We start from the raw sequence: 121,896 nt of genomic DNA on the forward strand, positions 1-121,896 counted from the left end.
CGCCCAACGCTTCAATAGATATGACTTCGCGCTCATTGGGCTAACGAACGTCTCCATGAACTTATCAGCATTTTTCATTTCATTTTTTTCTTATCCGAGTTTGTTCTTGTGTTTGGAAACACGCATGGAGGAATACTCAGAGGATGTTTCCATTTAGTGTGCTTTATTATTCATGTAAAGTCTTTTTAAGTTACAGACCATGTTAACAAGTGTTTATCAATACAAGTATTATATTAATAAACTAATATATGAATATGAAATATGCTATTGATTTTAACTACATTAATTAACCTCAATTACTTCACATTTTTTACAAGTTTTTAATTGAAATTTCATGAGACTTATATATGCAGTCGTTGCTCCTGAGACAGCATACTTTGTGGTCCCTGTAACAAAAAAATAAATAGAAATGCCTGTAACTCTGTGCCTGTAACTCCTCAGTTACTCCTGCCTTTGTGTTAGACTCTCATTGGATATACTGTACTGTATATCTCTCCAATCATATAATCATACCAAAAAAATATGGACACTATCAGCTAATCAGTTGTCAGTGGCCATGTGATAGGCTTAGCAATGGCTTGATCATTATGACTTGTATGTATATTGACCTTTAAGCTAGGGAATAGAACATAAACTTTTGGGACACAGACTGGAAAATTTTGTATCAGTCATCCAATATGTGTCTTTACTGCTTAATTTTCATAATTGCTGCGTGCTGCTTGGACCCCATTAATAACTGCTTGCAGTTATATTTATTATTATTCTTTCAGTTTAGCTTTATTTAGTTTTAAGAGCAGAGGGGTGCACTAGGAAATGAGATTACGGTGTTGGCGAGCTACAGTAACTTAAACCTTAACCCTAGTTTTTCCGTATCAGAAAGCTGACTCAAATCAAGGTGTATCGCCATGGTAAATTACGCTGCAAAGGGGGTTATACTACAAAGGAAGCTTAACATACCGAGGGTTTCTCTGAAACAAAGTGACAGTACACCAATAGTGTACATTTGTTAGTTAATACACCTTATTTATCTTACCACTACTAACAAATAAATCTACACTCTAATTGTCATACAGTTTTTTTTTCTAATATGACAACTACTCATTCTAGAGCTCCTAAACCTTACACTCAATACAGGATATTTAAATATTGCCTGAAGCAATCACACCAAAGTGTATTCATAAACTCAAGAATTATGGGACTCAGGCCACAGTCCCATATTTAAGTGAAGTAGATATGGATGCGTTGTGTCCTGAAAGCTTGCACATTTAGGCCTACTCCCTTTGCTGAGAATGTAGCCTATATCTTTCATGAAGCGTAGGCCATCCATAGGAAGCCCACAGCTTAATTAGGTCTCTAAATAATCTCCGCCCTTGGGAAATCACCCAAGTTCTACGGGATCAAGCAGGAACAGAGGCGCCCTTTTCCAAGTTGATTGCTCAAAGGGTGGTGCTTTTATACACTGCATGTGGACAATTGAATATTACACACGTATGTGCTTGTTGAACATCCATTCTTCTCTGAGAAGGCTTTCCACAAGATTTTGGAACACGGCGGCGGGGATTCGCTTCCATTCAGCCGCAAGAGCATTAGTGAGGTCGGGCACTGATGTTGGGCAATGGGCCTGGCTTGCAGTTGGCATTCCAATTAATCCCAAAGTTGTTTGATGGGGTTGAGGTCAGGGCTCTGTGCAGGAATCTTTTATTAAGAGAAAAAGTTTTAAGAATGCGGCCCAATGTGTCTATTGAACAGTAAGTTCACTCCGACTGGCTAGTAAAGTTCTGCAGCAGTCCTTACAGCCACAAACAATAGAAATAATAATAAAATAACTTTTATTTTTGCACATTTATCTAATGTAACATATTAGCACTTACTAAGCACCTATCTGTTGGAGAAATTACATATTTCAGGTTGAATGATATTAGGTAACTGAGTGTTAGCTTGATTTCTGTCAGGACCACTGTCATCAAGTAGAACTTTATTGACAATAAAGGCAATACAGTTATGTTTGGCGGTATGGCTCTGTTCTGGAGCTCTCCCGCCAACCACGCAGCCCGCGTGGATAAGGCCGGGAGGCCAGCAGCCAAACCCCCCTAGAGGGGTACACACAGAACAGATCCAGCAGCAAAGCAGTTTTTAACACATATGAATGGAGCAAATGCAATTTCTTAACACAAGGATGGAGCAATACAACTTCTTAACACATAGGAATGGAGAATGCAAATTCTTGACGCATGGGGATGGAGCTGGGGTGGTGGAGGGGATTTACGAAGCAACGTGCAGCGCTTGCATGCAGGAGGAGCAGCCGAATGAGTAGAGGGAGGCTGTTTAAGTAGACCGCCCTGTTAGTGAATGTACTGTGATAGGCTAACATCACTCAGCTGAGCCATCAGCTGATTCGGCCGGAGCGCTTGACTCTCGTGACCTGCCAGAACTACGCGATGCTCCATTTCTGTCAGGACCACTGTCATCAAGTAGAACTTTATTGACAATAAAGGCAATACAGTTATGTTTGGCGGTATGGCTCTGTTCTGGAGCTCTCCCGCCAACCACGCAGCCCGCGTGGATAAGGCCGGGAGGCCAGCAGCCAAACCCCAAAACAACCATATGCCGATATGCTATCAATAAGTGTCTCCGGCTGATGTGATGACTATGTGTACGACCACCTGGAGGAAGCCCTTCGTCCAGTCGAGCCTTTCGGCTTGAGGTCGTCTATATTTTTGCATGGATCAGTGGTTATGTGTACCAACAGCATGTTGGACGTTCCCCTGAGGCCAATACTTAGATGTAATATTAATTAATAACCCCAAGGAACATACTATGTGTGGTATGATATTAGGCTATGTGTACCGACAGCTGTCGGTATTTCCCCTCGAGCGCCGCGATTTGAACTAACCGGGGGAAATATACTACCGACTACGTCAGTGTAAATGAATCTTCACTCGTTGCATAAGCCAGTAGTAGCAGCAGCAGGAGCGCGGTGGCAGTAACGCAGCAGCGTAGGAGCCATAGCGCAGCAGCAGTAAGAGCAGTGATGTGAAGCACGTGTTCAACGATGACGTGATGACTATGTGTACGACCACCTGGAGGAAGCCCTTCGTCCAGTCAAGCCCTTCGGTTTGAGGCCGTCCATTATTTATTTATTTATTTTTTTTTTTTTTTTTTTTTTTAATGGATCAGTGGTTATGTGTACCAACAGCATGTTGGACGTCCCCCTGAGGCCACTAGTTAGATGAATTATTAATTAATAAACCAGGGGAACATGTAATATTAGGCTATGTGTACCGACAGCTTGTCGGTATTTCCCCTTTAATTAATTAAATTAATTTATAATTCATGTATTCATTTATTTTATTAGCCATCGTATTGCACTGTATTTAGACGAAAATGCAATGTACGATTAAAGAAACTATGACAAAGTTTCGAAAGCACATGCTACAAATCTGCCTGGAACCAGCCATACCGGCAGCAGGTCTAAGGATGACGCGCCACGCCATTCGCGTGAGCATGCAATTGTAGAGACGGTGAAGCCAATACCTAGGCTATGTGGAGCATGTCCGTAGCAGGAGGTATAATTTTTTTCTCAACATGTGTGCTCAGTCGTGTGGTCACATGCCTGATCACATGCACGGTGAAGAGGTCAGAGCAGTGACGCGGAGAAGGCTACATGAAATCCCTTCTCCGCTGTGATAAGCCTAAACGCCCGTTTAGGTGTCATGGAATACAACGATACACTTATGAATGCGGAACGTACGCATTCGCGTCTTGCAACAGCACAATATTGAGAGAACCAGTTGGATAAGACAGAGTTAGCCTAATTTGTCTCATTACAATAAACATTAGCAGTCCCTAAACATTCAGCATCGTGATCTGACAGCTAAATTAGATAGCCAACCAAATTGTATCCTCGCAGATTTAACACCAATATGAATTTAATGTTTTCATTTTTCTGTCGCGATGATTGGGTCCTGATAGGAAACCGGCTTTTTAAGCGCAAATCGTGAATCAGTGGAGAACAACTTTCAGAAACCGAAAGTTGAAGCCGAAGCTGGTTTGCATTTACAACATTGGCTGTAGCCTACTTGCCGGTAACAGTCCAACACTCCTTGTAGTGTAGCGATTCAGCGAAGGGTAGAATGCAGCTTTGAACAATTTAGACATCTCAGCTCTTTGCAACACGCCCTGCCGCCCATGTTCAATCTGCCAAACCTATAACAGCCAGAGTTTAACTGCCATCTCGCAGCCCAATTTTTCCGGAATAACCGTTTACACCAGGAAGTAGGCATGGGGCTATCTAGTAGCTGCGTGTTAGCGACTGTCCTTAATCCGTCAGCCGTTCGTAATGAACGAAGGATTCTTTATCGATACGCCTACTTTTCCCATCTCAGCCAAGCGTGAGAACTTTGGCGTTCTCAATTCAGACATTTCCGCTTAGATTTACGTGCACGAACCCCAAATTCGCGTAAAACGGTCGATTGGAAGACCCCGCTCTGATCAAGTGGAGGGTGTAGCGTACGACCCAATTCTACTGCGTTCAGGAAGGTAGCCGAAAACATTCACGCCAGGAATTCTTTGACTCTGGTGGTGAGAAACTCGACAATAGCATGCCATTAACTTGTGCCCGCATATGTTGGAACGTTTCCGCTTTTAGCGAAAGACTTGCGATATTCGTGGAACCAGCCCCTCTGTGAGACGTCCCCTGCAATCGAACGTGTATATTCGGTGTTGTCAATTTAGCGACTTTTAGAGGAGGCCATAGCTACTTTCTATAGAAATAGTTGGCAACACTGTATATTATGCGTTTACGCTAGACTCAGAGCTCAGCAGAATTTAAATAAGGTTGATGACATTACCTAATCTGCAGCTAGCAGATATGGACGTGGCAGCAGCTTCCAGGCTTGAACATGGCGTCCTCCATGGAGGGGCGGCGCCGCCGCAAAGCAGCGCTCCTTGAATGAAGCTCCCTGGCCAGTTAGCAGTGAGGACAGTGCACCGGTATCCTCAATATTTGGAATAAGCCGCTTAGACAACGCTTTGCGTGGCTGGCCCCGAAATGGATCGCCTGCCTGCTGCAGCTAGAGCTTAGAGGTAAGGAGCAATGCAAATGAATAGCGAGACTTCTTCATAGTGCCTAGGCTGTGAGCTTAGACTAGCAGCTAACATGTAGCAAGTAGACTTGGTTTAGACTGGCAACGTGCCGTAGGCTAGCTGGATTGCAGGAAGACGAAGCAACGTGCAGCGCTTGCATGCAAGAGGAGCAGCCGAATGAGTAGAGGGAGGCTGTTTAAGTAGACCGCCCTGTTAGTGAATGTACTGTGATAGGCTAACATCACTCAGCTGAGCCATCAGCTGATTCGGCCGGAGCGCTTGACTCTCGTGACCTGCCAGAACTACGCGATGCTCCATTTTTGGTTTCACCAAGTACGCTGTGACTTGTGTGTTTACGTTAAGCACCATGTTGATGAAAAATGGGAAACATTGTTATGAGATCAGGCGAGACAGCATCTAATCTTGTGCTGTGAACTCTGTTCCGAGACAAAAGCCGATTCTGGCAACTTCCACAGGAGGAATTATCTGGCCCTTCTCCACAGCAACTAAATCTCCGGCAAAAGGAATTCCCAGCATTCCTCTAACCAGCTGACAACGGCCTGACCTCAGATTGAAGCTCTGCGAAAGTTTTTTTGTTCTACTTTATTTGAACCAAACAGTGAGTTGAGTGCATTATTTTTTAGAAAGAATGCCCAACATTTTTTAACTCAGTTTCCCTCTTGAATCAATACTCAGATATCAGTTCTAAGGTTAAATGAAAACATAAGAAAATTCAACGAGAGGAACAGGCTGTTCACATTTCCTGAAGTCTTGTACTTTGCCAAGCCTTAGAAATGCTTAAATCACTCATTCCAATTGTTCTCCCAATTTGGAATTCCTAAAAATTATTGTCGTCCCACCTCACCTCCACTCATAAATCAGTAGGACTTGCGGGCCGCAGCTAGGTCAGATGTAACTGGGTTAGTTCTGTCACAACCTGTCCAAACCACGGCTGCTCTGTGTGACCAGAGATATGATTAGCCTACAAGCTAGCCTACAGCTGTGCCCAATGCAAGGCTAACACTACTGATAGTTAGAGGTTGCTAAGGGAGTTATGAGGGGGAGAAAATAGCAGAGTTCCAAGATGCGAGTTAGTTAACCCTACATAATGTTGCATCACCTGTTGAGGCAATTAGATTGTGATTAGTTCCCTTAGTTTTAGACCTAGCACGGCAGGTTAAATCATGTTCTTTTTTGTTGTGCACTGCGCCTGTGGTTTGAAACTTGCAGATGTAATCACTGCAGACATCCTTCCCAATGATAATAGCCTACCTCATTTCCTGTTTCTTTGACTGCTGTTCCTGTGGGACTCCCACATCATCGCTCTGGCATTGCAGGCTGAATTCACGTCTACTCGAGGGCCATTTTTGACGTCTTTGCTTAGAGACTAAAGAAAGTATGGACTGGAGGATTTTGCTGATTTCAGTATTTGTATTTGTATTATAAGATCAATATTTGTATTGATCTGTATTTACCAATAACATGAACCTATTTGTAGGCCCTTGGCCACCAGCTACAGGGGACTGCAGTTATGTTCAAGTGTTTGATCATCATCTGTACCTGGGCTATAGGTCTCAATGCTCAAACTGGTCAAGCCTGAGCTGACTGACAGTAATTGAACATGTAGTTCATTACTTTACATTACATTACAGGCATTTAGCAGATGCTCTTATCCAGAGCGACTTACACAACTTTTACATAGCATCTACATAGCATCCATTTATACAGCTGGATATATACTGAAGCAATTCCGGTTAAGTACCTTGCTCAAGGGTACAATGGCAGTGTCCTTACCCGGGAATCGAACCTGCGACCTTTCGGTTACAAGCCCATTTCCTTACCCACTGTGCTCCACTCCGTCCTAATACTAATACTTCCTAAAGGTTCTGTTTACCTGTGTTCCTGCCTGTGGTTACAGGCTCTGTTTACCTGTGTTCCTGCTGTACAAAGCTGCCGGGTCTCGTCTATGTCATCACGGTCCTCATGGTGGATCTTCTCAGCACACAACTTCCTGCAGCACCAGCTGCTTTCCCTTCAAACCCTGGCAATGACCTTTAGGCCCATCTGGCATGCCACGACTTTGGCCACATGCCAGGCGGTAACCTTTCATGTTGCCGTGGCAACCTCGTCTCCTTACCACGCATTCTCCCAGCCAGGGACTCCCCCCACTCAACCACCAAGATGGATGATGACGGTCTAAGCACACGCTCTACCCTTCGGGTCGCTTACAATGGGTTGAGCACTCTGACACTGTGCAGTGTTTTTAACTGAAAACTATCAGCAGTATTTTATATATCCATGACGCATGAGTTATACATATTGAGATTTTATTCAGAGATGTATGTTTGACAGAATATTGTTCCCTTGGGGATCAATATGGCATCATCTCCTTCCATCTAACGCAGGACAAAGCAGGGGGCACAAACAATTGTAAAAGAAACGTCACACGCATTCCACAGAGGTCAAAGTAAGGAAGGGGCAGAACTTCCAAAGAGAAAGAAGTGAAGCAGTAGCATGACTGGAAATATACCCACAGAAATATTGCATTTTATGAACCCCGTTGGTGTCCAATGCACAACGACCTGACCGCATTCATATGACCCCTCAAAACTACATAATAGCACTCAATCAAAACACAGGTGCTATTGGACAGGCTCGTTCCCGGAATATGACAAATGCATAATATAATAGATGAGCAAAAATGCTATGTATGTGTGCAGTTATTTTAGCGCTGAAGCATGATATATATAGTGAGCTCCACAATGTTTGGGACAAAACACTTTGCATTGATTTGGCTCTGTATTCCACAATTTGAAAACCAACAATTCACATTTGGTTAAAGTGCAGGGGTATACATATATAAATGCTCTATTTTGACACTGTAAAGCATCTTCATGACAGTTTTCTGTAAAAAGTGCAACACAAATTAAATTGAAAATTGATTTGATTTGATGGCCCTCTGATCAGAGCACTGACAAGCCAATTGTTCAGTAGTTATCACTGATTTGAAATGATTGTAATACGGAAACCTGACACGATGAGATGATCAATAACAGAACCATGTGCAGAGCATTATAGGAAATATTTTCCTTGCAAAGTTCAAGGAAAATACTCCAGTTTTTATTTTCAATACACTGGGGAGGTTGAATAACTAAAATAACCAGACTGCTAATTTTTCTGAATCCCAGACTGGAGAATCTGTTCGTTTATTCCCCCCTACCACCACTCTTTTTTTGAGTCAGCTTCAAAGATTTCATCCAACTTCTGGGGAGGTTTTAGAATTTATGTATCATTTAAAATTCCTTCCTTTCATAAACATGCCTTAATCAAAAACACTGTTTCTCGGGGTTCGTCTGATAAAAAAATAACAAATAGAAAACTGATACGGACTTTGCTCGACATTCCATAATCACTTTAATGAGCCCAAAAAAGAACAATGAAACAGCAGGCAGAAGCTAGAGCCAGTTTGGCCTCTCCTCTCTTGGCTCAGTCTCCATTTGCGTGAGCTGAACATGAAAGGTGCGGAAATAAATATGGATGGAGACAGAAGAGGAAATTCAGACATCTCAAAAATATGCATTTGTAATTCAGGTGGGACTCGTGTAGTTTAACCCCGGCCACATCAGGAGCCCAGTTGATCTGCACGAGCTCCTCGGTGGCTTGGCTTAGCAGCATGCCTTCATGTTTGCGGTCAAATGCTCAGCAAAAATCCACAGGGGAAACATATTTACTTTACAGCGTTACTGTCACTGATCTGGCACCATGTGCCTGGGACAAAGATTTTTTTTTTTTTTAATTTTAAACCTTCTGAGCAAGGGCTCTGCTATATTTGTCAAATGAATTTCATTTTTTCAAAATAATACTCCTTATTTTTATTGCTTGAAAAATAAACACCTATCAAAGGGTAGAGATGGAATGTCCGGCAGTCACAGCCAAACGCACTGTAATTATGTCGCAGGAATGTCTAAAAAAATGTTCCCAACTTTTTTTTGGAATAGATGCTTCTCATGGTTTGTACGCAGTTGTAGAATGCTTCCAAATACTTTCTCTAGCCCAGCATACTTGAAACCTCAGACTCCGACTCTGAGGACTAAGGCTTAATGTAGTGCTTGCTAAAACCAGTAGCCAGTTCATCACACCGTCATATAACCCATAACTCTGGGTCACATTACTGAGCAACCATTTTGGATTTGACGGTGGTTCTATCCCAGGTGACTGGGAACTCCTAGATTAGGTTGGTCACTGTAAAATACAATCCCTCAGATTACTGCTGCATAAGGCTCACCTAATAACATGCCAGGACAGGTTAGCCTCCCCTCGTTGGTGCTAGCTCTCTCCTGTAGTATTGTGTAGTCCGTAGTTTGTCAATTTGTCAAATAGTCACTGGCTCTCTTGTAGTACTATTTGGCCTGTAGGGTGTACACTAATCACATTGTAACATTGTGCTGTCTGATGACATGACCTAAAGGAAGCATATATAATGAAAAAAGAAGGGGACCAAGGCAGCTCCCTTGTGCAACACCAAAAGATATGTCACATTTTTCTGACATGTGATCTCCAAGATTAGTATAAAATTGTCTCCCTGTAATATATGTTCAGAACCAGTTAAGAGCGCATTCGGAGAGACCAACCCAGTTTTCAAGATGATTGATTAGGATAGTGTGGTCAATCGTGTCAAAAGCTGCACTCAAATCTAGAATAAGAATAAGAATAAGAACTGAAACCTTGTTATCATCAGCACTAAGTCTAAGATCATTCACCATTTTAGTTAGAGCGGTCTCCGTACTGTGATTTGATTTAAAACCTGACTGGAACTTCTCTAGAGTACTGTTCCCATTTAGAAAGATGTTAAGTTGATTAAAGACTACCTTTTCAAGTATCTTGCTCATTAATGATAGGTTGGATGCAGGTCTGTAGTTACTTAAGACACTTGAATCTAAATTTGATTTCTTCAATAGGGGTTTCACAGCCGCAGTTTTGAAAGCGTTGGGAAAGATTCCAGAGATGCGTTAATTATCTTTAGAGCAGGTGTGGAGACACTCTTAAAAACATTTTTAAAGAATGCAGTAGGAACAGAGTCAAGATGGCATGTTGAAGGTTTACTCTGCGCTACAATCTTACAGAGCTCTGCCTCAGAAATGGCTGCAAAGCTTTTCATCGTGGCTGGCTTGTTACAGGGCAGATCATCTACGTTACCAGTGTTTCTAACAATACCAGCTCTGTGCAAAATGGGTAAATTCCTCACACTTTGAGGCGGAAGCTTGGTTAAGAAGATCATAGGCTGGCATGGGGTTTAGTAATCGATCGATAGTTGAAAGCAGTACCCTAGAGTTGCTGCCATCCTCTGCAATGACCCTTGAAAAGCGGGCTCTCCTTTCAGTGCGTACGCCATTATTAAAGGTAGTAATGCATTCCTTAAGAATGCTCCGATGAACCTCTAGTCTGGTTGTTCTCCATTTTCTTTCGGCTCTTCTACATAATCGCTTAAGCTCACGGATCGTGCTATTTATCCATAGTGCCGCTTTATCACAAAGCTTCTTTTTAACCTTAACTGGAGAGACTTTGTTCAACATGTTACCTAACTTGCTATTAAAGGCATCAACCATCTAATTTATCGAGCAGTTATCAGTACAGACATCCAAGGATTTTTCAAACTCGGAAAACTTGTACCATCTAAATATCGCTTTTGACTTGTGATTTCTTTTATTGTTACTGGAGATGTTTAACAGAACATCAAAGTACACACAGTAATGATCAGAAACAGTAATGTCAGACACTGAAACATTGTCGATGCTTATCCCTCGCGATACTACCAAGTCAAGTATATTACCATGCTGATGGGTGGGTTCACTGACAGGTTGAATTAATTCTAAGCTGTCTAATAGATTCATAAATTCCATAGCCTTGGAGTCAGCGCTATTATTAATATGAATATTCATGTCTCTGTTTAAAATTATTCTGTCATACCTAGTGAGCACAATGGACCTAAGCTCAGAAAACTCAGGAAGAAATACTGAGGATTGCTTCGGCGGCCTGTATAATGTTAAAATAAGCATGACTGGGTCAGCTTTAAGCACAATGGAAATTCAAAAGATGAACAGCTATTCCACCCCCTCTTTTACCCTGCCTTACTGACTGAAAGAAGCCATAGTTTGGGGGGGAAAGCTTCGATAAGTGTTGCCGGACCGTCATTGTTAAGCCAGGTCTCAACAAGAAACAAAATGTAAATCCTTATCCGAGATAATATTAATTTTTTTAAAAACTCTTATTTGTGAGTGACCTTACATTAAATAATGCCATAGCAATAGGGCCTGAAACAGACAGAGGCTGACAGGGAGAAATCGGTCTCAGGTTGGATAACGTAGCAGTGCGTGTGGGATGTGCTGCTCTGTGTAGTCTGTGGGTGATAAGAACAGGCACTGACATTGAAGCAAGAGGGGGAAATGGGAAGAGGGGGGAGGGTGGAGGAGGGAGGGAGCCAGGCGTTCCTGGATAAGGGTCCATGCCTGGTAGAGGAGCTGTAGGGTGGGGTGCCAGTGTCAGGACAGGGACCCTGAGGACATCATATTGCAGTCCTCGTGGCTCTGGTGTGATGGGCCACCCGGGTGGGAGATGGCCAAGCCTCTAGCAAAACACTCATCTCCAGAAGTTTTGACTTGAGGAAGTCAGCGACCTGGCGGGCATGGGAGAGATGGGGGAGGCTGGGGGGCTGAGGTCCGTGGGGCAGACAGAGATAGTCTTTCCAGGCCTGTGGTCGGGCCTAGGACAGGATCAGATGAGTGGGAGGTGGGAGATGCGGAGGGGGGAGAATGCATTCGCCTGTTGGTTGATCCTTGAGGGAGAATGCCACTCAGCCGTGACCTTGTAGAGATTCTGAGCATTGGCCGTTGTTGGCTCTGGGGGGGGGGGGTGCATATGCTTGTTATCAGCATCCTTGGGGCTTGTGTTCGCGCCATAGATTATGTTGGTGCTTAGGAGCCACGTCCCAGTCCAGTTTGGATGAATGCCATCTTGTTTAAAAACTCAATTTCGGAGTAAAAACAGGTTGAAGTTGTCAATGAAATCTACTCCATATGTGGCACAGGCTGTTGTTAGCCATGTATTAAGGCTGAGTAGCCACTGGCTCCGTTGTAGTATTGAGTGTATAGCATAAAATAGTTACAGACTCTCCTGTAGTACTGTGCAACCTGCTGAGTGTAAAATGGTAACTGGCTCTCCAGTAATACTGTGTAACCTGTGGGGTGAAAAATAGTAAGTGGCTCTCCTGTAACACTGAGTGGACTGTAAACAGCCTGAGGGTTTCCCCTCGGTCATTGGAGGCAAACCATTTGTTCAAGGACAACAACAGCAACAACAACCTGGGATTGGAGCCTTTGGTTACAAGATTACAGGCTACTGTAAGCTGCACAACCGCACTGCCCTTTCACAGTGGTTACACAAGGAGCTGGAAGTCGGCAGAATTTTTTCCTTCCACAAAATTCCCAACCTAGGGCGACCTTCCAAAGATCACCGGCTGAAAAAACCGACATTCCTCTCCCTGCACCTCACCGTCACAACAACCACACATGGACACATCCAACCAGTCTGTGTTTGTCTTCTTTCCAACGCAAAGCTGAAAGACATGGGAAAGTCCTTTCCTGTTCGGGGGGGGGGGGGGGGGGGCTAGGGGCCATGGAAGGATTGCTTAATTTTCTATAGCTGGACTCATTTTAGACGCCCCGTGCTCCGACTACTGATTAATCTGAAAGGAAACGAGAGCTGAAACTAAATACATCTGTGGGTCTACGCTACCCAGAATGGTACTCTCTCTGTTGAGGAATAAACTGAACTTGAAGTGAAGTGAAATCTCAAGTCAAATTTTTAATTGGTCTTTGAGGTTTGGCATACTGACCCTTTGAATCAACTATTAAGATTTTTTCCCCTGGCAGTAGCTTGTCTAGGCAGCCAAATCATACACACACTCATGTACTTAACTCATAGTTCCCATAAGTGAGGTAATTCCAGACTCTTTGGCCTCTCTCTGCCAACTTCCTGCCAATCTCTTAACTTTACAAAGCACCTTTATACCTGTAAGCCTGTGGAGCTCTAGCTGGTACTCACCCACCCACACACACACACACCCACCCACACACATATACCCACCCACGCACACACACACCCACCCACACACACACATATACGCACACACACGCACACACACACACACACACACACACGCACACCGACATACACATACATCCACACACACCCACCCACACACACACCCACGCACACACACACACACACACACACACAGCTTGTGTGGCCTACCACTTCGCAGCTGAGCTGTTGTTGCTCCTAGATGTCTCCACTTCACAATAACAGCACTTACAATTGACCAGGGCAGCACCTAGCAGGGCAGAAATTTGATAAAAACTGACTCGTTGGAAAGGTGGCATTCTATGACAGTGCCACATTGAAAGTCAGTGAGCTCTTCAGTACGACCCATTCTACTGCCAAAGATTTTCTCCAGAGATTGTATGGCTGTATGCCTGATTTTATGCACCTGTTAGCAACGGGTATGGCCAAGCCCACTAATTAGAAGGGGTGTCCACACACTTTTGGCCACATAGTGTCTGTATATATAGATAACATACATACATATACATCCAGCTGTTGTCCAGATGTGCTGAGCTATGCAGACCTGCCGCTGTCTGACATGGAGGGCTCAGGCCGGCCAAGACGTTTTTCACTGACAGGAAATGACACCTGGATTCCGAGCGTTTTAACTGGACGTGTGAAAATCCCACCAGCCCGTCACAGGAGCACGCTCCGTCCGTGACGAGGGCGCTGTCCCAGGCAGGGGTCAGCCACTGACGTTTGACGGGGGGGGCAGGGGGTTGGCTCTGTGGACACAGCCTGTAAAACAGTCATCGCCCGCGCCTCCGCACACGGCACCCCCGCCCCATCCCGCCCCGCCCCGTCCCACCCAGCCCTGCTGACAGCTCTTTGAGAAATGAGGGCCCTTCCACTGCCCAGTCTTTGAACGCAAAAACGAACATGTTTATTTTATTGCTCCGAGAGAGAACAAAAAACAGCCCAATTAAATTCCTGTCGGGCGCTCCCTGTACCCTTTAGCCCGTTAGCATAGCACAACACCAGCTAAAGTAGCACAACTTACCGATGGCCACAGCTAACTTATTTCCTGTATTGTGAAGTTGACAAATTCACATTTTTGGATGACTACAAAAGGTGTCAAAGCCAATTAGATTACTATGGCCTTATGGCCTTGGCTGTGGTGTTTTTTTTCCCCTTCAAAAACAGTCAATCACACCTTATCAGACTGTAATGAAAAAAGACTGAACATGTGTGAGGTCGTTTTCTGGTGTTATCCCTCTGGGTTTGGTCTCGGATGTTGCATGATTCTCTGGTGTGCTACTCTGCTGCATATTGAGCTGCAATGCACCCTTCTCGTTACACCCTGTAGAAGGTGTATCATCAATTAAGGAAGACAATCGAACATAATCAGGTAGAATATACCCATCATGCAATATACTAAAAGGTTAGCACGAGCTATGTTACCTGGAACTTGCCTTAAAGTTGTTCTAGTGCCAGAAATTCCTATCATTTTACCAGAAGTTGCCAAAAGGTTTCAGGTGTTACACTCTGTTAAGGACATAGTTGAGGCTCAATACTGTAAGGCTGTAGCTACAGGGCCCAGCCTACATTAAAGGAAAGAACATCTACCAAAAAAGGCAGCCAGAAGCCATAACATACACGCAAATCTCACATTCAGGTGTGCACTGAGAACCAATTTCACACCCATACACCCAGCTCCAAATATCCCAGAAATGTCAATGAAAGCAAGTGAGTTGTCCTTCCCAGGTACATATGTTTTTGGTATACTTTTTTAATTGAAATTTGGTGAAATTAATATTTTTTAAAAGAAATGTTTTGCTTGTATGATGGAATTGTAAACAGCTGTCATTCCATTTTGAGAAACAGAGACAGTGACTGAGAAAGCCAGAGTGAAAAAGAGCTTGCAGCGTAATTGTGAGCCAAAACGACAAACTAATGTAGACTCAATCCAGGCCTAAGGCTCGGTCACGTCTTTTCTGAAATGAAATATTTAAAGCAACACCGCAAATCCATTTTCAGCAGTAGGCCTAGTAGTTTATTTTGTATTCATTAAGAGAACGTCTAACCAGACTTCACACATCCTCTTAGTACGGAGCTCATGGAAAGATGTGGACAAACGCGTATTAATGGCCAAAAGCGTTTGTTTGGCACAAAAACGGACACACAACACATGCCTTTGTTCACTTCTGGTCATCTCTGCTAAAAATATAAAATAAAACAAATATGTTGCAAGACCTGCGTTGATTCTGCCAGACCACTTCCTCGGCAGCGGTTGACTGTGTCAATATTTTTAGCCGAGCTTATGCACGTTTATTCCGCGGGACGGTTCTGAAGCACGGCGGTAGCCGTAAGATCGGGTGTGTTTAACAAGATTAACTTCAGAAAACATCTGCGCATATTTCCTCTACGTTTCATGGTTGTAGATGTTCTTTGGGATTAAAATCAATGACTCCAGCGCACGAAAGGGTCTTTGAGAAATCAAGAGGCAGGTGTACTCTTCAAGTAAATTAGCTGCAGTTTTAAGCAGTACCCGGTCAAAAAAAAAAACAAGACACAACGGCCTCATTTACTCATGAGTTACTCTTTGATTTAATTGTTAATGTTTTCAAAGATCAGTTTTGTTTCAATTTAAACAGCCCTCCTACTGCAATTTCATGATGTTGAGATGAGATTAAGTTGTAGTATTTGTAACAACTCTTCGGAATCCATAGCCTTTTAATGAAATCATCTAAATGTCTGTTTCAGGTGCCATTCTGGTGTCTAAATTTGAACTATAATGTGACAGCATTCAAATTTCTGATTTATAACCCAACAGTAGGCCTATAACTCAATACAGGAACACAAGCACATATGCAAAATTGAATCCAGTGAGTTTGTCCTGTGTTTTGGGGGGAAGAAAAATAGGTAATTGTCTCATAAATCTTGTCTAATGAAAAAGGGTATATAAGAGACAAGATGAACTACAACTAGGTGTTAATTAAATTTATGGAGGAGGTATAGGCTACACAATAAAATGTCCAGTATTATTTCAACTCTAGCAGACTGTTCGAGTTGATTAGCACTGGACATGTTACTGTACTGGCTAGTTTATTCTCTTCCAAAGACAAAGGAGAAAAACTGTGAAGCAAAGCTACTGTAAGAGTGACAATGTATTGATTTGTTGAGGTGAAGGCCAACGTGTCCTCTGAAAAATACACAGAAAACGATACAGAAATGCTATTAGCCTACGCACAAACCGAAAATTTTACTTTTGGTTTAATTAGGCTATTATTATTGGCCTATTTGGGTTTGTCATTCACATTTGATAAAAATTACGTATCATAGGCCTACATTTCACTGCAAGCCCAATACAGAAATAAAAAGATGAAATTAAGAAATTAAAGCAAAACGGTCATTGGAAATGTTGGTGGACGTAGAAAAATCCCTGAGCTCCATGCAGACGTTTCATACACTAGTGTAGGCCTATATAAATAATATAATTGCGGGCAGATTATGTTGACATAACTGAATTCCATTAACCCTGCAGAAGCTGAAAAATCAGGTCCATTGAAAAAAATAGCTTTGTGTGATTGGTCTATGGGAATTATTGATGAAAAATTTCCTTTCATATTAAGGTCAACAGCTTTTTTTCACCTGGAAGATATGTCTTTATACTTCAAAAGTTAATATAGACCGTTTCTGCAATTGCAATTTATAGGTCATGTTAGTTGGTTAATATAATTTTACAAATCTGAGATTCCTTAAATATCAGATATTACAAATGACTGAGTTTAAATAAGTTCAAAATAAGACATTAGCAGATATGTTCAATATAATTTCGTATCAAAAGCAAAAACGTAACTGAAACGACCTCCAAATTCAGTAGTTTCTGTTGGAGTTATTCTGACCTCTAGTGGTTGTAATTGTCTTTATCTAGTGGTTTTTACAGATGTACTGTCACAGAGACACTTCACAGAAAAATGGAAATCAAAAAGGCATAACCCCTCCCCAAAAAATTATTATTTTGTAATCCATGGATTCCCTCCCATGTAACACTTGGAAACTTAGAATTAAATGGGAAATCAATTTTGCAGAAGAGATTAGTGAGCAGGAATGGAGAAAGCCTCTTACAATTTGAGGCATAATAGAAGCTACCTAGCAATTATTTTAATGCAAGGCTGTCAAAGCATTATTAATTGTACTTACTACTGAGATGAAAACATGGTCTTTTGTAGCTTATGGAATGCTGTTTATTGCAGAATGCAGATAACCATGGTAACCTTAACTTTTGCCATTGTTCTAAACTGGACTTTATCCCTAAAAACAGTTACATCTAAACCTGTAGGGACAACTGTGCATTCCCCTCTTCTCGTCATGACCCTGACACATTTTGACCTTTGAACACATCTTGCTCGCAAAGCAAACACGCTGAACGCTAAGCTAGGCAGACCAATGGTGTATGCAATGTGTTAAGAAAATGAAATGTATTTCCTGAATATTGCACAGTATCATTACTGTCCCATTGAATGTAAATCAGTTTTGACCTTTTAGGTAAGTGCGGCCTCTGTGATATTTTAGTTTATATGCTTCAAACAACATAAAAATGCCAATCCAAAATGTTCTGTACGATTAGATGTATTAACACAGTTTCTCATTTATTACTATATAGTTATCAGGATATCAGGAGGAATAATTTGTTCCTGCTCTGCAAGCCAGTAACACTAAATTGGGGGGTCCCTAGCCCTAATTTGACACTACTGCCAAGCTGGCCAGTGAGCTAACCAGCACATCAGCTGAAAGACACGGCTTTGAATTTTTTTTTTTTTTTTTTTGTAACCTTCTGCCCCATATCCTCTGTATTACAATCTCATGACCAGGCTAAAGCCGGGCACCCACCGCACGCGTATCAGCCGCGAGCGCACTACGCGCGTATTATAGGGTGTCTCCACTGGTTCCGGTTGTGTCGCGCAAAGGCTTGCGTAAAAGCTATATATTCCTAGTAGTTCTCGCAGTCTGCAGTGGGATTACATCGTGTATTTCACGTTTGTTCACGACTGTTGATTATGGGTTAAGTGAATACTTTGGTGAGAGACCTTTTTCAGTTTGTTAATTTGGTAATATTTCGTTACCTCGTAAATACGTGAGAAAGCAAACGCTTTCAAGAATTACCATAAACTTAAATCGCAACGTAGCCTGCGTAACAATCAATCTCAAACTGTATTAATTTATTTGCTTGGTTAACAAGCGTGCCAATTTCATGAAGAATATGTAATGATCATAATAATAATAAATAATCCGTAATCAACCATTGGGAATTCCCGTGTTGTCTTGTCATTCGCGTCAAAACATTTATAGGATCAGATTTAGTAAAATCAGCTAATCATGAAAAAGACAGTAACAGTTTAATCTTGAAGGGATATGAACACCACAACGCCATGAACACCGGAAGCTTTGAAGTACAAGTGCGATAGGCTACGTCTTTCTGTGGTGTATTTTCAAATTTACCCCACCCCCTCCGCAAAATAAGACAGCGAAACTAAGTTTGCCTTTTCCCCAGGTTCCAGTTATTTATTTATTTATTTTTACAAAACGAAAAGGCTTGTATTTTTTTAGCTGTTTATAAAATATCTGGGAGGTAACTAGGGACACACCCCCAGTAATATAAGGATGAAATATAAATCAGAGCATGTATACCTAGCATTTTAGAGCATATTTCTGTGTATAAACAGGCCATCGTGACGCGCGACAAGCCGAAAAAATAGAACTGAAGCGAAAAACTACGCTTCAGTTCGCTTGTGTCGCGCGAGCTTCGCAGCCGGTACGCGACGCGTTCGCATCTGGTGGAGACGACGTCGCCCGCTGCCGTTGTAATAACAGTACTTCAACTACGCTTCAGTTACGCGCGTAAAGCCGGGCACCCACCGCACGCGTCGCGTAAAGCCGGGCACCCACCGCACGCGTATCGGCCGCGAGCGCACTACGCGCGTATTACGCGCGTAACTGAAGCGTAGTTGAAGTACTGTACAACGGCAGCGGGCGACGTCGTCTCCACCAGATGCGAACGCGTCGCGTACCGGCTGCGAAGCTCGCGCGACACAAGCGAACTGAAGCGTAGTTTTTCGCTTCTGTTCTATTTTTTCGGCTTGTCGCGCGTCACGTTGGCCTGTTTATACACAGAAATATGCTCTAAAATGCTAGGTATACATGCTCTGATTTATATTTCATTCTTATATTACTGGGGGTGTGTCCCTAGTTACCTCCCAGATATTTTTTAAGCAGCTAAAAAAATACAAGCCTTTTCGTTTTGTAAAAATAAATAAATAACTGGAACCTGGGGGAAAGGCAAACTTAGTTTCGCTGTCTTATTTTGCGGAGGGGGTGGGGTAAATTTGAAAATACACCACAGAAAGACGTAGGCTATTGAGTGACGTAAAAGGGAATGCACCGAGCAGCGGTTTGTTAGCTCGAGTATTGGAAGATAGTTTTTAACCAACCATTGCTCAGCCTATTTGACTTCTCCGATGTCTTCGTTCGCCGTGCTTTCAAAAAGGGCTTGTTAATAAAAATCAGATAATCCACAGAGCTTTAAAAAAATCAGATTATTTAGTGGTCTTGCCGATGAAAATGCACCTATTTTATAAATGAAGTTGTAAGCAAGCCTTTATTGCACTTGTACTTCAAAGCTTCCGGTGTTCATGGCGTTGTGGTGTTCATATCCCTTCAAGATTAAAACTGTTACTGACTTTTTCATGATTAGCTGATTTTACTAAATCTGATCCTATAAATGTTTTGACGTGAATGGCAAGACAACACGGGAATTCCCAATGGTTGATTACGGATTATTTATTATTATTATGATCATTACATATTCTTCATGAAATTGGCACGCTTGTTAACCAAGCAAATAAATTAATACAGTTTGAGATTGATTGTTATGCAGGCTACGTTGCGATTTAAGTTTATGGTACTTCTTGAAAGCGTTTACTTTCTCACGTAGGCTATTTACGAGTTAACGAAATATTACCAAATTAACAAACTGAAAAAGGTCTCTCACCAAAGTATTCACTTAACCCATAATCAACAGTCGTGAACAAACGTGAAATACACGATGTAAAAGCCCACTGCAGACTGCGAGAGCTACTAGGAATATATAGCTTTTACGCAAGCCTTTGCGCGACACAAACGGAACCAGTGGAGACACCCTACGCGTCGCGCCGTGCTGCTTCGCCCTGCTGTTTACGCGACGCATACGCGATACGTAAAAGCTATATATTCCTAGTAGCTCTCGCAGTCTGCAGTTAATTTGGTAATATTTCGTTAACTCGTAAATAGCCTACGTGAGAAAGTAAACGCTTTCAAGAAGTACCATAAACTTAAATCGCAACGTAGCCTGCATAACAATCAATCTCAAACTGTATTAATTTATTTGCTTGGTTAACAAGCGTGCCAATTTCATGAAGAATATGTAATGATCATAATAATAATAAATAATCCGTAATCAACCATTGGGAATTCCCGTGTTGTCTTGCCATTCACGTCAAAACATTTATAGGATCAGATTTAGTAAAATCAGCTAATCATGAAAAAGTCAGTGACAGTTTTAATCTTGAAGGGATATGAACACCACAACGCCATGAACACCGGAAGCTTTGAAGTACAAGTGCAATAAAGGCTTGCTTACAACTTCATTTATAAAATAGGTGCATTTTCATCGGCAAGACCACTAAATAATCAGATTTTTTTAAAGCTCTGTGGATTATCTGATTTTTATTAACAAGCCCTTTTTGAAAGCACGGCGAACGAAGACATCGGAGAAGTCAAATAGGCTGAGCAATGGTTGGTTAAAAACTATCTTCCAATACTCGAGCTAACAAACCGCTGCTCGGTGCATTCCCTTTTACGTCACTCAATAGCCTACGTCTTTCTGTGGTGTATTTTCAAATTTACCCCACCCCCTCCGCAAAATAAGACAGCGAAACTAAGTTTGCCTTTCCCCCAGTTTCCAGTTATTTATTTATTTTTACAAAACGAAAAGGCTTGTATTTTTTTTAGCTGCTTAAAAAATATCTGGGAGGTAACTAGGGACACACCCCCAGTATAAGGATGAAATATAAATCAGAGCATGTATACCTAGCATTTTAGAGCATATTTCTGTGTATAAACAGGCCATCGTGACGCGCGACAAGCCGAAAAAATAGAACTGAAGCGAAAAACTACGCTTCAGTTCGCTTGTGTCGCGCGAGCTTCGCAGCCGGTACGCGACGCGTTCGCATCTGGTGGAGACGACGTCGCCCGCTGCCGTTGTAATAACAGTACTTCAACTACGCTTCAGTTACGCGCGTAATACGCGCGTAGTGCGCTCGCGGCCGATACGCGTGCGGTGGGTGCCCGGCTTTACGCGACGCGTGCGGTGGGTGCCCGGCGTAAATCTGATATTTCTGGGCGAGAATAAAAGCCTGCCAGCCCCACACAGCCCTTTTCAGAAATATTGGGATCCCTCTTTCTGAGGTTACTGCACACTCACAATGGGACCAAATAATATCATCCATTAAAACAGGATTGGCCCCCTGAATTGGAACCTTGAACAAGTAAAGCCGGGCACCCACCGCACGCGTATCGGCCGCGAGCGCACTACGCGCGTATTACGCGCGTAACTGAAGCGTAGTTGAAGTACTGTTATTACAACGGCAGCGGGCGACGTCGTCTCCACCAGATGCGAACGCGTCGCGTACCGGCTGCGAAGCTCGCGCGACACAAGCGAACTGAAGCGTAGTTTTTCGCTTCTGTTCTATTTTTTCGGCTTGTCGCGCGTCACGGTGGCCTGTTTATACACAGAAATATGCTCTAAAATGCTAGGTATACATGCTCTGATTTATATTTCATCCTTATATTACTGGGGGTGTGTCCCTAGTTACCTCCCAGATATTTTATAAGCAGCTAAAAAAATACAAGCCTTTTCGTTTTGTAAAAATAAATAAATAAATAACTGGAACCTGGGGAAAAGGCAAACTTAGTTTCGCTGTCTTATTTTGCGGAGGGGGTGGGGTAAATTTGAAAATACACCACAGAAATACGGAGCCTATTGAATGACGTAGAAGTGAATGCACCGAGCAGCCGTTTGTTAGCTCGAGTGTTGGAAGGTAGTTTTTAACCAACCATTGCTCAGCCTATTTGACTTATCCGATGTCTTCGTTCGCCGTGCTTTCAAAAAGGGCTTGTTAATAAAAATCAGATTATTTAGTGGTCTTGCCGATGAAAATGCACCTATTTTATAAATGAAGTTGTAAGCAAGCCTTTATTGCACTTGTACTTCAAAGCTTCCGGTGTTCATGGCGTTGTGGTGTTCATATCCCTTCAAGATTAAACTGTTACTGTCTTTTTCATGATTAGCTGATTTTACTAAATCTGATCCTATAAATGTTTTGACGTGAATGACAAGACAACACGGGAATTCCCAATGGTTGATTACGGATTATTTATTATCATTATGATCATTACATATTCTTCATGAAATTGGCACGCTTATTAGCGTTGCGATTTAAGCTTATGGTAATTCTTGAAAGCGTTTACTTTCTCACGTATTTACGAGTTAACGAAATATTACCAAATTAACAAACTGAAAAAGGTCTCTCACCAAAGTATTCACTTAACCCATAATCAACAGTCGTGAACAAACGTGAAATACACGATGTAATCCCACTGCAGACTGCGAGAGCTACTGGGAATATATAGCTTTTACGCAAGCCTTTGCGCGACACAAACGGAACCAGTGGAGACACCCTACGCGTCGCGTCGTGCTGCTTCACCCTGCTGTTTACGCGACGCTTACGCGACGCGTGCGGTGGGTGCCCGGCTTAATACATGTTTTATTGTTTTTGATTTAAGGGAATAATAATAATAATCCAAACAAATTCAGCTGAATGATTGCAGCAAGGCTTGATTGTAGTCAGCCCTGTTGAATCTGAACCTTACTTGTATTGAATCTTACTGTCAGAGTGGTAAATGGTAAATGGACTGCATTTATATAGCGCTTTTATCCAAAGCGCTTTACAATTGATGCCTCTCATTCGCCAGAGCAGTTAGGGGTTAGGTGTCTTGCTCAAGGACACTTCGACATGCCCAGTGCGGGGTTTGAACCGGTTGAACCGGGGTTTGAGCCGGTTGAACCGGCAACCGGCAACCCTCCGACTGCCAGACAATCGGTCTTACCTCCTGAGCTATGTCGCCCATAGAGTGTAATCACCGCGACGTTTCTACAAGTACAGTATGCCATGATCAAACGAAATTCCAAAAGAGATGAGAAAAAAGTTGTTAAAATATATTAATTTAGAAAGGGTTTGTTACGTTCGCGTGTGAGATGCGGGCGTGCATTTTTCTCCCCTCTTTTGTTCTGCTCTCTCTCAGTTGCTGTCATTTCCGCAGGAGTCCGTGTGCTGCCCTCCGTTATTCCCATTGGTCATCTCCGCTGTCAATCATCAGAATTCTCCCACTCATCCTCATTTTTTTTTACTGGTTGCGGTTGTGCGTTTTGGCGTGTTTTAAGTTTGGAAATGTGTGTAAATACTTGTAAATAACCTTACCACCATCACAGTAAAATCCCTTTCACCGTAGTCCACCTTGTGTCTCTCTCATTGTTCGCACAAGAAGGCTTATATATTTAGTTACATCTCCTGGTGCCAAACATCATTTTAAATATTGCACCCTTAGCCCTTAGAAGGGTCGTAACAGGGTTACAAAGCCATCTCTAAGGCTCTGGGACTCCAGCAAATCACAGAGAGAGCCATGATCTACAAATGGAGAACACTTGCAACAGTGGAGAGAGGAGTCAAAAGTAAAACTTTCTGGGTGACACACGCCCCCTTATATCCGGCATAAAACAAATACAGCTTTTCACAGTAAGCACATCATACCAAGAGTCAAACATGGTGGTGGTAGCGTGATGGTGTGGGGATGCGTTGCTGCCTCAGAACCTGGACGACTATTATGATTGATTATTGGAGGAACCATGACTTCTGCACTGTACCCAAAAGATCTTTAAGGAGAATGTCCAGCTGTCTATGAGCTGAAGCTGAATTATAATTGGGTCATTATAACTGGGAAAACAGGCCAAACACAGCACTGTATATGATTGGCCTCTCTTAATTTTTTATTAAATCCTCACGATCACAGCCAATTACCTTGTTCTGAGTTCAATCATAAGGGTAACAGAAGCACTTACACACTCTGTTGAACTGCATGCAAACATTTCTGATTGCCAAAAGTTCAGGGCTAGAGTGACAAAAGCCTAATACGTGTGTGTCTGTGTGTGTGTAGGATTTTCAATGGTAGAGCTGTCCTTCACACAAACATGCTGCTTTAAAACACAAGCGCATTTTTTAACAGCACCGTAAAAACAGGCATACCATGCTAGCTGTGTTCTGAGAAAGCAAAGGAATGTACTCTTATTATTCTGCAGCTCGTAGGCATGCACCAGAGATAAGAGAAATGCACTTTACACCCAATAAATAAGTATAAATTCCCTGACCAGCACTGAAAGAAGAATATTGACAGCTGCAATAAAGTGCAGCACCTTATCTTGTAGTTCATTACGTTTGGATAAACGCTAGTTCGCAAATGTGTGCGCATGAGGAAGGAATAAAGTAGTTTTACATTGTCTTTATTTCAGTCACAAACAGCAGCATTGTGCTAGTGTTGAGTTTGCAGTGAATTCGTTTCACAGTGTAAAACATCATTCAATTGACCACAAGATGGTGCTCATTTATCTCAACATGCCACTGTGCCATGAACTGTGTGTGAATATCTATAAAAAGGGGTTTATGAGTGATAGATACGTCTATCTCCCTTTTATGGATCTTTTCAAACAGATTAACTGCAAGTAACCCCTTGTTGGCAATAACATTCCAGTGACACAATTAGTTAGTTTATGGTTGTGGTAGGTACAGTCAGCTCCAGAATTATTGGCACCCTACATGAAAGAGCAAAACGTATTGTACAGAATAATACAAAATCAAATTTTCTGCTAAAATATGGGGAAACTACTGACTTTCACTGTAATATAAATTATTCTTATAAAAAGAGGGTTTAAGTTTCTCAAAAGCATAGCGGTCGACATTTTTGGAGCCTGAGGTGGCAGCAAGAGGAATTACATGTTCCATGCCTGTTCATCGCAGAAAGATAGGAAAACCAGCACAGCTTTCTACAAATGCTAGAACTACACCTGCAAGTCACACACAGGTGCTCACCCAGTCATTCATGAGTAGAAAGAACAGACCACTTAGTGCAAATCCATCAGTCCCCCATCCATACAGGAGTGCTCAGTGAATGAGTCCGAATGTTTGGCTCGTGGGGGTAAATTCTTGAGACCGCTGTCCAAAATTGGTGCTGAATAGGCACGAAGGAACGAAGTGTGCGATTGCTTTTTTCCCCCCATTAATAATAAAAAAGTAGTACCTGATCGGCCAAGCAATTCATTTCTGTTTCATAAACACAGTAATACACTTTTGGTTTCGTTAGCATTTCTAAAATGAATGCAAACAGCTACACTTACACTTTATCTGTGTAGTAACCGTATGTGCAATGCGTGCGATGCATACAAACTGAGTAAAAGGCGAAGTTAAAATTGTACGTCACGTGAACCTGCAGTTCCCATTCTCTGTAGGGATTAGTTTCTAAGCCTCGCAATGTTGCCGTGTCCCTAGAAAGAGACTAAAGCCGCGTTTCCACCGAAATTACCCGGAACTTTCAGTCCCAGGAACTAAAAGGTTCCTTCAGCCAATGGTTGTCTGCGTTTCCACCGGGGTCTAAAGTACCGCGAAGATTAGGCAAATTAGCCCACTGACGTTGTCGTCGGTCCATCTGTCATATGATTTCTTCTGTAACCCCATAATACCACCGAAGTAGCCTACATTATTTTCTAATAACCGGGACAGCCCGGAGGGGTTTATTCCACTTATATACAACGGGATACCAACAATGACTATATATGGTTACTTTTGTATTTATTGATTTTCATATATCCTCTCAAACACATTCATTAACAGCAGAAAACATGCACACGTTGTAAACAATTTGCTGTTTTATTACTTTCTCGTCGTCAATTCCATATAGGCTAATCGCAAAATGACAAGAACAGAACGAAAACTCGGACTTGCGTGAAAATGTAAATTAGTAGTGGTACAGCCACCGTTTGCTTTCCTTCGAAGTTACTGCTAGCCGAGCAGCGAAGTGTGCCCTCCAGATGCGAACCATGCACCATAAATGAGTCCATAGTCTTCCTGGTCTTTTCGTGGAATTGAAAAATGGCAGTAAAATTGAGTAAAATTACGGCAGTCTGAAAAAGCTAAAGGGAAGATTACTAGAATTAACCTGTTATTTTACCCGGATAAAAAGTGCGGAAGGTGATTTCCAGTTTGCTTGTACTGTATCACCAATGTTAATTATGCAGAACTACCGCATACCTCACATAACTGTATCAAACGTTTTGAGTCAATTACAACGGGCTAACAAAGAAAATCCGGAAGAAAATATTCAGCAACCGAATTAATCCGTTTGAATGTTTTGGTAGCCTACGTAATATGCTGTCCCAGCACGAATGCTTAGCATTTTATAAAACGAATACTAAAGCAAGAAAAGAACAGAAGAGCACACGTTATAATTCCAAGACGTTGACAGGCTATAACCAAAAGTAGGCTACTGCGCCGCATAACATACAAGTTTGATTTGTTATTATGAAAATAAATTGGTTTGCCGCTGCATATTTTCAAACATGGCGGGTAATGGCGGAAAATAAATACAACACAAATGCTACGAGTACTCGACCAATCAGAAATGGTCAGCGCTGCAAGCTCCACCCAAAAGGTTCCTGTACTTTCGGAAAGTACTACCCCCCGAGCAGGAACGTTTTGGGGGGTAAAACACAGCCCCCAGAACTAAATTTAGACCCTAGTTCCTGCGGTGGAAACGCACTGAGTTCCTCAAAAGGTTCCTAGTTCCGGGGTATAGTTCCTGCGGTGGAAACGCGGCTTAATAAGCTTAAGATAAAAACCTTTTTGCAGAAGCTGGTGCGCAGACAGGACTGTCGACGATGTTTCTCGCTGTAAGCCTGCTCACAAGCATTATCAGAGGGGAAAAGTTAGTTAGTTAGTTAGTTTAGTTAGTTCTCCGTTTCTCCGAAGGGCTAGAGCGGGTGCGCAGACGTCGACGGGGAGTGACGGGAGGTGACGTCGTTCTTCGCTTGTAATGTATATAACAGTATTGAAATTGAGGCAGGGCTTGTGGCTACGAGCTGTGACAGGGAGAAGCCGAAAGACTTGGAGTCCAAATTAGGAGGTCCAGTAAATTTTACCTTTGGCCACAGAAGCTCTACAATGGCAGAAAACTGCTCCGACAGTCATGAAGTAACATTTGACAAGCCCAAGGTAAGAAACTTATTTAAAGAAGGTCTACGAGCGGTATTGCAGGCTACACTGCATTTGCTCTAACTCGCCGACAACAGTAAACAGCATACTTCCAATTACGCATTGTACAAATGCCAATAACTTCACTTTACACTTCAAAATGAGGTTTTGCGTTTTGAACAGTAAAAGCTAGTTTAACAGTATCATAAGATAAATATTAGATTAAAATGTCGTGTTTTTAGTAGTTTTGAAATTAAAACATGATAAAATGTTAACGTGTATGACTGTCACAATGAAAATCTGATGAAGTTGGATTTTTGCAGATACATTATTTACGACTTTTGAAAATGTATTAGTCTTACCGTTTTATTCGCGGTATAGGTGAAGCTGTCCTTCACTGGTTAAGCTTCCTTTTAACATACAGGGAGGCAAATGTTTCTGCAGTAGTATCTGTTTTCATACCGATCAATATAACACGGGGGCTCCGGACTGGTTCGAGAAACTTGGTTGTCCAACAGCGAACTGCGGCAGTTACTAATATTTTAATTATAGAGATAAAGGTTTACGCATTGAATTGAGATATGGCCAACACATTTTTTGTATAATACGTAATTGAGATCAAACACAACTGAAATTGATGTGAGATTGCACACGAGTTTAGTTTTGTTACGGTTTGTTAAAGTTGTCCCTGGGCCGCGAGAGCATATATATGATGGACGCAGTAACAACAAAGAAAGAGGATGCTGAAAGTACCCCAACCACAAAATAACGTCGTAGCAGAACAGTCTATTCTGCAACGTCGGCGGCTGTACAAACCTCAGGAACACAGATCCTCATTCGCAGGCTTCCTTCCGATGCCAACAGGTGACACCCTTCCGTGGCCATGTAGCTCAATTTAATGCGAGGCTACTGTAAGATAACAATTAACAAACACAAAGTGGCAGTACATAAAAACAATCTAAGAAAAGGGAAACAAAATGTAACATTTATAAAATAGGACAGTAGCAGGAATGGGTCCCATTTATAGAGGAAACAGCATCTCTGACAGAAGTAGAAAATTCAAATGTTTAAGTAATTTTTTTTCTTCTTTCTTAATTAAAAGCATGTAGGAGCAAGCAGGGGGCAGGTGCATTAAGGTGATTCATCAACCTCTCATTTTCATCTTTAAGCTTTGATCCTCTCATCTTTCTCCACCTGCAGCCTCGCTTTAAGAGCCTGGAGCTCCTCTTGAAACTCTGCTGCTGATGTCCTTCAAAACACAAAACAAAATCGAAGAGAGGAAAAGCAAACACAAAAAACAAACAACAACAACAGCAACAACCAAAAAAAAAACTACAGCAGTGTTGGTGGGGGCAAGGGGGGGAGTGTATGTGAACTTTAGTCTTGCTGCTTTGCTTCAGATGCCCTCCAATCCTCCAGGTCTATGCAGATTTGCCATTGTTTTGGTCAACTAATCGTAACTAATTGCACTGTAGCCCAACCTACCTGCTTCTACACAGCTGTTTCAGCACCAAACATTTATGAAATAGGGCAAGAGCAGGCCTGGTCTCATTTACAGAGAAAACAGCATCTCAGACAGAAATAGAAAATCATATTTTATTTAGCTAAAGTATTTTTCTTTCTTCTCTTAATTAAAAGCTCGTAGGAGCAAGCAGGCACAATGAATAACCAACAAAATGAAAGCAAAAACAGGCCACATCACGTATGGCACCTCGTCAATCCCCAGGCTGTTAAGGTGGGAAATGGCCGTAAAGGTGCAATAATATCAGGCCTCTGCTGCAGAAGGCCTGCCAGTTCAGTCACAATTGGTAATGTGCAAAATACCCTCACATCACACCCATGGGCTGTAATAGGGACTATTGGTGATGTGCAACATGCAAACGTTAGGCCTGTGGGCTGTGGGCAAAAGAGATACCGAAGATGACTGGGCTGCAGGATCGTAAGGAAAAGTGCTACAGAGCTTACACTGGAGGACGCAATTAAACAATAATTATAAAATGACCAAAACAGTGACAAACCTGCTGCAGAGTTGTAGACAGCAGGAACACTCTATAAGCGACAAACAAACATTACCAATTAGCCTGGCATCAATACGATTCACCATTTAACATTACAGGTATTACTAGGTTACATTCACACTGTCATACTGAACAATAAATACATTACTGTTTAATAGTTACATAAATCATGGTTTCATCATTATTAGTTATATTAAGAACACGTTTTTGTTATAACTGAGAACATGCACAAAACCACAAAGCTGCATGACTCGCACGCCCTGCCTGTAGGCTACCACTTTCAGGCGGGCACACAGGTTTCCGCATTCTGTGGCAAAGGCATTACAACAATTCTCTCATATAGCATGAAGTATACACAAATAATCGTTGCCTATCGTATAACACTCTGCAGCAATGTAAACATTATATAGGTCTACCTTCACGACCGGCATTCCAGCAGTAGAACGAACTCCTTGTTCCTCTACGAACCACTCCCTCATTGCCCATCTTCCGCCGTGGTCTGAAGACTCATCTTTTCTGACTATACCTGGACTATCACCACTGTGCGGGGCACTCCCGATCTGGGGTCTTTTTTATCACTTAAAACCCCCTATTTCATGCTACACAGTACCTCCTGTGCCACTTTCATGTTACATGTAGCCTACCTCCCTCCAGCACTCATGTTGTACTTTGTATCATTATTTTGATGTTGTAGCTTGTCATGCCTCCTCGTTTGACTTAGCATAGGTTAGGTCAGAGTAATGTTTTCGGTGTGAACTGGACTTAATGTGCTCATGGCTATGAATAACTGTCACAAAGTCAGTGCTGTACCTTATCGGATCTGTTTTGTTTTTTGTTTTGTTTTTGTTCCAATGACCTTCGGTGTGCACTCATTGTGCGTCGCTTTGGATGAAAGAGTCTGCCAAATATATGCAATGTTTTAGTCTGCACCCGGTAACCCCTGGAATGCCTTTTCCCCTGCTACTGCAGCAAAGCATCGCCGTCTAGGGCGAAAAAAACGAATGCTTTTTACCACGTAAAATTTACAAGTGAATTTAAAACACTGCACTTGCTTACCAATAGTTTTTTTTTTTTTTTTAATCACAAAGGCGCCATCGGTGTGAACCAGCCCGGTGGGAACGAAGACCTGTGTGTTTAGGGCGTGTTTACATTTACATTTTACATTACATTCATTTGGCAGACGCTTTTATCCAAAGCGACGTACAAGAAGTGCATTTTCATGATCGTAGACAACTGCTGAACACAAGTTCAGTAAGGTACAGTTACTTATTTTGTACAGCTATTTCTAGCCGAGAACAATGAACACTATCCTGGTCTAACATCTGCAAAGCCAAACTAGGCAGAAGATTAAGCTAGAGTATTAGGACAAATACAATTCAGCAAGAAGTGCAGGGATGGGGCAACATGTAACAAGTGACAGGAGAAAGGGTTTTTTTTAATTTTATATATATACACACAGCATGGTGGTGGTTATTCTAGGTATAGAGATGAGTCTTCAGGCCACGGCGGAAGATGGATAGTGAGGGGGAGGTTCGGAGAGGGACGGGGAGTTCGTTCCACCACTGGGGAGCTAGGGTGGAGAAGCTCTGTGATCCCTTTGGGCGGGTGGGAGGGGTTACAAGACGCCCTGCTGCTGCAGAGCGGAGTGGTCGAGCAGGCACATAGAATTGAGTCATGTCCTGCAAGTAGATGGGGGCCGTCTTGTTGGCGGCAGTGTAGGCAAGGGTCAGGGCTTTGAATCGGATCCTGGCAGCGACCGGTAGCCAGTGAAGTGATCGCAGCAGAGGAGTGACGTGGGAGAATTTGGGGAGGTTGTAGATGAGCCGGGCAGCGGCATTCTGAATCATCTGTAGTGGCTGTATGGCACAAGCTGGCAGGTTTGCAAGGAGAGTGTTGCAGTAATCAAGGCGAGAGGTCACCGTAGCCTGGACGAGCAGCTGGGTGGAGTGCGTCGTCAGGTATGGTCGAATCCTCCTGATGTTGTATAGGAGGAATCTGCAGGACCTTGATGTTGCCTTGATGTGCTCCTTGAGGTCCAGTTGGTCATCCAGGACCACCCCCAAGCTCTTGGCAGAGTGAGAGGCAGTCACTGTGGTGCCAGCAACCGTGATTGAGAGTTCACGAAGCACGTACGGGAAGAAGAGCAGCTCAGTTTTGTTGAGGTTGAGCTTCAGATGGTGGCTGGCCATCCAGGTGGAGATGTCAGCCAGGCAGGAAGAGATCTTATCATTGACCAGTGTGGCCGAGGGGGGGAAAGAAAAGAAGAGTTGTGTGTCATCTGCATAACAATGATAGGAAAAACCATGTGAATTAATGACTGAACCAAGAGATCTGGTGTATAAGGAGAACAGCAGAGGACCCAGTACAGATCCCTGCGGCACTCCCGTAACAAGTGGATGAGAAGCAGAGGCAGACCCCTTCCAGGTGACCTGGTAGGTCCTATCTGCAAGATAGGAAGCAAACCAAGACAGGGCAGTCCCGGCAATTCCCATCCCAGCCAAGGTGGAGAGGAGTATTTTATGGTTGACCGTGTCAAAAGTTGCAGACAGGTCAAGAAGGATCAGGACAGAGGAAAGGCGTGAGGCTCTTGCAGTGGCAAGTGCCTCCGTCACAGCTAGGAGTGCAGTCTCTGTTGAGTGCCCAGATCGGAAGCCAGACTGGTGAGGGTCTAGCAGGTTGTTCTGATGGAGAAAAGAGGTTAATTGTTTAAGAACTGCTCGTTCAAGGGTTTTGGACAGAAAGGGTAGAAGGGATACGGGTCGATAATTTGTTACATCGGAGGGGTCTAAGGTGGGTTTTTTGAGTAGTGGGGTAACACGAGCCGTCTTAAAAACAGAGGGAACATGACCAGAGGAGAGAGAGGAATTAACAATGGAAGACAGATAGGGAAGGAGCTCGCTGGAGATGGATTGGAGAACTTTAGATGGGATGGGGTCAAGTGGACAGGTGGTTGCGCGATGAGAGGTGATGAGTTGTAATACATCGGAGTCCTCCAGCATTTCAAAGGAGGTCAGTGTGGCTGTGGGGTTGTCCTGGGGGGTTGGGGGGCTCACTGGATGGGTGAAGGAGTTCCGGATTGTAGCCACCTTTCCTTCAAAGGCGGCCAGAAAGTCATCTGCGGAGAGGGAAGAGGGAGGTGGGGGTGGAGGAGGAATGAGGAGGGAAGAGAAGGTGGAGAATAGTTTACGTGGATTAGAGACACATGCGCTGATCTTGGATTGGAAAAAAGAGGCTTTTGCAGACGTGAGGGCAGATGTAAAAGTCGCCAGCAGGGTATGGTATGCGGTCAGGTCATCAGAGGATCGGGATTTTCTCCACTTCCTCTCTGCAGCCCGCAGTGATGTTCTGCTGGAGCGTAGTGACTCGGTCAGCCATGGGCAGGGGGGTGAGAAGCGTGCTGGTTTGGAGACAAGAGGACAAAGTGAGTCGAGGGACAGAGAGGCAGGAGTTGAGGGTGGAGGTGGCAAGGTCAACTGGCAGGTTAGAGAAAGACGCAGGAGGGGGAAGTGTAGACAGAGCAGTGGAGACGAGGGAGGATTGTGACAGAGTAGGGAGATTTCTCCTGAAAGTTACAGTGGGTGAGCTATTGGATGAATTGAGGGGGGAGTAAATAGGAGAGGAAAGAAAGAAAGAAAGAAGTGGTCCGAGACATGGAGGGGAGTCACTGCAAGTTGGGGAATGGAGCAGCCTCTGGTGAATACAAGGTCTAGTTGGTTACCAGCCTTGTGTGTGGGGGGGGGAGGAGGACAGGGATAGGGCGAAAGACTGGAGGAGTGAGGCAACCCTGGACAGTTGGGAGGTTTCTGGTGGGAGGTTGAAGTCTCCCAGTAGAATAGCAGGAGTGCCATCCTCAGGGAGGGAGCTCAGGAGAGTGTCCAGCTCGTCCAGAAATGAGCCGAGTGGACCTGGAGGGCGGTACAGAACAATAATGTGAAATGTAGAGGGATGAGTTACAGTAATCGCGTGAAATTCAAAGGAGGAAAAAGTAGGGTTAGGACTGGGGAGGACACAGAACTTCCAGGACAAGGAAATGAGTAAACCGGTACCCCCGCCTCGGCCAGAGGCCCTGGGGGTGTGCGAGAAGGAGTATCCCGCAGACAGTGCAGCTGGGGTGGCGGTGTTATCGGGAGTGATCCAGGTTTCCGTGAGAGCCAGGAAGTCAAGAGACTTCGTCTTGGCAAAGGCACTTTCTGGACAGCTGACTGGCAGTTCCATAATCCACCTGTGACAGTGAATTCCTGAGGTGTGGATAAGGGTGGGTAGATCAAGTTAGTTAAATTACACCTGCGGTGAACAGACCATTTGGGGCGAGGCAGCGCGCACAAGGGAATGGGGTTTAAAAACATGATAAACTGACGACGAGGCTGCCTATGGCAGGCTCCGCTGGAGCTATATATACCGGGTGACAATTACGTGCTTGCATTAGCTTCATTAGGGCAGATAAGCACCAGGTGAAGCTCCTCGAAATTAGCTCAACAATACGGGGCAGTTAAACACCAACCCCCACACACAGTTTCACTAACGCCTTTAACTAACTAACAACAGCAAGTCAACTACAGATATTCTCAGCTAACGCACAACTAAGCTTGCTGACTAGCAACAGTTGAGACACGTTTTAAAAAAGATTACCTAAATTACACACAACTATGTTCTCTAACTAGCAACAGCAGAAACAAATCAAGTTTAGATACGCTTACCTGAATCGCGGGGGACGGCAGAAGCGACGACACAATCAGATGCACACTGTTTAACTACAGATGAACACCACTTAGGGTAAACGTCCCTATTAAGCCCACGTACCATATAAGCCCACTTGCAACTTCTGAGTCAAATCAAAAAAAACTACATCATTTTTTGCTGTGTGATGTTTTTTCGAATGAAGCTGCTTGTTACGTAAATGACACTTTTTATTGTAAGTCAATCACATTTGTCGATATTGAGTTATCGAAGCATATGTGTGGCATGTGCCTGCTGATCCCAGAAGAAGTTGCAAAAAAACTTAGGTGATTTTGGTTCCCTCAGAAAATAACATTTATTGTATATTTCTACTCCTGTTTTTGGAAAGTACTCACTTATCACAATTTAAGTGATTAGTGTTTTGAATGAGACATATGTTAGAATATTACCTGAATTAGAAATATTGTGTCTTTTGAAATCAAAATATGAGTTTTAGCACACTAGCAAACAGACCACATGCTGCATCAATACAGTAGCTACATAGTATGGTTCATTGCAATGACATAAAGCATGATAAGCATGTATAGTTTATATTTTTGTATGCAGTTTATATTATTATACTGTTAAATAGACAATAAATGTGTATGTTTCTTTATTTTTTAATTAACCTTTTTACCCGGTGGGCTTAAAGGAGACTCTAGCAAAAAAATCACACTGTCTGGGGTGGATGTAAATGAGTATAGCTAATTACTTCTCTACATGATCAATTTATACTTTTCATATTATGTTAGTGCACCATATATAGATTTATTTCATACAGTTGTTTTTTTAATGTCATGTGAGTAGAATAAAATATTCTGTCTTTAACCATAAATTCACTGATGTTCCCTTTAAGCCCACCTGTTCCCATTAAGCCCACTTTACTGTGTTTCAATGGGGATTTTCTCCCTTTTGACCTCTGAACCATTTTCCTCCCTAATTTTGACCTCACCTGATGAATCAGCTCCATAATTCAGATAATTAATACCCATATTTAAATATCAGTGATATTGCATACGTCAATTCATTCTGGATAGGCCTGTGTTCTACTTAACATTAGCAATAATTTTTTAATCTTTACTTTTCAGATGAGTTTTAGTTTAAGATGACTAAAACACGAAAGAACTACAGTTCATGCCCACGCATGATATAAGCGCAAGTTCATCCTCCGCAAAGCAGGGCTGTAGGGACCTGGACCATTCTATTTGCGCAATCATGAGGTCATTGAAAATCTACAAAAATAAGATGAAAGCCATGAACGACTTGCTAGCGTATGACAAAGACAACCACAACGTGGGCTAAAGATTGAAGCAAACAAATAAAATAAAGCTTAGACCACCCTATAACCTGTTATGTTACACTACTAAGATGGAGCATGGAGCAAATGATAGCCTTACTAAAACGATATAATCACCTCAAAGAGCATAGGCCTACGTTTAGTCTAGGAGAAAGTAGAAATTGCAGAAATGTTGACATCTTTCTTGTTTATTTTGTTTAAGTTATAGACTAATGATACATGAGCTTCAATATGTTATGACTAATGTCTCCTCATAATGAACTGTATGTTTTAATGTTACTCCACAATGAACTGAATGGTTTTAAAATGTGTTTTTACAATGTTTTCAAACTACTATCCTAAATCTGTTTAACATTTAAAAATGTATTGTTTAATTGTAAATCCTGAAATTGACTCATTTACTATCCTTAGAACATTAGTATTGAACTTGAAATTGTTTTTCATTCAGTCAGTCGGTCTTCAGAAATCTTCATAAAAACACCTGCACTTTCAACCAGCTGACTGAACCAGAAATTTTGGCCAATTTCAAATGCCAACAGCACACCATAGGATAGAGATACAGACAAAATGACAACATATATTGAAAGATGAAGTATTGAAGAGTAATTTCCACTATAGTTTTGATTTTGTTCGTAAATATTTTTTTGGCTACATTCCAAAGACGACATGTTGTAAGTTTAACTTTTTCTGTGTTGACAACACAGCAAAAAGGCTGGTCATGCCTATTTCAAATGCCATTTACAGGCCATAGGATAGGAGTGGAGACAAAATGAAAATAGCTATTGAGAGCTAAGAGATTACAGATTTGAATAGAACAAGTTTGTATTGTTAGGATTTTTTAAATATATATTTATTTATCAACAAATCATGAAGTGGGCTTATTTGGAACACCCATGGGCTTAAAGGGTACGTTAGGTACCCATTAAGCCCATGCCAGACTTTTGACATATTTTGACAAATTAAACAATAAAAACATTAGAAATTGGTATAAATGAATTATTGACACTTCAAATGAGAGATTAGACTTTCATTATAACTAAAATGTTCTCACTTAAATTGCAGTATACATGAAAAATGTCTGAAAAGCGGATTTGGTGGGCTTAATAGGGACGTTTACCCTAAATAGCACCAGGTGAAGCTCCTCGAAATTAGCTCAACAATACGGGGCAGTTAAACACCAACCCCCACACACAGTTTCACTAACGCCTTTAACTAACTAACAACAGCAAGTCAACTACAGATATTCTCAGCTAACGCACAACTAAGCTTGCTGACTAGCAACAGTTGAGACACGTTTTAAAAAAGATTACCTAAATTACACACAACTATGTTCTCTAACTAGCAACAGCAGAAACAAATCAAGTTTAGATACGCTTACCTGAATCGCGGGGGACGGCAGAAGCGACGACACAATCAGATGCACACTGTTTAACTACAGATGAACACCACTTAGGGTAAACGTCCCATCGGTGTGAACCAGCCCGGTGGGAACGAAGACCTGTGTGTTTGGGGCGTGTCTGGGGCGTGTCTATAAACAACACCTATACGTGTACCTGTACCAACCGAATTTACGGTCCCTCTGGGAACGCTAATGATGAATAAGGTTCCTACCTGGTCACAAAAACATTATACCATGAAATAACAAAATATGTACAATCCGAGTGCACGAGCGGAACTAAGCGATATTAAATCCCGCTCCTTGCTCGACAGACCGTGGCGTCCGCCACCTCCACCGCTCCGCTGAGAAGTCACTTATCGCTTCAAGCAAAATGGGATGTCGCCCCAAAATTCCAAATCCGTTTTTTCTTACGTGATGGATTCAGTTATGATTACTTGTAGCCCTACTCCAGCAAAAAATCCTCTCAAAACATCGATAAAGATCCACAGAAGTACCAACAGTAGCTACAACACAGTAATCACCCCAATTAAGTGAGCGGTCTATTGAGCTATCGGTAGTGTGACATAAATGATAGCCATTCACAGTAGGCTACATGTAATTTTGTATTAACTCAACAGTGATCAAAATAATCCACTAAAACACTTTGCAAAAGTTGAAAGTAATCAGAGTGTGGCTATTTGTGCATTCTGTCATCTGATTTACTCTGAATAGCGCCACTCCAATTATATACTGCCTTTTCTGACCTCGTCCGCCAATTACCTTTGCACATTTGCGTGATGTCCACAATATCCGCGCGATCACGTTTGAGCTGACTGTGTCACTTGAGCTGTACTGGTGCGAGGAATCCAGTTGAATCAGTTTGCTGCCGAACGTCACAGTCCACACGTGTCTGTGGTCAAATCATGCTCTGCCCTACTGATCGCAGCCCTGAATTTATCCCACATGTAGCCTAATCCCTTTTTTGTACAGCACAGGTACGCCCCATTGTGTAACTGGCTGCTTTAATTCAACAATGAGTTGCTTTAATTTGTCAATTAGGAACTGAGTAACAGCGTAGACCAGCTCACCCCTTAGCTCTGCAGTAACAGAGCTGACACCTGCTCCCCGGCTTTGCAGAGGATATGTGCTTGATCAATAGAAGTCCATTTCACAGAACTGGGATCTACGTCCTGGGTCCCTGAGAGCCGCAGGGTGGATTGGTTTCATTACTCAGCACTTAATTGACCAATTAAATGGCTGATTACACAGTTAACTGACCACACCTGGGCCTTGTTTCACAAAGCAGGATTACTGAGTTGGATAATTACACTGAGTTAAGCCCAGAACTCTCCAACAATTGGTAACATGGACTGAAGTAAAAAGAGCTGTTCCAGGTTTTCCTTAGTGCAGTTATCCTGCTAACTCGGTAATCCTGGGGATGTTTCACAAAGCAGGATTACTGAGTTAGCTGGATTACCGTGTGGACTAAAACCCAGAACAGCTCTTTTTACTTCAGACCATGTTCCAGATTTTGGAGGGTTCCAGGTTTTACTCAGCACAGTTATCCAGCTAACTCAGTTATCCTGCTTTGTGAAGCAGGACCCTGCCTTTGTGAAATACCCCCCTGATTTATTGGGACTGAACAAGCAGATGATTTTAAAGTGAAAATATAAGAGCACAGCCCTGGGGTGGAGCATTCCAAGACTGGGGTTGACCCCCCTGTCTTAGTAGATGTTTGAACTTTTCTCCACACCTTCTGACTGAGCTAGGTTGTCCTGGTTGCAGGAAGAATTTGCTCTTGGATTAGTCAGAGTAAATTAAAATATGGGTGGCCTCCACCATCACTGGTAGAAGTTCCACCCAAACTGAACAGGGAGGTGCTCTTTGGACCTATCAGACTCTGACTCAGCAGCCGAAGAGAGGCTCTGGGAGAGAAGCGAGAGCTGATAAGAACACGTTTTACCGCAGAGTTCGCCGCCCACGAGCGAGCCTCGCTCCATCCCCCTTATCGCGCTGTGCCGATTGGAGGAGCGCGGTGTCATGTGTGATGCGGCTAGCCCGTTAAAACCCGGGAGGTTTACTCACATCAGGAGTTTCATTGCGCTCGAGCCACTTCCTGCCTAATAAAAGCCGGTGGCAAGTCCTGATAATAAGTTCTGTTTAGTCTGCAGAAAAAGTTACGGTATGTGTTATCTCTCGATGCACGGAGCAACTGAAACTTGCACCCCTATGGAACTGTGACATGTGGCAGTCTCAGAGGAACAGTTAATGATTAATTTGGCTATTTTATGAATGGAAATAAATAGTGTGCATTTTATAGAGCAGCCATAAAATTAAATATAAAAAAACGTATTAGCCTTAGGGCACAAGGCATAGGTTGGATCAAAGTTTCTGGAATATAAGTGCAGTCTGAAATTCACCTGTTTTTGTTGTTTTCATTGCATTTTGCCCAATGCCCTAATCTAATGACATGCCCCAAAGTTAGCATTTGGCAGCCATGTTGTGTGAAACATGTCCAGAACCCTCAGAAAGCTTCCTTCCTACAATCCTGAGACATATGTCCCCCTCTGTCCTTGAAGCTTAAAGATAATTTAATATGAAAATGCAAAAATTGTAATTGTAATGTGGTGGCAGTGTAGTATAATAAGCAAAGAGCTGGTCTTGTAACCATAAAGGTCACAGGTTTGATTTCGAGGTTTGAACAAGGCACTTAACCTGCACGGCTCCAGGGTACATCCAGCTGTATAAATGGATGCAATGTAAAAAAAATTGAGTAAGTCGCTCTGGACAAGAGCATCTGCTAAATGCCGGTAATGTAATGTAATGTTAAAATCATCATTGCAGATGTACCCTTACATCCAGTACACACCAAAGTTGTCATGAATGATATTCAGATAACGTTTGCAGTCCATGACAAAGTAGAAGTTGCAGTAATAAATTTTGGCTGTTTGTTTTGAACTTAGAACGTCTTGGAACTGCCAGAATGGCCTCCCCCCAAAGAAACCTCTCTGTTGACGTTACTCCCACTGCTACGTCTGGAAGACTTTGCTGTTTCCTAGGGCCAACACTTGTGGTTTTCACCCATCACCCTGTCATGTCTTTGTCCATCCCATCTGTGTCAGTGACCTTCTGTGGACGTGCCGGTGGCCTCCCTGAAAAGGGTGCCCTGATGTCTCGTGCCCTGGCTCCCAGCCATGTTTTTCTCTCTGCTGTTCCACCTCAGTGCCTCTATCCTGGCATCCCCTTCAAATCTATTATCGGCTTCGTTGGCCCAAGTCTATCCTCCCTAGTATCAGTTAGCTATCTGGCTGTCACTCCAGTGACCCCACCTTTTCTCTTTGAGTGGTATCTTAGCAGGCAGTGAATGGTGTCCCGCCTGCTACCTCTGCCTTTACCCCTATTCTATCATGTTTCTTTGTTTCCCTAGATCACATTCACTTTTGAGTTATCTCACACAATACTTCCATGAATACCTCTGCCAGCATATCAAGATCTCAGTTTCCAAATATCATTGTTAAATTCTGGAAGAAATGAATACAAAGCATTATCATTTCACACCAAAGTCTGACACACCCATGTTTGTCTAGTTTCCCACGGTTACTACCGTTTTGTTGTTTTGTTTGTTTGTTTGTTTGTTTTGCACCGTTGCTGCCTCTCTACGACTGGTTTCCATACTACCGCACACCACGCCATCGGCTCTAAAAGAATCTGTCACAAAATGCCAGGACTAGCTATACTGAACAGGGAACCAGGAGAACGCAAACATATAACAAGTTTAGTTGGGCTCTATTGAAAGTGGGACCAGTGGCCACTGCGTATCTTCACACGAGGCCCGGCTCTGGCCTGTCTGCCACCCTACGCGTGATCGTGGAATGGAGTGGGGGGGTTGGAGAATGCAGTGATTACAGGCTGGGAGGGGGGGGTTACTTGCCTTTCCTTAGGCTGTTCGTTGTCTTTTTTTTGGGATGGAGGGATAAATTCATCAAATTGTGTAAAATGCCTTAATGTAATGCCTTAATTGTCTAAATGCCAGCATGCTTACAGGCTACCACCCTCGAGCGGCTGGTCTGAAGACTGGAACGCTCACTATCGTTATTGCACCTTGCTTCATTCTAAATGCACTTTCTAAATTGCACTGCCAGTGCTCAGCTCTGAAACCTAAATGGATGTGGTTGCAAACAGCAACCACATCCGTTAGCCAGGTCAACGACCTCTTTGAAACAATGATCTGCAATTTTTTTAAATGCAGTTCTAGAGATTTGAAACAACATCCAACAACCAGATCTGCAAACTCATACAAACAAGTCTGCAACATCATCTAAGCAATAAGGCATCTTCAAATTATTTAAATGTTATACTAAATGTCTACAACCTCAACCAATGGCCAGGTTAGCAACCTAGTTTGAATAGTAAGGTATGTGGCCTACTTTATCCAGTGGCATATTTAAGCCTGCCTTGTCCTAATGACTAAATGCTTCTTTTGTGTCAGCTGGTTCCAGCAATTCCACCACCTCCCTGTCTCCAGCTCAACTTCATGTTTTATTCTGTGTTTATTTTAATTTGTCTCCTGACATTGATGTCCAGGGGGGCGTCATTCTATAGCCAGTTGTGACCCCAACTCTGGATTCCTAGCCCAGGATTAAATGCATCAATCATTTCTAATGGGCAGCATGCTTTAATATAATTTCTTCTTATCCATTGTGTGAAAATTTAATTATTCCTAATCACTTTTAGCTAAGAATTGATCTGACTTTTTAATGTGAAACCGTAGCATTTTAAATCGGTAATGCAGTCGCTGTTATTTGGGGGAAATGAGCTTTAGCACGACAGCTTCAACATCTGGACCCTTTAGGCTGCTGGCGTCCCATTGCTTGCTGTCCAGAATTGGAGGGGACCCAATCAGGCACAAGGCAACACACTCATTCTACAATAAAATTTGTGTCCCAATACAGGATTTTCAATAATTCATTCCGACGATTCAGTGTGTTTGCAAAACAAAACAACCCTTAACCCCAGTTTTTACATTTACTGAGCATTACAAATAAAATATAAATAAATCACTTCTTTGTATAAAAATGAAAAAATAATAAAATATAAAGTCTAGTCTAGTTTTACAGTGATGATGGAAAGATGGTAATTGTACTTTGTGGTGTGGGGATGGCTGGTTTAAGCAGCCACACCTGCCCTGGGTCAAGCTAATTAGACCTGGCCAATTGGATAATTGGTGAAGAATTAGATAATTGGCCAGGCTAATTGGACCCAGGAACAGGAGTGGCTGCACCTGTGCGTAGTGAGGTAATCACTGCGCACAGGTTAAATCTGCCATCCCCACCCACACCAGGGAGCTCTCTGTCATGACAGGGTTTTTACATCTGCTCATTTGGCTGTTACCATCTTGCCAAACCCTCGTGGAATAAATGTGGACTGTCTGAACATCATCTCCCTGTGTCTCTGTGCTGGAGGGCCCCAAGGAAAGCCACTTCGGTGGCCTGTGGCAGGCGTGTTTGCCACATACTTAAAGTACAACTTTTCCAGAATGAACACCTTAGTTTAACAACCGTCAGTGTTCAATATCTGTAGCCTAATGCGTAGACTGCAGGGCTCATCAATGCTTCAGAGTGTGGTGCCTTACCTGAATGAGCCACCCTGCAGCCAGATTTTTTTACTTTTGATGGCTTAAAACATCGATTCGCTGTTAGTTTGGTTTGAAAGTCAAAATAATAGATAAGGAAAAAATGAGGAACAGATGTGAGTTTTCCACAAAATTATTATACTTACTAACTGAATTATTGAGGAGAATTCCATTCTTGGGAAGTACTTATGATTTCAGCCTGTCCGCCAACCCCCACACCCCCAATGACTAATCAGAGCACCATTAAGCTCAGTTATGTGCCAGTCATCGTGACTTCCAGTGACATGAAAGAGCTACACACGCACGGTGTCCAAACACACACGCTTGTGCAGTTACAAGATGCTCTCAAGACCACTCGTGCAGTGTGACTAGAGTACTCGTTTCGCACGCTGTACATCTGTTAAGCCCGTTAATGGTGTTGTCAGTGCTTTAGCTCCCAGCGTCCTGTTGGGCAATGCATGTTAAGCACGCCGCGGGGAATTCTTGCGATTCTTGGTCACGACAGCATGCAACAAAGGGAGGCCTCGTTAGCCCTGAGCTGGGAACAGACCCTGATTATCTGCTCCAGACGTGAGCCACCTCCCCACATAATTTAATTCCCTCTGTGCTGGCCTTTGCAAAGCTCTGTGTCCCCCCTGAGCTGAGCCAACGCAGTGTTGTGCTGTTCAGTGTGCTAGCTTTAATGCAGAGTTGTGCTGTTCAGTGTGGTAGCTTTAATGCAGAGTTGTTCTGTTCAGTGTGGTAGCTTTAACGCAGTGTTGTGCTATTCAGTGTGCTAGCTCTAACGCAGAGTTGTGCTGTTCAGTGTGGTAGCTCTAACAGGTTTGCTGTTCAGTGTGGTACTTTATCTGCAGTGGGTATTCCAGTGTTGCTGCAGTTCTCTAACACAGTGTTCTGCTGTTCAGTGTGCTAGCTCTAACACAGTGTTCTGCTGTTCAGTGTGGTAACTCTAACACAGTGTTCTGCTGTTCAGTGTGGTAACTCTAACACAGTGTTCTGCTGTTCAGTGTGGTAACTCTAACACAGTGCTGTGCTGTTCAGTGTGGTAGCTCTAACACAGTGTTGTGCTGTTCAGTGTGGTACTCTACACAGTGTCTGCTGTTCAGTGTGGTACTCTAACACAGTTTTGCTGTTCGTGGGGTACTCTAACACGTTCGGTCAGTGGTAGCTCTACTGTGCTATTCAGTGTGCTAGCTCTAACGCAGAGTTGTGCTGTTCAGTGTGGTAGCTCTAACGCAGAGTTGTGCTGTTCAGTGTGGTAGCTTTAACGCAGTGTTGTGCTATTCAGTGTGCTAGCTCTAACGCAGAGTTGTGCTGTTCAGTGTGGTAGCTCTAACGCAGAGTTGTGCTGTTCAGTGTGCTAGCTCTAACAGTGCTTGTTCAGTGTGGTACTCTACACGTGTTTGCTGTTCAGTGTGCTAGCTCTAACGCAGTGTTATACGTGCTTCAGTGTGGTACTCTAACGCAGTGTTTGCTGTTCAGTGTGGTACTTAACCAGTGCTTCTGTTCAGTGTGGTAGCTTTAACGCAGTGTTGTACTGTTCAGTGTGGTAGCTCTAACACAGTGTTCTGCTGTTCAGTGTGGTAGCTCTAACACAGTGTTCTGCTGTTCAGTGTGGTAGCTCTAACACAGTGTTCTGCTGTTCAGTGTGGTAGCTCTAACACAGTGTTCTGCTGTCCAGTGTGGTAGCTCTAACACAGTGTTCTGCTGTCCAGGTTTATGTGTATGTGAGTGGTATGTCCTTATAAGTCAATGCCTGTATGTACCCTGCTCTGCACGTTAGTTTGAACCACTTGATACAGACGGGGCAGATGGGACGTAATCCACAGTGTCATTTATACACCAGATCTCTTGGTTCAGTCATTAATTCACATGGTTTTTCCTATCATTGTTATGCAGATGACACACAACTCTTCTTTTCTTTCCCCCCCTCGGCCACACTGGTCAATGATAAGATCTCTTCCTGCCTGGCTGACATCTCCACCTGGATGGCCAGCCACCATCTGAAGCTCAACCTCAACAAAACTGAGCTGCTCTTCTTCCCGTACAAGACCTCCTTGCTTCGTGAACTCCCACAGTGACAGCTTGGGGGTGGTCCTGGATGACCAACTGGACCTCAAGGAGCACATCAAGGCAACATCAAGGTCCTGCAGATTCCTCCTATACAACATCAGGAGGATTCAACCATACCTGACGACGCACTCCACCCAGCTGCTCGTCCAGGCTACGGTGACCTCTCGCCTTGATTACTGCAACTCTCTCCTTGCAAACCTGCCAGCTTGTGCCATACAGCCACTACAGATGATTCAGAATGCCGCTGCCCGGCTCATCTACAACCTCCCCAAATTCTCCCACGTCACTCCTCTGCTGCGATCACTTCACTGGCTACCGGTCGCTGCCAGGATCCGATTCAAAGCCTGACCCTTGCCTACACTGCGCCAACAAGACAGCCCCCATCTACTTGCAGGACATGACTCAATTCTATGTGCCTGCTCGACCACTCCGCTCTGCGGCAGCAGGCGTCTTGAAACCCCTCCCACCGCCCAAAGGGATCACAGAGCTTCTCCACCCTAGCTCCCCAGTGGTGGAACGAACTCCCCGTCCCTCTCCGAACCTCCCCCTCACTATCCATCTTCCGCCGTGGCCTGAAGACTCATCTCTTCAGACTATACCTAGAATAACCACCACCATGCTGTGTATATACGTCGCTTTGGATAAAAGCGTCTGCCAAATGAATGTAATGTAATGTAATAAGTCAACGCCTGTATGTATCCCTGCTCTTGCAAGCGTTAGTTTGAAGCCACTTGAATTACAGACGTGGCAGATGGGGAGAGGTAAATCCACAGGTAGATCATTTATACATCTCGCGTTCTGAAAAAATACTGCAAAGGATGCACTCGTGTTTCCTTGCTCAACGGATTGGAATGAGCCTTCTGAATTTCCTGCTCTGAATCTCCTGCTGTAATTCTCATACTCTGATCTCCTGCTGATCTCATACTCGATCTCCTGCTGTAATTCTCATACTCTGAATCTCCTGCTGTAATTCTCATACTCTGAATCTCCTGCTGTAATTCTCATACTCTGAATCCCCTGCCATGCCGCACCTCATCTGAATGTCGTGCTCTGAATCTCCAGCTCTGAATCCCCAGCTTTGTATTGATTGCACTTGAGATTTGGACGGGCACCATGAACAGGCATCTGGGTAGCGGGTGAGATTTACAACTGCCCTCTACTAGTATACGCCAGGCCTCTCGGTGTGGGGGCGGGGGGCACGCACAGTTCAGTTCAGTGATCATCCCTGGCATCCCGGCCCTTTTCAGTCTCCAGTATCCGGTCATGTGTTCCGCATTTTAGATGTGGACCAGCCAACGGGTTGCACAACCCCGCAGCCACCCAGGTTCTGCCTGCTGGGCTCCCAGCTTGCCCTTGGCAATGTCTCATGTTGCTCCACTCGCTTTCGCAAGGAGCGCGGTTTAAATCAAGCTCACGTGCAGCGTGTTGATAAACACTCTCCTCCAGATTTAACATCGGTTCGTATGCCGGGGGCCAGTCGGGTTTGTCTGGACTGCACATGCAGACCATGCTGATGTGAAAGTTTTACAGTGTTCTCAAAGTACTTTCTAGAAAAGCTGACAATTAGACAATTAAATGCCACTGAAATGTATAAAGGAATTAAATCGGAAACTAACCGTTAGGTGAGATACACAATGCTAAAAAAGAGACAGAATTCTAAAAATGAGGTAAAAGAAGTAAAACAGATTTAAAAAACAGTGACAATGAAATAGAAAAGAGTACAACAGTGGTAGAAAATTTAGGAAATTGTTATTCTTCTATGCATTTTTGCCCTTCAGGTTGAGCTGCATGTGCACCTGGATGGAGCCATACGATTGGAGACGATCCTGGATGTTGCAAAGTAAGTGAAAATGACTTCCCCCTAAAATGCTCAATGTTTGTCCTTCACTGTCACCAGCATGCTAAAAGAAAGTGTGAGATATTATATGTATGTGAGATATAAATAAATTAAACAAAGTGACTTTTCTAAAGAATCTCCTTATAACTAAGCCAAACATTCAAAAAAGTTCTGTCCTTGGATTTGTCAGAAAATGCTGGCTTAATAAATCAGGCAGAAAATTCCTTCTAGCAAAGAAGAGCGCAGCCGGCATGATCAACACAGCCACACCCTCGGGGGTTAATTATGCAGGAGGGGCTCGTGGTGTGTGCAGTACGACAGATAATTGCAGGGCAACACGGTGTTATTTTAGCCTTGAGGTTTTGTGAGGACCGTGCTCAGCTCGAGACCTCCCGGGGAAGGACGGTTTTGGCCTGCGGGGCTGTCCGCCTCGTTCCAAGGGATCTTTGGCTCATCCCTCGGCACTCCTCGGCCTCCGAAGGTCAGCTAGCCGCCAGCTGCGTGCGTTTTTGGAAGCGAGCGTGTGCTTCGGGGACGAGCGTGAGCTCCCTTGCGGCCTGACGGGGGGCGGCATTGCAGCAAAGCAACGGAAACGTGACTGGGTTCCAAACGGGGAGAAAAGAACACTTAAACACTTGGGGACACTTAAAGAAAAAAAAAGTTGACGAGATCGGTGGAGGTACCGGAGGCTGATGTAACGCGCTCATCTCGGTGCTCTGCGTTGCAGGAAGCGCGGGATCCAGCTGCCGGCGCAGACGGTACAGGAAATGAAGTCACTGTGCACTGTGGAGAAGCCCGCCACCCTGACCGAGTTCCTCTGCAAGTTCGAGCAGTACATGCACGTCATTGCGTGAGTCCATCTCTCTCTCTCAGGCCCTGCTTCCAACACAGGCTCCAGCCACCTACATATCTTACTGCCATCCCATCATTTCACAAGCCCCTTTCCATTGAAATACCTTCTTGTCTATCTACTGTTCATTTTTCTATCCATAAATATTTGTCGGCAGAAAGACAGATAAGGTTATTACTATTTTCAGTGTTCTCAGTTCTACCATATGAACATTAATGAGCCGTAGAGCATACATAGTAACTGGAGAGGGTAGGAGGGGCTAGACGGTGAAGTCTAGGAAGTAATAGGAAACGGCCTCTACTGTGCATGCCTGAGGGCAAAAGAGCTGGCTGCCCATTGAATTCAATATACAAAACCAAGGTGATTTAACAACCAAAGAAAACCTCAAGGGTCCATTTTTTATATCATAAATTTCATTATGTGAAGCAGTTTGTGAAACAATGGTCGCTTCGGTCCAGAATTTGTCTGATAAGATTTACTGTACATTTGCCTGCAGAATTACATTACAATATTTTCACATTCTGCTTTCAATATGAAATGTAACAATCGTTCATCGAGTTTAAAGTGATTGTGGTTGAAAATAGTTGAAAAACTATTGTTAACGCAGAGGGATGTGTCTACTACAGATCGACCAAATATCTATTCAAAGTAATGTCAGTAACTGCAGTAACACTCGGTTCAAATCAGGCATAACATCCCCAATGCTCCACAGCACCAAATGCAAATGCACCAAAATTTACTCAAAGATCTCACAATTCTGTGGCATTCCAGTTTATATGTAAATTCCACTTTTTAACCCATATTCTGTGATTCTGTCTGCGATTTCTGCAAAACGGAAAATATGAGCCCACACATATAGCCTACTGTAGCCTACCTCATAGAGGAAAATGATTATCATATCATATCATATCATATAATATACTTCTCAATATTAGACAATATTTTCCAGCATGTGCTTTGGCACAAATAAACTTTCAGGGTGAATGCTCTGCACTATTCAAAGACAGCTGGCCCCCTCTTGTAGTTAACATTAGTATATAGACTGTTTTAGTCTGTTTTAGTATAGCCTAAAGTTACGAAAGATGCTTGATGATAACATTACATAGTTTCATTGTTGCCAAGACTGGTGATCAGACCATTAAATAGTTTCATTTTTAAGATGATTGAAGACGATTGATGTTGATGTCTCTGCTTTTCTTTCTTCATTAGCATTGAGAGATATATGGCAGTTAGTAGTATGATTAATACGTTGATTGTTAAATTTAACAAAATAATTATCCGTTGTTTAATGCGTATTAATGTAGAGGAATTAGAAGATGTATCATTCTTACAATCTCTTGTTAGTTTTCATGAATGCTAGTAATAATATGCTAATTCCAATATATATTGTTGTAAGCGTAGATATACGAATAAATAAACAAACAATGCAAGTTCGTAAAAAACTTTATTCCTGTTATTTCTGTGCAGTTTCACTAGAAAGTATTTTGCCAGTAAAGTACCTGAACTTCATTTTACAAGCCCAGGAACTTTATTGGGGTTGGGGTTATCTGCTAATTCATACAAATTAACCTGTGATGAGAGCAGTACTTTATCTATAGATTGATAACGTGGACAACGATTCTATATGGCAAAGGAATGTTTCAGGAGTGTTTCGCTCAGGAGAGGCTGTTTTAGCGTGAGATAATACTTTTATTTGCCTCAAACTATGGGAGGAGACATACAGTGAGGCTTAAAAAAAATGTATTGGCCATTATGTCAGGTCCTTCATGATGTCATGGAGGACCCAACAGCTCAGAGCTCGGTAATATATTGAACTCCACCCATTCAATCCACACATAGCAACTGATAGAAATGTTTAGACTGATATAATTTGGTATTGCAATGCAACTGATTTCTTGTACTGCCGTTGATGCTTAATACATGCCATACAATGTAGTCTGAAGCCAATCTGAAGCCAAATTACCTTTATAGTCTTTTTCAAAATGCCATCGGAAAAGTTTTGTTTTGCCTTCAATTGGGGCGGCACGGTGGTGCAGTGGGTAGCACTGTTGCCTCACAGCAAGAAGGTTCTTGGTTCGAAGGGGCCTTTCTGTGTGGAGTTCACCTCCATGTCTGCGTGGGTTTCCTCCCACAGTCCAAAGATATGCATGTTAGGTTAACTGGAGAGTCTAAATTTCCCCTAGGTATGTTCTCCAATCTATCTCCAGCGAGCTCCTTCCCTATCTGTCTTCCATTGTTAATTCCTCTCTCTCCTCTGGTCATGTTCCCTCTGTTTTTAAGATGGCTCGTGTTACCCCACTACTCAAAAAACCCACCTTAGACCCCTCCGATGTAACAAATTATCGACCCGTATCCCTTCTACCCTTTCTGTCCAAAACCCTTGAACGAGCAGTTCTTAAACAATTAACCTCTTTTCTCCATCAGAACAACCTGCTAGACCCTCACCAGTCTGGCTTCCGATCCGGGCACTCAACAGAGACTGCACTACTAGCTGTGACGGAGGCACTTGCCACTGCAAGAGCCTCACGCCTTTCCTCTGTCCTGATCCTTCTTGACCTGTCTGCAGCTTTTGACACGGTCAACCATAAAATACTCCTCTCCACCTTGGCTGGGATGGGAATTGCCGGGACTGCCCTGTCTTGGTTCTCTTCCTATCTTGCAGATAGGACCTACCAGGTCACCTGGAAGGGGTCTGCCTCTGCCTCTCATCCACTTGTTACGGGAGTGCCGCAGGGATCTGTACTGGGTCCTCTGCTGTTCTCTTTATACACCAGATCTCTTGGTTCAGTCATTCATTCACATGGTTTTTCCTATCATTGTTATGCAGATGACACACAACTCTTCTTTTCTTTCCCCCCCTCGGCCACACAGATCAATGATAAGATCTCTTCCTGCCTGGCTGACATCTCCACTTGGATGGCCAGCCACCATCTGAAGCTCAACCTCAACAAAACTGAGCTGCTCTTCTTCCCATACAAGACCTCCTTGCTTCGTGAACTCTCAATCACGGTTGATGGCACCACAGTGACTGCCTCTCACTCTGCAAAGAGCCTGGGGGTGGTCCTGGATGACCAGCTGGACCTCAAGGAGCACATCAAGGCAACATCACGGTCCTGCAGATTCCTCCTATACAACATCAGGAGGATTCGACCATACCTGACGACGCACTCCACCCAGCTGCTCGTCCAGGCTATGGTGACCTCTCGCCTTGATTACTGCAACTCTCTCCTTGCAAACCTGCCAGCTTGTGCCATACAGCCACTACAGATGATTCAGAATGCCGCTGCCCGACTCATCTACAACCTCCCCAAATTCTCCCATGTCACTCCTCTGCTGCGATCACTTCACTGGCTACCGGTCGCTGCCAGGATCCGATTCAAAGCCCTGACCCTTGCCTACACTGCCGCCAACAGGACAGCCCCCATCTACTTGCAGGACATGACTCAATTCTATGTGCCTGCTCAACCACTCCGTTCTGCGGCAGCAGGGCGTCTTGCAACCCCTACCACCCGCCCAAAGGGATCACAGAGCTTCTCCACCCTAGCTCCCCAGTGGTGGAACGAACTCCCCGTCCCTCTCCGAACCTCCCCCTCACTATCCATCTTCCGCCGTGGCCTGAAGACTCATCTCTTCAGACTATACCTACAATAACCACCACCACGCTGTATATATTATATATAAAAATTAAAAAAAAACCTTTTTCCTATCACTTGTTACATGTTGCCCCTTCCCTGCACTTCTTGGTAAATTGTATTCGTCCTAATACTGTAGCTTATTCTTCTGCCTAGTTTGGCTTTGCAGATGTTAGACCAGGATAGTGTTCTTTGTTCTCGGCTAGAAATAGCTTTACAAAATAAGTAATTGTACCTTACTGAACCCGTGTTCAGCAGTTGTCTACGATCATGAAAATGCACTTTTTGTACGTCGCTTTGGATAAAAGCGTCTGCTAAATGAATGTAATGTAATGTAATGTAATGAACGAATGTGTGAGTGAATGGTGTGTGTGGGCCCTGCTATGACCGGGGGCCTGCCCAGTGTGTATTTCTGCCTCTTGCCCAATGCAAGCTGGGATAGGCTCCAGAACCCTCCGTGACCCTGACCGGGAATAAGCAGGTATAGATAATGGATGGATAGAAGTCTGATACTCCCCAGTGTTCTCAATGTTTTAAGTTTAAAATGCACAGTATAAGCTTACTTCTGGGGCTTCATGGCTCAATTTGGCTGAGGGCATGCTGCCCCGTCTCATTAAATATGCATGTCTGCATTTTGACACCATGGAGGTCACCACTGGCGTAGTTTCAGAATACAAAAATTGCACATAACTTCGCAAGAGAGCATTTCATCATTTTACGAGGCTTTTCCGTCTCTGGCAGTTCCGTGGCGGAGCACTGTTAGTCTCAAATCGGTGTCACCTTCTTTTCAGCCCAAGACACAGTGGGCTAACAGTAGAGCCACTATTCACCGTTTCGAGTCAGGATAATGCACTCTCGTCCGTGGGGTGCTGCTTTTGAGTGCAGCCTTAACAGCCTTTGGCACGGATTCGCTCTTACCATTTTTGAATTCAGGTGTTGGACGCTGGCGTGCGCAAGAAAAAAAGATGACGACGCAACAGTTTCGCATTCAGTAACAGTGCCACCGTGGCAACGGAGTTGTAGCAGGTCGCTATGGCTTTTTAAAGTTTCGAATGGGTCTTTTTGTTGGTATTTTTGTACTGACTGAGGAAGCGCGAGTTTCGCTTCTGAAAAATGTGAAAAGGCTGCACTGCCAGCCCCCCTCCAAAACATGTTTTTTTTTTTTGGTGTATTCCCCTCCCCCTTCACGGGAACAATAACAACAATAATGAAACAATTATGTGGCGGCAGGGCTACAGTACTGCTGAATGAACGGTTCTTTATGGAGGCCATTGAAAGCCCCTGTTATGCAGAGCCGCCTCCCCCCACCACACCGCGGGGAAACTGCTAGCCGCGGTGAGCCCGGCAGCCCCACTGCACCCATTCATTTCTGCACGCCGCAAGGTTTCCTTTCAGCGCCGTCAAAATGAAAGACTCGGAAATAACTGCCTTTTTGAGGTCAGAGGCAGCAAAAGGAAAACAAAATAACAGAACGAAAAACCTCCTGCGCAGCACTGACGCTGACATGTGGGCGAAAAGGCAGAACTGGAAATGCTGCCGTTGCCTTCTCATACACGGAATAAAACTGGCAAGGTCCCTGGACACCGCTGCTCCCTGGAACACACATTATGGTGGCAAGGGCCCTTAAATCAAGGTCGACTTAGGGAGCCTGCAGTAAGAAAACATTTTTGAGTGTGGTAAATCCTTTTACACGCACGCACAAACACACACGCTCACCCAAATACACACGCACTGGCACGCGCACACACACACACCTTTATGCCTGGGGGTCTCCCACCCTGGTCCGGGAGAGCCACAGGGTCTGCTGGACTTTTTGTTTCTCTGTACATAATGAATTAAAACAACCGATTACTCAGCAAACTCATCTGCTTTTTTATACAGTTATACATATGGTTAAATGCAAAATTACTAGAGCAGTGACACTGTTCATGTTGGCTCTGCACTCCAGCTCATTTGCTTTGAAATAAAACAATGAATATGAGCTTTAAGTGCAGACTGTCAGTTTCAATTTGAGGGCATTTAAATCGATATTGGGTGATCTGTGTAGGAATTGCAGCCCTACATTTTAGGGAAGAAAAAGTAAAGGGACAACTGGCTACTCGGCTGTTTCTTGGCTGGCTGTGTGTCTTTGAATCATTAGTGCATGAAAAGAAAGCTAACAAAGGCCTAGAGTTGATTCTAGGTGAGGGATTTGTATTTGTAATGAGTCTGTTGCTGCTGTTTCTCAACATGAGGACCAAATAAATGTAAATCTCAGTAAAACTGGCTGTCACAAGGCTGAAAAATCTGAATAAATTGATCAGAGACATAACCAACACATTGGATGTGTAAAATGGACTGTTTTATACATTGTTAAGAAGCAAGCACACATTGGCGAGCTCAGCAATAGCAAACGACCGAGGAAGTCCACTTTCCCAGCATCTGGCGATGTACATGGTCGCAGACTTCATGAAGCCATCAAATGCAAAGGATTTGCAGCCAATAACTAAATATAATAACTTTAATTCATCCCTCCATCCTTTATCTATACTCGCTTATCTATCGCAGGGCACACATACCATTCACTCACACACTCATACCTATGAACAATGTAGTCTCCAATTTGCCTACCTGCATGTCTTTGGACTGTGGGAGGAAACCGGAGTAGCCGGAGGAAACCCACGCGGATACGGAGAGAACATGCAAACTCCATTGAGAAAGGCCCCAAGCCGAGATTCGAACCCAGTACCTTCTTGAAGTTCAGTCTGCACTTGAACCTCATATTCATTGTTTCATTTCAAATCCAATGTGCTGGAGAGTGCTGTACAGAGCCAAAACAGCACAGATTGTGTCACTATCGCAATAATTCTGCATTTAGCTGTATATATATATATATATGTATATAAACTGTATAAAAAGCTGATATGTTTGCTGCGTAATCAGTTGTTTTTTTATTATATGCTGAGGGGCCAAAACCACATTGTTTAGGGCCACTAAAACTCAAGGGCTGGCTCTGATCTTCAGTCTGATAGGAATTTCGTTGGGGTCCAAAGTAGAGCTGAGCCGTGGCGTCTTGCTTACCATGGTTCTGAGGGTCTGCTAAAAAAAAAAAAAAGAAAAAGAAATAAAAAGGTGAATATTATACTTGGTGATTATAAATGGGCCTCCATGCATTATCGGTAATGCCACACATTTGTATTTCTGAGAGTCACACTTAGCAGACGCTCTTATGCGACCAACAGCAGTGGAGGGCATTTGTCCATTACTGTTGGTCACTTAAGAGTGTCCGCTAAGTGACTGCAGTGCCGTGTAATGCCTGATTCATGCCAAGAGCAGGTCAACAGGAGCACTCTGCAGCACTGTGGCTGTAACTGCGCTGAATATCTTTGTCAGATTACCCAACCATTCAGTAAAAGTCTTTGACTGTTGGCCAAGACGACACTGAATGAATAACAATGTACCAGCTTGTCAGAGCCAGAGTGCTTCCTGTCGGCATGCGCCGTTTTCTTTTCTTCCCCTCCCCCCCCCCCAGAGGCTTACGAAAGCGTGCTTGTGGTTTTACTCAGAGCTGACAGGCTAGGAACGGGCCTCAGCTGAAAGTCTGATACAGTACTAGATTGAAGGGGCAGGGTGTGTTTGGGGGAAGGGGGGAGGGGGGGGGCTGGTAAGCGACACATGACCAATAACACGCATGCATCATGTGCTGGTAACATCCTCAAATTCAAAGGCTGAGTACTTTTATGCTGACCGTAACCGCATTCTGTCTGAGGTTCCTTTCCTTCCTCTCTCTTCCTCTTCCCCACTGCTGCTATCAGATCGTCTTCTTTGATCTCACAAAAGTTTTCTTTCTTAAAAATGTTCAAACGAGAAACCAATATGGGATTCATGACACATGTGCAGACCTTTGTTTTTGTGCATATCCCAGGTGTACGAGATGATGAACGCTGACTGTGTAAATTTTATGCACAATCCTGTTCATGTGATTAGCATAAGGAAACAGCCATGAACACATACAGATAAGAGAAAAATGATGAATGCCAAATTGTTCGTGGAAACATTCTTACACACAGTTTACGATCAAATGTGATTGTACACATGCTCTGTGAATGAGGCCCCTCGTGTAGACAATTCATTAAAAAAGGTCTATATTCAGTTCCATCATTCATCCAACATTCATTACAAATGTACATAAATCTGGATACATGAGAGTCTATTACATGATCTATACTGTACATTGCATATTAGATGTACAGAAATCGGTAAATGTGCATGCATCATATTTTTTTGTTTGCTCTAACCAAAAATAAACCGCTTCCTGTCAAACCGCTTCCCGGTTCTGCTCAGTGCACATGTTTTGTATACTATGGCTAGTCTGCATAGTTTTAAGGGGATAGCTGTCCTTACTCATGTGAAAAACTAAGCTTAGCATTGCTTGTCAATAGTTCCTGTGACAATTCCTTTAAAACTTTAAAGAAAGAAATCACCACAGTTGTGTAATGTGTGTTGTTACCTATGATTGTTGAAACCAAATGTGGCTTCATTACTTTTTAGTATGTATACGCTTAAAATCAAATCACCAAATCACCCTGGTGGGCTCAGAAAAACTGGTCCTCCAATTTGACATTTTAATACATTTACCACCATGCATTTCACCATCATCTCATAGACTTCAATGTGAGCTTGAGGCAGGAGAACTACAAAAATGGTTCCATAAGCCGCGTTTCCACCGCAGGAACTAGGGTCTAAATTTAGTTCCGGGGGCTTTGTTTTACCCCCAAAAAGGTTCCTGCTCGGGGGGTAGTACTTTCCGAAAGTACAGGAACCTTTTGGGTGGAGCTTGCAGCGCTGAACATTTCTGATTGGTCGAGTACTCGCAGCAATTGTGTTGTATTTATTTTCCGCCATTACCCGCCATGTTTGAAAATATGCAGAGGCAAACCAATTTATTTTCATAATAACTTCAAATCAAACTTGTATGTTATGCAGCGCAGTAGCCTACTTTTGGTTATAGCCTGCCAACGTCTTGGAATTATAACGTGTGCTCTTCTGCTCTTTTCTTGCTTTAGTATTCGTTTTATAAAATGCTAAGCATTCGTGCTGGGACAGCATATTACGTACTAAAACATTCAAACGGATTAATTCGGTTGCTGAATATTTTCTTCCGGATTTTCTTTGTTAGCCCGTTGTAATTGACTCAAAACGTTTGATACAGATGTGAGGTATGCGGTAGTTCTGCGTAATTAACATTGGTGATACAGTACAAGCAAACTGGAAATCATCTTCCGCACTTTTTGTCCGGGTAAAATAACAGGTTAATTCTAGTAATCTTCCCTTTAGCTTTTTCAGACTGCTGTAATTTTACTCAATTTTACTGCCATTTTTCAATTCCACAAAAAGACCAGGAAGACTATGGACTAATTTATGGTGCATGGTTCGCATCTGGATGGCACCCTTCGCTGCTCGGCTAGCAGTAACTTCGAAGGAATGCAAACGGTGGCTGTACCACTACTAATTTACATTTTCACGCAAGTCCGAGTTTTCATTCTATTCTTGTCATTTTGCGATTAGCCTATATATGTAATTGACGACGAGAAAGTAATCAAACAGCAAATTGTTTACAACGTGTGCATGTTTTCTGCTGTTGTTGCCAGTTATACATATAAATGTGAATGCATTCTGTCGCTTCGGATGTCAAGACATGAAAGCGAATGTTCGCATAAAAACATAATGAATGTGTTTGAGAGGATATATGAAAATCAATAAATACAAAAGTAACCATATATAGTCATTGTTGGTAACCCGTTGTATATAAGTGGAATAAACCCCTCCAGGCTGTCCCGGTTATTAGAAAATAATGTAGGCTACTTTGGTGGTAGTATGGGGTTACAGAAGAAATCATATGACAGATGGACCGACGACAACGTCGCTTTTTCATACGTCAGTGGGCTAATTTGCCTAATCTTCGCGGTACTTTAGACCCCGGTGGAAACACAGACAACCATTGGCTGAAGGAACCTTTTAGTTCCTGGTAAAGTAGTTCCTGGGACTGAAAGTTCTGGGTAATTTTGGTGGAAACGCGGCTATACACACTCTTTGGAGATAAAGTCAAATTACACCACCCGTTGAGGACAAGTACCGGTTTTCTAGTTCTAGTTCTAGTTTTTTTAAACTCTGAGTTGAGTCTTAAGGCCTCCATGTAAGGGGGGGTTTCCTCTGTAACAAGTGCTTCAATACTAACACCGTTACTAGAATGGATAAAATCAGGTAAGTATGGACCAGATCAGAAGACAATAGATTCGACTCGCGAGAGAGAGGCGGTTTGCACATCAAGAATGAAGCACACGGAGGCAGGATCTGTATTTCAAAGGTAAGAGAATGATTTTTTTTCTTTTAAATTTTAATTTTCCCTTTTTGGTTCTCTGTACCCTTTGTTTTTATTACAAAGTAGAAAGCATTAAACAACAACAGTACACATATCTACAAAATGGGGAAAGGAAAAAAATACAAGTTGGTCCCAAGCCCTTTTACTTTGTGTCTGTATTTATATTTTCTCTGGTTCCACTAATTTTCGACTATTTTTCCTATCTTTATACCTTAACCATACTTTTAGTATTTCTTTGATGTGTTTCAGTTAATCCCTATTATTAGTTATTTGGTTCTAGTATGATTTGTCACTAATTAGATTTTAGGACTTTTATTTTGAAACCAAGACCCTTATGTAGTATTACTGAAAGTACCTATGCAAAGGAAACTTATCACACTATAACAACAAAACACTTTTCTAAAACACTATCTGTGCAAATCAGTTTAGTCCGTGTGGTGGTTGGACCACTTGTTGCTGAGTTCCAGTTTGTAGAATTCAAACTCTTGTCCTACCACCATCTTAGAAGGCACAATTGAACTCTTTCCTTCTCTTTAAAATTGCAGGTCGATTCCATGGTTGGCTCGCCAGTCCGCGCGCCGCTGTAGCTCTCCAGGGAAGGCAAGCAGGGCGGACGAATCCAGGATCCGGCACAGCAGTTCAAATCCAACAACAAAAAACAACACACCCAAAAAAAAAACCCGGCCTTGCAACACAAAGCCAAAAGACTCATCAGTAGTCTGTACATTCAGATTATTAAGACATAGTATACACTGAGAACATCTAAATTGTATAACACTTGTAACCTTCCATTTACTCTGTTAAATAAACTTGGTGAAAGCTTATATCAATTGTCAATCTGTTCTCATTCTGTCAGCATATTTAGATTCTGATTAACTGGAAGTAGAATTAGCCACCATTAGCTCACTCAATTCACTACTCATATCTTGCAGTGCTTCCAAACTCACCCACTGACGTTTCCTTGCAGCACTAGCTAGCTAGCTAGTTACGTTAGCTTTCTAATAAAAGGTACCACAACATACATTCGTTTTAAGTAACATTTAACAAAGAGTACGCCGATGTGGCTTCGATATTCGATTACACAGGAGATACACTTTCAGAACACAACCGGAGAATTTTCAAATGCCCTTCTTCTAGCTAACGTTACATCACATTGTCCCCGCTTCAATATATTTTCAGCTTGCTATGTGGCGAACTGCCTGGTTCGTCTACCACCACAGTCACAAAGCAGGAAACAGCCCTGCTTTTAGCCCGGCCTACACCCCACACATCAATTATACACATTTGCCGGTTTAGCCGCGAGTTGCTATAGCTAGCCAACTTAGCTAGCTGCTACTACCAGAGCTTTAAATCACATGAAGCTAGCTACTTAGCAACCTTCATTTTCGGATCTTTTTTATTACAACTACGTTTAACATTTCCGTTTCTGAACACACCCAAGCTAACTGACACCACGGCAGTGAAATAAGATAGACAGTCTTAGAATGGGGACTCACCAAGGGAATATGTTCAAAGTTGTACAAAGTTCGGTTTTCAACGATCTTAATGGCGAATGCAGAAATTTTTCTTTCACGCGGTTGTCACACAGGGTGATAGAAGAACGTTGCAAATCTTCGTTATTTCTTTATAAATCTGTTTCTTTTCAAGTTACTGTCACTCCTCAATAAAATATCTGCAATTGTATCTTAAATTCACTTGTAATTCACTTCGAATTAGCTTAATTTGTTCAGAGAAATTTTCGCATGTCTGCTCTCGCTCAAGCCATCTTGACCAGAGGAAGTTAGGGCGGGCTTGTCATCTGACATGACCAATCAACAAATGTACAACAAGTATCATTATCCGCATTGGTTGTCTAATCCTTCTATCAACTTATCTTTCTGCACATAAAGAAAATGTATTTTTCCTTATTAAAAGTCTTTTTCTTTTGTCTCCATTTTGAATGATAATTTACTTATTTACTTGCTACTAGTTATTTAAAATGTTTTTTCTTTGTTTCACTATCTATTCAATTTGTGTCTTGGAACCCTGGGTTACATCCACCAAACAGGCCGGGATCGGTTTGCCCAGTTTGCAGTGTGTCAGACTCAGTCAAAATCTCCTCATCCTTCTCTCACTCCTGCAGGGGCGACCGGGATGCCATTAAAAGGATCGCCTACGAGTTTGTGGAGACCAAATCCAAAGAAGGGGTGGTCTATGTGGAAGTGAGGTATAGCCCACACTTTCTAGCTAACTGCAGCGTCGACCCCATCCCCTGGAACCAAAAAAAGTGAGTATTTATAACGTCATCTTTTTTCAGCAGACTTCCAAACGCAAAGTGCAGGCATGCTTGTTTTTTATGGCCTTTTATGGCCTTGTTTTTATGGACCTGGGGGCGGTAACATGATTTTCTGCGTACTTGCTATACTAATGGGATGCACATGTTAGAGTAGCAGTTTGTCTGTTTTACGAGGAAGCGGAATGTTATGACTATATGAGGGGATATGAACGGGGACTGTGGTGCTCCAGGGGTGACCTTACCCCCGATGATGTGGTCAGCCTGGTCAACGAGGGCCTGAAGGACGGGGAGAGAGACTTCAACATCAAAGCCAGGTCCATTCTCTGCTGCATGCGTCACATGCCAAGTAATGCACTGTTCCCTTCATACACACGCACACACACACACACACACTCACCTACTCACACAAGCACTCACACACACACACACACACACACTCACCTACTCACACAAGCACTCACACACACACACACACACTCACACTCACCTACTCACACAAGCACTCACACACACACACACACACACACACTCACCTACTCACACACGCACTCACACACACACACACTCACCTACTCACACAAGCACTCACACACACAGACACACTCACCTACTCAGACAAGCACTCACACACAGACACACTCACCTACTCACACAAGCACTCACACACACACACACTCACCTACTCACACAAGCACTCACACACACAGACACACTCACCTACTCACACAAGCACTCACACACACAGACACACTCACCTACTCACACAAGCACTCACACACACACACACTCACCTACTCACACAAGCACTCACACACACAGACACACTCACCTACTCACACAAGCACTCACACACACACACACACACACACTCACCTACTCACACAAGCACTCACACACACAGACACACTCACCTACTCACACAAGCACTCACACACACATGCACACACACATACACACACACTCACACTCATGTACACACACACACACACACTCATGCGCACACACACATGCACACACACAGAGACACACACACACACTGTTCACACAGCTATAATCCATAAATTTAGCTAGCCTTCTGAACTTTAGCTCCACATACTCAAAATCTCTAAGGGTGTTAGCTCTCATAGAGCATTGGCATTTACCCACTAAAATCAACATTTCCTGGGAAGGACCTAGAGAATGAAATATGTTCTGTCAGCCAGAGATTGTTTCCAGATTGTTGTGCACCCTTGTCCAAAGATTGGTGGGAAATGAAAATGGGGGGAACTCCAAGCTCATCTGGAAAAACAGTTTGTTTTGGTGTGAAATATGACATGTTTTTATTGACAAAAAGCATTAGCTTTCAATGAGGCAAAATGAGTTCTCACACAGATTTTGCATTACACTTGAGTTTCCTCGATCAGTTTTGTTTTCAAAAATACTTCAAGCCCAGGTCAGTTTAGTTAGCTCCATACGTGTTAGTGTGGGTGTGTGAATGGCTATATATGAACATAAGTGTGTGTTCTTGGAACAACCAAAAATCTTACCTTGGTTTAATTTTTTAAGACAAATTGAGTACTTCTGGAAAAATGGAAAATACTACAGCTCTGTTATAGAAATATGGGTCTCTGTGCGCTCAAACACACTTATCAGAATTCTGAAAACAGACTGGGACTTCGGAACCGAATGTTTGACCGTTCCCCGGTTCACCTGATGGCCTCGTTTGCGGTCTTGTTTGCAGCCTGGTCCATGGATATCGTGGACCTGTGCAAGAAGTACCGTGACGACGGGGTGGTCGCAATCGACCTGGCGGGGGACGAGTCGCTCAACTGCAAAGCTGACTCCGGGCACAAGAAGGCCTACGAGGTAAGAGCCACTCGCTCGACTACTGACCTGGGAACAGCCAACGATAGTCTTATCTAAACCGATTTCTATAGCTCCTTTCACACTTTTAAGGGGCTCAAAGCACTTAGTAGTGTTCGAGGGCTTTACTGCTCTCCTCAGCTACTGTCAATATGTCTCACATCTGGGGGATGTATGGCAGCCATTTTGCGCCATTTTAGATTGAGTACGGTTGTGAATAATATCAAATCCAACTGGCCAATCGTATGGCTCAGTGTAGCTCAGGGTAGACTATGGCCCACGTGGCTCTGCTTAGTACAGTAGAGAGGTCAGGTGGTGCCCATGCACTTAGCATTTGAAGGCCTGAAGGCCCGGTGTTAATAATATTATCAGCAACATGCTCCAGGTGACGGTTCCAAACTCTGACCACAGCGTGGATGAAGTCTCTGTCCAGGGAGTGTGTTCAGACATGTGGAAGGGCGAGGGTGTGGCCTGGCATGGCTGTGCTTGGGCAGGCATTGCCACGTGTCGTGTGGGGAAGAGGGGGCGGAGATTGGATGTCTGTGACTGTCACCACACATGCCCTAGATCTGAGAGGGAGGGTATGTTTAGCCAGTGTGACTGGGGAAATGGTGAGATGACCTGGTTATAAAGACCACGTTTTAACAGCACTCTGCTGTAAGGACGATGGGATTCTAAAGGAACGTGGTGTGTCAGCACCATGGTTTGACCTGTTGGCTGAAAGATGCCACTTCCTGCAGCACAGTATCACTCCACACAGTGGAGGGGCAGGAATTTTTCCGCTTGGACCAGAGGAAGGAGCACCATCTACTGGCCCACCAACACCACACTGTGCTGTAATGGTCTCTCTTTTCCCTGTTCAACCAGCCCAGGAGCCTTTTGAAAATCTAGCCAAATCGATTAAGTTGTGTAGGATTGTTTATTAACAACCCTACACAATCCTTTGTTTTCATCCCCCTTAAGAGCCGTGCAGGTGCACAGGGCTTAATTCCCATTTCTGTAGTCTACAGCTGCAATGGAAGAAGAGGATAAGGATATACTAATAAGATGCTTCTCACAAGACGTTAATATCAAAATAAAAGAAATTTGTTCAATTTGTTTGAATTTTCTTCTGTCAGAAATAAAATAGAACATGGCCTAAATGTTTAGTATGGGCCAGTTTTAATTTCCCCTTAAACCTGTAGCTAAATAGCTTAAACCTGCTATGCTATAAGTAAGAAATAATGACAATAGTATCTTGAAGTTTTGTTAAACCAGGGAGGAATATACACTGCCAGTGATCCCGTTCATAACAGTAAAATGGCTTGGTATCGCTCAAATGAAAGAAAAAAATTATAAGACACGAGCCCATCATTAATTCACAACAATGGCATGGCTTAACTGAGCTGAATGGGATTGGATGAGTTTCTGTTTCATCAAATAATTAAATACACTACCCCAAGGACCATAATGCAGTGTAAGAACAGCCAGGAACAATTAAAAATACTAATAAATATGGGAATTTAAAATATGATTTTAAAAAGACAATGAACAATAAAGTAAATACATTTTTCCTGCTTTTGAGAATTATGTCAAAGTAAAATATGACAGCATATGATCCACTAAAACCAATGATTGGCTGTTGAGTGGGCTATGATCAATTTGGGAAAGTCCTAAAATTAGCGTTCTGCCATACGCCATGCTGCGATTTGCAACATAGACCTGGTCTGAGCAAGGGGGCACGAAGGTGCCAGTGCCAAACTAGACAGACAAAAATTGCAGTGAGCTGCACTAAAATTGCAATGCGCTGCCCGATGTTGACTGACATGCCCCAACCAGAAGCTCTCCTCCTTCTTCGGCACAGGGTGAGTCATGAAATTACCAATACAACTGACTACTTTGCTAATATAAAACAAAAATAAAAACAAAAAAGACAACAAGTACATGGAGATGAAGAAACAATTCCTAGAAAAATGTGAAATACCATTTCTTGCAATAGCATAGTGTGTTTGTCTGTGTGAACTTTATTCAAACTGTTTATGTTGGTTTAGATGTAGGCTTGTTATTGTCTTTAGGGCTGTATCCAAGCCTGAACTGCCATATATTGATTTTCTTCTTTCCAAAGATAACTCAAAAAATGTGCTAACTATTTATGAAATTAGATTAGTGGTAATAAAATGGAATACTGGAAATTTTCTGCATAGAATAAATCAGACCGTTTTAATGCAATTCTCTACACATATCAGAGCACGATGAGCAGATACTCCCCATCCCCCCAGTTCCACTGACCCCGTTCAATTGCAGATACATGTAGGGGGGAGGGGACTTCCCTTTGCTCTACTATGTCTCCAGATAAAGCTGAGATAATCTTTATCAGCATTTAGCATTATTGCAAAACTAGCCTGGAATGTCAGGTATAGGACTGAGCAGTACAGCAGCCCTTTTGACATTTCACCACTAGGAAAAGATTAGTTATTTTCTTGTTTGTATCTTTTCGATGAGGAGTTACCAGTGTTGAGTGGTCTGTAGGGTTCTTGAGGAGTTAGCACTGTGGACTGGTGTGTGTGGTTCTTGCAGAATTAGTAGTGCGGAGTGGTGTGCTTGGTTCTTGCAGAGTTAGCACTATGAAGTGGAGTGTATGGTTCTGGTCGAGATAGCACTATGAAGTGGAGTGTATGGTTCTTGTAGAGATAGCACTATGAAGTGGAGTGTATGGTTCTTGTTGAGATAGCACTATGAAGTGGAGTGTATGGTTCTTGTAGAGATAGCACAATGAAGTGGAGTGTATGGTTCTTGTTGAGATAGCACTATGAAGTGGAGTGTATGCTTCCGGGTAACCGGGTGGCTGCAGATTGCAGGTGCAGGCGATATGCTGGCTGCTCTGTTTGTGCTCTCTAAGGAATGTTTAGGTAATTATCTAGCTTAAGTGGTTAATGTGTAAGAACGTAGGGTCCATCGGTTCCCTGGGTATCAGCCAAACCAATAAATGTTTCTTTCTAATTGTGAGGGCGCGGGATATTGGAGAACCAGATGCGACCGAATAGGGAACTGAAAGCTACTCACACAGGTGAGCTAGCCACAAGGTCTAGGAAGACTGAGGCATGGAGAGCAAACTCAACAGAAAGGTCCCATGGGAAATCTCCTGGAACTGCAGACCCAAAACGAAAGAAAAATAAAAAAGGAAGTAGCCTAACGCAAACAATTCTCCTAGGACAAACGGTCCAGCTGAGTACAGCCAGACTTTCTGCAACAAGATAAGCCCACCTACAAGGTTTGCTGAACAGTACTGGCCAAGCAGTCCCTCAGTATAGTCAATGGGACCCACCAGGCGCAAGTAATGACTCGACATGGGCAGCATAAATTCTCCCCAGTACATAGCCAGCCAGTGGCAAGTGGTTATAGTGATGACTCATAAGCATTTTAGCCAATAGCCAGTTTCTAATGGTGCCTAGCTTGTTAGGCTTGCATAAAAGGACAGGCATTGTTTCATCTGTGTAAACGAATCATAACTCTGGGTATGTTACACACCAGAAAAAAAAGTTCTTGAGACTTTATACTGAACTGAATTGTTTTACAACAATAATTTATTTTGGATTACCTAACCAGAAGACTCGGCATTTGGATGCCTTGGAAGAAAAAAAGTTGTCTGAGTGAATATTTTGGAGGAGGACAGTGAAGGACTTGATAGCATTTTATACTAATGAGCATTTACTGTAAATACATTCTCATTTTTTTTAGTATTCAATAGGCTTACAAAAAAGGAACAGGCCTGATTTAGAATAAATACCATGTGAAATTGTGGGATTGTTTGACATGTTGACGGGGGTGGAGTATTTCACTAAAATTCAATCAATGGACTTCAATCAATGAATTAGTAAACTCTACAATTTTTCCTACAATCTTTTCGACCTGCTGCTGCCAGAAGTGGCAAGGGGAGAGCAAGGAGAGGAGGTAGAGAGGGAGGGAAGGGGGAGGGAGACTGTTTTCTTCCACAAGCATATACTACTCAATATATCATATTTGAACACATATAAAGACCCATAATAACATTTGAAACCTGCCTAGACGTAGCTTTGATGAAACAATGCTGAATACTCATTTTGGGGGTTAATTTCATCAAATTTGAACCAGGATTTATCCAGCACTGCGACTGTGGCACCATTATGTTTCTATGCCCACCTGAATCCACTCAAAAAATAATATTTTAGGTGAGAAAAAAACCCATATACTGACGTATTCCATACGTGGGAACACACAGTTAATGTGTAGCGTCGCTTCTTTGTTCTCTGAGTTCTCCTTTTCGAGTATTACACTACATTGGTGTGGAACCTTCAAGAGAGACTCAAAATCTCTCTCAGTAGAAAACATCTAGGAACACTGACAAGTACACAAACTTACCAAGAATGAGCTGTATTTTTTGCATCTGATTAGAACATCTGTTTTCAGTTGTTGTCAATAAAGATGTGAGCGTTTAAGTTACAAACCAAACAAATTCTGAACATTCAGCATGGCCCCTGCATAGCTGGCAGATCCACAAGTTGGCTATTGCTGCATTCGGACGGAGGATCATAGTGTTCCAAAACAAGGCAAGGCAGCCAAAAGTCTGTACAATTTCACATGAGAGGTCTGCGAAAACAAAGTCGATGAATCAAAAACACGAAAACTGATCTAAAAAACAGACATATAATCTAAAAAAACAAACACAGTTCCAAAACAATCTCCATCACAAACCCAAATAAACTCCTGCCTCATACTAGGCTTATTGGGCAGGCAGTGACAATCAGGCAATAAGTAATTACGCACAACCTCACTGCAACGGCAAAGAGGCAGGGTAACAGGTAGATTCAGCCAATAGCCTGTTCCATTTCACAACTGATAGATTCAGCCAATTATGCTCTCAATTTTACATGGCAGGTAGAATTGACTCCTCCACGACTCCTCCCAAACGATCACATGACAAGGTCTAAGCATAGTTTTATGGAAAGTAAAATTAGAAAAAGTACAGAAATATATACTAAAATTTGTGTACAAACACTTTGCATGAGAACCAAAAAAAGTAACAATAATAACGCATGTACACATACTCACACACACATGTGCATGCATGCACACATACTCACATACACACATATGCACGCATGCAGACGTACTCATATACACACATATGCATGCATGCACACATACACACATACATCATGCAGACGTACTCCCATACACATACTATAAATGAGCTGCTTTAACCCTTTAAAGCCCCCTTTTTAATGTCTGAACCGCTGCTTTGTGAACAACACATAACCTCACTTTATAAGGACTGAGGAAGGAGCTCCTGTCCACAAAACCACAAACGCAAACACACACACACACACACACACACACGCACACCCACACATACTCACACACACAGGCTTGCGGTACTAGGCGGCAGTTTGTAATGCCGGAATCCAGTCATCTCGTTTCACAGATGTTGTTATTGCACCGACAGCCTGTTGTCCGATTGGCTGGCTTGATGGGTGATGTCGTTGACAGGAAGCCGTCAGAAGTGGAATCCACAGAACTGTGCACGCTGGAGAGGTGGGACAGCCCTGTGTGGTGAGAGAGGTGAGCTGCTCCTTCTGACAGGATTTCCTTTACCCGAGTAACAACGGACCAATCAGCTAATCAGTCTTAATGAGAGCTGGATAGCTTCCTGCTTCTCACACTGTAGCACGGCAACAGTACTCACACTGATATTGAGGAGTTCAAACGCACTTTATTGCTGCTCAGAACAGACAGAAAAAAGTGTCAATACAAATAATTTGCCAATAGGCTTTTCATACCACATCACAAGGAGAGCCCTTGAACAAGCTAAGCAGGTGTGGAATCCTTGAGTAAGCATAGTTTTTCTCATTTAGTTTTAGAGTCATTACTGTAAATGTTATTATTTTGCCTTGGATAAAATTTAGTGGAGTTAGCACAACAAAAGTAGCTATAATCTCGGGAACACAACCATGTTTAAATAAAACTGGCTTCAAGTGTGGGGTTGAACATGTCCAATTCGCACCCGCATTTGGAGTTTCCACTTGGCAATTTGTAGCCTCGTTCATGCACGATTGTCACTGCTGTTGGGAGAGTGTAGGCATCCGCAGTTCTCCTCCAAAACACATGATGTCACCAGCCTGCTTTTTTTCCACACTGGAGCCCACAGCCAAGGAGGAAGGTGTCTTATATGTGACTTCGGCATGTGACCGATGGACCAGTGGGAGTTGCTAGAGAGCAATGAAACGCGGACCCCTAACTGTCTGTACCCCTGGGCAATGCCACTGCCAGCTGCAAATCTCCCTCTGGAGCTACTGGCCACAGTCAGCACTGGCACAGACCGGATTTGATCCTAGATTACTGGACTCAACCAGGCACTACACTACAGTGTGGTGCCCTAACCGAATGAGCCAACCAGCAGCCCCAGGGAACACAACCACTTTATAAAGAAAGACTTGGGCTCATGACAATATATAATGACTCATTCAAAGTGCATCCTTGTGAAAATAATCTATTCCACAGTGAATAATGCAGTCTCCTTGTAATAGTTCTGCGTTTTACGGTTTAGCTGCTACTGTGGCTCATGATTATAACATGAAGAATGTCTCTCATACATGCAAGTCAACAAAAACTGACTGCCCAGTGAGCTGGATTCGTTTGTCGTATCTCTGAAAAGACATGTGACTCATCTGTGGCTTGTGTCCAGGCAGTGGAGGTTCTAAAGGCGGAAAGGATCGGACACGGCTATCACACCATAGAGGATGACGCACTCTACAAACAGCTGCTTGAAGACAACATGCATTTTGAAGCAAGTATTTACGAAACGCTCTATGGTTTTTCTTTGCTTCTGTTCACACAAAATGTGGCTAGTTGCAGACCTGGGTCAAATACGTGTTCGTTTTGGATTCAAATACTTTTCTGTGCTCTGTTGATCTTGCCTGGTGTAATTGAGCCAGCCAATATGACCAGAAGGCGGGGTTTGCACTTTTTGAGAGTATTCCATTGGTTCCAATACACCAGAAAAGATCAGTAAAGCGTAGAAAAGTATTTGAATCCAAAACAAATGCGTATTTGACCCTGGTCTGGCTAGTTTATATGCATTTCTTTTCATTAATATTTTAGAAAAGCGAGAAACTGAGTTGTGAAATCTCCAGTGCACAGGGGGTTTGTGGGTAACCCCCTGTTAGGAATCTTTTACGGAGGGCTGGAATTTCTCATGGGTCAAAGGTCACCAGTTTGTGACAGAGGCCTGACCTCAGTGACCAGCGGAGGCGCGGTAATGCCCTTCACCCCAGCAGCCGTAGAGCCAGGCATGTTTATACGCTGTGTCATTACTATAACGGCTCCTGCGCTAAAACTGAGACACCCGCTGTTCTGTAGATGCCGTCAGCACAGGCCTCATCAAGTTACAGTGAAGAAACTGCACTGGATCCTGGATTGTTAATGTGGCGTGTGCACCATATTGATTACAAGGGGGGGAGATAGTCTGGTGCACAGCTCCCTCTGGTGGCCAGACCTATGTAATGCTCTCTGTTCTAATAAATAAATAAATACATAAATGAAACATTGTCAGTTAGTTGCAGGAGCCCTGGACATAGCAGCCAGACTATCAGCAGTAGGTCTTGTCTCTCACGTTAAAATGAAAACATCTTAACTAACAGATTCAAACCAGCAACCTCCTTGTTTAGCTCATTTATGCCAACCACTATGTTGGGATAATGATTCGGTTTTATGCTTTCTGCCTTAGGTATAATTTAATTCATTTAATCACTGCCTTCACTCAGTCAGTCATGCATTCCTTAGGGACAATTTATAGTTTATAACAGATGTTTGTTTCATACACAATAATTCACTAGGGTTTGTCACAGGCTAATTTTCACCTGGGTAGGCCTCGAAGAGATAGGTGGCGTATTATGTGCATTTACAGTGTGTTTGCGATTTCAGATTTGTCCAATTTCTAGCAAACTGACAGGAGCATGCGACCCAGATTTCACTAAACATCCTCTCATCAGGTGTGTGTTCAACTTCGACAGCACTCAGCTACCATTAATTACAGTACTTAACCGCAACCATATGTACGCACACACATTGTCACACGTGCGCACACACATGCACCCACACGCACGCACGCACACACACACACACATACACACTCCCAGCCCAGCTCATAAACTCCATTTCACTGTCCTTGAAGATGTTCAGTCAGACCCTACCTGTTAACATTAGCACTTCGACCTCAAAGCAGGGAAAACACATCCCTTATGGTCCTTTTAAAATGTATATTATCGTTCCTGTCATCAGGACTGTCTTTGTGCTTCTTGATTGCTTTATGACCTGTAATCACCCGAGGTTCTGCACTTCCATACTCAGTGAATAAACTGACATTTCAACCATTCCGTGTTTTACATTGCATTATGTAACATTAAAACTGTCACTTAGCAGATGCTCTTATCCAAAGTGACTTACAGAAGTGGAGAACATCAGCGTATCTCTCAGGAGCACCACAGTGTGGTTTCACCAGGCAGGCACAAACGGCCATTAAAAATCAGGATAACCTAACAAACAACATTTTGTTTGGTTTTTAACTTTAACAATGTTTTTGTCAATTCATACATTTTATGTTTGAGTTACGTAGGTCACTCTTAAAGAAGAGATTTTAAAGTTTGGTCAGAATAACTTGGTTAAATAACGGATAAATAAAAATAATATTAATAAAATAAAAGTAGGGCTATTATTATAATTATGTCTGAAGTAAAGTAAGTGTTGTGCTCTTCTAGGTTTAGAGAGGATAAGGCCAACTATTCCCTGAACACAGATGACCCTATGATATTTAACTCAACACTGCATACGGACTACTGGACAGCAAAGAAGTACATGGGCTTCACTGAAGAGGAGTTCAAAAGACTGGTAAAAAAAAAAAGAATTTCCCACAATGCGCCTTTCCCATCTCCTATCATGCTATAACTCGTGTGTTGAACACCATCTGAAATGTGAGCATCAGTGCAGCATAGGGTTACAGGAAATTACCTCATGGCTACCCAGCCAGGAAATGCGGCGGCCACTCGCTGCCCCATAGCGGCCCACCGTCGGGCCTCCAGCTCGTTGCAAACCTGTTCTTCAGTTGTCAGCCTGTGATAGAATGCATAGAATACCTTAGCTGGGGAGCAGCCTTGCCGCTCGTGGACCGATATAGTGCTGATTTGTTAAAACGTGGGCGGATCAACAGCTGGGGCTGGGGGTGGGCCGATTGGCACCCATTTGCATTTGCTCGAAAGATGAATCTATTTCCAATTGTAGCTTTGCTGTTCTACTCATGAGCAAGCTAGTCAACCAGAACTGCTTCAGTATTGCACATTTTTATGCCTAATTTAGTATATTTCCTTGGTGAGTCTGTATAGTGTAACAGTGTAATTCTGAAATTATATTATCTTGCATTGATAAGGGACTGTTGCTTTGTTTTCTTTTAGAACATAAATTCAGCAAAGTCCAGCTTCTTGCCTGAGAAGGAGAAAAAGGACCTTCTTAACATTTTGTACGAGGCCTACGAGATGTTAGAGAATACCAAATTCTGAAGGAGATGCTGAAAACAACACAGATACCCCACACTTTTAATGAATATGCAACAAACCCCCGTTTGTGGAAAACTACATTTCCCAGAATCCCACTGTGCCCTCCGCACCCTCCTCCCAGACAGAACCTTACTGGCTGACTGCCTGAGAGACACAAGAAGTTTTCTTCATACATAATGATGTGAAGGAAAAATTTACAACCAACCAAATCTGTCAGCATACACATACATCATACATGGTTGGTCAGTGCCAACCACTGCCAACATTCCTGCAAATACAAATACAAATCTCTGGTTAAATTCTGCTTGACTTGTACACAGAAGCATCTGAATGGACTATACAGAATTCCATTTAATCTGGCCTAACTGATTTTAATTTTTTTTAAAGAATTGTATAAGCCAATGAGAGTTAGTTGTAAACCATTGAATCAGTCATTGATTAGTCTGGACTGCAAACCATTAACTAATCCAAAGTTGAAACACAGTTATTACAATGGTCATCTGTTGTTGTGGATATGCATATTGTGGCAGGCTCATGGGTGTGGGGTTTCCACGTCACCAATTCGATAACTAAACAATCACACAAAACACAACTGGAGTGAAATTGGGGGATTTATTTAGGGAAAAGTTACACAAGGAGGGGAAGGGGAAATTCAGCAACCAATCCAAAGTCCGCAATCCGTTCTCGTTGTCCTTTTCCGTAATCCAGGGATATCCAAAAAAACCAGGTCCTCAGCCGAAACAGTTCGGTACACAGCGGGGTTTGTCAAACAGTCCGGGTCACAACAGGTAATCACACAGATATTTTTAGCTCTTACTCACTCTCCACAACACGCGTTTCCCTCACGGTACTTTGCACCGTTTGTTCCCCTTTTATCCCTCTGCACTTAATGACTTAATTAAGTCCAGGATTGCCTCGTTGGGGCAGGAAGTCCATATAAGGCTCGGGGGTGGAGCCAGCTGGCTGCAACGTATCTGCCCTCTATTACCACTCCCCTCACCTCTCTCTGCCGTCTGCCACACACCCCCCCCCTCAGCTCCGACCGGGAGGGAGGGGCGGTCCAGCTCCCTAGAGCATCCTTCCTGGAGAGGGCATCGGCATTTCCATGGGCTGCACCTGATCTGTGGATGACAGAGAACGCAAAGGGCTGTAAGGATAGGAACCAGCGGGTGACCCGGGCGTTACTGTCCCTATTACGTGACATCCAAACCAGTGGTGCATGGTCCGTTACGAGGGTGAAGTGCCGTCCCAATAAGTCATATTTCAGCGTTTCCAGGGCCCACTTGATCGCTAGACATTCTTTCTCCACCGTGGAATATCTTTGCTCCCGCGGTAACAGCTTCCGGCTAATGTATACGACAGAGTGTTCCTCACCTTCTTGTAGCTGTGATAGGATGGCCCCCACCCCTGTTTCGGACGCATCGGTCTGCACCACCAGTGGTTTGGAGAAGTTTGGGGTCACCAGCACGGGTCCAGAACACAGTGCTCCCTTTAAGTCCTGGAAGGCCTCCGCCTCCTCGGTCCATATCACCTGGGTGGGCAGATGGCTCCTGGTCAGGTCTGTCAGGGGGCTGGCTCGGGAGGCAAAGTTGGGAACAAATCTTCGGAAGTAGCTCGTCAACCCCACAAACGTGCATACTTGCTTCTTGGTGAGGGGGCGTGGTCAGTCCCGGATCGCCTCCACTTTCTTCACCTGGGGTTTTACACATCCCCTCCCGATCGTGTACCCCAGGTACTCAGCCTCCCGTAGGCCGAGTCAACATTTTTTTGGGTTAGCTGTTAGCCCCGCCCCCCTTAAGGCCTGTAAAACCGCATTCACCTGGTTTAGGTGGATCTCCCACTCGTTCCCATGGATTACAATATCGTCAAGGTAGGCCGCGGCATACTCACGATGGGGACGGAGAACCTGATCCATCAACCTCTGTAAGGTGGGTGGGGCCCCGTGCAATCCAAAGGGCAGCTTCCTGTAGTGGAACAGCCCGTCAGGGGTGGCAAAAGCAGTTTTCTCCCGCGCCTCGGGAGCTAAGGACACCTGCCAATAACCCTTTGTCAGGTCAAGTGTGCTGATAAACCGGGCGGTCCCCAGCCATTCAATTAGTTCATCAATTCGGGGCATCGGGTAGGCATCGAACTTTGAAATTTCATTCAATTTTCTAAAATCATTACAGAAGCGAATGGTGCCGTCTGGTTTCGGCACCAACATTATGGGGCTGCACCACTCACTATTCGACTCTTCGATGATTCCTGCTTCCAACATCATTTTTACCTTGTCTCTTATGGCGTCTCTCCTCGCTTCTGGTATGCGGTAGGGTCTCAATTTCACCTTTTTCCCAGGTTCAGTGATGATGCAGTGCTGTAACAGATCACTGGAGAACACATCCTGGTTCTGGCCGACCAACTCCCTCAGCTCCTGCTTCTGTGCTTGGCTCAGCTGCTCCCCCAGTGGCACCTCCACAGGCTTGGTCTCTGTAGTAGCCTTCCTCGGGGGAATAGAGTAGAGTACCTCACGTGCATTCCATTTTTTCAACAAATTCACATGGTAAATCTGGGTCAGATGCCTACGCCCCGGCTGTCTGACCCTATAATTAACTTCACCCACCTTCTCAAGGACCTCATATGGCCCGTTCCATCGGGCCAAAAACTTACATTCTGTGGTGGGGACCAACACCAACACTTTGTCGTCTGGCTGGAAGTCTCTTCGTTGCGCCCCTCTGTTGTACACCCGCGCTTGGGCCTCCTGTGCCTCCTGCATGTGTTCTCGTACCAGGGGCCACCAGGGGCTGCAACGTATCTGCCCTCTATTACCACTCCCCTCACCTCTCCCTGCCGTCTGCCACAATATATATCCATATATGCATATATGCAAGTATATCCACAGCAATAACAATAAAACATGTCGAGATACAATTCATACAGGGCTCATAATGAATGTCAATGTAGAGTTATGCCACCATTTTCCAGACATGAAGCAGTGCATCCTTGTGCAAATTAACTGAATCAAGCATGCAGTTGCATTTTAATTGGCAGCCATCTTTGTTTACCGTTCATCCATACATTCCACACACCTTGTTTGCATAATTTCCAGACCCCTTCTCAATCCAGATGGGGTCCTGCACTCCACCTGATTCTTTTGCTCTTCCTCATTGTTGTAATGTCAGCCCCCCCCCCCTTTCCCTCTTCTTTTCATTTCCTGTGCTCTGATTTGAAACTTTTTTCCTGAAGGCAAATTTCACAGAAATTACTGGAAATTAATGCCTGGAGAATGAGAACTAACCTGACAAAATGTTTTGAGAGATTTTTAGGATTTTTAAAAATACATAAACAAATGGTGGACATATAAACTCATCAAATGAAAAAAATAACAAAATCCAATGATTCAATTAATTTGCCGAATAATTATTAGTTAAATACATAAACGTGGAAATCGGAATCAATAGACAACATATTAAATATAATAACAAATCCATTTCATTATATTACACATATGCTCATGACGTTTACATAGTGTACTCAGTTCTAGTTATAAAGTATGTTGAATCCTTTCTTTATATTACCATTGCTCTGCTTTTCATAGTGCATGTTCTTATAAAGTATGTTGTCTTATTTTAAGGCACATATACATGCTTATAGGCCGATTCACTTATTCACCTTAACTTGTTAACAGCTTCTTCCAACGCATTTGTCCTCGATGAATAAGACTTAACAGAACAATGCTGAGCTTCTCCAGTGCAGATAAAGTCCTCCTAGTCAAACTTTATTTAGTACCGTGACATTTACAGCCAGCGTTACATTGTGCTTCACAGTGGACATTTTCCAGAAAGCCTTTAAAAAGGAAAAAAAAAAGACAAAAAGAAAATGGTATCCTGGTAATCTAGGTTATGAAAAATTGTTTTTTTAAGAATGACTGGGAGGACTCAGGCTCTGTGCCAGCAGACTGAGTTATATTTTTTAATAAGCAAGCTTTTGAAAGCTGTTAAAACTGGGCTCATTTTGGCAGGGGGGGGTGGGAAAGTCTGGAAGGTTCAGTAGTAACAGGTCCATGATGTAGTGAATTGATTTCGAGATCCAGACCCCACCTCAAGCTCGGCCCTTAGTACCCAGAGTGGTGCTTTTTACTGTGTATAAATCCAGCTCTCTGCTTCCATAACTTTAGGCTAAAATGAGCTGCTTTAACTTTTTAAAGCCCTGCCTCCTTTTTAATGGCTGGACCGCTGCTTTGTGAACAACACATAACCTCACTTTATAAGGACTGAGGAAGGAGCTCCTGTCCACAAAACCGTACATGCACACACGCGCACACACACACGCACACGCACACACACACACACGCACACACAGACACATTTATGACAGTGGGGTTCCCATCATTGTCCCCATGGCTCCCACAAGGTCAGCTGGACTCTTTGTCTCTCAGCACATAATGAATTAAAACAACCGATTACTCAGCAAAATCTCATCTGCTTTCTTCATATAAACAAACACCAACAGACTCTGCTGATCTCAAGGACCAGAGCTGGTGGCCCCTGCCTTATGCCATATTACACTAGAGCTACAGACAAATTGTCCTAATCTAATTAAGCAATGAATTCGTCATTTTCTCAGTTTTGTTTAGATTTGCAGTTAGACACGTGGGAATTATCACTGACTTCAGCAACCACATGTCAAATCTGAGGCTCGTTCCAGTCCTGGGGGGCTGTGGCAGCCAGTTTACACCTTGGAAGCAGGTGTGTGTAATCAACACAGATTAATCACTTCAGTGCTGAAAGGCACCACAAAAAAAAAAAAAAAACAGAACAGGGTTGGGGTTACTTCTTTTTAATTAAGAGTGGTTGATTTTAGTGAAAGCATGGAATGAACAACAAATGAATGAGAAATTTTGAAATAAGAATGTATTAAATTCTTGAATCATGAAGGAGCTATCTGATAATATTTGATTTTATGAATATGATCAATGTTAAGATTTGAATTATCCTCCATTGTCATTACTGGACTTCAGCCTACTCGTGGTCTTATTTGGGTTGTATTGATAGAATACAGTGAATGTCCTAAAATCATGTTTGCAGCCAGTGAGGAAACAGCATCATGGGTCAAGATCTATGAATCCCAAGGGACTGCCATTGTTTTTTTAAACTTTTGTCAAACTTAAATGACATATCAGGAAAACTTGTACTACACCAAAACTGTTATCATCCTTGTTGTTGTACTACCTTAAGTGCACATTAGGTGGCAAACTTGTCACTTGACATGTCACAACTTGACATGTGACAAAACGTACCTGGGCTTATAACATGCATATGCCAATTTATGTCTTACAGAATTCTTTTAAATAGATTCCATATACAAAATACCTTTTATATTCAGATGTTTTGATTTTCATTGTGTTGCTTTTGACTAATTTGGAAATTGTGTCTTTTTAAATAAAGTTTAAAAATTTTTTAATGATGTGATGTCTGGGAAACAGTTTGGAGTGCCTCCAAACTGAAAATCACTGAACAATGAGAGTACTGTACTTCGATTAATTCTTTTAATATAAAACCTTTTTGCTTCTCAAAAAACGTTGTCTTTTTCTTTCTAGTCACATTAACACAGGCCATAGATTTATATATAAAATTAAGAGAATGATCATTTAAAATATATCTTAGTAATATTACACAACATTATATTATCAAATCAAGCCAGGGGCAAAGACAAAAGTGAGGCCCTTTTTCACTTTGCTTAACACAGTCATGGCTAGTGAAATCAAGGCAAGAAATAGTTTGTAACTATAATGTTATTTATTTCAATCCCAAACACTCCTCTATTCTCTGTGGGGGGGAGTCCAAAGTCCACAAGTGTTTGTGTGTGTGTGTGTGTGTGGGGGGGGGGGGGTGGTTGGGGGGGGATATACTAACGTTAAACACTCACTGTCAACTCGTTACCCAGGTAGTTAATGTTAAACTCGGTCAAAATGCCAAAACCGAAAAAAACTGGATGTTCTTTAATGTTGTCATTTGCTCATTCTTTTAAAGACGGTAGGTTTAAAGAGTGTCAAAATGACAGAGAATGGATTTCAAAGGCAATAGTTAAAAATTTTTAGGCAATTATTAGTTAGCAAGTAAGCCAGTCTAACAAGTAATTGGGATGGCAGGCATGCCATCCCGCCAAATTATGGCTTGGTGGGGTGGCATTCCCCATACCTATACTGATAACTACTTTTAACAAACACAGGGCCAAGTTAATTGAAACAATTTAAGAAACATTGGGTAGCATTGCTTTGGAATACAGCTCGTTAAATTTGTGTGAGGTAAGATAGCCAATATTGCTTCATATACAGTAATCTGGCAAAGTTTTGATATCAATACTTTTAATGGCATGCCTAGATTTTGCAGATTGAATGAATGACTTATGGACAGTCCTTTATGTGTGAGTAACTTGTCATTTTTTTGTACGCTGAAAACGTGTTTTTCATCAGATAAGAGAGTCACCTGAGTCCGAGGTGGGATTTGAACCCGTGCCTCTCGCGCGTGTGAAGATCTTATAGACAATCGCATTGCCAGTGAGCTACTAGCAACCTAGCAGTGGGGGCTGCGATTTATTTATTTATTTTTCTAAATGTGTGTACTTCTCTATATGTCAAATTTGCATGTGTATACAATGTTTTTTATTGGCTGATGTAGTGAAATGTAGTATTCTTTGTGGGCCTGGAGCATTCGTGATGATGTAATCATCAGGAAATAGAAGAAGGAAAAAATGCAGAATTCCCTCTAAGTTTGGAGTTTTAATGTGTGGACATGTGAAGCTGTTTGTGAGTTGTCTGTTGACATGAGGTCAGAAAGCACAGAAGAGTCTGCGATCATTGTGGTTATTTCTGTCGGAAACCCTGTAAAACTGCCAAACTCTGAATGGATCATGCCGACCCACCAAGCCGTAACTTGGCAGGATGGCATACCTGCCGCCCCAATACACATGCCAGCTTGAATATTAAAGGAACATTTTGTACTTTTGTGTAACGCCAGTAATGTTGTGAAGCTTACTCTATTGTTTTAGCATAGCTTGTATACTAGCAACATCAGCTGACCCTGCTGACCCTTACAGTTCCTCCCAGTTGTCCAGCTCCCGATTTACTCCCATTTATTTTTTATTTTTGAGACCTTGCCGAAATTAATAAAGCAATAAATTATGGAGGATAATAGATCACTAAAAGAGCGTACTAATGTCAAAAGTTCTGTTTTTTTTCTAAGCCAAAATGTTTTCTGGTTTCGGTGTGCTATAAATGGAGGAACTATTTTCAGATTGGCTACTGCATGGAAATAGAGCAAGCCGTAGTTAGATTTTTTTTAAATGCACGTGCCCATGTGCATAATGTGTTTTTGTACAGGGCACTAAAACATTGAAAATACATCTGATATTTTTTTCAAAAAACAGAGAACCTTTGACACTTGTATGATCCTTTTTCAATCTATTATCATCCTTTGTTAGTTAGCGCTTCATAACTATTCATTTTGGCAAGGTCCTGAAAATGAATGAGAGTGATTTGGGAGCCGGACAACTGGGCAAAACAGCAATGCTGTGAATGGTCAGTAGGGACAGCTGATGTTGCGAGTGTTCATGTAAATGGACTGCATTCATATGGTAAATGGACTGCATTCATATAGCGCTTTTATCCAAAGCGCTTTACAATTGATGCCTCTCATTCGCCAGAGCAGTTTAGGGGTTAGGTGTCTTGCTCAGGGACACTTCGACACGCCCAGGGCGGGGTCTGAACCGGCAACCCTCCGACTGCCAGACAATCGGTCTTACCTCCTGAGCTATGCCACGTATTCATGCCATGCAAATACAATGGGTTATGCTCCACAAAATATATATACCAAAGTGAAATATCTCTTTAAGTTATTAAACATTTCTCATGCCATGTTTGCGACTGAATGTCTGGAAGCAAAAGTGACTACAGTTCGCTTTTTAATGTTTCTGTAGGTTGGGGGAGCTCGGAATCTCCTCTTTTCAGTCCTGTATGAAACAATATGTTTTGGGGACAACACGACTGACAATGGTAGAGAAAGCCACATTTTTTAAAAAGAATAATAATTTCCCAAGGCCCTTTGATCCACAAGGCTACAGGCAATTGTCTGCCTATGCCATATGAATCAACCTCCTTTTGTTCAAGGTTCTATATGCTTAGCTGTTAACAGCAGTAAACAAAATGAAATCGGAGGTACAGACATTTTCTTGTTGAGGTCTAATCAAGATCAACAGTCCTTTGTTCGGCATCAACACAAAAGCCACTAAATTAGAAAGTAATTTGTAGTTTCGAGGAGCGTTTGATCTCAGATCTCGCCTGGCACTAATAATCCATTGTTCTCCCTTCAGACGCAAAACAGTTTCTGTTTCAGTCCGTTTAAAGAAAAGAAGAGCATTTAGTTTGACATTTCCACAGACTACATGGGTAGATGGGGAGGGGGCAGTTGTGGAGGGGGGAGGAGGAGGAGTGAGGAATAGAAAGATTTTATACCCTGGAGCCTACATACAAAAGGTTTGAGCAAATAAGACTGCATTTCACCTCCATTTTACCTGAAAACTGTCGCAAGCATTTTGATACCTGTGAAGAAAAGTGAAATTTCCCCCACCACTACAAGCCACCTGCCACTGCGGAGGAGTGGCCAAGGAGCACGAAGGGGTGGACTTTATGTAAGAGGCCAACCATCGACCAATCGTGGATGGCCCCTGCCTGCAAAATGGCAGCCCGCAAAAACTGAGGCCAAAGTCACAAATTCTTTATGGTAACCAGATGGCCAGGTCCTGATATGGAAGTGTCAGTTGTTACTCTCCTTCATGAATATTCATAAGATGCATGAAAATGTTAATTGCACAGTTGATCACCTGCTTAGAAGAAGATTTTACTGATTTAAACTATAACCTATAAAAAATAACAATAATCTTTGGAAAAGTGAATTATTTCGTGGGGAGAAAAAATAAATAAAAGTCCTTGTGAACCACAGTTTGTTAAGACAGTGGGTAAACGTCAGGTGGGAGACCAGGATGGACAGTAGAGTGCCTCCTAGCACTAGCATAAACATGGCCTGTGGTGGACTATTCACATTCAAATTCAAATTCAAATAGAAGTCAATCATGTGACACCTGGTGCATTATGTCACAGGAGTTAAACAATGTGTTTACACTTCCAGAGATCACGGGCAGGGGGTGGTGTGGTAATGCACCTGTGGAATGACAGGACCACAGTGCAGAGCACTCACGCTCACCTGCCCCGCCCCCCTGACCACACCCGCTCGGGTTTCCTCTCGCGCTGCTCGGCCACCTGAGACAGACCCGGCTTCGCTCGCTCGTTTCTGGCTACGTTACCGGAGGCTAGGTCAAAGGAGAGCTCCATATCTGCTCGGCTCCAAGCCATGAAAATCGACACGTTTCCCGGAGAACGCGGTTTCTGTGACGCCGCCGGTGTGGGTTTCAGAGGAGAGCCTGCGACAGGCTGTTCCCCCGTCCCTCATCGGACTTCCGCAGCACGCAACAGGGTTGTGTTACTCACGGAATAGTCCGGAAGGCCTGCGGTGTGCCCAAAGTTGGCCGCAAGAGATGCTCTACTAATAGATCTACGCGCACTACACGTAGGATTCCATTTTGTCAGTTGTTCAATCCGCTGCATGCTACTTTTAAGACTAAAGTGCCAATTTCTGCCATCCTGTTATGATTCACAGCAACGTAATATTAACAGGCAGCACAGGTCATCTGAACCCAGAATTACTACCCAGGAATACCACAGGTATCCCAAATGCTAACCAGATATTCAGCTCTAGTGCTCCTTTCATCCACTCTACTTTTGGTTGCAATCAGCAGGTTGCAGTTCTGTTTGGATTGCAAGCCATGGATATGCTGTCTTCAACCACGCCCCTTTGGAATATGGATGAATGAATTCCCAGGGCATCCATATCGTGAATGCACATGAACCTGCCATGAAAGCTTTCACTAGTGAGAATCACAAAGATGAAAAAGACTTCACGCAAAAAAAAATAATAAAACAACATGACACCAACCAATACTGTACATTTCTCTGGACACACATATATGTATTTTTATTACTTATTCAAAATTCCTAATACAAACATCTGAGGGAAAAAAAACAAAATAAATACCATCCCATACATTACATTTAAATGCCAACCAAACGTATCTGATAGTAGAAAGCAGATCCAAAAAAAAAAAAAACTGCATCCAGATCGGACCTAAAAACAAACAGAAGTGTATGTGTATATATATATATGGCGTATATACAAAATTAGGACTTCATCTGGTCTTCATTCATTTTGGTATTCCTGTGCTTGATTGCGTGTGATCAGATTAGGGCTGCCCCCTGTAACGGTGCAGAGTAGAGGAAGGCCCCGCGAGTGCTGAATCCAAGATGGCCGCCGTCCTGTGGGGGGAAAACACTGACGCTAAGCAGCAGGTGGCGGAGACAGAAAAAGCACCCGGGCAAGGGCGCCAAAACCACAAGGAAAAACAGGATTCGCCGCGGAGCGTTTATGACATTTCTCTTTCTCTTTTTTGTCAAACCTCGTCTGTTTTTTTTTTCAGTTCTGCGGTGTTGTCCGGGGACCGTCCCCTGGCGGTTACCGAAATAGAAAATATAATCCAGCCACACTGGCCCCAGTCTGTGTGTGTGGTACTGCGTCTCCCCGCGCCCATCTGGACGGGCTGCGTCGAGGGGAGGAGGAGGGGGGGGGGAGAAGGGGGTGTGTTGGGGGACGACTCGGGACGTGGCAGGCCTCCCCGGTTTAGGAGGGGCCCCCGCCTGCTTCGGCCTCCTGGCTCCCGGACCCGTCGTCCTCCGGGGGCGGCGACGCCGCGGATCCCTCCCCCTCTGAAAGACACAGCCAATCAGAGCTCGGTGACTCCACCACAACCCTTTAAAAAACGGCACCAAGGAGCCAGGATAAGTAAATGAACCCCTGAGAAAGTGTTCGGTTGGATGTGCCCGCTAGGAGCTACTGGCTTTCAAGCAGCTTATACTGTATATCCACCTAAATATGTTCCCTTGGAATCAGTACACAAGGACGCACTGATTTCTCCCTCTTCATCTTCCCCGAGAAATGACAGCGAATTGCAAAATCCAATTATATGCACGGTACATTTGTACAAGTTTGTTTTACAGAAAGCCTCTGCCCCTTTTTGGAGAGCATCCTCATGTGACAAGAGTAATGGTAATGATGGGTTCTCAGACCTATTTCAGGAAACAGAGCAGCAACATGAATAGATAAGCCATGTCCTGATTAGCAGGGAACAGGCAGGGAACAAGCATACTCACTGTAGCAGAGTGGGCAAGCGAGCTGGCTTGGCCTTACTGATATTCAGAGAAATGAAATGAGTGAAATGAATACCCACGCTTTACACTGTTATTAGGTCTCCGGGATTTAGTGTGTTCTGAGAAATTACGAAATAGAGAAGAATGCTTTTTTTACCGGTGAAAAACACAACAAATCTGAACATACAATTTGGTTCATAGTTTTTCAAGCCTTGCTTGGCAAAAGACACACCTTGGGGCAGCTAATACGTGATTCAGATATTAGGCTCCAGCTTAGCTTAGCTTAGCTCAGTGATTTTAACCACCCAGGGCTGCAGAGCTAAACAAATTGTAAGATGCAAATGATTCCGAGAGACGCATATAATGCAAACATTAGACTGCACTGAATTTCAAGATCCAAGGGGTTAACGAACCACGCGAAATGAAAACGGTGTTGAGTCTGTGTTGCGACACAGAACACCGCATCACCGCACGCTTGACGTTGTGTCGTGACATGGAAAACTTTTGTCACCACACGCCTGATTTTGTGTTTTCATATGGAAACTGCATTACCGCATGCTTGGGATCGTGTCGCGACACCAAAATCGCATCACCGCACAACTGAGTCTGTGTCACGACAGCACAGCCTTTTCCCTGCGAAACGAGGAGGTGTCAAGTGTTCGCAAGAATTTCATGAATTTGTATTGATTGAATATTTACTGAGGTGTGACCAAGCTTCGGTATGGAGGCAACAGATGTTCTATTCTGTAGCGCATCACCAGAAGCTACCGTCACCAACGGCGACAAACCTCAGGCGACAAACCTCAGAGACAAACCTTAATGTTCACCCCCCGACCCCTGTAAACCTGCTTTGTGATGACCCCTCTGTAAAAAGCGCTATACAAAGAAAATCCAACAGAAAAATATTGAAAGACGGAGAGAACTTGGGAGCCAGTGAGCGCGGTGATTCGAGAAGCATTTCCAGGACTGTGTGCGGGTGGTGAGAGGGGATGTGTTGCAATATCGTATCATACACTTTCCATAAACAATCATACCAGTCGCAATAGTTACACACACTGCACCTGTCACAGACTACATGCATTTCTTCTGGCAGTTCACCCAAAAATGATGCAGGTGCAGTTCCCCTCGACACAACAGTCCTCTACTGACCCGCGATTCTGTGGCTCTCGATGCACCGAAAATGAACATTTTAAAAATTCAACAACAACAACTTTCCAAATATAACGGTCACTCACAAACATCCACGGAACTTGATCCGTGCACGGTTTCATCGAGAATGACTTTTGCCGAAGTACGCCAACTGTGTATATCCGAAAAAAGTCCGTTTGTTGTGGTTTCCATATAGCAACTTGTTAGCGACTTAGGCAACTTTATTAAAGCACATCGGCTTCGAAATTCACGGTTGAGATATTAACAGGTGTAATTTATGTTGTATTCTACGACCAAAATTACACCCATTAATAGCTCCTCCATGAATTTCGAAGCAGTTAAGTGCTTTAATAAAGTAAGTATATAAAGTCTAGAACACAGTGGATATACTTCGAGTAGTAGTTCTCGATGATACTGCACAAATTAAGTTCTGTGGATGTTTGTGAGTCACCATGGCATTATATATGGAAAAGTCGCTGTTGAGTTTTTAAAATGTACATTTTCAGCGCACTGAGAGCCGTAAAAATAGGGGTCAATAGAGGTCCACTGCATCAAGGTGAACTGCATCCAGAAAACTCTCAAAAATAACAGAATCTCAGCGAAAATCTGAATGGATAGATAGTACCCTGGGGTAAGTGGAAACATACTTTCATTTCTGGATGAACTGCCCCTTTAAAAACATTTGCATTTCATACATGAATGTACATTAAGCTACTGCTTAAGAGGCAGGTTACAGAAAATGCAGTAGCTCAAACTTTTCAGTCCTGAATATGAAGTGCTCTTGGCCACATTTTTTGTATGAAAGGTGCTATATAAACAAAGTTATGTTATTATTGTTATCATTATTATTATTATAAAGTCGGTCGTGGGCTATAAAATTTTGGAAACCAGTTAACTGCAGTTCTATAGATTCTCATTTGTGGTCATAGTTCAGTGAACTAGGGAATGTGGGAAAATGCTTCACAGATTCCGTGATGCAAAAGGTCCTATTGTTTAAAGTTCTACGGAGCGGAGAGATCACAAACATTCCTTTCAGTTCCAGGGAATTTGCGTAACAAAAGGCCAGTCTGCATTTCCAAACAGCTCAGAAGAAAAATGACATCATAGGAAAAATGACATCATAGGATATTTTCCCATAAGTCTCACATAAACAATACCTTTCCTGTAAAATTATTAAATAAAAGAATGGTTAGTCGTGTGCAGGTGTGGAGTTTTCCTTCAAGCGATTCCTCTTGTGGAACAGACAGGGCCATTCCCATGCAAATGAAAAGTTCTTAGGAAGCAGGAGCCAACAGACCAGCTGATAACATACACGGAGTACCCGAAATCACATTTGACCCCGGGGGACCCCCTTCAACAAAACAAAAATTAATCACGCGAGAAGAGGAAGGGCTAACAAGGACCAATTGTTCTCCGATTGTTCAACTCGACACAAGGCTATTATAAACAAAAACTTTCACACTCGAGTGTCCAGGAGCACGTCACGAATCTGACAAAAAATATGAGCTGGACTTAAGTCAGCTTGGCAGCAAGTAGCCTTTTGGAAATGGAAAAAGGCTCTCACATCTTAGAGGACTTTAAATTAGCCTTACAAGATACCGACACTTTACACATAACTCTGGTTTTTTAACATACTATGATTATTTCTAACAGGACAAATAACTCTCTTTCTCTTTTGCTTCTGAACCACATTAGCCGTGTAAACCCACCTTGTCCGTAACAGGAGAAAGCCAAACGTACCCGACTGCTGCGGACAAGTCATAGCATTTAATAACTTGCAACCAACCACCTTTGCTGACTAAGCCAATTAGGAGCCCTCCCCGGTCTTATATATTTATAAGCATCATATCAGCTTACCCACAATGCACAGCACGGATATAGATAGCACACCTAATGAATAGCACTTGGAGCCATTCCAGGTTTTACTAGATGCAGGTGAGCACTGTGACTGGCAGAGTTCCACTCAGCACACAGCCTGCTTTCAGTAAGACCCGGAGCGGCTCAGCAGGAGTAGGAGCACCGCTCCCATCCCCTGCAGTGCCGACGGCCAGCGCTTACCGGCAGTCTCCAGGTTCATCTGGGCCATGTCTTTGGTCAGTTCACTGGTGCCCACGACTGTCCCCTCCTCCTTAATGTCCGGCACGGCGTTCCTGCGACCTGTGCGATCGCAGGTGATGAACTCAGAGTACGACGTCTCCACATCCATCATCTGCCCATGCCCAGCACGCTCATTACACCTGAGAGAGAGAGAGAGAGAGAGAGAGAGAGAGGGAGGGAGGGAGGGAGAGGGAGAGAGAGAGAGAGAGAGAGGGGGGGGAGAGAGTGAGATACTGTAGGTAGTCCCTGTTGCTTACATCACACCTGACACATTAGAGTTTAACATCATCTTGCGCTGTTATTTAATATGAATCTGTCAATATATCAAGAATGCATGTAAGCCCCCCCCCCCATTAAATTCTCAGTTTTTCTGTTATTTTCTCATCTGCAGAATATCATCAGAATATCCTTGGTAAAAATGTTCGTACACAGTGCATTACCTGTGCCTTTCCAAATACGGTACTGGGGTTTAGAAACAGCCCTGTGCTCCGTTTTGTTCCAAGGAAATCTATCTATCCATCTCCCTCATTAGTCTCCCAGAACTCCTTTGTACTCTGAGGTCAGTTCTGGGCCATTTCTGCCAGAAGAGGGTCCACTGCCTCTCTCACGGCCCTTATTTCTAACAGGCTTTTTAAGGCATTGTCGGGCGCATGCGACAGCAAAGCACTGCAATTAGGCTGCCAGGATCTCTGGAGCAGCGAGGGCAGGGGAGCGCAAATTAGACGTTTCCATTCCGCACGCGCCCGTCTCCGCTCTCTCCTCACCGCGGCGCGCACACGGCGAACCGCCGTTTTCAGAGGCGCGTCCGCGAACGGCGCCGAGGACCAGAGGGACGAGGCGGCGGGGGAAGCGGCCACCTGCGACTCCACTGGAAAAGGCCGCCCGGCTAATCGCTGTCAAAATACGAGCGCAATAATCTGGGACTCCGACCACTCTCAGCGCCTTGCCCACCCCCCATTTTCCAATTTCATTATGTTTGACCCGAGATATATTTAAACAGACACTGCAGATGGAGCCCAGATCCTAAAAATAAGAGCATGATTAACAGGTACAAGAGAACATCTCCTTGTAAGGGCACAGAAACGTTCTGTGCGAGAGTACAGGAAGGAATTTTGTAGGATTTACAAAGCATTAATGTATTTACTTATTCATCCATCCATCCTCCTATCCATCTTATCCCCCTGTTCTACCTTTTTTGGAATCATTAAACTTTGCTGCCCAAACCCATACAGAGACTCTGCAGCCTAAGAGCACCACTTCCCGAACACCCAACAGACTGCACACTCCCAACACCCAGCAGACTGCACACTCCCAAACACCCAACAGGCTACACTCTCCCAAACACCCAACAGACCACACACTCCCAAACACCCAACAGGCTACACTCTCCCAAACACCCAACAGGCTACACTCTCCCAAACAGCCAACAGACTACACTCTCCCAAACACCCAACAGAACACACTCTCCCAAACACCCAACAGGCTACACACTCCCAAACACCCAACAGGCTACACACTCCCAAACACCCAACAGACCACACTCTCCCAAACACCCAGCAGACTGTATACTCCCAAACACCCAACAGACCACATTCTCCCAAGCACCCAACAGGCTACACAGTGCTACAAGACAGCCAATGACAATTTTACACCCTACAGTCCACACAGAGCTACTGGACAGCTAATGATAATTTACACCCTACAGTCCATACAGTATTACAGAAGAGCCAGTAACTATTGTACATCCTACAGACAGAAGGACAGTTTACATGTTCATTCTTGTAGCTCAAGAGAGTGTAAGTCTTGCACATTTACAGAGCAGAATAGTTTTTAATAGCGGAATGCTTTTACCTAGTGAAAGACCACACGACAAAATGCATCATTTTAAAGATGTTTTAATGTTTTACAAATCCATTGTTACTTCCAGTTCAGTCTCGAAAGTTGGAAATATATATTATGATCACAAATTTGGTATTTTGCTTTACCTCAGAGAAGTCACAGCAATGCATGAGGAGAGATCTCAAACTATATATCCGTGAACTTATAAACGTGCGATTTTGTGAAATAGATAGTGCCTCAATTTGTCAATTTATTCACAAAACAGCCCTGTCTGTCTAAGTCTTCTAAACAACATGTTTAAACTCACAACAAATACGCTACTCGTACATTTTCAAGTGGTGGAGAAACAGACACCGCAGGAAGAAATCTCCCATCCACATTTCTTATTCATCCCTCCTTTCCTCCTCCACTGAAGAGCCAGCATTTAAATGGGTCACAAAAACCTGCCAGCAATGTCAATCAGCACAGCTGCTGGTTCCAGCAAAAGAAAAAAAGAAAAAGAGAAGAGAAGGCCTAGCACAGAAAGTTGAATAAGTCCGCCCTCTCGGCTGTGCTGCTAAAAGGGACAACGTCGCCCTGGTAATGCAGTCAGTTGTGAGGTAGTACAGAGAGTATTACAATCCGGATTGCCTACATTACCCATCAGCACCACAATCTGGATCACCTACGTTACCCATCAGCACTACAAAGTCAGCTCTACCAAGACCACAGAAATAGCGGTTTGTAACAGTTTGGCACTGGCCTTTCCAGAAGTCCTCTACATACTGGAGTTGTCAATTTTTTCTAAAGAATTCTGGCCACAAGAGTCTCTTGAAATATTCTGTACGTCGGTTTGGAAAGCAAATTATGTCAGGCAGCGTCTCACAAACCTTTGTTTACATCTTGGACATTAATGTTTCAGATAGCCATTTTGTCTGAGCATTAGCATGACAGTGATAAATGGGCTTTTGAATGGGGAGAGTGATTAGTTTATACTTTGCAGGACCATTCTTGATGTCCACCCACAGTAAATACACAGCCATGGTCACTTTTCCAAGAATCATTTGCCCTGCTTCATTTTATCTGGTGTACTTGTGCATGCTGATTATCATTTACTGTTTAACAAATTACATTTGATCGGAAACTCAGCAAATGCAGCCATTTCTAACCAGTTAAAACGGCTGTGATTGGTGGCTCAGCTGACAACCCGATTCTCATTTGTGGCGACAGCTTTGGGAATGAAACGGAGAAGCAACGCGGGCACAGACAGACCCACAGCTGGGCGCCGCGCTCGTAATGCATCCGTAATGCACAGTGATGGTGCGGTTCCCCGCAGAGGATAAGAGCTCCGGCGATCGGCGAAGCGAGCTCATTTCAGTCCAATTTCAAGTGCGGCTCCTTGAGGCCTAAGTTCTTCTTTTTTTCTTTTTTTCTTTTTTAAAGGAACTGGCAGCCTTTCCTTTCCCACCGACACACAGACCTGCCGGTTCCCAAACACACTCCTTTAACATTCCCTTCACATCGCGTGACCCTTCCTGGACCATTTCCCTTTTGATTAAGACCATTACACATGGAAAGGATCGCTGGGGTAACGGTGAGGTCTAAGCCGAAGCTGCTGAGGAAATGCTAGCGTGGCAGCGTAGAATAGTGGTCAGGGAGCTGGGCTTGTAACACGAAGGCTGCAGGTTCGGACCACAGGCAGGGCAGTGCCATTGTGCCCTTGGTCAAGGCATTTTAACCTGATTTGTATGGATGAATACTATGTAAATAAAAATGCAAAAGCTGTGTAAGTCGCTCTGGATGAGAGTGCAAAGACAGACTAAAGCAATGTAGTCCAACAGTCCAGTACAGTGTGGCACAGTGAGAAAACACCCCCAACTTTGAGAGGTTTCTGTACCCCGGGACAATATTTAGAAAGGCCCCCAAGCGCTGAACATTGGTGCCCAACATGGCCTGTGCCCGTCCCAGGTGACCCAACATCGACCGACCTGGTCGATCGAGCACCTGCAGTTCACCTGCAGCAGCGGCGGAGGACTGGCGGACTACAGCGCGGTAAAAAACGCAGACAGCTGGCCGCACGGGTTTGAGAGGACGCAGGCGCTACCAGGCCCCTTTCCCAAATCGGCAATGACACAGGGCTACAGGATCGGGTGTTCAAATGTGCAGAAAAAATGTAATGTATACAATTTAGTTTTTCCCCCCGTGTTAAAAAAAAAATCCCAGCGGTTTAGTGGAGTCATCATTTCCTCTCAGCTGCAGCACTGACAGGACACAGGTGTGCGAGGCCCTCGATCACATTTAAAAGCTGCCCATGTAAGCTTGCGCTGAAAATGAAGCACTTTCGCGGGAGTTGACCGCGCAATTATCATTCACTTTGGATATCTCAATCGGAGCTTGACATTTAAATGAGAAAAAAAACATTTGAATACCAAACCCGGGGACGACTCGTCGCGTGTCCGAGGCCGGGACGATCGCACAAACGGGCCAAGCGGCACGAGCGCGCGCGCCAACGCTCGTCGGGTTTTTGAGGAAAACGATTCTCTGAAGCAACACTAAGAAAGAAAGTTCATGAATAAACAATGATAAGACCACTGCGCACGCTAATGCAACGGCTAGTAGTGTTCTGCAAGAAGCACATCAGTGGAGGCAGATTGGAGAACTGCATGTCGGGGAGCGATGTGCATTTGGTCATTAGCAGTCACGTGGGCGCGTTGCGTTTTTTGAGAAAGGTGCTTATCGATTTACAACAGCACAGAAAAAGAGGTCGGCAGGAACGCGGCTTCAGTTCAAAAGCTAAAGCCGCACAGATATTTGCTACCAGTGTCAAGTTACAAGTCACGGGGGAATACATGCTTGACCAGGCAGGCTCCAGATTTGCAAACTGAACGAGAGCCCTTGCTTAGATTTTCTTAAAAAAAAAAACATCATGGTTTTAATCTACTGTGCAAGAAACAAAAACAAAACATGGGTACTGTCAGTGTCGATTCTTTTAGGAGAATAATTGCCCCTAATAGAAATGGTGAAATTGTTTGTGAACGTGACATGAGGAAATGATTGTCGGACCGTCTCCTTCTACTCACTGAAATGAAGCAATAGCAGTAGCCATATTGCCAGACAACAATCTCAGTGCCATTATACAGAATTCCAATATCCATGTCTCCACATGGGCGCTGTGAATACTCCCGTGGTAAGACCAGGAATCTGAGTACATAATGGTAAGTGGTATTAACATCAGCAAGACGTAAATATATGGTTTTTAATGTAGAACTCTATTGCCAAGTCAAACCAATGTTTGGCATGGCAATGCATCGTTTTGTAAAGTGATAAACAAGGATCCTGGCAGCAAGAGACAGGAGGTTTCGCAATATGCATACGGCCCATGTTTTCTACCTCAGGGCAATGGCTGCACAGGGGCAGGTGGACCCTGAGCGGGCCACGCCCATCTAAATAGTATTCTGCCCCGCCCATTTATCTTGGCTGGACCACCTCACCCAATAGTGAATGCCCACTTAGGTAGTTCTGGCGCACCCAGTTATATGCAGCCCAACTATAGGAACATTTCTAGCTACACTGCTGCAGCGTAGCATCCTGAAGTAGCATGCGTTAGGCAGCCTCTAAAAGAAATGCACCATTATTACCCTATTAGCACCATCTCAGCTGGAAGGCGCTATAAATTATGATCTAATGTTGATAGCAAAAAATGCTTTGCCAAGAGACGCTCTCGCTCTCTCGCTCTCTCCCACTCCCCACCATCTTCCTTATCACCTCCGTTTCTGTGGATATAAGAATTCCACCCACTCTTGGGAGAAAAATGTAAGTGCTAAAAAAAAAGGTGCATTGTCAAAAAACCCTTTCTGCTTCAATGTCTCTCCAAGGGTGGTGGAAATTCTTACATCCAGTTCTAGGTACTTTATCCATGTACCTTAGTAGAACTGCCAAATTTGTATTTGTCCTTCACTGTATATTACATCTAGAGGGCTCAATGTTTGATAAAAGCAGATATTCTTGTATGTGATCTGAATGGCAAAGGTGTCCACCTCCTCTTTTTGAGTTTTGTTTTCAAACTTGTCTTCACAGATCAAATAAATAAAGAAATATAAAGGCATTAATTAAAAGAAGAATGGGCCAGTGTCTTGGGGTGTGCATTTCCAGACCTTCAGATCTTAGAATATTCTAAGCGCCCCAACATAAAACGTTACAGGTAAACAAACCAAGCTCTAATCTCTTTCTCTGTTAATAATGACTCAGTGCCAATAGCCCTGAAAGTTAAACCATAGCCTACTGCATGTTTAATTTCATTCAGTGCTCTTTGACCATCTTTAATTACAAGTCATGGGGGAAATAATATTGCATAGGTTCCTGCATTTTACATGAATTGAAAAAGCACAAACATCTGAAAACTGATTTTATTTATCGGGTAGTCCTGTCATAGTAGAATAACCGATAAAACAAACTGTGGCCTCGTACTCAGCGGAAACGAATAATATTGCGCCAGTTGGCTTCTCGACCCAAGTCAGTTATGTGTCAGCTGTCACGTGTTGAAGAGAAGAACCAACTGACAGGACTCCAGGAGGCTGCTGTTATGGGAAATCTTTTTTCTGGAAAGACGTCGGAACTTCCGCCCGGCTCCTGAAGTGCTGTTCTCTTTTTCGCGTGTTTTTCTCTCCTCTTGCACACTGAGTGCTTGTAAATGTAGTGCATTAGCGGTGCGCATTTATTTCAGAAAACTTAAGTGCGAGGAGAGCTGGAACCGGAGAAGGGGCTTTTATTTCTAATTGACGTCGCACGTGCACTGCAGCTACAGAGCTGCTTCTCGTGGTTTCAGAGATGTTTACCGCAAAACGTTTTATTTTATTCGCGTTTTTAATGCGTCTGTTTTTATGTTTCTTTGCTATCCTTCCGCGGTTCCGAATAAATCAGCCTGCACCAGAGGGGGAACTTTTGTCTTGTCTCAGCCTTGAAACCTTCAAAGTGTAGGCCTACCCCTGTATGAAAGCATGTCCGCTCCAAAATTAAAATGCAAATCGGCAATTAACCTTGACAAAACCCAAGACATAATAAAGTGTTACAGTAATGATGTCTTTTTCTAGGCCAACTGAAGTTTCTTCCGCCATGGGTTCCCTCGGCAGATTTCCAATGCATTTCCCCCCCACAGGGATTTCGTTTTCTACCGAAAATAAGGTCTGTGGTTAACGTAAGCCAAAGGGAGTATCGTGTTTTGTTTTAGGTGATAAATTACGCCCATTAATATCTCAACCATGAATTTAGAAGCCGTTACGTGCTTTAAAAAAGTAATTTGATAACAAGTTGCTATATTGAGACTACAAGGATTGTCGCGTGCAGGCAGAACAGTATGGAAACTTGTGGGGGTTGCCAGAGTGCTTCAGTTGTTGTTGTTTCAACGTAGTAAATTGTTAGCAACTTACTTTTTAAAAGCACGTAAGGGCACATAATGGCAGGGTTGTGTCGTAGAGGGCGAGATAAATTGCATATGAAATGGACTTTGCATTAAAAAATTTTAATTGTCAGATACGTGAACTTGAAAATGAAAGCACAGAGCAAGCTTTTGCATTTTCATTTGAATTATGTCATGGTTTTTGGGTACATCAAATGAAAATGAAATGTAATCGCCGATATGTATTTTAATTTTGCCATGGATATGTTTCCATACTCCTAATCATTCCTGTTCCTCGTCTACTTATAATCTACAGCTCTGCTTCTCACATTTAATTATATATTATATATCACACTTAACAGTGCAGGTGGATTACAGGTAAATACATATAATGTTATGGATAAAGGTGACAGTGTAATACATAGATAATTCTGCATTACAGTTTGAAACAAGCCAGCAGGATTCCTGATGTCTACACATTACATACTGTAGCATTCATACAAGTAAGTTTGTCACAAAACTCACTCATTTCAAATCCTTGGATGGCTGCTGTGCCTGCTAGTTTTTGATGTGTTCTTGCACTTAAGTGCTTAATCAAAGTCACTGATTAGTTAAGGAGTCTGCACACCTTGTTTCCAAGGCCTAAATTGGCTACTGGTTGAAAGGAAAACCAGCAGACACCACGGGCCTACAGGACTGGAATTTGAGACCCCTGCCTTATTCTGACAAGATGGCGCAATGCAGTGGACAGTTCTTCACATAAACACAAGGATGGCATTCGCAGAACCAAGCATGGACCGGAAACACCACTCAGCAGAAACCACTAAGAATCAGAATGTGATTTCAATATAAGTGGCATTAAATGACCTTATAAGAAGAACTTGCAATCTTGAGACTATCAAACAAGGCTTGGAGGCAGGGGCAGGGGGGCAATGCCCACCCTCCCAAACTTTTGCTCTGCCCCCTCCCAAACCATTCACTTTAAATAATCAATTATTTTGATCCACCGTTTGAAAAAATGCTACAATTATTCAAGTTTTTTTTTTATTGGTCACTTTATTTCTTACTCTTTCTCTGTTCAGGAGGCTTAGCCAGTCAAAGTGCTCTGTTCAAAATAGCGAATAGAATAATTTAACAAGATACAATCAGATACAAGGAAATACATACAAAAAATATAGGCATTACCTTGGTTTGTAAAGTGCTTTCTTCTTTTAATGGATAAAGCAGTAGAGAGGTTCAGTGTAGTAGTGTAGTAGCTTTCAGTGATTGACAGTGATGTATATCCAGTCCCTTTTATGGACGGCCATTCCACTGTGCCGCCATCTTGCATACATCAGGCCATGCTTTAGAGTCTTTGAACATATGGAGAAGTACATGTAAATATTGAATTTTGTTATTATTAATATGAAGGTGTGTTCAATGATTCTAGTTATTCTTTTGAGAGTAGAGGATGGCATTAGAGAGAAATACTGTAACTTTATATTACTTTGAACAACAAGAGAGTGTCCAGCTTATTTGGGCTGCTTCCTGCTGCTACGCTCTCACTGTGACAAACGGGGAAAACTGCCACAAACATAATTGGAGTTGTCAAATTTTGTTATTATTTACCAGTAATATGAAGTTGTGTTCTATGGTTTCATGTTATGATTTATCGTTCTGAGAGCACAAAACTACTAAAAATTTGTCATGTTATAAGCAGATAATCAAAGTGATACCTTGTTTAGCAGGAAACCCTGTATGCAGTTGCATGCTGTACAGTAGTAAATAATTTGGATATGATGTAGGCTAGTTAAAGATGTGCAGTATACGCATCCTTAACAATAATGACCAAATAGAGGAGGAGCTGGGGAAAATAACAAAGAAAAAGACCAATCACAGTCTGATAATAAACTTCTGACCACATTAACATAACTGAGCATTTGTATAAAATAAAAGGCTGTAATTCCAATATGGATCACCGAAAAAACCGTCAATCAAGTCACTTTAACCTCATATTCATGGTTTCATTTCAAATCCAATGTGCTGGAGTGCAGAGCTAAAACAACGAAAACTGTCATAGTCAAAATACTTATGGACTACACTGTAGCATACAAACAACTGAAAAAGGAGTGTAAACTGTTTGGCACACACGGTTGCTACCCCAACCCCCCCCACCCCCCACCCCATCCCATCACCACACTAGAACCGGCGTTGCCATCAAAAGGTTTGAACAGATTGTACAAGGTTCTTCTGACCAGTGTATTTTTAAGAAACATTCAATCTCATCAATAAGACTTTATCCAGGATTAATCAATATTTGTCCTTGGCGACTCACAAGCAAGTGTCAGTGTTTGTTTTTCAGAAACATTCTTTGAGATAACATTGAATTACAAATTCTAGTTTAGCAATCACCTAAATGTACTCACTGTTCATGGGTTTGTTTTACCATTTGTGGGAGGAATGTTTATTTGTCAGTCATACACAAGAGTGGACTGAATTCAGACCTTTGTGCTTAATGAACAAATTAAAGAGAAAAAAAAATATGGCTTAAAAAAAAAACTTTCAAATCTACAACTCTTGAGTTCCGGCCAAGATGCCAAAGCAAATGGATTGAGTTCTCCGCTTGGCATGTTCAATCCCCTGACTGGAGCTCCCATCTTGGCCAAACCCATATGTGAAAAAGGAGCGCTGTCCCTTTAAGGGCCCGCAGCCTGTAAGTAGTGCTCCAGGTGCCCTTGTGTTTTTCTCCTTGCAGTAAACACATTGTAGGTGCTTATTAAATGTGAAATCTCACACATTAATTAGGCTTCTCCTCCAGTCCGATCAACAATGGAACAAACAAATAGGAGTGAGATCACGAGAGGCAGGCGCCAGCCAGCCAGGGGACTGTGCCACTGTACAGGGCCAACAAGTAGCAGGGACCCCACAGCCTGTCTGTACCCCTTTAGTCAAAACTGCTTTGTGTGACCACAGCCTGGATTTCATCAGAATCTGTCCTCAACTTTGACCTGCATTTTAACGGCAATTTAATATTTTAGTTTTAACATAGCAAAGCACAGTTTGGTGAGCACAGCAGTCAGCAAAATTAATGGCAATTTGAGGAAAAACATAGCTGGGTTTATTTTTATGTCATATTTAGCAGCTAATGTAGATGGAAGCCAGGCCTGTGAATACTTTAGATCCAAAGAAAGACTCATTCCTGAATAAGTGCAGACTGTTGATGGCAGTAACATAAGAACAGTCACTTTCGCTTGAATGTAGTTTCACAAAACGGAATAATAAATTCAGTGTAAAAATATTAGTGGCGAGGTTTCAGGTATGAATCCTAGGGTGTGACACTGCTTTTGCTCCCTTGAGGAAGCTAAGTGTCTGCTGTTGCTTATGTCAAGCAATTGGATGGGAAGCACCACCCCCCCAGGGGGGTGTTTCCCATCCAATAGGGAACACCTGCAAAGATCAGAGAGGAAAAACAACACACCCTGCGTGTGAAGTTATAACAGAACGTTCCTGCACCCTGCATTTATATCATCAACACTGCAATAATAACAATAACAATAAATTGTATTAGTATTATTATTAGTTGTAGTATTAATAACAATAATCAGAATAATTGTTATTATTATTATTATTTGTAGTAGTAGTAGTAGTATTAACAATTAAATGCTGTCAATATTATTTAAATGATATTACTGCATATCCTGTGTTATGATTATTATGTAATATCCCAATAATGTTCATTGTTATGACATCAGATAAGTCATACTAAATTACTGCCTGATGACTAAGCAGGGAAGTCAAATCACCGCCTCGCTCATCAACCCCAATTTCCACAGGGTTCTGAAGGGAAGCATAAACAGACTCTGTTTACATGGAGCCTGCAGATAGGCTCTCTCGCGATTGCGCCATGCCAGGGCCAGCCCTGGGGGTTTTGGCCGCCCGGAGCGAGAATGCTGTCGCGGCCCCAACGGGCACCTAAAAAAACCTGTATCGTGTGACCCGGGCGTGACTGCGGCCCTAAATAACCGCACGGGGCGTCCATGCCAGCGGCCGACTCTGCGCCGCGCTCTGATCCCAGGGTCACCTCGCGGCCAGAAGTTCCGTAAACAATGGGGAGACGTTCAAAGGAGCCGCGCGCTTCGGATTTGAACATCCTGTTTGTCACCTGCCGTTTCCAGCAGAAAACAGATTTTACTTCATACACTGAACAAGAAGCACGGTAGTCAATACTGTAGGCCATAATAAGCAGTAGAACCAGTTGCTATTTTACACCCTACAGGCCACACAGTACTACAGGAGAGCCAGTGACTATTTTACACCCTAGAGGCCACACAGTACTACAGGAGATCCAATGACTATTTTACACCTTACAGGCCACGCAGTACTACAGGAGATCCAATTACTATTTCACACCCTACAGGCCACACACTACTACAGGAGAGCCAATGACTATTTACACCCTACAGGCCACACACTACTACAGGGGAGCCAATAACTATTTACACCCTACAGGCCACACACTACTACAGGAGAGCCTATGACTATTTATCTGTTTGCCAGACATGGAGGAGCAATAAGCTAGCCTTCTGGAATTCTACCAGAAGCGGAGCGTACAAGCAGCGGTACTAAAGTGTGCCAGGTGCAGCATGTCAGTTAACACCAGAAGTCCTCTTCTACACATAGTCCACCAGCGGATTCTTCACAAACTGCCTTTCGAAACATGCTTAACAATCCGTCCACATTGTTTTAATGAAACTTTGGTTAACATCACAATGTTCCATTTTTCAAGTCTTGTTAATTTGTAATATTAACACAGCATGTGCTGCTAGCCTTTTTGAAACAGTTAAGCGCTTTTTCTAAGTCTCTGACTTACAAGGCTATAAACAACTATTTCTCTTGAGGATATTTTATTTACTGCAGCAATTTTAGTTTTGCTGTGGTCCTGTGTGTACAATCAAAGTGGCGCCAGTCCTCGACCTCGCCAACTCACCTCCGTGTTCTGTTTTATATGTGTTTTATACCCTTTTTCTGAATCTCCGCTTTTCAATAGCTGTCGCCGTCGAAGAAATTAAGTTTCAAGGTTGACTCGAACGAACCCTGTCAGCAAGTCATTCTGCCCCGGAAGCCATTTAGTTCCAGTGGCAACATTCTGTCACGCCGCCAAGCATCACTCAAGCCAGAAACTAGATAGACCCGTGTTCCTGGCCAAAACCTTGTAAGAGCAGCTGAGTAGCTGAGAAGCTTGCCTTACACAAGAGTCAGGACCTATGCACACCAACATTAATGGCTTCTTTAAGCACAAAAATTGTGCTTAAAGAAGCCATTTTTTCAGTTCATTTACGTTTTGTTTTGTGTGAGTTTTGTGCTCATTCAGTGTGCACTATTTCTGTCTGTGTATCCAGAAGTCCCCACTCAATATTTTGGATCTATTGCAAAAAATATTGTGTACAGGGGAGCATTTTTGTTTTGCTTCATTTGATAGTTATGCGTTTGTTTTTATGTCGCATTTGATGTGACTTGGTTTTCTCACAGGTTTTTTTCCCATTTGGAACAATATTTATCACAAGCATAGTTTTGTCAGAATTGTCTGAGCACTATTATTGTTTTATTGAGTCAGCTCCAAGTTGTGCACATCTGACTGCACTAAATACAGGCTGTTTACATTGAGTATATGATTCTGATTGAAAATCACTCTGTTATGCTATTTCAGAGAATGCATTAATATAGAGATACATATCGTTATCGCCAAAATAGCTTAAAAATAGAGATTTTTTTAGCCATATCACTCAGCCCTAGCCAGTGACTGCAGGTTACACACAATACTACAGGAGAACCAGTGACTATTTTACAACCTACAGGCCACACACAGTACTACAGGAGAACCAGTGACTATTTTACAACCTACAAGCCACACACAGTACTACAGGAGAACCAGTGACTATTTTACAACCTACAGGCCACACACAGTACTACAGGAGAACCAGTGACTATTTTTCACCTGCCAGAACACGCAGTACTACAGGAGAACCAGTGAACATTTTACACCTTACAGGAGACACACAGTACTACAGGAGAACCAACGACTATTATTCACCTGCCAGAACACGCAGTACTACAGGAGAACCAGTGAATATTTTACACCTGACAGGAGACCAACAGTCCACAGGACCAGTCAGTTAGAAGATAAGCATATTTTCCACACTGCCATAAGCAAATGAATGCATACAAAGTTAATGATACCACTGTTAAAGTTACACGGTAACCAACAAACACCAAAACAAAGACGCAGCCCTCTCCTGTGACGCAAAGCAGGCCCCAGTTTTCCAAATTTCCCTTCAGTTTCTCTACAGAAGCCCTCATCAGGAGAATCTGGCTTGAAGGGCAGTTCTTCAGCCTGTCAGAATATTCAGTTCCAACAGCCCATACAGACTCTCATTAACCATGGCCTTCAGCATGGACACACTCACACAGTAAAATAGAAACACTCTAGCGCACAGCCAACAAGGTTGAGCTCTTCATTCAAATATGCAACAGATCTGATTTTCTGAATTGACGCCTTCCGTGAAGAACTAGCACATACCACATCGGCGGTTGAGCCAGCAGGGGTCCAGGTCTGAATCGAAGTCTCCACTTTGAATTAATATAAATTGTGAGTTTTGAAAACTGTGGAAGTCAGCAAGTCAGTTCCAGCTCCATTAAGACAGCATATCGACTTTCCTCCAGCCAATCAGATGTAGACTGGGAGCGAGTAACATACCAATTTGGTAGAAACTCTTAAACCGCAGTTATCCAGACATTCCTGAAGCTGTAACTGATCTTATCCGGTGGTATTTGGGGTTAACCTTTCCTTGAGCTCCACGCTGAAGCCTCCGTAGTTTCAGGCCTTGGCACGAGGCCTCCTGACTTTTTCTGTGTATAATTCCACATAACCAATTAACTCCAGTCACGGTACTATGACTGGCATGCATCCCTCTACTCCCCAGAGCCACATAAAGGAAAAGCACAGCCCTCCATGAAAACAGGAGTAAGACAATCTGAAAGAATGCAGTGTTCTTGCTTTTCATTAATAATCTGTTAATGTTTAAAACAAGAAGCCACGTTAAAATTAGACATGCTTCAACACTACCGAGGCAACGGACTGTGGGTTCACAGACCACCAGGTATTAGCTGGAAGCTAATCTAGAGGAGATTCCTGGAAAACCAATGGAACCAATCTGGAATTGAACACAACCTCAGCAAGCATAGAAAAAGATGTTTATTTTCACATAACACCGCCCACCGTTTGACTAAGAACTGAGGCTCTCCACTGACAGAAATCACCATGAAACCATTACAGCCATTACTGTGCCAGCTGAGAATGTCAAAGGAAAAACAGCGACGGCAAAGAAGAAGAAAAAAAAAACTAGAATACTTTTAGTTGGAATTGCAAAAGTTTTCCTAAGAATGGAAAAGTAGGCCATCTGGAATGGTGGCACGTACCTGAAGGACATCTCTGTCTCTACACTGATCAAGAGGAGTAATTAAGCCATTTCCTCACGGTCAAGACAAGAAAAGATTTTCTCTGATCTTTGTTCAAAAAATGACAACAATCCAAATTCAAAGAACGAAGATATTTACTGTGTGCCGGGCTGTTAACAGCTTTTAGCTTTCGAACAAAATGGGCCGTATATACTGTATTACAGGCCAAAATGGTGAGTGGGTTCAGATTATATTTTAATGCGTGCATTCCCACGCGGAATGCAACAGGACCAGCGCTACACCACGGCTGCAATATGAATCGACAGATTTCTTTTGAACGTGCCCTCAGGGAGGGCGGGGGGGGATGTGGGGGTGCTAAATTAGGTCCCACCACACTTTTTATGCCCCTTCCCAAGTGTAATAAACACACATTATCTACACTAGCAAGGACAAAGCACGGTTTCCATGTCATCTTCAAAGTCCATTAAAACTCCCGCAGCCAGACTCCGAAGCACAATGCCTGACTTCACCGCGCGCCGCACCCATCGGGAGGGAGAGAGAAAAGCGAGAGAGAGAACTTCTGCGTGCTCGACTCCCAGAGCTCTCCCTTGGCAACGAGTAATTAGGCACTCAGTCCTCCACTCAGCGCTCAATTAGAGGCAAGCCTGACATCACTGGCGGCGCTCTTTATTGCTTTAAGCAGGGGGTGCGGGGTCGGCCGTAGCGTTCGTACCGTTCGAACTGCGCGGTTATGACAACCGCGAAGAAGCCGAGGCGTCTCTCTTTACACAGCGACCCTGACTCCTTCGGAACTCGCGGAAGGAGTACCGGCTCCTCGCCCTGATTTTTTACGATTTTTGCAGGAAGTGTGCCTGATGCTTCGACCACTCCGTGGAAAAACACCGAGCGAAGATGGATGCTCACTTCTTTACCCATGGTTAAAGCTGAAAACAGTTAGTAAGCATTGTGAATTCATTTGGAGGTACGTGAGGGGTTAACTTAACAGAAAGCTGCCGAATTGGGACCAAGGCAGTAAAACCACAAGAAATCTTTTTTTTTTTAATGCAGGTACCATGGAAACAGGACACTGGAAAAAAAAAAAACCTACCAGAGGCAAAAAAATATATATCATTTTAGTTACAGGAATAAACAAGGCTTTGAGGTGGGCAGAAAATTACACCTCCATAGTTAAATGATATTACATTGCATTTATTTGGCAGAAGCTCTTATCCAAACTGACGTGCAATCCCTGCATACCGAAGACCATAAAATAATATAACATACAGGAGAGTGGAAACTTCAGTCGTGGTGGGCCAGAGGGCGAATTTAAACTCAACGAATTTCAAATCCATTCCATACGGCATGACGAAGGGCACAATTGTGCGCAGACCTTTTCCGTCTCAAAAAAACTTTTCCAAACTCGTCGTATCACGATGAACCTGACTGACGAAGCAGGTCTTAGTTAACCCGGGGAAGAGGGAAGATGCGAGTCGGTCGTGTGTCGTACAAACCGGTTCGTAAAAAAGCTTCCCGCGTGAGTCCGGTTGCCACGGCGCTCGGCATGCGCAAACGGACGCGGTGAAACCCCTACGACAGATTTACATAAGGTCGCTCCGACCTTTTCTAAAAAAAAAAACAAAGTGGATGGATCAGAAGCGACCCTCGTCAGGGGTTTTTCTGTTGGTCGGCGGCCGCGGTTCCATCGCGGCCTCTCAGCAGGTGCCCGTCGCGCCGTTTCGACAGCGGGCCTTTTGATTTCCCCCCGGGGTCGACCTGCATTGTTAGCCGTGCCCCGGCCTTGCCCGGCGTGAGTAAATAACAAAGCGCCCGTGGAAGAGCTTCGTTAGTCCGTGCCCTTGGTATCCTTCCTCTTCCCCTCCCCCCCCCCAGAGGCATAGTTTAGGTGTCAGCGCCCCATTTCTCACGCGCGAGCGCGCCAAACCGCGCGTAGGCCAGGCCCCTGCACGTAACGGCAACACCTGCCAAGGCGGACGTTCTGCTGACCCGAAAAAGCACCGCTGTCTTTTCCCGAGCTTTATTTATCGAGGTGACGGGGGAGGGGGAGGTGGGGGTGGGGGGCTGCTTAGCCCCACGCAGCTGCAATCCCAGCAGCTTCCCCCCGGAGGGACCGCGAAGCGTGACCGTCACACCCCGCTCTGGAGCGGCAGGGGCAGCCGAAGACCAGGACGACGGCGGACCGGACGCCCCTGCCAGTCAGCGGCGCTGCTGTGCTGCCGGAATGACGTACGCAAGAGCTACGCGCTTAAATACCTACAAAAACTCTGAGCAAAAACTGCAATTCATGCACTCAACCTTAATTAGGTTAAAAAAAAAAAAAAAAAACGTTGCTATAGCAGTATATCATCCTATATGCTCACCCTGCCTTATTTTTCTTTTGCCAGGGAGTGACACTTCTCTTTAGTGATGAAAGCATCCTAACTTTTAGTTCTGCACAGTCACTTTGTACGTGCAAATATTCATTGAAGCTATTCCAGTCAAGTGCTTTATTAAAAAATACAACAGCTGTGGCACACCCAGGATCCAAACTGGCAAGGTCCTGGGTCCAAGGTCCAAGTCCCCTTGACTCTGTATTGCACTAAATCTCTGGCCACCCCGTGCAATACGCATTTCTCAAACACGAACACCCCTCCCCTCCCCCCGTCAACATTTTTCTGCAGAGGCACGTCTTTGAGAAATCACAAGAATGTGGAAATAAATAAAATATGGTGGGAAAACGAAAACCACAAACACAAAATGTTGAGCGTCACCAGCTGAAGCGCCTTCGTCTGGAGCGCCGCTCTCGTCAAGGCTGCTTTTGAAAATGGAAGAGAGGGATTCCGTGTTGGCACGCATACGCCCGCGCTGGCCAATGCCGCTCCACAAAGAAGCTAGGATTGCATTCTCTCGACGTGCCATTCCCACTGAAAGCCATCTGCTGTGAGACCGGGCTGGGAAAGTCCACCCGTCCGGCAGAACGCTGGCACGCCGTGGTCGCAGTTGGCTTCGGCGAAGTGGAACAGTGGAATGGCGCTATCGGCGAAGGCAGCAAGTGTGCTAGACTCTACTACACTCGTACAGTATCCCGTTATAGAAGTATAAGCACTACATCACGTTAAACAACGCTCTTACCCGTATCTTAAAAAAACAAAGCACATTAAAATGACCAATAATACTACAGAAAGGAGCAAAATCAGTAGTAGTTTATCCAAGGAGCGCTAAATTCGCTCGTAGAGTTTAATATAATCAGCTAACACAATCAATATATTCAAACAATCAGACGAGCATCCTTCACTAAAGGGACAGCACACGTCATGTGGTATATATAATTACATGGAGGACTGAGGAAGCGCTGGGGCGGGGCTCCAGTCCAGAAGGTTCTGTGCTTTAAACGACGTGTACCGTTACCAGCTCCTTTCCGTTTCCTCTGACCCCAAAGCGCACCGACTTAGGCCCGGGTGACCCGGATTACACAAAGTCAGTATGATAATCCATTTCAGATATGTTATTTGGTCAAATAGAAACACTTAAAATCTAAAATTATCACAATATTATCAATGTTCAGTAAACAAGACAATTTTGACTCTCAGATGAAATAAACCAAAAGTAATTTATGAATTGTGGAAATGCAAACACAACATCCTGAAAAGCAAAATCTTTTGCAGTTTGCTGGGAAAAGCCTGGTCCCCAGGACCCTAGTTTGGGAAATCATGGTCTGGTGCACTTAAGGAACTGAGCCTGTGGGCTAGTGACCAGGAGGTCACAGGTTCAAATCCTGGAAGAAGCAGAGCAGCTGTGCTGCCTTTAAGTATTGCGCTGAACATAAACTTCTCCACTGCAATGTGCAACTGTGCAGATGGATATAAGCTCTGAATATAAGCCAGTGTTTTCAAACAGGGGTTTTTGCATATACATGCCCAGATGTCATAAATTACATTATTTTAGTCTTTCAGGTGAAGCCAACCATGTCTGATCGACACATCTGTGGGATAACTGTAAATATTTATATGGCACCAAACAGCTATGTCTATATAGAGCAGCAACATAATAAAATCATGATTTCAAATAACCCCTCCATTCTAGCATTTGAAATGAGGTGGCGTCCACAGTCACAGGGCTGCCATTTTGTAAGGGCCTTAATACTCATTCTTTATACACCATGATGCAACAGAGCAAAAGTTAATAGGAAACATAACTTTCCACTGCGTTGTCGTCATTGTCACATATGAACATACAGTGTGACAGTGTTCAGCTGTCTCATTGCTCGCTTTGTATCTATTTCAACACCATTCCGCTGGTCAGCCGCGCCTCCAAAGTGTTGCTATTGGTGGAACTGCATTTTAACTTCCGTATTTCATTCAAAGACATCGTGAACATGGACGAACAGAGGCTAATACGTGGAATAGAGAATAATCTGCTCCTCTATGACGTCTCTAGTACTTTATATAAGTACCTAAACAAACTAGAAATACCGCCTCGCGGTTGTATGCCTCCACCAAAATCTAATCAGTTCATCCTTGAGTCCAAGTGGGCGTTTGTGCCTAATTTGAAGAAATTCCCTCAAGCCGTTTCTGATATATCGCGTTCACGAGAGAATGGGACGGACGTGAGGTCACAGTGACCTTGACCTTTGACCACCAAAATCTAATCAGTTCATCCTTGAGTCAAAGAGGACGTTTCCGCCAAATTTGAAGAAAAATTCCCTCAAGGCGTTCCTGAGATATCGCGTTCATGAGAATCGGGACGGACGGACGGACGGACGGACGGACAGATGGACGGACGGACAATCCGAAAACATAATGCCACCGGCCACGGCTGTGCCGTCGCAGAGGCATAAAAAGGAATTGCATGGCTGGAGATGGTTTGGTCCATGTCACCAAATAAATGGGTACTGTTCTCAGAAATGATATCAGACTATTGTCATTGTCTGATCAAAACAGATCAGACAATGATAATCATTTTTAAGTTTAATAACTTCTGCAATATGATTTAGGTCACTCATTTTCATCTGGAAAAGATGGGAAAAGATAGGGGAACGAGTGGAAACGAAGTGAACACCCACTCTGCAAGATGATTGGTTCCCATTTTGTAACTGTGATACTTTCCACAGCGATATTGTTGGGGATTCGCTCTCTCACGGCATGTCTGGGACCAGAATAATTGGAATAATTTTGGGAACCCTCTTGGCCTACATTATGCCGGTCTCCCCGGCAAAGGTGCCATAAATCACACACCTTAAATTACATTAATTTAGCAGACACTCTTTTCCAGACTGAATTACAATGAAAAATAGCACAAGTGCCTGCCTAATACCATTCCCAGACCAGCGAGTGCAAGTGCAACATCAATAAAGCACTAAATCCAAATTAACTCATGCCAGCCTAGAATCATAAATGAGATTCATATAGCCAACACCTATAGAACAGCATGCAATTGCATGTCATTAACAAGCATAAATCCTACACTAATCCATTAGAAGAGCTCTCTGGGTGGGAACAGGAAGGGAGAAGGATGCCGGCTACAGTTGTTGCCCTTAAACCTGCATCAGAAAATGGCCCTTCTGATTCTGCGGTTCTTACCTCCCTGGGAAGTTCATTCCTCAGGGGTGATGGGGGGGTACAGACGGTCATTATGACAGCGACAAGTGACCAGGCAGGGAGGGGGGCAGCCAGATGCCCCGAGGGTTGGTTAGTGAGGTTTAAAGACAGTGTGCAAAGGTGTGATAAGAGGTGTTTTTGGCAGCAGCACACAACAAATGATGTGAACATTATGTCCTTACTTACAGTGCCCTCCATAACGTTTGGGACAAAGACTTTTTTTATTTTTTTATTTGGCTTTGTACTCCACAATTTTAGATTTTAAAATCAAACCATTCACATGTGGTTAAAGTTCTCAGCTTTTATGAACCGGCATTTTTACACATTTTGCTTTCGACGTGTAGAAATTACAGAACTTTGTATACATAGTCCCCCTATTTCAGGGCACCCTAATATTTGGGACAAATAGCTTCACAGGTGTTTCGACCACTCAGATGTGTTCAATTGCTTCCTTAGTCCAGGTATAAGAGAGTTTTCAGTATCTAGTCTTGACTCTTGGCTTCTGATTGCCTTTGGAGTCTGTTATTTGCATTTGTCAACATGAGGACCAGAGTTGTGCCAATGAAAGTCAAGGAAGCCATTATGAGGCTGAGAAATAAGAGGCATAGGCCAAACTTTCAGCTAACCAAAATCAACTGTTTGGAACATCATTAGGAAGAAAGCAAGCACTGGCGAGCTGCAGTGTACTGGAAAAAGGTCTAGTGGACAGATGAGACCAAGATTCACTTCTAGCAGAGTGATGGCGAGAGCAATGTGAGGAAGCCAAAAGGTGCCCAAAATGCAAAGCATACATTCATCTGTGAAACATGGAAGTGGTGAGGATGTTATGGTGTGGGCAGGTACGGCTGCCACAGGTATTAGTGATGATGTAACTGCTGATAGCAGCACAATGAATTCTGAAGTGTACAGAAGCATTTTAGCTGCTCAAGTTCAAGCACATGCCTCCAAACTATTTGGATGGTGCATCATCCTACAGCAAAACAACGATCCCAAACATTCTGCCAGAGCAACCAACAAGTTTTTCCAAAGCCAAAAACTGGAAAATTCTTGACTGGCTCAGTCATTCACCTTATCTGAAGCTAAGTGAACACGCGTTTCACATGTTGAAGGGAAAACTTCAGGTAATTAGCCCCTGAAACATGAAGACATTGAAGACGGCTGCAGTACAGGCCTGGTGGGGCATCACCAGAGAAGATACTCAGGCCCTGCTAATGTCTATGGGTCACAAACTTCCAGCAGTCACTGCATGCAAAGGATATGTGACTAAACCCAACTTCTTTTATTCACATAACATGAATATGTCCCAAATGTTACGGATGAGGGCTATTTATAAAAATATTGACATGGTAAAATCAAAAGGTACATACCCTTTAAAAGCTGAGAATCTGAACTTTAACCACATGTGAATTGTTTGATTACAAATCTAAAATTGTGTGTGTGTGTGTATGTTCACTTAATCTTGGGTACACTTTGGGTAAAAATGTAAATAGTTTTCATGTTGGTTATTTACTGTCTACAAACAGACCTCTCTCTCTGCAAACCGGAGCAGGTGGTAAATTTAATCTGGCGGTAAACGTGGTGGTAAATCAATCTGTTTGCGCATCGCAGTGAGCAAGAACCTCGCGAGCGGGCCACATTGCATGCTAAACCCACATCCGAGACTTCCCTGACAAGGGCGTCAACCAAATGAGCAGAACCTCAACGTTTCCTTCACAATGCGGCCACCAGGAAAACATGAGGCAAAAGACGTGAGTCACACGTGTTATTAAATATAAAACAAAACACTGCGCCCTTACTTACAGGAACATTTTACTGTCTGTATTGACACAGAACTGTATTTTTCCATGATTAAATAGTTGAAAACAAAAGACATGGGGGGAAAAAAATAGGAAATCTTTTAGAAAGACTGAGTCAACAGTAAATGACTATAGACAACAGTTTCAATTCATTTATTCCACACAAATGTTTTTAAAAAGGGCACAGACTATTTTTAAATGGCCTATTCTCTGGAAGTGGTAACTTTCAGTTTAGTCATTTCACATCAAATTCAAGTTTGAATACGGAGAAGTTTTCTGTGTGTGTGTGTGTGTGTGTGTGTAAATGGTTCATGTTGCTGTGTTATTTACCATTTAAGAAATATTTTAATAGCATACAAACAAACACAAACACACGCACACATGCATACACACACACACACACACACACACACACTTCCCCCCAATTATCCATCCATTTTCAGACGCACTAGCGGGTAAATGGGAACGCGGCAAAGTGAGACTGCCCATTTTTGTGACGACGTGAAAACACAGCCCTGCCTGTCAGCCAATCACAGTGCTCACAGCCAGCACAAGGGCTTCAGAATAAGGTCAGGGGTACCCCATACGTGCCTCCCAAGCCAATGAGAGTGCACCCATGAAAAAGAGACTGTGCATGCAAGCAGCATGAAGTATCATAGCAAGCTTTAGAACAGTGTTTCTGAAACCTAGTCCTGGGGACCCACTGTGTATGCTGCTTTTAGTTCCAACCATAGTGAAAAGCTTGGCATTGTAATGAGCCGCTAATTGTTCTTAATTAGACACTATTTGTTCTGAATTACTTTTTATGCCTATTGAAGGACAATTTACCATCTTAAACCCCCATTATGCCAGAACTAGCTACGTATGCCCTAAAAATTAAAAGTCCTATAATTCACATCCCAGGAATTTCAAATCGTTCAGACCAACTTATGGTTTAATTTACTATGCTTTATGCACCACATGGCAAATCATTTCAAATTCATTGCGAACAGAAATCAGTTGCCATCCTTTTGCTGAGAGTGTGGAAACCAGACATCAGCTGTGTAAATGACTGGAGTTTACTGAGAGCAAATGGCAACAAGCCAAACCGCCACTGTGTTCAAATAAGTGTGACCACACTATTATGGTACAACGCATTTTTAGCAACTTTAACTGATCAAGAGATTGGCTTCGACAAAAACCAGCATATGCAGTGCATTCCCACGATCAGGGCGGAGAAACACCGCTTCAGAATGTTCAAGTCCCATTGCACTGTAATGGTAATGTGCAGAATTAATATAGTCATTAGCAGTACAGCATATCAAATGGGGAACTGGGCTAGTAGATCAGAGGTCTTACTGTAAGTTCGATTCCAAGGTGGGGCGCTGTCTTTGATCAACCCTTGAGTGAGGTACTTAAGCAGCAGTGCTTCAGCGCATAACCAGCAGTATAAATGGTTTATATCTAAAAATGTGAGCAATGCAAGTTGCTCAGGAAGAACGTTTCTGCTTAATGCCTGAAGATAATATAATGCAACTGGTTGAAAAGTCATTTTAGGTGCTAGGTCCACTGTATAGCAAAAGGATAAAGTGCATTCCCTTCATGATAACTTTTTAGTTTGATGCTTTTTCACCTCTTTTCCCCCCAATTTGGAATGCCCAATCACACTCACACTCGCCGATGTCGATTTAGGAGAGTGCAAATATGTGAGCTGTGCTTCTTATCTTATCAGATTCAATTCCCGAGTAGGACACTGCTCTTGTACCCTTGAGCAAGGTACTAAACCTGCATTGCTTCAGTATATATCCAGCTGTATAAATGGATGCAGTGTAAATGTTATGTAAAAGATGTGTAAGTCGCTCTGGATAAGAGCAAGCTGCTAAATGCCTGTAATGTAATGTTATCACACCGTGATTGAAAGGTCCGGCTCATTCAGACATGCGGATGGGAGTCAGAGGAAGACGCGTCACGCGCTGGTGCGTAATGAGATGCCGTCATTCCGGCCAATGGAAACCCTTCCACCTGGGCGAACCCTACAGCCAATAGCGTGTCGCCGTGCGGGGCTGCTGGCCAATCAACGCCGGCACGGTCTGGGGTCGACACCGGACCACGTGACCCGGCCAAGCTCGCAAAGAGTCAAAGGAAGACATTCCCTGCGCTGCTCTGGCGAGCGGTCGGTCACAACGCATTTCCGAAAATGTTTTTTTAAAACGTGAGGCGGGACCCTGTAACGGGCTCTTGAGACGGGCTCTCCGCACTCTCCCGCCATTTTAATTAGCGCTGCTTGTTCACGAAAAACACAGCGGCGATCATCAACAACAGGCCGATCGGTGCGGCGCCTGCTCTGAAGTGCTTCCTGAAATAACCAGAGAGCGCTTGACCGGAATTAGCTTTGCTCCGATAGGGCCGACCGGCCGTCCCCGCCCTCGTTTGCAACTGGAATCGGTTTTGTGCCGGTAATTTAGCGACAGTTCGCTTATCCTTTATATACAGGGGTGAGTCCCCCTGAGACAATCTCTTCCCACTGAGCCAGCCTCGGCCAAACCGTTACAGCGCACATCATAAAACATAACACAGTGTAGTGCAGGGGGGTTTCAAGCTTTCCCGATTCAGGGGAAAAGGCATAAGCTCAAAGGCATCACTGCATATCACGTTTGGCCAGGGACCCCCAACAGTACCTTGAAGATACCCCCCCTGCTGAAAACCCAGGGTTTAGTACAAAATAGCCCTGCCTACATTTCTGGCACCCACGTTCAGAATAATCCCATAATGGCAATCACTGAAAACACTGTTGCTCCCCTCCCTTGAATACTGCACGAGTTGAAAAATGACCCGTTATGGCAAGACGTGCCTCCAGTTAAAATAATAATTTAGTGCCACAGTCTTTTTCTGAGCGATATATCTTCCCAGTACTAAGATGTAAATCTTGAAGATTCCTTATAATGGCCTAAAAAGGAGAAGGTGACCATTTGCACATTGTGAGAATGTGGGGGGTGGGAATCGAAGCCAGATGGTGCTCAGCACAGCGAAGTTTAGCCCAGCACAGAAAGTTGGTTCCTACACACATGGCAGTTAATTTGCAGAGGGGAGCCAATCTACTATACACAATGAAGTGTGTGTGTGTGTGTGTGTGTTTGTGCACCTGCGTGTGAGAGAATGTGTGCGAGAACATGTGTGTGTGTGTGTTTATGTGTATTGAGGAGGTTTTCCCGCCCACAGCAACCTCCCGCCCCAGTCTGTTTTCGTTCCCACAGGAAGCAGCGTCACAACTCAACAGGAAGCGGCTGCCAGCTATGTTTACATTCCTCTCCCCAGCATCACCAACAAAGCACACCAGCAGGAGAGGACGGACAGGGCCCCAAACAGAGAGCAACACGAAAACACTGCTTCGCAACGGCATCATCGAAAGAGCGTTTTTTTGCCCGTTCATTTTCACACGCAAGAAATGACAGACAAAATTTCACCACCTCAGGCTTGGCAGTGCGTAAGATTCAGGATCTAATTCTCAGCTTGGAATGGGCTTAGCATCTGCCTCAGCATGGGAAAAGAATCTCTGATAAGAGTTTGAGATCAGTCCAGTACAGGCTAAGAACTGAGGAGAATATTCATGATAATTAGGCTAAGAGTCAGACGCATTCGGGTGGCTGATTGCCTCGATAGGGCACGCCAGCAGAATGGCAGAACTTGCCTCAGCTTCCAGAGGTTTACGTAACGTTCCGTCGAGTTTGAATTCCATCTGCGCCAACCTCTCCTTTGAAGGTCCTACTTAACTTTGATCCTCAGAGCTACAGAAGGAGGTGAAAAATCTGTTTTTCCAAGTAAATCTTCAGCCCAGTGGGTTTTTCAAAGGGTTATATAACATTGTCTATAATAACGTTCAGGTATTCACTGAAAATAACAACTGTTAAAGAAGGGAGCCGTGTTTTTCCTAATTAGATTATGTTTGAATTTTCTCAATTCGGATTAAAGAGTAAAAGAAAGAACAGTCAGACAGAGAAAGACCCACCGGACAAAGTTCAGGTCAAAAGAAGCCAAATACGTACAGACAAGAAACAATGAAGCTCTTTAACATGCAGAATCCCACGTACTAATCAAATGAATTGTTATTCATATCACTCTCCTCCTATCTTCCTCCTCCTGTATATCACTCGCTTCGAATTTTCCTGCTACAGTATATCACTATATCTATCTCCGACAGTATATCACTCTCCCCGTACCTTTCTCCTACAGTATATCACTCTCTCCATATCTTCCTTGCTGTTTTAATGGAATTGATGACTGTGCCCTTCTTACTAAGTCCAAATACTATCTCTCGATAAACGATTTACAAAAAAAATAGCAGTCAGAACCCTGAGAAATATTTAACAGCATAGTTTGACTCTTTGCAGGATGTGGATCACGGCCCTTATTCAACATTACATAATACACACACTAAGCAAATGTAAATTTAGTCATGCCGGCTGCAAATAAAAGTGATATTAATTTAAAAATCTAACAAAAGAAGTGGTGTTAGACTGTTAATGACCCATTTTGAATGGCTCGAGTGTTGGTTTTTGATACGCGCACGCGCCCACGCACAGACAGACACACTGAGGCGAGAGTCGGGCCTTCGATCCGCACCTCAATTCCCAGTGCCAAAAACAGAGCGGGACTCGTACAGCACCGCTCTTGCTCCTCCTCTTCCTCAGCCCCACACAGGCAGGAGAGCGCGAGTCGCGCTCAGGTCGCCGCTCGGCCCCGAATGGCTTCACAGTTCACACCTCCACCGGGCAGAGCCAGGAGGACGTGGGCGTGCGGGAACTTCACCACCACCACCCCTCCCCACCCCCCACCCCCCCCCGGCTGGGCCGAGCACCACCCACCCCACATTAAGCACCGAGCATATCAAAAAACAGTGAAGAGCACAGAGAATCGCCTGGTCCTTTGGGGGTATTTAATGTTTTTGAACTCCTTATGTTACTCCTAACTCTTTTTTTTCCCTACAAACTCCCTTGGACACCCCCACCCAGCCTATGGCAGACCAGCCTTTTTAAACGCTTGACGGGACCAGGTCAGCAAACTCCCGTGGCAGAGTCAACAGTCCAACTCCTCAGGCCAAGGGCGGGTCAAGACTCACACTACAGCTGCAAACAGCATCATCAACCCGCTGGAGCCTCAGGGAATAGCATTCATATCCTGCAGCTGCACACACATACGCACACGCACGCACATATAAAGAAACACACACACACACCAACACAAACACACACACGCACATATAAACACACACAAGCACACGCACACATGCACACACATATAAAAACACCCAGGCACATATAAACACACGTGTACAAACACACGTACATACAAACACACACATACCAGCACACGCACATATAAACACATACCAACAGACACATACATACAAACACACACACACACACACACACATAAACACATGCACATGGGAAGGTACTTTCGCATGTGATACCAGTCAATCAACAAACAGACTGAACATACAGTTAAATGATAAAATATTGGGACTTATATTGTTGTGCCTCTGTACTCCAGCACATTGGATTTGAAATAAAACAATGAATATGAGATCAAACTGCAGACTGTCAGCTTTAAAGACCCTCTCCACTCAAAAACCTGTTTTTGTTATGGTTAACGTCTCTTGGAAGCATGACTTTCACTATACAGATTTTTGTACAAACCTTGTCATCAGAGTGCCTTTTTCCACATTCTTCCACTGCAGAAGGAGAGTTTCTCCGTACTACCTTGAAATCGGAGTTGGAAACGTGACAAGCAAAATGTGTGACATCACAAATGTTAAACCTACCATGGTCCACTATGCAAATCACAGGAGAACAATGTGGTACACTGTTTTTGCAGAATAAACTGAGAAATAAAATTCTGAAACGCTTTTGATGTTGTGTAGGGTACAAGTAGGCCTAACACCGGTGACAAAAAGGATGGTGCAAGCATTCTTTCAGTGAACGTATAAAATTAATTTAAATACGGTAAGCTGGCATTTGTGTGACTTCATTAGGTTAAAAGGTTAATTAATATTGTACCCAAAGCTTGAGTGACAAAAATAAAACTCATTTCAAGACGTCAATTACAAACACCACTATTTCTGTATAAATGTCACTCTTACAATGTGTAAATCCTTTCCGTATAGTCTATATTCCCCCATAATTCTGGCACTTACAGTGTATAACCCTTCAATCAATATTCAAATTGTTCCACTTTTGTATTTTTTTAGCCAACATCTCAATGCATCAAGGTGATATCTTAAAGACCAGAACTGCATTCTGAATGTAGCTAAATACAGGGAGGCGACACGTCCAGGCGACGGTGGCGGCGAAGCAGAACCGCCCCCAGTCGCCGTCACACAAAGTCACCGCCTAATCCTCGTTTTGAGCCAGGAAAAGCCCTGAAAATTCCCACACGGATCACCCAACACGGATGGAAATTCCCTCAAATTAAATTCCGCGCTTTAACCTCGACGTATTCGTCGTTTTATTTCAAATCCAGTGTGCTGCAGCACGGAGCTAGAACAACAGAAATCGTGCAAAAGGCCCAGTGCTTTTGCATTTAACGGTACGTCTGCAACATGAACGATGCGAGCGAGGGTGAGAGACGGCGTGAGTGGGAAGTGAAACGAATCCAGTATCCGAGGGCGCCGATTGGACGAGGGAACGCCGTTCCAGCCCCTGCGCTCGCTCATCTCCGCAGTGACAACACAGCCTGAGGACGGCTCCACACAAGCCAGGTCAGGACTCACCCGTAATTGTAGATTAGGAGCAGTGAGAGCCGCTAATGCCAGTGCTGTGGCATCGGTATTTAACAGAAGTAATGTGTGGGGGGGGGGGAATCGCAGATGTTTGCTTAAATTACCACACTCACGCACGGCACGTCATCCCCCCTCCCCCCCGCACTCCTCACCCCCCACCTCCCACACATGTGCATCCCTGAGTGACATGCTCCACCGTACTGAAATTATGGCTGATAATTTCACGTTTAACGTTATTAAACTGTTGTCCAAAGAGAGAAAAAAATATGGGAAAGGGGAAATCTGCTCCCTTTAATAATCACAAAATTTCTTTTTTTTTTTAATCCACAGAAAGTTTGACATAAGGCATGTAGAGATAGCAAAATTTTAATAATACGATTGCCAATACGCATCAAATGATAATCATTGCCCTCTCATAACCAATAACTGATAATTACACAAAATGTATGGCACTTAATTTGGTCTGTGTAAGAAATGTTCATATCTAATCTAGAGTTGGCCATACTGTAAATGAGGCATCGAAACATCACAAGGGAAAAATATCTATCTCCCAACATTTGGATCAGGCCAATACACAAACCTTGCAAGAAACCGTACTGAGACTAAGCCAAACAACATGAAGGAGCAGTTTTATTGCCCCTATGAGGCACCGCCCTGTCCACTGAGATTCCGCCTCCACAATCCCACTCTGACACCAATGTAACAGGCAAGGATCTGGCGAGGCTCGAGCTCGCGTCTCCAGGGTGAGAGGCGGCCGTGCTAACCACTGTGTATAGATGAGTTTACCCTTAGCAGAGCAGTTAGGCAGTCTCATTAGCGGATCGCTACAGTAATAGGTTGAATCTATAAGGCATTGCTAATGTTAACCTATCCAGCTATATTTAACTCAATTTAAATTGCCATGGGCTAAAATAAAATGCTAATTGTTTATTAACATGCCTGCGCTGTGCTAATGGCCTACAATTTCAAATGAAGGCGTTTAAAACGCCTTAGGCTACATTAACAGCATATTTTGGTTTTTATGTTTGCTAATGAAGCAATTTGTCGCTTACACTAAATGAGAAAAACCAGCATTTTGAAGCATCAACACCATTTGTTTTTATAGGTCAGGCTATTTGTAAATAATTTTAGTTTTATACGTTCAGATAAAATCACCTAGATTTTATTTAGATTCCAGTTAAAACTCCTGAACATTCGAAGGTGCAATGGCTGTGATTGTGTTAGCCTATTCAAAAGTTAACGTTTAAGTATTTGTAGGCCCATGTTGCCAGGCAGAATGCTCTCAGAACTTTGTTATTCACTTTGTTTGGTTTTTGCTAAATAAGGCCTATTTATTTGTTTGGTTATTGGCTTGCTAAATAGTCCTGCTATTCAATATTGATATCAGCCATTAACAGCATAAATATTTACGTTTTTCCAAGCATCTCTGAATGAAAGCACTGATTATGTACTTACGTACAGTCGGGCCAAAAATTGTTTTATGATAGTGTGGTGTGGATGCTGGTTAAGCAGCCACCTGCCTGGTCAAGCTAATTAGACCTGCAATTGGATAATTGGTTAAGATTAGATCATTGACCAGTATTGGACCCGGGAACAGGGTGCTGCACTGTGCGTATGAGGTATCCGTGCCACAGGTTAAATCGCCATCCCACTCACACAAAGAAGCCTGTCATGACTGTGTTACTCTGCTCACTTTGGCTGTAACATTTTGCAACCTGTAAATAATTGACTGGAACATCATCTCCTGTGTCTCTGTGCTGGAGGGCCCCGTGGAAAGCTACTTTGGTGGCCTGTGGCAGGCTTGTTTGCCACGATAGTTATTACTATTAATTATACTAATAATAGTATATAATTAATAGTAAATTTGTCTCTTTGCAGGCCATGGCGTTTGAACTGTAAGCCTTTTTCTTTATGTTGTTGTAGCCTTATGTTATTTCCAGCCCTGTGCAAGAATGAGGGACTAGACTTATGAATATGACTTATGACTTATTAACAATAATTATCAGCTGTATCCACTTGATCTGACCTATACTGATGATGAAACTTTCAGCCAATACCAATATAGATGCTAAGATCATCCCCCCACCCCCCCTCAACCTCTTTCTACCCATCTCCACAGTGATTCCGCATTCTTCCTGACTGAAAACTACTCTGCAAAAAATTATCGCTGAAATTTCATGCTCGTATTATGAAATGTCACTTCGGGCCAGTGGTGTAAGCCCCATGAGAAAGTTGGAAATGAGTAAGTTGGGGGTGTGCCAGAACATTTGGCTCTCCGCACTGAATATCAGGTTGATGGATGAAACCCAGAACCAGCACTCAGGATGGGGCGGGTGAGGAAGGGCTGTATCCGTTTCTGGATTTCATCCCGCTCTATATTATTTCATTAATTAGCATTTATGTGATCTGAAATATGAACTACGCTACCTGACACATTCCAGAATGACAGCTTCTTTTGTCCTTAGAAATAGTACTCTATGGTTGAGGCTAAATTACAGTAGAACCGCCATTGTTGGGCAGACTTCATCAGCTAATTAAGCCACGGCAACTGGTGTAAACAAAAACCTGCACTCTCAACCGCCCTCCAGTAATCGAATTCCGGCCCCCGCCACCCGTTCTAGGTTTATTTACATAGCTGCCAACCTCACTAGCTTCTCCAGCACTGCCATAACTCTAGAATTCACTAGACTGAGCAGACAATAGTAAAAAAAAAAAAAAAGATCCACCAGGAACAACTGAAAAAAAAAAAATCTACTCATTCAGCTGAATGGACATTGTGTGGAGCCATCTCCACAGTTCTAAATCAGGCAAAATGAGCCTTGGACTGGCAGCTCAAGGCTCATTTGAGCTTCCATGTGAAACATAAAACTGCAGCCAGAAATGTACTGTCACCATTCCTCACCCCAAGTAGGAAGGGAAGCACCTGCACGCTATTCTAAAACTCAATAGCGCACACACACACCAAACACACACGTACACATTCATTCACTACCTAAGCATGGGCCCAATATATGTTTCCATATATGGTGTTACAGCCTTATGCCAAACACACCAACTGACCAATAACATGTCAAAGAACTTCCGTGCACATTATATCAACTCTGCAGGGGGATTAATCTTCCACAACTCTCTCAGATTTCAATCAGCATGTATAATTTTTAATCTGTGGTTTATTACTTACTATCGGCTTTTAAAATCTTGTCATTACTTCTCTTTTACCCATTTACAAGGCAGGGTTTCACTGGACTGTTTAAGGTCAAAGGTCAAAGCCATGTACAAAACTGCAGACTAAGACACGCATACTATAGTCCATCTCACTGAATAACTACCAAGCCCAAATAATTAACTACAGTATGACATTAAATAATTAACTATAACATAACTTTGTGGCCCACACATCTAAAGCATGTGGACGAAGACCAAATAACTTGTGCGAGTAATTTCTTTTTTAGATCAGGTTTGTTTGAATCTCTGAACGCCTGCCAATGGTTCTGCGAGCAATATATTTGGTTCTCAACAGCCACTTATCTCATGGGAGTCTCGTATGCAAAGAATTCATCGGTCAACCGAAGCCAGCTTTGTATGGGCGTAAAAAAACCATCCGAGAAAGATCTCTGTGCTAAACTGCAAGGAAGAAATCAGCCATCATCTGAAACATAAGCACACTCCGAAGTCACCATTTAAAAAGAAAACATTTACAGGACTGTCAGCAAACCTGAGGTTAAAGCAGAGAGGCAGACAACTCTGTCTCACAGTACCAGAGAGTAATTTCTGCAAATCTAGTTGCAATGCCTCAGGAGTGCCCATCTGGGATCCGTTTCGCCGTCTAGCTGATATTGATTAAGGTCAGCATACGAACAGACGGAAACTGACCCCAGATCAGCAGCCCCTGCTCAGGCTCTGAGCTGTGATGGCTCTGTTGAATTCTGCCCGCTGCTCCTGTGGCATAGCTGACCATAAGCATGTGTCAGCCTCTAAGTCCTCATTAGCGAATAAGGGAGCTAATAACAGACGAGTCGCTGTCTGGCACACACACATAGCCGGGAACGGGGCGAGAGGTCACTGCGAAAACGCGCAGTGAAATGAGCTATCAACCAGAAGGGCCTGACCTGCTTTTCCAAGCTCCCCCGCCTCAGTCTACTGAACACCGTACAACAGTGAAAACACACCGACGTTTAGTCTATGATGGGCCAGAGTGTTAATATTCCCCTTTGCGCTGTTCACATGAATACTGAAGTTTCACTTTAAGGTCCAGTATTCAAAAATACCTTCACAGGATGGCGGGGGGAGGTTATGGAAAAAGATTCATTTAAATAATTTCATACTTCAAAAATGACTGAAACAAAGAAAATGTCCATTCTGATCATTTTTACATGTCAATCGGGTGAAAGCCTGCAAGCCAGTCCCCAAGGGAGACACATTTTATGTGAGCATTACAACTTCAATAAGATCTCCAGCACTCTCAGCATCAATTGCTATATGAAGGTAATAGTCTCAGTCTCTAACCAGTTATTTTCAATACTGAAGCCAAGGCTTGATACACATGCCAAGGGAAGCACTGTGGACATGATCTTATTATGACACACTCTGCACTGAAACACTAACTCCCTGGAGCACTGAGCACAGATAATATCCAACATGGAGCCGATTCCTCAACCTCCCATCAGTTACAGAAATACTGGATCCTTCCGGCCTTTTATTATTTGGTCCTTAACTTACTTTAGCTAATTTAAGCATCCCCCTTATACCAGAAATTTGTTAGTTACATTTTTCTGGTGAGAAAAAATTGTCGAATATTTCACCATATGAACAGGAATGGTGTGTCCGGATTTGTAACTGGTTGTGAGATTGAATTGTATGAAAAACTGAAGGATTACAATTTTCCGCCATAACACACAATTATTGAATTTCAAATGCACGTCCATATAGCTTGTATGGTTATTTCTTTCGCCTAAGGGTACTCCAGCGCCCTCTCACGTATCACTCCATCGCTGATGTAGCCCCGTGCTCACGTGAGCCCTTTCTTTCACATCGTTGCGCTGTAGCGCTTCTCCACATGAAAGTCGCAGAGGACGACATGGAGATTTCAGCGTAAATGATAGTCCTCATTAGGTCTTTATAATGTTTGGCCAAATGCAATGACCTTAGCGGGGGCGGAAAACCTCGAATTCAGACCAAGAGAGTACTGAACTGGAACGTCTCTTAAATCTTACAGGTTGAGATCAGCCGGTCCCATCGTAATCGAGAGCAGTGGTCGAAATGTCCTAACTCGAGGTTTAACCCCCCATGAAGGTCGTTCCAATTCGCCCATAACGTACTGACAGCGAAAAACGTAGCATATGGTTTACAGTACGCTAACTGTAGCTTCGATTGCGTTTCAAAAACTGCAGAGGAACAGTTTGCAATTCACCCTGTGGGAGTGCGAGCGTGCGTGCGTGGTGCTGCTCTGAAATATTAAATTCATACTAAAAGTCAACGAAGCCATATACAGGCACCCGTATTATAAACAGGTCTGCATAACCCAATAAACGTCAGTCATAGTTTGGCCGATTAAATTTGACAGTGTTTGCCCAAAATATAAACTATTAGTCTTTTGTGTCGACGACACCAGGCACAGTCTTTGCAACATAGGAGACGAAAATATATTTTAGATTCTATGGAACGCACATCATTGCACATGTGGGTTTTGGTCATTTTTCCAAAACCACAGCATTCGTGTAAAGCAGACATTAAAGGATGGCATTTAACGGAAAGCCCGTGCAAATCATAGCTATTTAAAAACGAGAGGCTTGCTTGCGAAATGAAATAGAAGCCCTAAAGGGCTCTACATCGGGTACTTCTACGCCTCACGCCATCCTTCCAAATTCAGACACGAATGGACCAAAATGTCTTAACTGCTTCTAAGAAAAGGAGAAAACTAGCTAGGTCATCCAAAGCGTTGGCGGTACGCGGGCGGTGATCGCTCGCATGTAAAATTGTTTAACAGGGAAGAGACCACAATAAGAAAATGCATTGAACTTGATATGAACGTTGCTACATTTAGCTACTCGCTATTTAAACACTGATTTGGTTACAACGAGGGTTTCTTATATTGGCGATTGGCTACATTTTACGTTGTATCTTCTCCTAACAATGTTAAGTGCTCTAACTATCCGAAATTTGCTACTTTCTCGCATCGCCTCAAATGGAGGACGCTGCTTTTGTTGCAAGTAGCAGTCAAGCTAGAAAATATGTAATGCATTGTTCCAAGTTCCACAAAAACTTGAGCCGAAACATCGTTTTTTGTAAAAACCGACTGACCTTGGTTTGCAGGAGTTTCTTATATCCACTAGTTTCAACGAGAGCTGCTTCTCAGAGAAGCGACGGTCGAGAAGTTGCCCGTTTTCCTGGCAACATCTGGGAGGGATCCGCTTCGTTTCAACCGCAACTCAGACTGGATATTGGAAACCATCCTTCATAGGCGGAGTGTGTTTCTCTGACAACCCCGATAAACAATAAAGGGGAGGGGACGGCGGGGGTTGGTCTCGGAACAGCTGTTTCCAAAATGGAGTTAGCCAGCACCACTCCACGGCCAGTCGCACCCCTTTTCCTGACTCTTATACGACTTCAAAGGAAATTCACGGAGATCAGTTCTGCACGGGATCTAGGCTACGCGAGATCTATCATCTGAGGCAGGCAAGCACGACCGAATGCGGATATTCTATAGTGAGTCAGTGAAGTGGAACATTTATCGCGCAGGGATGATATTTCTGGTGTCGTGTACAATTGGACTGCTGTCGCGCTTTAATTTTTACTGGTCCAAGACAAACTATAAGATTTTTCCTTAAACTGCCCGCGTGACGTAAGTCGAATTTGTTTTCCAGCCCTTTGCACAAACTCAAAGCCATTAAGAAGGCGTTTAGGAATTTTACAGACATACTTCGGGGGTGGCTATAGTAACCGCCTACAGTAACATATAATATGTCTACGCGAGGATACGATCAGTAGCCTGCATCCAATGTCCTACAGATCGCCCAGTTACACCTACACGCGAAGTGCACATAGGCTACTAGTCTACATCATTGTGGACAGTCAGATTGTGTAATTGTGCTGCTACACACCACTAAAAACAATCTAAATATTAAGATATAAATATGAAATTTCGAAATATGAAGGTATCTAAACATTAAAATATTCGTCTTTGCAAAACATTTTTTTATTAGATCAAACTCAGTGGCACTCAATTTTAGACACATCGTTTTCTTCACATAAATTAAGCTACTTTATTTTAGGCGTGAGGTCAGGAGAGTTTCCGTATTTTCATACCTTTGGTAGAACTATAGGCCGCCCTAACACATCACATTTAACCTCTATGCCAGAGGTTTCAAATCTTACATAAACCTGTGTGTATTCATTTTTAAAGCCCAGCACTTTAAAACCTGGGAGTATTTCATAAAGCAGGATTAGCCTACTGAGTTAGCTGCATAATAGCTCTGAGTAAACCTGGAACAGCTCTTTTTATTTCAGTCCATGTT

At 43.3% G+C, this 121,896-nt stretch overlaps 2 protein-coding genes and 2 long non-coding RNA genes across 5 annotated transcripts; 1 reads left to right on the top strand and 3 right to left on the bottom strand.

Moving 5' to 3' along the window:
* The first annotated feature begins 27,226 nt into the window (after positions 1 to 27,226).
* ada (adenosine deaminase) lies at positions 27,227 to 71,455 on the top strand. Its single transcript, XM_064299470.1, has 11 exons — positions 27,227 to 27,599; positions 46,471 to 46,532; positions 47,257 to 47,379; positions 59,495 to 59,638; positions 59,878 to 59,993; positions 61,368 to 61,492; positions 66,995 to 67,066; positions 68,190 to 68,291; positions 69,428 to 69,495; positions 70,261 to 70,390; positions 70,951 to 71,455. The coding sequence occupies exons 1-11, from the start codon at positions 27,549 to 27,551 to the stop codon at positions 71,053 to 71,055; spliced, it is 1,098 nt and encodes a 365-aa protein (XP_064155540.1). The 5' UTR covers positions 27,227 to 27,548; the 3' UTR covers positions 71,056 to 71,455.
* On the bottom strand, positions 28,542 to 37,922 carry LOC135234656 (uncharacterized). Its single transcript, XR_010324162.1, has 3 exons — positions 37,768 to 37,922; positions 29,597 to 29,627; positions 28,542 to 28,827 (listed from the first exon to the last, which is right to left on the bottom strand). It is a non-coding gene; the product is annotated as an uncharacterized LOC135234656 (long non-coding RNA).
* Positions 57,346 to 59,485, bottom strand: LOC135234657 (uncharacterized). The gene is made up of 2 exons (XR_010324163.1): positions 58,869 to 59,485; positions 57,346 to 58,057 (listed from the first exon to the last, which is right to left on the bottom strand). It is a non-coding gene; the product is annotated as an uncharacterized LOC135234657 (long non-coding RNA).
* Positions 71,456 to 81,080: 9,625 nt separating the features above from the next.
* pkig (protein kinase (cAMP-dependent, catalytic) inhibitor gamma) lies at positions 81,081 to 120,940 on the bottom strand. 2 transcript variants are annotated; one of them, XM_064299479.1, is made up of 4 exons: positions 120,683 to 120,940; positions 93,987 to 94,153; positions 85,550 to 85,728; positions 81,081 to 81,901 (listed from the first exon to the last, which is right to left on the bottom strand). In XM_064299479.1, exons 3-4 carry the CDS (start codon positions 85,698 to 85,700, stop codon positions 81,816 to 81,818), a joined length of 237 nt encoding a protein of 78 aa, XP_064155549.1. In that variant the 5' UTR covers positions 85,701 to 85,728; positions 93,987 to 94,153; positions 120,683 to 120,940; the 3' UTR covers positions 81,081 to 81,815. The 2 variants fall into 2 exon arrangements, with proteins under 2 accessions (XP_064155549.1, XP_064155548.1); XM_064299478.1 differs by lacking the exon at positions 93,987 to 94,153 and having other exon boundaries at positions 120,683 to 120,908.
* Between the last annotated feature and the right edge of the window lie 956 nt (positions 120,941 to 121,896).

This window comes from Anguilla rostrata, chromosome 11, assembly GCF_018555375.3.
Source record: "Anguilla rostrata isolate EN2019 chromosome 11, ASM1855537v3, whole genome shotgun sequence".
NCBI lineage: Eukaryota > Metazoa > Chordata > Actinopteri > Anguilliformes > Anguillidae > Anguilla > Anguilla rostrata.

What these genes read in the sequence shown, in the direction of transcription:
- ada (XM_064299470.1), top strand. Translation starts at nt 27,549, where the DNA reads ATGGCAGAAAACTGCTCCGACAGTCATGAAGTAACATTTGACAAGCCC. An exon ending in ACGATCCTGGATGTTGCAAA is followed by an intron (nt 46,533 to 47,256) that starts GTAAGTGAAAAT and finishes TCTGCGTTGCAG; the next exon opens with GAAGCGCGGGATCCAGCTGC. An exon ending in GGCACAAGAAGGCCTACGAG is followed by an intron (nt 61,493 to 66,994) that starts GTAAGAGCCACT and finishes TGTCGTTGACAG; the next exon opens with GAAGCCGTCAGAAGTGGAAT.
- pkig (XM_064299479.1), bottom strand. Translation starts at nt 85,700, where the DNA reads ATGATGGATGTGGAGACGTCGTACTCTGAGTTCATCACCTGCGATCGC. An exon ending in GATGAACCTGGAGACTGCCG is followed by an intron (nt 81,902 to 85,549) that starts GTAAGCGCTGGC and finishes TGTGTCTTTCAG; the next exon opens with AGGGGGAGGGATCCGCGGCG.